Raw genomic sequence first — 144,179 nt, 5'->3', positions numbered from 1 at the left:
GACACGTTTCTAATCTTATCCTCGCATTTAAAATTATAAATTTTAATTTAAATACAAATGAAGATTTTAACAGCGTTTATTCAATAATATATTTAATACAACAACAATGACAAATTATTTATGAGAAAGCTTCGCTAGTCGGATGCTGTGTGTGGCTACTAATGTGCGAGGTTGAATCCAACTGGTAAAAGTGAGAATACTGTCCACAGCAACAAGATCTGATTTCCTTGAATGAGGTTGCATAACACAAATCTCATTCTTGGTCTTTCGGTCTATAATTAGAGAAGAAATCCCTTGTCCCTGAGGGTGGCCACCGTATCAGTCAAACAGTCCTTTATGGGCGTAAATGAGAGACCCAATTCCCTCAGCTTTTGATTGCTGAATTTGTATGCCACTTTCCTTGGATTTTCCTGGTCTGAACACCTGCAGAGAAGGGGAAGATTGTGAAAACATGTTCTAGAAATTCACAGTTAGTGGGCAAGTTAGTGGGCAATGGCAATGATAAGAATCCATACTTGGTAGGAAGTGGGTAATGTGGGAAGAGTTGTTTATATCAAATCATTTTAAATCTATATGACATATATCATTGATTCTAACTTTCATGTAACTATTAAACAAAAAGCATTCAATATATATTTCATATTAAACAAAATAAAATAGCATTCTTAGGCAGGGGTCTTATGGAGGGGGCTTAAGCTCTATTTTTAAGGAAGAGGAGGTCTCATGAAAAAAATATTTTTTGGCTACGAGATTAATTAGAATCTTTTCCCAAAAAATAGAGCCCCTACCTTTTAGGCTTAAAAATCTAAGCTGGTGAAAATGGGGTGAGGCTAGAAATTGCCCCACCAGCTTAGGAATGTATTGTGTCATTTGTCAATTACATAAATTTTAGAAAAATAAATAAATTTGTCTACTACCAATTTACTTAAATTTAGGAGTTTAAACTTAAGTTAATTTGCACTACAATGTTCATGACATCCTTAAATTAAGAAGTAGAAATTTTTAAGATGAAGTGCAAAAACAAAATTCATGAGACTGCTAGCTTTAAAATATTCCTAAAAAAGCTCGATAGTTCCAGCTCTATTTTTTAGGAAGCCCCCCCTCCATGGGACCCCACCCTTAACAACTCAACACACTTTTGATGTGATATAACAAACAGTTGTAAAATATTATATTAAGATTTGTACAATTTTACAAGACAAAGTGCCAAATCACTGATATAGGATTGCCCAAGTTGTGAGGCAGAATAGTCCCATCACTAATTCACAATTGTTCAACTTCCTATCCTCTAATAGAAAACTTCTGAATTTAAATATTTAGATTTTAGACTCCAACCACCAACATCAATTACCTACATAATAAATATAGTTGTTGTGAGGCTCTCCATTCCATTGAAAACATATAATTAATGCAACAAATTTCAAATTTACCTCCATGAATCTACCTCGTGTACTCTTAGCCAATAGAAATGTAGAAATCCGTACCCACGGATCAAGCAAGATCAAAAAAATGGCCATAGATCAAGCAAGATCAAAAAATAGCCACAGATCAAACAAGATTTAGAAAGACGAGGAAAAAATGTTCTATCAATGTAGCATACAATGAAGGAGAGTTTTTACAATTACATTCTCCTTGCACACAGTTGTAAAACCTTCACATTCTTGCTTTGTTGTGTAAAACATTCACATTTCTACTTTCATGATTCATAAATCACTTCTTGGTGGAGACTAACTCTATGCATATAATATCTGACTATATGTAAATTTGAGGTATTTTGTTTTCAATACTGTTTAGTTGATTGTGCTTTCATAAATTGCAGGTATTTTGCTTATATTTTTATATAATATCTGACTCTATGTTGTCATAAATTGTAGGTATTTTGTTTTCACTATTGTTTAGTTGACACTATGCTAGTAGAAATTCCAATTAATTTGTTTTCACTACTGTTTAGTTCACTTGTTTTTAGTATTGTTTAGTTGACATTGTGCTATCATTTAATCCAGGTATTTTGTTTTCACTACTATTTAATTGACTCGGTGCTTAAAATAGTTGGGTTAAATTATTCCAAAAAATTGTCCAATTCTTTGAAAGATTCCCAAGTTTATGTACTTTGTCAATATGCAGAGTGTTCCATCACAATGGATAAAGTTGAAACAGGAACCCTTTTTTTAAAAAAATCTTCTCCTTCCTTTTGTTAGATCCATTGCAATTAGGTTTGGATATTCATAGTGTGTCAAAGTATCTTTCAATCTCTTCACGTTGAAACCATAGTGTCTAAAAACTTTTGAACTAAAGATAACAATTTATAAGATGGTAGTTTTGACCAAACATATTTTTGTCATGTTTATTCAATGAAAATGTTTTTTTTTTTTAATAAAATGATTTATTTCTTTCAGAAGCAACTGCTCCACAATGGTATTTCATTCAATTATGACTATGAATTTAGCCTTTTTTATTAATGGTTATATTTTTATTTGTCATGGTTAAGATATTATAGTAATGGAAGCAAACAAAAAAATAAAATCAATACATCAATCACATCATTTTATTTTTCTTCTTAGTAAAATAGTGGTCATTTTATTTTTCTTCTTAGTAAAATAGTGGCAAAATGAAAAGTTAACAATTCTCCTAAATATTCACAATTAGATGTAACTTTTCAAAATATGTAAATTCTAATATAACAACTAAAAATGTTGGCCAGTTAAAATAAGAGTTGAGACATATTTCTTTAATTAGATTGACATGGTCATTTAGTTTTTGAATATTATTTGTTAAAAAAATTGCATATATACTTTTGTGAAAGACAACATTTGTTTTAAATTTACAATACTAAGATATAATTGGTTGAGAGATATAATTAGTAATAAATAGTGAAAAATACTAATTACAATAGCATACTTGTCAAAGAGAAATACTCACAAGTGGTACATAATGATTTGTATCTATTATTTATTTGGGTTTGTTTTTGTAGCCCAATAAAATTTATAGACATAAAAGCCGTAGTGAAGAATTAGAATATGTAAATATAGAAAGCACAATTATCAACCAAGAAGCTATGTGATTTTTTTACTTTTATTAAAGATAAGTGCTATCAGCTGTGGGGATAGCGCCCTATATTAATAAAAGAAAATAAATACATAGTTATGCTATTACATATCCAATACAAATATCTCTTCGACTAAGGAGAGAGCATAGCTACAATTAGAACCCGACTACAAAAAACCTTGGCAAATACACCCTAACCTGCCCGAACACCAATATCCTATTCCCTAATTCTATCTAATAAAGAGAATAATATCCACCACTGCATCCCCTATGCTGAGGAGATTGTCAGTTGACCCCTCCGAAAGCCACCAATCATCTAAATCCAGGAGCCTCCTAAAATTGTTGAGGTTTCCACTCAACACACCTGCCTTGAAAGTGCATCAAGCCTCTCTCGCGAACAGGGCCTTTCTTCTCTTCTCTGCTCTGCGAGCCGCCTCTCCATCAACCTCCTCTTCCACTCCATTGTCTGAGTTTGTCATGTCTTCCATGTCCTCTTCCAGCACCTCTCCCTCATATGATTCCTCCTCTTTCTCTCCTTCTGCATCCATTTCCTTGACATCATCACCATCGGACTCCTCCTGCCCATTTCCCGACGATTCCTCTGTATCAGATGCAGAATAAATGTTATTAGCAGGCTCAAAATACAACTTCAATATGCTCTCCTTGACCCCTTCTTGCAGTATAAAAATTGCATCCGCCACGGCATGAATGTTCATCGGGTTAACAAATCCTTGCATCAAACCGACACCTTCCACCCGTGACTCTAGGATATCCACTATGGGAGTGATTAATACCAATGACGGTCTAAGATCAAGGAACAATCCACCAGGGAGATAATTGCCCCATAGATTTCTTCCTCCAGCATGAACAGGTTGAGGCATTGTTGCTCCAGAGAGTTCTCACAGTTAACACAGCTCAGACCCACAAAATGTGGCATTTTGGCTATCCAATTGTAATACATTTGTCTCTATCTTGTTCCTCCTTAAATAGACTACAGACTACTGGAAACATCCAAACTCCCATTCCAAAGAAATCTTATGAGATTTGCGCATTGCTCTCTTACCTGCCATCACATACTTCGATCTGCCATAGGTATGACTAACTCGTACCTGTCACCGCCACTTTCTGTAGACTGGGAATCATGAGGAGCCGAAACACAGTTCGATTTTCCCTTTTGTCACTCAACTATGCCACCTATGGTCTGGTGTGTGAGAGGCATTAACATCAATCAATATCTAACCAACCCCCATACGATTCAAATCTGGGATCTCATTTAGAATGGCTTCCAAAACTATTGTGTCTGCATCCTCTTTGTCAAATATGATTGTACTAAGATCCTTAACAATCCCAACATTGGCTAAAAGATCTACCACCTTATTTCCTTCCCTAAAAGTATGTATCCCAGAAGCTTATTAATATAAGGTATCCACTTGCCTAGTTTCCAATTTTGAAAGCTAGATTTAGAGATACCGTTAATGATAATATGTGAGTCTCCTTCAATGATGACTTTGTCATACCCTTTCTAAACACATAAGTCCAATCCAGTCGCCAATGCTCTTATCTCTGCTTCATTATTTGTGGCAAAGCCCTTACTCCCAAACAAGGCTCCCAACAATTGTCCCGAGGAATCTCTAATGACCACACCAATACCTGAAATCCCAGGATTCCCTCTGCTCACTCCATCAAAATTCAGCTTCACCCAATCACATTGTGGAGGAATCCATCTAACTAGCTTCCTATTGGTTTTGGGAACTGGAGGGCACCCCAAACCCCAATCCTTGAGCGACCAATTGTGTTCCATATCCCTATCCCAACTGCAATACCTGAATGATTTAACTTTGGGGGGCTTGCCATTAATCACTTCTTCAATTGCCACCTTGATTTTGAAAATCACCTCCTCCATCGAAAGACAAGATTCTCTGAATATCCTCATGTTCCTCTCCTTCCAGATGTGCCAAACTAACAAAGAAGGGGTAATCAGCCACAATCCACTCCACTTCGAATGACCTGCTTTAGGCCATACAAGAAGGAAATCTTTAAGAAGCTAATTTTTAACCGAAAAAAAACTACAATTTATCCACAAGACAATCCTGGCATGCATCCGCGAAGAGACGATGAAAGAGTAAATGATTAGCTGTCTCTTCACTCCCTTTGCACACAACACACCAACTCGGTCCTGAAATCCCAATATGCTTCAATCTATCACCAATCAGAATTTTGCCATGTAGTGAAATCCACATAAAGGTTCCAACTTTAGGAAGACCAACATTGTTCCAACAAAGATAATAAGGCCACTTGCTTTCTCTCAATCTGTGACGTTGAATCTCATACTCCAATTTCACACTATACTTACCCGATTTGGATGCACACCAAAATATGGTGTCCTCCTACTCCGACTACAAGATGCATCTATTTTTCAAAAGATCTGCCAACTTCAAACACAACATTCTCTCTCCAATATCAATAATATTCCACCCCAACATCCCACCATTACTCAAAGTATCATCAACATAATCTTTAACAAAAAGGTCGACCTTGCTTTCGACCTCTTTGACCCATTTCTGTTCTGCAAATAAGTCACCAAGCACCTGCTCACCTTCCCATGAGTCACGCCAGAACATAGTCGTCTGGCCATTGCCAATGCACCAAGAAATATGATCGGTAATGATGTTCTTGCAGTCCCACAAGAAATTCCAAGTCAAAGAACCTCTAGCAGCATCGGCTATGGTAAGGATCATATTTGGATTCTCCAAATCCAAATATTTCCTCCTAAAGAGTCTACACCATAACTTGTTCAGATGTTCATACATTTTCCAACTCAATTTTGCCCCCAACGCAAGGTTTTGAAGATCCATCTTCCTCAGCCCTGCTCCACCTTCTTCCTTGAGAAGGCACATGGTATCCCAATTGATTAGGGGAATCTTCCTCTGATCTTTGGCACCTTCCCACACAAATTTCTTGAGCAAACCATCCAACTTCCTCCCAACCACATGCGGCATCTTTAAACAAGACATAGTGTAAATCGGAATAGCCGAGAGTACAGCTCTGATCATAGTCAAACATCCATCTTGCGAGAGCCATCTGTTCTTCCACTTATCAAACTTCGATTGGCACGAATGAATCACATCTTCCCAAATACGACTTTGCCTGCAACTAGAGCTGATCTGAACCCCTAAGTATTTGATGGGGAACACCCCAATTTTAAACTCCAAGAAGTTTGCAATTTTGGTTTGAAGAGGTTTGTTGGTGTTGCAGAAGAAGACCTGCGATTTGTCCTTGTTCATCGCCTGTCCCAAAGCTTGAGTGTAAATGTCCAAGACATTCTTGATTTCCTTCGCTTCTTTCATGGAAGCTTCACCAAACAAAATTGTGTCATTCGCGAATTGTGAATGCGTGATGGCCTCGAAATTTTCATGCATCCTGATGCCTTTCCAAAAAACTTCACTATTTCTCCTTTTGATGAAATTGCCCAACACCTCTGCCATTAGGACAAACAGAGAAGAGGAAAGAGGATCCCCTTGGCGCAGCCCATTTGTGGCCTCAAAGAACCCACAAACCGCTTTGTTTACAATCATAGAAAAACTCACCGAAGAAATACAAAATTTAATGCAATCAATCCAATCTTTAGGAAAGCCAAATTTATCAAGAACACAGACAAGAAAATCCCAAACTAGCCTGTCGTAAGCTTTTGCAACATCAAGTTTAATGGTCATACCTTTTTGTTTGCCTTTCTGCATGGAATGCAACACCTCTGCTACCAAAATGATGTTGTTCGCTAACTCTCTACGAGGTGTGAAGCCATTTTGGTTTTCATAAATTAAATTAGGCATGATTTTCTTGAGTCTATTGGCCATAGATTTGGAAATGATTTTGTATATCATGTTGCACAATGAGATAGGCCTAAAATCCGCCATGGTTACACAATATTCTTTATTGGGAATCAACACAATCATGGTGTGGTTCAACTCTCTAACAAATTTATGTTTTTTCCTAAAGTCTTCAGCAATCATCCAAATGTCTCTTCCCATGAACTCCCAGCAGTTTTGAAACATATCAGCAGTCATCCCATCCGGACCAGGGGCTTTGTTTGGGTGTAGTCCAAACATCACAACCTTAACTTCTTCCATGGTGTAGGGAGCTACCAGCAATTCTGTATCCAAACTGGAAATCAGATTATTATTAATATTCACGTTGACAAGGTGCTCAAAATCAATTCCTCCCAAGTCAGCATTCCCCAGAATTCTTTGAAAATGATTAAGGGCAGTATGTTGTATCTCCTCGTCTAACGTCTTCCAGTGACCATTCTCATCCTTGATGGCATTGATCTTATTATGGATTCTTCTGGATTTTGAGGATGCATGAAATAATTTGGTGTTACGATCGCCCTCTGAAATCCATAGCTCCCTAGACTTATCCCTCCAAAAATCTTCTTCACTTTTCAAAACTTCATTGTACTCCTCCTTCAAATTATTTTCAAGCAGAAATTCCTCCTTATTCATCCCGGCCAACATCACTTTTTGGTTTAACACTTCAAGTTCTTTCTCTATTCTCAATTTTTTTGAAAAAATGTTTTTGAAGCTCGGTTTATTCCAGGACTTAATCTTATGTTTTAAAGATTGAAGCCTTTTAATAAATCTGAAACTAGGGGTGCCCATGAAAGTGTCTCCTTCCAACCACCACACCTTGAGTTTTTCTTTAAAATCGGGTCACACCACCACATACTAAGGAATTTGAAGTAGCTCCTATGTTTGTGAGTCTCCTTCCCGATTGATAAAGAAATTGGTAAATGATCAAAGCCACACTGGGGAATAATGCAAGTTGCCAATAACAAATCCCCTAACAACCACCAATCTCCAGCAAAAAACCTATCCAATCTTTCTGATATTTTAGAGAAGTTCAACCTTCTGTTAGTCCAGGTAAATTTACCATTTTTTGGGATAATATCGATAAGGTTATTGTGTTATATGAATTCTCTAAATTCCTCCATCACTTTTGAGCATTTTCTGAGACCTCCTTCTTTCTCATCCACATCTAGTAGAGCATTGAAATCCCCTACTATGATAGCTTTATCCTTCTCAACTAGAGACGCTTGCATTGTAATTTCTCTCCAAACCTTCAATTTATCTTCGGTCTTCGTCGAGCCATATACATTAAAAATTGGAAAATGAAAATTTGCACCACTGCCTTTGATCTCACATGCCATCCAACTCTCATGGGAAGCAATGGGTGCCACCTCTACATTTGTCGGATTCCATACCACACCTAGGCCACCAGCAGTACCGATTGCATCTTGAAATAAACCATCCCATTTAGAACAAGAATTAATGAAGTGCCCAGTTTTATCTCCACCAAGCTTGGTCTTTTGTAAAAGTAACACATCAAGATTGTGAATACTCAAAAAATGCTTGACCAAGCATTTCTTGTCAGGGGTCAATAGACCCCTGACATTCCAGGATGTGATTTTCATCTCTTACCAAGGGAGAGCCCTTCTACCTTGGCTTTCTTCATAAAATCCAATACACTGATGATGCCTTTTTCCCTTGCTCTCTCCTCTCTTTTGCATCTTGATAGGAATACGGTTTATTCTTGTCACATTTATTCTCTCTTATGTTCTATTCATTTGGCCTCTAGATCTTGGGTTTCTATAGGCAAATTCCTATAGATCCCTCCCTAGTCATTTTTCCAAAACAATTAAAATATGTATTCAAAATGAGAAACAAACTATGTTATGCATTCTATATCGTTCAATAGAATCTACAAGTTTATAATTGCAAGCTACACCTTTACTAGAATAGGGAAATCTTATCCTTTTCCTATTAAAAAAAAATATCAAGCATTTTAAATAACAAGACTACAAAGCCATTACCACCCTTAAATTCAAGGATGATAATTTATTCAAGTAAATGTCTAGATGGTTATTTGATTATAATTATGAGGATTGAAATTGACAACCATCTAAGAAACCTTAAACTTAAAAATTAGAATTATTAAATTATTAGAAATTATCTCATGAAGTGAAATCAATATAGTTAGATTGCACGTGTATTCTAGTATGGAGTTGAAATCTAAGAAATGGTTTCAATTTTTAGATGTTGTCTCCCCCTAGTATGTTTTCTCCTAAAATATTTTAGCTCATCTAAATATCTTATTTTTAAGATGTGAAATCAATCTTAGGAGCTATGGAATATAGGCTCACAATGTAGCTTATCTCAAACAAATATAGATGTTGGTTTGGAATAAACATAACAAGCATAATAAAACCAATCAAAATGGACACTAAACCAATTGAAAAATAGTATGGATGTACAATTTTCACCCTGAAAAATACTAATACATTACCTTTTTTTTCCAAGGACACCTTCTATAAGAAGGTACTTCTCAAATAGAAATGTGAGCTTAATGAATCATTTAAATATATAGGTGGAATCATTTTTTAGGGTTCTCTTATACAAAATTAGGTTTGTATGAAACTAAAAATATATATATAATAAATGAGCTAGTAATGTAGATATTTTCAAAATAAGGATCATATATTTATTTATTTTGTAGCCAAACTACTAGATATGATGTTTTGATGGCTAGTGAAAAGCCCTATATATGGAACAAATATAAGAAATTATAAACCATTTTCTCTTGTTTGGTGAATCTCAACTAAAAAGAAAAAATTCCTTATCTATTGACTAATACAGTGACAATCCTAACCCAATGTGATGCCCAATTAAGGATTAAATTTTCTAGTTTATTTTTTAGGTTAAATTTAAGTGCAAATCTCATTCTCGTATGTAACTCTTCAAGTTGTTGAGAAATAATTTTTTTACTTGATTACTTCAATCTCTAAGAGAGAAAAACATACACCTCTATCACCCCTTCTTTTAGTCTTCTTATTAGCTCAATTTATTGAGATTTAGGTGACAAGTTAGAGGCGTATAAATTGCTATATTAAGATCTAAATTTTGAATAAGAATTTGTCTTTCATTAATATTTAAATGCATTTTGATCTTTAAGACTATCAATAATTTCAATTAATTTTTCAAATAAAGTTTTGAGCTAAGTGTGACTCTAACAAGGATTGTACTATAAATTTTTGTGTTGCTATCAACACTTAATATTCATAACATCTTTCAGCAAGAACCTATTGATTATGAGCCCTCAAAATTCTTAAAGGAGACATATATAGATATAGTACAATTATCTTCTCAAAATTAATTTAAAATGCTAGTTTTATATCAATTGATTATTGTTCTCAGTGTTTGTGTTTTTTATTACTAATATAGATTAACTATATCAAATTTTATAAAAGTCTCATTTTAATAAATTTTATATTTTTATATAAAAAAAATAACATGTCTTTATTTATATTTTTTAACAAAAACCTTTTACACTCAACCTAATTTTATTGACCCATTTGACTCTTTTATAGTCTTTACCTTTGAGTAGAATAAATAACTACCATCTTTCATTCATTTAATGAAACCTAATCTAGTTCTTTTTCTTGTAGAGAGCTCGTGAGAAAATAATGTAAAATCTAAATATACATTTAAATTTTCTTTTCCCAATATTTATAAGTCTCTTTCAAAGTCATTTTCTTAATTCTAGACCAAGGCCCTGATTAGGCTATAGAGTGTAGGATCAAATTCATCACTTTTTAGTTTGGAGTAGGATGGCCTACATTGCTTAGTAATTCAACTCATTTACAAATTCCTTTATATTCTCAAATTTACTAAGTTATTTTTTTGAATATTTCTTGCTAGATTTTATATTACTACTTATGACATTCTTATTTATTTTAATTATAGTTTGTATTTTTATAATTAAAATTGATCTATAAAACTTCAATTGCATGTTGCTTCTTCATTTAATTCGTTATCTTTATTGATAACTACCTTTTTTATATTAAGATCTTGTAATAACCTTTTTCTCCTGGGTCTGACATTTGTTGATATGGAAGGTGGTGAAACATTTGATTTTATCATTCCTTGGTTTTGTGGATGAGGTTATGGAAGAGCGCATTGTTGATGATGATGCCATTTTTATTAAAGGACCAAAGAATTCAAGGGAAGTTTTCAAAATTCTAAAAGGTGCTAATGATTATATGTTGGATGAAATGGAACAATCTATATATGAGGCATTGTCTATTGTGAAGAGAACTCTAGAGTCTAATAGTGTAGTTGTTGGTGGTGGTACTATTGAAGCAACTTTATCTCTATACTTAAAGAGAAAATTTGACAACTACTTTGGGTTTTCGAGAACAACTTACTATTGCAAAGTTTGTAGTATATCATGTACCCAAATAGATATTGACTCCCATTGACCTTTAGTGGGAACAAGTGGATGTTAATATTTTCTCTCTTTGAAGGTGCATTAATATAATTTAAGGTTTAGACTTCTTTGATCCTTCTATAGTTTGTCTCTCTAAAATGATGCATTTACTTCATAGGTCATATGTACGTAAGATTCGGTTTTGACGACTAAATTGTTTTTGCACATAAATATTTCTCAAGGTATTGAGGTCTCTTTTGGTTGATTTCTTTTGGGTTGGACATTATCTATATAAACTCTCTTCTATAATGTATCCTCAATGAAGTGGATTTGTACAATAAGCATACATAATTCTGGCTATTAAGAGTATCATTGGCTTTTACCATGTAAGGGTGTGCGCAAAGAGTATCGCATCCTAAAAATTTTGCTTCTACATTTGGAGGAAGTTTCATTAGATTCATTTTGTTTTGTTTTCATGGAACAGATAGTAGTTCTTTTAATTCACTTGCACTACATGTCCATTCAAATATTTGTAATTAGTGACGATGGTAAAGTAAGGAGTACTAGTATTAGAGGATATAATCAATTAGCTTCAATGTAGGAGTTGGTGGAACAAAACTAGCATGGTTTTTGAGATTGGATCACCATTTCTCTCATAACTAGTGTCCTTCTTAGAACTGCATGGAGAACCTAATGATGATTATTGTCTCCTTGTTGGAGCACAAGACACAAAATTACTTACTTCTTCATGAAGGGTTGATATTGATGCCTCCATTTCTGGTCTAGAATCTTTGAGTTGATCAATAATGTATTGTTTTGAATTTCAATCTCAAACCACTAATACAAGAATATACAAGGCTTAGAATTAGGAATAGGTATAAGGAAATTTGGATTGACAAATGCATGGAAATATGTACGAATGAAATTGGGATGAAATTGAATTTATAAATATGTGTGAACGTAGGAATGATTAGAAATGGACATAAATTAAGGCAAAATACAAATTTATCAGAAGAGTGCAATCTATAATTGTATTCAATCATTATGTTAACTAAATAGAAACTAACATGAGTTTCCAAATTCCACCACCAAACTTATATAAAAAATTGTTCAATCAAATCAAAAGGTAGGTTTAGATACTTAGACGAATCTTTGTTTGCAGGTATAAAGATCTACATGTGCTAAGTTCATTTTTACAAGCAAAGTCTATTTTTAAATGTTAGGAACTCAAATTAACATAATTCCCATTACAGTGACACATTATAGGTATGAAACACCTTACAATCATTCCATAAGGCATGGAGATATTATTTTGTATCAGTGGCATCGGTATTTGCCTGAGAAATGTGATTGTAGAAATCATATATTATTTTATTTGTGAAACTGCACATAAAGCTACCCACCTATGTGCAACATGAAAAAGGCCTCTAGCTCATAGAGTTGAGGTTATGACGAGATTTCCCACCACCTCCTCCATTCCTAACAAAAATGGAGAAGCTTGGTTTCAACATAATACATTTTACGACCTCACAAAATTAGGGTCACAAAGATAGGGTCATGTAGTTTGGAAATAGATTTTGCTATTGGGTTTGTTTTTATGGAATCAAAGATTTTCAAAGTTAATTTGAAAGTAGATGATCTTGACTTTACAAATTTTCTTCCTTTTATTTAGATAAGGAAATTCTAAGAAATAAAATATTTAACTTTATGTGATCCTTCTATTTGGATGATGGTAGAGAAAGTCAACACAATCTAGCACAAAAGATTGGAGTTACCTAGAAACTTGTAGAGTAACATAGAGTTAGTAAGTCATTGGAAGGTTTCTATAAGAGAGGAATATCAAGAAAATTATCTAAACTTAATCCTCAATGATTCTTAAGATCGTGAGCTTAAAATAGTGGATTTTTCTTCTGGTCACTTGACAGTTAGAGTCACCAAGTGCTTATATGATACATTCAACAACTACAACCATTAAGGCCACACCAAATTATTTGCAAGATGATATAAAATTCTTCACACGTGTCCCACTAGGTGTGCCAAAAACTATTGTCAATTAGAATCACACTTTGTTAAACCTAAATTGTCTAGTATTCTAATTGTAATATGTGGAAAATTAGGAATTAGGGTTTAAGATAATAAAACCACTAACTAACCAAATTAACCCAATAAATTGAAAGAGGAGTCAACCCAATAGATCTAGCCACAATCCAAATAAGGAAAGGGCTGAAATTTTGATTGGATTCACTGGTTGGGAATAGTTATCCTCTTTATTATTTGAATTTGGAATATAATTGTGAAACTAGGGTAAACCCATGAATAATTGAAGCAAATCGTTGAAAACAAACTGCTACAGATATCCCACAAAGCCACAAACTGAGATCTGGGCAAAAGAATATGTTTAAAACCTGGTCCTAAAAGTTCGGCCTGATTTTTCAAGACTAGATAGTAAAAATTTGCCTTGGTCTGATAAAGGTTTGCCTTAGGTCTTAGGAATTAACCTTGAAATTGAAATAAGAATTGAAATGGAAATTGTTGCAAAGTGTTTTCCTTTTGACAAAAAGGCTAGATCTAAAACAAAGGTGCTTATAATCAAAAATATGCATTGATGAAGCTATGTTTGATCCTCATGCAAGGATATTAGGATGTCTTGTAAAATGTCTTCAAAGAAGGTTGATCATGGATGCAATCTTGAATGCATAAACTGACTTCACTTCTACTCCAATGCTTGATAAATGACAAGTTGCTTGCTTAGTTGATTGTGCTAGAGTGTAATTGAGATCTTGATTTCAGTTTCAAATGAGAGGGGTAAACCTCATTTTATAGTTGACTGCCCAAAAATTAATTGAACTTTTAGATTAGGCCAACGTTGGGTCAATTTTTCCCACTCACATGATGTGACCATTGTGGGGACCCAAAATGGGTCCTAATTAGGAGGACTAGGGCACTATGTGACTTGGTCCTGAACTAGGACAAGGGCATCCAACACTTTGGTCTTGAGAATTAGGACTCTAGCATGAGGGGGAGATAGTGAAGGTAATTAAAATGTGAGATCGATAGGTGGTGTGAGTAGAATGATGGAATATGTAAGAGGAAGAATGATAATTGAGAACCAATAAGAGGTTTCAATGGTTTTGGGAACCTAATCAGAGGATAATAAGTATTCATCAACCAATAAAATCTCTAACTTCTTATAACATAGTCATTTTGGACCCAAATTTTATCAAATTGGAACTTGAGATACCCATTTGAGCACTTTATCAAATGGAAGACTTGAACTTGGATTTTGGGGGTCAAGGTTCAAGAATGTGAAGAGAGACGTGATGATAACGGATACATGGACAGATGATGCCAATGGTTTGATAGGTTTGGAACTTAGGTGTTTTAGGTCATGAACTTCATGGAGTGAGGATATTTAATGAAGTCGACCAAATGCATTATGGAGGGAAAGTGAAACCTAATGACTTGAAAGATTGATAAAATTACTCAATTGATTTTCCAAAGGAACAAGGTAGACCTCATAGTTGCTAATGATAGTGAAGGTAGGCAAGAATGAGGGTAAGAAAATGTTTGAAACCTTGAAATGAAGCACTTAGTCAAAACTTGGATTCTTGTAAATTGGGTTTTTGATTGAGGCATGGGAAAAAGGGGAAAAACAAGGGGCACTCATGTAAAAATGCCCAATTAATATCTCTTAGATTAATTATTACTAATTTGGGGTACAAGGGCCTTGGTCTATATATCAAGGGGTTCCCTTTGTATTCTCAATTATTTTGATTTTATTTGATCATCATTGTACATGTGCATCCTTTGATAGAATAAAATTATTCTCATATTTGATCTCACTTGTGCTTTCATTGAGTCTCTGGATCTTGGGTGCCTACATATTCAATTAAATCTTGCATGGTATAAAGCATTCTATACTAGACACTTACAAGGATTACATTGACTCTTGATATGTGAACATGTTCTCTTAGGTTGAACCCCTTAGCAGGTTAGATTAATAATAATGAGAAATATAAAAAACAACACAAGCAAACATGTATTTGAGCTACACACAGATGTAATTCCGACGTAACCATGACCAAGAGGATCCTCAAGGAGAACAATCTAGATCATCTAACAAGAGTAACACAACTAAAGTAAAAACAACACATAGAGAAAATGCAAAATCAGACATCCGCAATATCATAGACTCATCATAAACTAGTCGAAAAATTTGGTACACATACAGGCTTACAAGCTTAGAACAACAAACATTCTAGATTACAATCCCTCTAGACCTCCAAGAGGTATCTGAATCACAAATCATGGATTGAAAACATCATCTATCTTTTTTTTTACCTAAAGATCAAATAAAACAATAAATATAGCATCTGGAACACATTCGGGTTGGTCACAAAAGATTACATTCTCCAAGACAAGAAAATGAAATGTGTAAAATAGGTCGGACCCAAAACACAAAGATCTCCTCCGCCAAAGATAACAACGAAGTGCGGACCATCAAGGAAGATAGTCCAAGGGCCGAGGAACATCGTACGTGGTGCCAATTAGATCTGCAAGCCGTGAAATCGCTCCGCAAGAGAAGAAATCTCCAACTAGTCATTAAGCTCAAAACTGCTCCAGGAACCAAGTAATAGATAATCCGAAAGCAACAACTTGCTGGAAAAAAATCCAAATGAACTCAAAATATGGAATAGGGAACACAAAAAAGTCTAGAAGCCAAATATCTGATCCACAATGGAAAATAAACCACTACCAAAGAATGTCGAAAGAAACACATAAGCTGCAACACAAAACTGAATTGAATAAAACTAAAAATAAATAAAAATTGGTTGATGCAAGGTTGTTCATCTACTGCAGATGCTCCTACATCAGACACCACAGGTAGAAAAAGATGTTCCATGAGAGGCAGCTCATGAACACCAAAAAGAATTTAGAATATAGACCCCATGCTCATTTTTTATCCAAATAACTTCCTTGTTTGCAAAGTTCTTCCTCCTTACCCCTTCTTGTAACTCAATTGAATTTTCCAACTTCTTTTCCACTTCTCCTCTCTTTCCTTTCTTCATATCTACACACTATCTCTTATTACCACTTTCTTTCTTCTGGAAATTTGATCTATTCCTTCCACTGTGACTCTTCTGATATGCCATCACAACTCTAACCTTACTACAATCTGATACCACCTTGCTAATAGACTCATCCACCAGATCCTTCTTCAAATCCATACCATCATCTAGTATAGCCTCTGTATCCTACTTCTCAGCATTGCAAGTATTTACAAGACTTATATTCTTCACTTCCTTCTCTTTCTCCTTCAAAGAAGCCAAAGTAAAGTTCTGCCCATCCTTCTCAATAGTTATTAGGTTTCTTCTACAATCATAGATAGCTCTTCTATCATACTACCAAGGTCTACCTATAAAAACATGACAAGCACTCATAGGCAAAACACCACACAAGACTTCATCTTTGTATGGTCCAATGTTAAAATTCACTATGTACTGCCCTCTCACCTCTACCACATGATCATCTTGCAACCAACTCACCTTGATACCAGATTATTGGTACTTCCACTATCCACAATAAATTTACAACACTTACCACCCGATTTGCATACAGTTTGAAAAATGATTCTTCCTTTGAGTAGGTTCGGTTCCTTCTTTGCTCTGCTCCATCAAGACTCTTCTAAACATAAGGGATTCTCCCTACTCCAGTGCTATCATGCTCTCACCTACAACTCCAACATTCGGTTCCTCACGTACCATGAAATTCCTTTCGATTCCTTTGTTACTGGTTCCCTAAGAACGCTCATAAGATCTATGTCCAGTTCCTCCACACTAGAAACATTTAACCCAAAATTCCTTGTTGCTACTACTATTTTCTTTTCTTTGTGTCTTCTAGTCTGGTTATTTACTCCATTGAGATTTTGATTCTTTAGTAGTCTACTTCTCCATACTGCCACTCATATGCCCTTTATCCCCTGCATATCTCTCTCTTCCCTTAGGGTTATTCTATTATCTTCTTTTTACTTTATCTTCTGCCTTCAGAGCATATTAGTAAGCCTCCTCAACTATAGAAATATTCAACATACTCATCTCATCTTGAATGTTAAATCGAAGTCCATTTATGTATCTAGCCACCTTCTCCCTATCCATCTCTTGATGTCTGGATCTAATCATAACTTTGTAGAACTCTTCAGTATACTCTTTCACACTCATGTCCTTTTGCTTCAAGTTCTGCAACTTCTTGAACAGTTCCAACTCATAGTCTCCCGAAATGAATTTAGCCTTGAATCTTGCAACCATCTGTCTCCACCGGGTGATTTTTATCTCACCATTCTCCACTCTATCTTTCTGCAACTCTTTCCATCATAAAGAAGCATGCCCTTTCAACTTAGTTTGTACTAACTGAAACCTTTGTGGATCTTTAATATATTCAAACTCGAAGTAGTCCTCCAACTCTCTGATCCAGTCTATCAAGTCTTCCGGATTCAATGTACCTGAAAAGTTAGAAACCTCAACTTTATGAATTTTACTTACTTGTATCACTGCTCTAAGAAATATATCTTCTCTTTCATCTGCCAGTCCTTGAACCTCTTCGGCATCTAGCTCTTCCCTTGCATCTTCATACTCATTCTCTGATTCTGGATTCCTTCACAAACTAGCCAATGCATTTTGGATCTCATTCCTCATCTCATTTCTAAAATCCTCCATCATATGCTCTACCCTTATAGGGTTCATCCTTCTTAGTGGCATCTCCTCGTTTGATCTGGTGCAACTACCTCATCTCGACGATCTAAATACAAAGTTCCAATTGCCTCTTCACCAGTGATCTATTGAACACACTTGTAACCTACCTCAATCCAGTGTTTTGTTAATCCAAAGGAATGCCTCAAGGTTCACAACCAGCTCTGATACCATCTAACATAGCCATGACCCAGAGGATCCTCGAGGAGAACAATCCAAATCATGCAACAAGAGTAACACAACAGAAGAAACAACAACACGTAGAGAAAATGTGAAATTAGACATCTACAATATCATAGATTCATCATAAACTAGTCGACAACATCCGGTACACATACATGCTTACAGGCCTAGAACAACAAACATTCGAGATTATAGTCCCTTCAAAGATGTATTTGAATCAAATCAAAAGGTAGTTTTAGATACTTAAACGAATCTTTGTTTGCAGGTATAAAGATCTACACGTGATAAGTTCATTTTTACAAGCAAAGTCCATTTTTAAATGTTAGGAACTCAAATCAACATAATTCCCATTAGAGTGACACATTATTGGTATGAAACACCTTGCAATCATTCCATAAATCATGGAGATAATATTTTGTATCGGTGGCATTGGTATTTGCCTGAGAAATGTGATTGTAGAAATCATATATTATTTTATTTGTGAAACTGCACATAAAGCTACCCACCTATGTGTAACACTAAATGTATCGAATACAATTACAAATGCATTACCACATGAAAAAGGCCTCTAGCTCATAGAGTTGAGGTTATGACAAGATTTCCCACCACCTCCTCCATTCCTAACAAAAATGGAGAAGCTTGGTTTCAACATAATACATTTTACGACCTCACAAAATCAGTGTTGCAAAGATAGGGTGTAGTTTGGAAAAAGATTTTGCTATTGGGTTTTTTTTATGGAATCAAAGATTTTCAAAGTTCATTTTTGAAAGTAGATGATCTTAACTTTACAAATTTTCTTCCTTTTATTTAGATAAGGAAATTCTAAGAAATAAAATATTTAACTTTATGTGATCCTTCTATTTGGATGATGGTAGAGAAAGTCAACACAATCTAGCACAAAAGATTGGAGTTACTTAGAAGCTTGTAGAGTAACATAGAGTTAGTAAGTCATTGGAAGGTTTCTATAATAGAGGAATATCAAGAAAATTATCTAAACTTAATCCTTGATGATTTTTAAGATCTTGAGCTTAAAATAGTGGATTTTTCTTTTGGTCACTTGACAGTTAGAGTCACCAAGTGCTTGTATGATACATTCAACAACTACAACCATTAAGACCACACCAAATTCTTTGCAAGATGATATAAAATTCTTCACACTTGTCCCACGAGGTGTGCCAAAAAACTATTGTCAATTAGAATCACACTTTGTTAAACCTAAATTGTCTAGTATTCTAATTGTAATGGGTGGAAAATTAGGAATTAGGGTTTAAGATAATAAAACCACTAACTAACCAAATTAACCCAATAAATTGAAATAAGAGTGGACCCAATAGATCTAGCCACAATCCAAATAATGAAAGGGCTGAAATTTTGATTGGATTCACTAGTTGGGAATAGTTATCCTCTTTATTATTTGAATTTGGAATATAATTGTGAAACTAGGGTAAACCCATGAATAATTAAAGCAAATTGTTGAAAACAAACTGCTACAGATATCCCACAAAGCCACAAACTGAGATCTGAGCAAAATAATATGTTTAGAACCTGGTCCTAAACGTTTAGCCTGATTTTTCAAGACTAGGTAGTAAAAATTTGCCTTGGTCCTCCAAATTTTCCTCCATAAAAGGTTGAACATGTTTGTCATTATCAACTCTACCAAAATTTCCAAGTACAACTCCTGCACCCATTTCCTGCACACACAAAGAAAGGGAAAGACGTTGGGGATATAGGTTTGCCTTAGGTCAAACCCCGATTTAGGAATTAACCTTGAAATTGAAGTGGGAATTGTTGCAAAGTGTTTTCCTTTTGAGGAAAAGGATAGATCTAAAACAAAAGTGCTTATAATTGAAAATATGCCTTGATGAAGTTGTGTTTGATCCTCATGCAAGGATATTAGGATGTCTTGTAAAATGTCTTCAAAGAAGGTTGATCATGGATGCAATATTGAATGCATAAAATTGACTTCACTTCTTCTCCAAAGCTTGATGAATGACTGATTTCTTGCTCAATTGAATGTGCTAGAGTGTAATTGAGATCTTGATTTCGGTTTCAAATGAGAGGGGTAGACCTCATTTTATACTTGACTGTCCAAAAATTAATTGAACTTTCAGAGTAGGCCGACGTAGGGTCAATTTTCCCGGTCACATGAACTGACCATTATGGGAACCCAAAATGGGTCCTAATTAGGAGGACTAGGGTACTGCGTGCCTTGGTCCTGAACTAGGACAAGGGTGCCCAACACTTTGGTCTTGAGAATTAGGACTCTAACATGAGGGGGAGACAGTGAAGGTGATTAAAATGTGAGATTGATAAGTGGTGTGAGTAGAATTAGGATAGACATCAGACATCAGACATTGGACATTGAATCACCAAAGTGAGGTCCAGGTGAGGACAAAATTGCACGCGGATACAATTTACGATGTTGCACTAATGAAACATGAGAATGGTCTCAACATGTGGGTTCTACAGATGAGATCAAACCCCCAGAGAAGGTTGGATTCCTCTCTAACCTAGATTTAGGAGTATTGTTATAACCAAAAAATTGTTAAATCTTAAACCTAATCCTATTCTATTAATTACTAAGGAAAAAGGGAAGAAATAGTGCATAAAAGGGAAACAATGTTGATTCACCTAGATTAGATGTGATTCTTCCTATCCATTATAACACATAGAAAATGATGAAATATGAAATAGTGTACATAGCCCTCTATTATACTAACTCCTAGAGGTATATAGGAAGGCTAGGATTTGACAAGCATTATAAAGGAAAGACATAATCCATAGTTAGCACCTATAAATAAGGTTGACAAAGCATACATAACGTGAAAGAACAACAAAAGATTCATCCATCCACAAAGCTAAATAGCTTACAAGAGTGGAATAAATGACAAAAGGTCAAAATTATGAATTTATTGATTTAGAGGCATAGAGCCTATTGCAATAGCAGAGCTACAAAATTGCATGTCTCTATAGAGAATAAACAAAAGAACTATTACAAAGAGCAATAAGATATTTTTTTATTCTAAAAGAAGCATGAAAATTGGAGGAAGTGTGGAAAGCTAAAAGAAGGGTGTTAGAGACTATATGAGGCACACGTACCTCAACATAAATGAACCTGTAGATGCACCCTCAAAATTCACTAATAATTGTGATCTAGGGATGGGCTTTGACAAAAAGGGTCTGTAAGAAACTATTGAGCATGACACCTATTCTTTCCCCAAAATGACTAAAAAAAAGCATTAAAAATTGTCTTTTTAGCCTCCATGAATCAAATTTAGTTAGGCTATAAGAGTTGTTGGAAATTTATTAAGTTATAAAGGAGCTAGGCACTAGAAACAATGCATCAATGTTAAGCTTATTAGTCTTTCTTTATTTCTCGCCCTTCCTTTACTCTTTGGCAACCCTTTTAATTTTCCCTAATATTTTGAGATCTTATCTATTTCATTTTATCCTTTTCTACCTTGTCAAAACTTAAAGGGGAGTCAAGAACCTCATCACAGTTTCCTTAGGTTCCTAGAACCTAAGAAAGCTCCAATGACTTTTTTGGTTTCTTATAATTTAGCCATCCATTACCTATTCTTCCCTTTTGTTTCTTTATCAATGGTTGACAAATATTTGGGAACTTTTAGAGTTTTCATAGGTTCATGGAGCTTATGCGGCCTTTGACTCTTTCACTTGTTGTCTTTTCTTGTCAATGATTAAGCCTAAATCAAGAATTGAGAACTTTGTCAAAGGTTCTAATGTTTTGGGAACAATGAGAAGTTGTGACCTCTCTTTGCCTTAGAATTGATCTTACCTTGGTTAGAGGTAGAAGGAGGAATTGAAACCAATCAAGGGTTCCCATGGTTTCCAGAACCAACAAGAGCCCAAACAAACTCTTAGTTGCTTTCTATCTTTCACCTTCATGTTGTATAGCGCTTCCTAGCTGGGGTATAGTTGAAACCAATAATAATCAATTGTTCTTGTGGTTCTAGGAATTGATGAAAGCCTTGATTGATTCTACTTAGGCACTTGAAAAATTACTAAGACATGTGAGGGAAGATGTAAGAGGAAGAATTATAATCAAGAACTAATAAGAGGTTTCAATGGTTTTGGGAACCTAGTCAGAGGATAATAAGTATTCATGAACCAATAAAAGCTCTAACTTCTTATATCATAGGCATTTTGGACCTAAATTTCATCAAATTGGAACTTGAGATACCCATTTGAGCACTTTATCAAATGGAGAAGTTGAATTTGGATTTTGGGGGTCAAGGTTCAAGAATGTGAAGAGAGGCATGATGATAAGGGATGCAGGGACATAGGATGCCAATGGTTTGATAGGTTTGGAACTTAGGTGTTTTAGGTCATGAACTTCATGGAGTGAGGATATTTAGCGAAGTGAACCAAATGCATTATGGAGGAAAAGTGAAATTTAATGACTTGAAAGGTTGATAAAATTACTCAATTGATTTTCTAAAGGAACAAGGTAGACCTCAGGGATGCTAATGATAGTGAAGGTAGGCAAGCATGAGGGTAAGAAAATGTTTAAAACCTTGAAATGAAACACTTAGTCAAAACTTGGATTCTTGTAAATTGGGTTTTTGATTGAGGTATGGGAAAAAGGGGAAAAGCAAGGGGCACTCATGTAAAAAGGCCCAATTAAGATCTCTTAGATTAGTTATTACTAATTTAGGGTACAAGGGCCTTGGTCTATATCAAGGGGTTTCCTTTGCATTCTCAATTATTTTGATTTTATTTGATCATCATTGTACATGTGCATCCTTTGATAGAATAAAATTATTCTCATATTTGATCTCACTTGTGTTTTCATTGAGTCCCTGGATCTTGGGTGGCTACATCTTCAATCAAATCTTGCATGGTATAGAGCATTCTATACCAAACACTTACAAGGAGTTCACTGACTTGATATGCGAACATGTTCTCTTAGGTTGAACCCTTTAGAAGGTTAGATTAACAATAATGAGAAATATAAAAAACAACACATGCAAACATGTATTTGAGCTACATAGAGATGTAATTCTGATGCAACCATGACCCAAAGGATCCTCAAGGAGAATAATATGGATCATGCAACAAGAGTAACACAACTAAAGAAAAAACACACAGAGAAAATGCAAAATCAGACATCCGCAATATCATAGATTCATCATAAACTAGCTGACAACATTCGGTACACATACAGGCTTACGGGCTTAGAACAACAAACATTCCAGATTACAATCCCTCCAAACCTCCAAGAGGTATTCAAATCACAAATCGTGGGTTGAAATCATCATCTATCTTTTTTTTACCTAAAGATCAAATAAAATAATATATATAGCATCCAAAACACATTCGGGTCGACCACAAAAGATTACATTCTCCAAGACAAGAAAATGAAATGTGTAAAATAGGTTGAACCCAAAATGCAAAGTTCTCCTCCGCCAAAGACAACAACAAAGTGCGGACCACCAAGGAAGGTCGACCAAGGGCTGAGGAACATCATACATGGTGTCAATTAGATCCGCAAGCCTTGGAATTTCTCTGCAAGAGAAGCAATCTCCAACTAGCCATTAAGCTCAAAACTGCTCCGAGAACCAAGAAATAGATAACCTAGAAGCAACAACTTGCCGAAAAAAGAAACAAATGAACTGAAAATATGGAATAGGGAACAAGAAAAAGTCTAGAAGCCAAAGATCTGATCCGCAATGGAAAATAAACAACTACCAAAGAATGCCGAAAGAAACACATAAGCTGCAACATAGAACTGAACTGAACAAAACTAAAAAAACAAATATTTTGGTTGATGCAAGATTGCTCATCGACCGGGGATGCTCCTACATCAGACACCCCAGGTATAAAAATATGTTCCATGAGAGACAACTCATGAACAACGAAAAGAATTCAGAATATAGACCCCATGCTCATTTTTTATTTGGAAATATCTTCCTTGTTTGCAAAGTTCTTCCTCCTTACCCCTTCCGGTAACTCAGCTGAATTTTCCAACTTCTTTACCACTTCTCCTCTCTTTCCTTGCTTCCTATCTACACATTGTCTCTTATTACTACTTTCTTTCTTCTGCAAATTTGATCTATTCCTTCCACTAGGACTCTTCTTATATGCCATCACAACTCTAACCTTAATGCCATCCGATACCACCTTGCTAATAGACTCATCCACAAGATCCTTCTTCAAATCGATACCAACATCTCGTATAACCTCTACATCCTACTTATCAGCACTGCACGTCTTTACAAGACTTAAATTCTTCACTTCCTTCTCTTTCTCCTTCAAAGAAGCCAAAGTAAAGTTTTGCCCATCCTTCTAATAGTGATTAAGTTTCTTCTACAATCATAGATAACTCCTCTATCATACTGCCAAGGTCTACCCAACAAAACATGACAAGCACTCATAGGCAAAACACCACACAAGACTTCAACTTTGTAAGGTTCAATGTAAAATTCACTAAGCACTACTCTCTCACCTCTATCACATGATCATCTTGCAACCAACTCACCTCGATACCATATTATCAGTACTTCCATTATCCACAATAAATTTACAAAACTTACCACCTGATTTGCATACAATATGAAAAGATATTCTTCCTTTGAGTAGGTTCGGTTCCTTCTTTGCTCTACTCCATCAAGACTCTTCTAAACATAAGGGATTCTCCCTGCTCCAGTGCTATCATGCTCTCACCTGCAACTCCAGCATCTGGTTCCTCACGTGCCATGAAATTTCTTTCCATTCCTTTGTTACGGGTTCCCTGAGAACACTCATAAGATCTATGTCCAATTTCTCCACACTTGAAACATTTACCCCAAAATTCCCTGTTGCTACTCCTATTTTCTTTTCTTTGTGTCTTCTAGTCTAGTTCTTTACTCCATTGAGATTTTGATTCTTTAGTAGTCCACTTCTCCATACTGCCACTCATATGTCCTCTATCCCCTGCATATCTCTCTCTTCCCTTAGGGTTATTCTACTATCTTCTTTTTAATTTATCTTCTGCCTTCAGAGCATATTGGTAAACCTCCTCAACTATAGAAATCTTCAGCATACTCATCTCATCTTGAATGTTAAATCAAAGTCCATTTATGTATCTAGCCACGTTCTCCCTATCCATCTCTCGATGTCTGGATCTGATCATCACTTTGTAGAACTCTTCAATATACTCTCACACTCATGTCCTTTTGCTTCAAGTTATGCAACTTCTTGAACAGTTCCAACTCATAGTCTCCCATAATGAATTTAGCCTTCAATCTTGCAACCATCTGTCTCCACCAGGTGATTTTCATCTCACCATTCTCCACTCTATCTTTCTGCAACTCTTTCCACCATAAATCAACATATCCTTTCAGCTTAGTTTGTACTAACTTAACCCTTTGTGGATCTTTAATATATTCAAATTCGAAGTAGTCCTCCAACTCTCTGATCCAATCTATCAAGTATTCCGGATTCAATGTACCTGAAAAGTTGGAAACCTCAACTTTATGAATTTTACTTACTTGCACCACCGCTCTAAGAAATCTATCTTCTCTTTCATCTTCAGTCCTTAAACCTCTGAAGCCTCTAGCTCTTCCCCTGCCTCTTCATACTCATCCTCTGATTTTGGATTCCTCTACAAACCAGCCAATGCGTTTCGGATCTCATTCCTCATCTCATTTCTAAAATCCTCCATCATCTGCTCTACCCTTCTAGGGTTCATCCTTCTCAGTGGCATCTCCTCCTTTGATCCAGTGCAACTGCCTCAATTCGGCGATCTGACTACAAGGTTCCAATTGACTCTCCGTCAGTGATCTATTGAACAAACTTGTAGCCTACCTCAATTTAGTGATCTGTTCACCCAAAGGAATGCCTTAAGGTTCGCAACTAGCTCTGATACCATCTGACACAACCATGACCCAAAGGATCCTCAAGGAGAACAATCCAAATCATGCAACAAGAGTAACACAACAGAAGAAACAACAACACATAGATAAAATGCAAATTTAGACATCTTTAATATCATAGATTCATCATAAACTACCTGACAACATCCGATACACATACATGCTTACAAACCTAGAGCAACAAACATTCCAGATTACAGTCCCTTCAGACCTCCAAGAGGTATTTGAATCACATATCATGGATTGAAATCATCATCTATCTTTTTGCATACAATATGAAAAAGGATTCTTCCTTTGAGTAGGTTCGGTTCCTTCTTTGCTCTGCTCCATCAAGACTCTTCTAAACATAAGGGATTCTCCCTACTCCAGTGCTATTGAATGCTCTCACCTACAACTCCAACATCCAGTTCCTCACGTGCCATGAAATTCCTTTCCATTCCTTTGTTATTGGTTCCCTAAGAACACTCATAAGATCTATGTCTAGTTCCTCCACACTAGAAACATTTAACCCAAAATTCCTTGTTGCTACTGCTATTTTCTTTTCTTTGTGTCTTCTAGTCTGATTCTTTACTCCATTGAGATTTTGATTCTTTAGTAGTCTACTTCTCCATACTGCCACTCATATGCTCTCTATCCCCTCCATCTCTCTCTCTCTCTCTTCCCTCAGGGTTATTCTACTGTCTTCTTTTTACTTTATCTTTTGCCTTCATAACATATTGGTAAGCCTCCTCGACTATAGAAATATTCAACATACTCATCTCATCTTGAATGTTGAATCAAATTCCATTTATGTATCTAGCCACCTTCTCCCTATCCATCTCTCGATGTCTGGATCTAATCATAACTTTGTAGAACTCTTCAATAGACTCTTTCACACTCATGTCCTTTTGCTTCAAGTTTTGCAACTTCTTGAACAGTTCCAACTCATAGTCTCCCGGAATGAATTTAGCCTTGAATCTTGCAACCATCTGTCTCCATCGAGTGATTTTCATCTCACCATTCTCCACTCTATCTTTCTGCAACCCTTTCCACCATAAAGAAGCATGTCCTTTCAACTTAGTTTGTACTAACGGAAACCTTTGTGGATCTTTAATATATTCAAACTCGAAGTAGTCATCCAACTCTCTGATCCAATCTATCGAGTCTTCTGGATTCAATGTACCTATAAAGTTAGAAACCTCAACTTTATGAATTTTACTTACTTGCGTCAGTGCTCTAAGAAATCTATCTTCTCTTTCATCTGCCAGTTCTTGAACCTCTTCGGCCTCTAGCTCTTCCCCTGCCTCTTCATACTCATCCTCTGATTCTAGATTCCTTCGCAAACTAGCCAATGCATTTCGGATCTCATTCCTCGTCTCATTTCTAAAATCCTCCATCATATGCTCTACCATTCTAGAGTTCATCCTTCTCAGTGGCATCTCCTTGTTTGATCTGGTGCAATTGCCTCATCTCGACAATCTAACTAAAAAGTTGCAATTGTCTCTTCATCAGTGATCTATTGAACACACTTGTAGCCTACCTCAATTCAGTGATCTGTTCACCTAAAGGAATGCCTCAAGGTTCGCAACCAACTCTAATACCATCTGACACAACCATGACCCAGAGGATCCTCAAGGAGAACAATCCAAATCATGTAGCAAGAGTAACACAACAAAAGAAACAACAACACGTAGAGAAAATGCAAAATTAGACATCTACAATATAATAGATTCATCATAAACTAGCTGACAACATCTGATACACATACATGCTTACAGACCTAGAACAACAAACATTCTAGATTTCAGTCCTTTCAGACCTCCAAGAGGTATTTGAATCACATATAATGGATTGAAATCATCATCTATCTTTTTTTCTACCTAAAGATCAAATACAACAATATATATAGCATCTGGAACACATCTGGGTCGGCCACAAAAGATTACATTCTCCAAGACGTGAAAATGAAACGTGTAAAATAGGTCAGACCCAAAACACGAAGATCTCCTCCGCCAAAGACAACAACGGAGTGTAGACCACCAAGGAAGATCGACCAAGGGCCGCCTAGGAATATCGTACATGGTGCCAATTAGATCCGCAAGCCATGGAATTGCTCCGCAAGAGAGGAAATCTCCAACTAGCCGTTAAGCTCAAAACTGCTCCAAGAACCAAGAAATAGATAATCCGGAAGTGACAACTTGCCGGAAAAAGATCCAAATGAATTGAAAATCAAGAATAGGGAATGAGAACAAGTCTAGAAGCCAAAGATTTGATCCACAACAAAAAATAAACAACTACCGAAGAATGTCGAAAGAAACACAAAAGCTGCAACACATAACTGAACATAACAAAACAAAAAAAAAACAAATATTTTTGGTTGATGCAAGATTGCTCATCGACTAGGGATGCTCTTGCATCAAATTCTTTTGTCTTTTTAGAAATAAAAAATACTCTCAATATTTTTTGAATCTTTCTTGATGTCCTCTATTTTGTACATGTGAATTAATTACATGTTGATAACCTTTAAAGAACATAACATAATAGATTTCATCACATAAACGTGTGCTAATTTGACTCATACAAAGCTAGTGGAAAGGGATAGAAATGATATTTAAATTTGAGCATTTGAGTTTAGGGCCATTTTATGCTCATCAAATTTGAACAAGGTTGATCTCATGTTACTCAATTTGATAAACTAAAGGGATAAGATGATGATCTCAACGCAAGGAGTGAAGGTATTTAAATAAGTGTTAATATAAGAAAAATGAAAATGGATATGGAGTGGGACATGAGCTAAACCAAGTACTAGAGTGAGCCAATTGTCGATATGTTATTGCAGTAAATCATTCCACCAAGACGAGCACATAAACTAAATGGAAATTGTCATGGGTATGCTAATTTTACCATTACAATCCTAAATTAGAATTGCTTTTACATTTTAAATAAAAAATTCTAAAATGAAATATTTAGTATCTATAAAATGTTTATAAATAAAACCATCATACCTTAAATGAAATGATTACATCCATGAGACCACATGCTTTATGAGACTGTTGATTGCTTTGGTTGTATTAACTACTCAAATATTTGTAGGATATGTGACATCCTTTATAAGGTTTCTCCTTCTCTTGTTGATTTGAGTTATCAACTCTCACAATCTTTTTAATGATTTTTCTCAAATAAATCTACCATGGAATTGACTCTTATGTTTCTTCATATCTGACGCAAATGTTTGTGTATCTTAGACATACAAAAATGAAATGTTCCTCCATTTCTACCACCCTTATAGTGTAAAATACCTAAACCCCCTTTTCCAGCTCTTCTTTAAGTATCTTCAATTTACTTGTCTTGCATTTGAACCTATAAGAATTAATCCTTAGTTAAGCAATACATATATTTTTCTCCCATTTAATTTCAATCCATATTTATGATTTTTCTCAATGCTTATAAATTAAATTGAATTTTATAATTTAATGTTATTATCTATTTTTCTTTTTCCTTTCCTTCTCATCATTCTCTAAATTTTTCATTCACATAATTTTGACTGACTACACATCTAGTTATAATCTTATTCAAATTTTATCCCTTTTATACAACTCATCTCTTGCAACCCTGGTCACTTTATAAATTTTCATATTTTTCATTGTTTCAAATAACATAGTAATCTAATTTTAGTAGTTGCCTCTAAATCAAAAGTAGGATAGATAAAAAGCTACAGGAATGCCCATGGGCATTTGGTATGAAGATTACCACGAGGTTAGCTATTTGTCTTGGTGAAAATACCTCGTCCGGTTCACTTTTTGTCTTACCCATTTTTTAAAATACTGGTACAGGTTTCGAGTCACGGCTCAGCCAATGGTTTGCAATGGAGGAAACTGAAGATAACCAGGTGACCGTATTGCCGAGTAGCGCAAGGTACTACTCCATTTAGTTTGATCGCCTACACCTAATATTCACTCTCTGCACTGTTACTAGAACAATTCTAGCACATTGGTAATTAGTTATTTGATGGTTGCAGCTTTAGAAATGCTATTCAATTGGCGAATGCAGTACCCATTGATCGTCTTCCTCTCTTCCTCGACCGCATCCTTAACAAACTTGCAAAGGTAGGTTTAAGGACATCTGTGAACTTTGAGTTTTATTGAAAGTTTAAAACTACTAGAATTGAACAGTTGACGGTGCCCCAAAATGTGAAACTAAATTGTTGCATATTCTGGTAGAAGAGGTATATTCTTTTGTTTTCTTCGGTTATATATGCATTTACAAAAGAATTATAAGTGTAGCCCTGTATTCATATTATCATAAAATTCAATAAATGTGCCGTTTATAATTTTAGAGAGATATTCTTATAAGATAATTCGATGCAGATAGTCTGCTGCTCTGCTCCAAACCCAATACATTTTTTATAAAACCAACTTGCAGATCTGCTGCGTTATGTTTAAATACGTAATGACCAGAACAATTTTACACAATATATTAAAGAGATGACAATTAGAGATCAAATGAGTGTATATGGACAACTAGAAGCTTGCGTGGGGCGAAAACAACATATAAATTAAAGCTAAGCAACACCAGTCCCCTCTCTAATAATAGGAAAGATAGCTGCAAAGAAAAAAACGAGGTTAACTGTGTTGGGTTTTGGTGGCCTCCTTCCACGAACAACATAGTCAAAGTGAATTTCAATGGCGCCTTTATGGATAATCCTGGGCCTGCAGGAAGTAAATAACAAAAGAGGTTAACCATGCTGCAGTTAGGTGGTCCCCTGCCATGAAAAATACAGTCAAACTGAACTTCAATGGTGTCTCTAAGGTTCATCCTGGAGACTTAGTATGGGATTCAAATCGCAACTTCATCTATGCCGCCTTCTTAAATTTTGGGTTATATATCAGCAACAAAGAAGTTCATGCACTTGTGGAATTTTTTTTGCCACTTGGTCAGTCTTTGAGAATCAGAACCTCTTAATGGAAGGGGATTCACAAATTTTCGTCCTAGAACATTGTTAAAATTGGCTACTAAAATCCATCCTTGAAGAAGGCAGACCAACTATTCCATAGTTTGATTACTATCCTCTCTTGAACAAAATCTTCTCAAGTGCTGAGCTAGCTGATCAATTGGGATGACTCCAAGGTTCCCAATGTCAGGTCTTGATGTGTGGATATCTGATAGACTCAGTTGGATATGTATATGCCGGTAATCCAAGGGGACTTATGTATTTGTTCTAGGAGATGATCACTTCAAAGCAAGGAAAATGCCCAATGAATTCGATTTCAAGGATTATGCTTTCTGAATGATTTGCAATGAAGTTCTTTTATTACTACTACTAATGACTTATGGAAAAAATGTAAAAAAGGAATAGGGCTTGAGAGATCCTAATCTAATCCTAGAATGCAAGAGACAATGAATGACTTAGTGAAACTCAACCATGCTTTGTTTCGCCATGCAATGAACAACTGGGCAAAGATGGTGTGATCTTCTAAGGTAAGTAAAGGATGTTCAAATCACTACTAACAATCATCAACTCCATCAACGGTATGCATATCAATGAGTGAGCAGCAATTGGAGTTAAGCTTGTTTCAAGGGTTCAGGCTAACCATGCACTACAACTTATAATCAATAAACTGTAAATGGTATGAACATATGAGTTTCACAATGAATCATCCACAATAACTTCCATTCAACTAAAATAACTTAAACAAATCTGAATTCACTTGAGAAGATAGAAAACCATGCAAATACTCCAAGATAACGTATAAAATCACCGAACTACAATGACATATCAATTTAGGCAGTACCATAGCAACAATTCACCAAAGTCTCTTGCTATAAATGAAATGAGCAAGGCTTATACAGAGCTCCAAATACAAATGAAGGGTCTAGATTGATCTAAAATTGATGGCCGAGATTAAAACATCAAAACACTAATTAGGGTTGGCTACCTACTTGCCAACTTAATTAAATATTAGCCAGTGGGAAAAGGACAACCTCCATGGCACAAAATGCAAGGAATAAGAACAATTAAGAAAATTCTATGCCACCTAGGATTATAACAAACTATCTTCTAGAAGTTTGTTCCCTTTATCCTTTTCTCTAATAGCAAATTCAATGAATTTGGACACAATAATGCCTAGCTCTACACTTGGCATAATTTCCAATTTATTCTCCATGAATGCTAAGTTGGCCAAGGATGAAGCAAATACTTTCTCCCAATCAGGTCCTAAGTCTTGAATGTTGCTCTTAAGTGTCATGAGTGACTGAATGTCATCTAGATGCTCTTCCAAAATTGCTTTTGTAGACCTGAAGAAGACGCATCTCACCCTTTCCATCAGCTTATCAATAGTCACATCTTCCTCACTCTTTCATTTCTCCTCCAAGTATCACTTCAGCTGTGATAAGGATTCTATCATGTACACCTTTGATCATTTCCTCAACTCGTGCACAATCTCCATTGATTTCTTCAAACATATCCTTCCTCATCTTGAGTATGCAATACCATCTATAAAAATCGCATGCTTGGCCAATTTCTATCACTTCATCATCCACTAAGGTTTGTTTAGGGATGTCCATCAGTGCCTGTAGCCGTGGAATGGTTAGCTCTTTGACATTGCTGAATTGCTCATAGGAGGTAAGTAGAACTTGGATCCTGTCTTGAATAGATGTAACTCTTTCAAAAATGTGTACCGCTTTGCCAAGAAATTCATTTTCTTTAGCAAAGGCATTATCCATCCATCTCTTCACAACCTGAGATGTTGTCCTCATTCCTTCCAGATCTTGGACCGGTTTTGATGGAAGCACTGTTGGAGGAATGAATTAAGCATTGGCTTGTTGCAGTGGATTCATGAGTTGTTGAACATAGCTCCTTAGGACATTTAATTCCTTTTCTAACCGCCTCTTTTCTTCTTTTTCAACCTTTAGTCTATCTTGGACTGCCTTTACACAATCATTTAACTCTTCAATCTCTTGTCCGTCTGTAGTAGGTCCCAAATCAATAGTTTCTACATCATATTCATCGGGAGTGATCTCGTCTTCTGTTTCATCTACCTTTGGAGTAGCTATTTGTAATGTGTGAGTTCCTGTACCATCCCTTGTGATCTTAGAGAATTTAGTAGCTTTCTTTTTCTTAGTTATTTTGCCGATTCTCTCCAAGAAACTCTCTAAGTCATCTGCTGCTTCTTCTTCCCCTACTATTATTTCTTTATTCATTCTATCTCGCAGCCATGCAGGGATAGTTGATTGCTCCTCTCTCTCTTCTAATTGGACCCTTGATATTCTTGGTGAGGAGACCTCCTTCCTTCGTTTACATCTTCATCTATGATGTTAATGTCTTCATTCATTACAATTGTATCATTTACGATTGGCACTTGTACCACCGGATTATCCTTTGGTAACAATTTTTTTTATTGAGTTTCTCTTCCGCTTCTATTATCTTGTATAGTGAACTCCAAGAATTCATTCACACGCATAGTTCCAGGACTCGAGTCCTGGCGAGTCCCGAGCTGAGTGACCCTAGTTGAGTCTTAGGGTTTCGGGAATCTCCAGGGACTCGCTTTAGGTGAGACTCACTAGAAACTAGTTTTTTGCCTTCTCCTGCCGAGTCTTGCCAAGTCTCGCTGATTTTTTTGCCGAGTCCCCAATTGGGTCAGCCTTGCCGAGTCCGCGCCAAGTCCGAGTCTTGTTTCTATGTTCACACCTTGGCCTTCACTTCTTCTTAATGATTGACTTTTTGTGATAGATGCCCAGTTCATAGTACTCTCTTGAAGAGATGAAGTGCTAGTGAAAGGGTGATCTGCACTGGTCTTTTGTCTCTTTGTCTTGATCCTTCCTTATGACTTTCTTTCCTTTTAGATCCCTTAGGATGAGATGCTTGGGCTGCATGTTCCCCAATTCTCATACTCTCTGTCTCTTCATTGGATGATTAGGAATCCAAATTTCCCATCATATCATATGTCAATTGTACATTTTGTTCTTTCAGCTTCTTGACCTGTATATCAGCCCACCTTTGTGTGTATGTTAAGACAGGTTTCATCACTTCTTCCAATTCGGTGACTTCCATTTCGTTCCAGTTAACTTGTACATCTTTTCCCTTTTCTTGCTCAAAGACACATTGGAGGCACCTTCCATCATCTTGCACCTGATCTGGATGGGAAATAGCCTGCAAGTCCTTATGATATCAATGGGTAGCCGGGAAAACATCTTTCTCCTAACTTTAAAGTCATCCTTAGCATTCATCCAATAGTCCTCAAGATGTGGTTTATCATTTATGTTTGTGCCTGCTTCCATTGATCCTCCTTATGTTATCGTATGGATCAAAGTTTGTTCATGGTGGATAGATAACAAGAGAATAAAACTTCAGCTCTTCTTCTGATTTTTCAGCAGCTTGTATAGATGGGTACATCTCCACTGATTGTCCAATAGTGATTGGAAAAGATATTCCAGCCTATGTCTATTCTTTTGGATTTTGTCATACGTAACCAAATGCCTCAAGAGCTCTAATAACACCATCTTATCAGTCATGTACCTTGGAAGCTTGTATGGTGAAGGTGAACACCCTTGAACTCTTATGTATGTGAACTTGGGGTACTGGATGAACCAAGCTCCATACTTCTTCACTAGATCTTTCATTGGCTGTGACAACCTTTGATGAATACTGCCTTGGAAGGTCCTTAATATATGCATTGGAAAGGCGTCATTGACTCTCCTAAAGTGTGTCTTGTTGTGGAAGTGTAACTGTGGATAGCATTCACATACCCTTATTTCTCCTTCACTTTTTCTGACTGGACCTCAGTATGTCAATCCTTTGTATCTATAGGCCCTCGCTAATGAGTAGACACAACATACGAGCTCATGTAGAATTGCTTGGAATGCTCGAGTTTTTTCAATTGTTGATCAATATTGTTACTTATGATTCTTGCACAATTGACCATCTCATCATCACCTGTCACTACTTCCACGTAAGAGAACATCCAAGTCTCAAAGTATGATGCTTGAGGACTCCCATGATTCGATTTAGCAATGTGATCAAATCTCCATATTCTTCCTTAAAGTCTGATCGGTGGAGTCTCTTAGGCATCTTGGAGTGATGTGATCTAGGCTTGGATATCCAAAACTTGTTGATTATTTCCAAGCATTTCTCGGGGTCTTCATCATATATCATTTGTGCTCCTTTGTTTTTGTAGATCATAGTGTTGCGATCAGGTATATTGAATGCTTCACTAATGGCTGCCTCTGATAGGTATGCCAATATCTTTCCATCAGGAGCCACTATTTGCCTTGAGTCAGCATTGTAATGCTTTGCACACTCAACTATTAGCTCATTGCAATGAATAGCCTGAGTGAAGCCAGCTGCTTGCACTATGCCATTCTTGATCATTTTCCTTGACACACCAGAAGGATTACTCCTATAGAGTGGTCCTTAGAACTTATCCATATTAAACTTCCCAAGATTGGTATCTCCAACATTTGCTCATTGTGAGACTATCCTTCCGGTAGTCCTCCTTGATCTGTTTTTTTCTAGATATTCCTCCGGTCCTTGGGGCTGCCATCTATCTCCTGGAAGAGTTGCTTAAGTTACTACAATGAAAAGATGCTAAGGAGGCTAATGCAAGAGATTAAACATCATAATCAAAACATCTGCTTAAGGATTCACAGCCATTTCATGAGATTCCTTACTGAATTCAGACGAAATGATAAAGAGATTAAAGTGAAATTAGGCAACTTAGATTTTGAAAGATTTGATCCACCAAACCCTAACCTTCATACCCTGCTGGGACTAAAACTCAGATTTAAAATTGGAATAAGGGCATCAGGTCTGATTATGCTTGAATTAGGTCTGAAAATCACTTGCTTTTACTCTCCCTTATGCTGGAAACTGACCTCTATTCAGGTCTGATTGCTAATTTTGCAGTTTAAACAAAGGTTGAGATCACAAAATCAGACCTATGAGAATGCAATTTCTGAGATAAATTCTAAAAATCAGATGTTGTAATTGCACAGATTGCAAATGTTTAACCTGAATTAGGTCTGCAAATTTGTGCTGATTCAGGTTTGTAAATGTGCTGTTGGCCGAGTTCGCTCCTTAATGTTGATGTTAGATTGGTATTCCTTGGTGATGATGAAGGAATTCACACTTCCTTTGATTGATGATTGAATTAATTCTGCTCTTGATGGAATCGATTCAGATTGATGAGCAAATGAAATGCTCATCAATCTTATATAGATGTCTTATAGGTCGTGACCTTTGGTGATCCATTTTCCAGGAAGGCCGACCTTTCATTTGCACCTTTTCAAATTTGAAATTTGAAATAAAAAAAACGTTTTAATTTGCAAGAGGGCTGACATGTACGTTGAATTAAATTCAAATTTCACCAAGTGTTGAAAGCTTATGATGTCAATCCACAGTTGTGGATTTTGCTTCATCATGGATTTTGTGGAGGCATGGATTTCTACTAATCATGGATAACCTTTCCCTTCAAGATTGTGGATTGTGGCACTCCATGGATATCATTGTTCACTTCATTTTCAAGTTGTTGGTTCAGCAAAGACAAGGTTGATTTTCATTCCCAAAGTCATGGATTCAATAAGTTCGTGGATTTCTCCTCATTGTGGATCTTTGAATTCCATGGATTAATCATTGACTTCCACCCTTAATTCATGGATAAAATCATTCACCTTTCTTTGAGTCAAGTTTAAAATTGTTCACAACGGCTTAAAGATAGTGTAACTCTCCTTCAACATTACCTTCAAAGACCTCTAAGTCATGGATTCCTTGAGGTCGTGGAATCATCGATATGTGTTGATCATGCCTCTCCAATTTGCCAAGTGAAAGATGAACTTGTTACAAGGCTGACTTGATGTTTAACTCTCCTCGCCCTAGTTATTCTAAGCATTTAGTCACCAAATCATGCATTTCACCTATCTCTTGAAAAATTAGTCACCTCCACTTGAAGTCATGGAATCTCTGCTTGCACTTTAAGTTTATCCATCATGATGTTAATTCTGTCCTTGGTGAGGGTTTTACTCTTGAATTTTCTTTTGGAAATCCAAGGAAAACAACTAGTATTCCACTTGTATCCTTCTCATCTTTCATCCCCACTCATCATCCTCTTGACATCCCTTCATCGTTCACTGGCCTGATCGATCCTTGCATCCTCATCCTGTCCCTATGAAGCTCTACTTGCTTGATGACTTGTCTATCATGAAACTCCTGCGTTTGCTCAATGAACATCTTGACACTTGCCTAAAACTTGAACACTTAGAGCTGAGAAGACTTCGAATTAGTCTAAAGGGAGACTTGATTTCTGCTAGACTGCCTGAGGTGCCTAAGACTACTGGCAAAAGAGGGGCTCCCCATTTGCAATGGGATGATGTGTGAAAAGGTCACGACAAGGCCTTATGTCAGCTTTCCTTTCTCATAAGCAAAACTTCCTTTCTCATAAGTTGAAGTTTTGCTGGCTGCGAGTGACCTTTATTTTTTCTGAGACTAGATAGTGCACATGGGCAAGCAGAGGACTTATCACTCTCTTCACGAAACACTCAATCCTTGCTTTGCCCAAGGCTTAAGTGTTCAATTTTCGCAACTTTTGTTTCTTTTGGAATTTGCTTCTTTGCTCTCCCGATGTATGCATTGTTTTCAATGCATATAAATACAAATATATAAGAAGAGCTTCCATGGATCATCAATTTCTTGGCTGTGTTTTGATCAACTTTGTGAACAAAATTCTTACTTGATGGGGACGGGCTTGCATCAATTTGTTAAGGATTTAGAGGGTCTCTTCTGTCAAAATTTGAAAAGGTAATCAAGATTCTACTATTTTTCTGCTCTACCATTTTAAAATTCGGAAGTTGCTGCTTTTCTGCATGCAGCATGGGAGTTGATTACCCAACTATTCCTATGTTCCTTTAGAAGTTCTTTTACAAGAAAAGGTATCAGGTTTTACTAACATATCCTATGTAAACTTTTATAACATGTGTGATTAGGACCTAGGTGATGAACTAGCTAGGTAAAATACCCCGTTTGCCCCAACAAAAACAATGGGTTTCGATGTTTATATGTATACACATCCACGACATTAAAGGAGGTCAACCTATATAAAGCACTTAGCCTAAAATTCATTAGAAGGTCCTTAGACAAGTTTACAAATGTCAACATCCCACTATAAGCTCGACTAGAGATCTAGAACATTGTGACCATTATGGAATGTCCCCCTGAGAAGCACACAGGAAATACCAAGAGGGGGGGTGAATCAGTATTTAAGAACTTTAAAAAACAACTTGCAGAATGAAAACAAATGAAACATAAAGAGGACAACCAGTAATACATAACACATGTAATTCTTGTAGAAAATCCTTTTGGGTAAAAAACTATGGGATCAAACAACTTTTATTAACTTAAATGGGCACCAACCCAGATTACAGAGACAACCAGTTTACTGAGAGCATCAACTCTCTGAAGAACACACCCTGCAAGATGAAGCACCTACTCCACCTCAAATTCTTCTGCAAATAAAATTAACTCCTTCAAAACAAGTAAATTCCTGTATCAATCTAAACACTGAGATAATACAACAGCAGAAATATAGAACAAATTAAAATTATTGAGACTGCAAATTATCTAGAAGCCTTTCAAATATAAAAGCTCATCAATTTCAGAATGTTGTTTCAAAGCTTTGCCCCCATCATATCCAATATCCAGCTTTAATGTAAAAAACAAACTTTATCTCTTTGTCATGAACACACATGCAAAATCCGGCCACTTGATCTCACAAAATACTTCTAGATCAATTCTTCAAAAATTGTGTCTCACAGAAATATAATCTATTTGTCAAAGACTCTCCAATCATCCGAAGGAAAGGCCTTCAGAAACACCCGATACCTCATTCATTCGCTGAAGAAGACGTTTTTAGCTAAACATGTATTTACTCAACGTTTTTGCGTATTCATCCCCTAATTGGAAAAATGCAGCTCCAACCACCAAGTCGTAAAATCTCAGTGCCAATAAAGTCACCTTAGTTTGTTAAAAAAAAACAACACCAATCCCCAACATGCACTAACTGAAAATGAAGGTTGTGTAAATAATGCTGCTACAGAGAAAACGTAAAACATTTTTCAGAGTGATGAAGTTGTGCCTGAAACTTCTGACCAAGTCTATTAAAAGACGTTACAAGGAGCCACACGAAACAATTTCCTCCTTTCAAAAAAAATATCAATGGCACCCAGCAATAAAAACGCAGCCCACGTTTTTATAGAAAGCCGCCAACGGGGGACGTCGCCCTCAGCCATCAAACATAGATAGGAAAAATACTAAATATGATTCCCAAAGAAAAAAAAAACGCATAACTTTAATTTCTGATGCCGTCCAAAATAAATGGAATATATGCATCTTAATTTAGCCACCATGTACCAAGACTAACTGTAATGTCCCCTCTTTCTTAGTGCTCATTCAGGATGGGAGATTCACCCGTTATCCATCTCCACAGGTGAAATTCAGTGTTTGGAGATGATTGGCTAGCCAAGGATTGGTTTATACTTAGTCAATTTTGGCCTTGGTGAGCTTTTTTATAATAAAACTTACATTGTAAAGTTACTTTTTCTAAAAATAGAAAAGGTTCGTCTAAAAGATGTTTTAATAAGTAACTTTATTAAAAAGTTACCTTGTATGACTCCCTAAGGGAAAGTTGTTTTTTCTAAAATGTGGTCATTTCATCATGGTAAAACCCCCCCTCAATGCTAGACGCCACAATTGGAGAAGGTAGATTCCAAGAAATCTTAGAATCTTGGGGATTTGGGTTGGCTTGAGAATAAGAAGGTAAAAGCAATGCGTGAGAGAATGCGTGAGAGTTTATTCCCTCATTCTTTGATTTATAATTTTTGGAGATTAGCTCTCAGCTACAGGTCTGTGACAGCCACAACAGGGCATTGAGGAGACTATTGGAGACGAAAACCTCCAATTTGAGATAAAGGACGAAATCCCTTATCAAGTACACAACGGGTTTTGCATAGAAGCATACAATTGGCCATTAAAGGGCAGTTTACAGTGATTTACCAGCAATTATCAACAGCACCAGGTCTGTATGATAAATCTGGGCAGAATTTAGTGAATTTCCAGCCACGTGGTGCCTATAATTAGCTTCAATCTGTCTTCTTGAAGCTTGAAAACCTGACATTGGTGAAGTAGATGCCGATAACAGAGCTTAACAGTCAGATCTGAGCAAATTCCAGGTCATTATATGTAATGTCCCCACTTCTCTAGTTGCCATTCAGATGCATAGATTTGCCTGTCAACCATCTCCGTAGGCAAATTCACAGTGTAGAGGATAATTGGTTAGCCAAAGGGGACCAATACTTAGTCAAATTTTGCTTTGGTGAGCTATATATAATAAAACTTTATAATATTGTTTTATAATTTACTTTTTCTAAATTTAGAAAAAGTTAATAAAAAAGTAACTTATTATGTTGGAATAAGTAACTTTATATTAAAAGTTACCTTGCACACTTCCCTAGGAGGTTTTTAATAACTTAAAAGGTGGTTATTATTTCATGATGAGACCCCCCCCTCAAATTGGCACCACATTTAGGGAGAAAATGATTCCAAGGAATCTTTAAAAGATGCCAAAAGGAGTTCGATTTAGGGTCGAGGAGATAAAAGAGCCTTGTACGTATCGTTTGGCAGGATGGGAGATTGTTATTTTTTTAGAGTTATTTGCATTTGCTGGTCTGCAATGCTTCTTGCAGGGTCTGAATTGAGTTTGAAGACGAAAATCTTCAAATTTTGGGTGAGAGGACGAAATCCCCTCACCATTGTGCCATCAATTTTACCAGGAATGTTCATATTTTGCCAATAGGGGCCAAAAATCAAAGTTTGAGAGGAGCTACAGCAGGGTTATAGTCTGAATATCAGATCTGAGCAGGTTTTTGGGGAGCTATTTCAGAGTTTGTGGCAAATTGTGGACAACCATTCTCTCCCCAGCTAAATCGTACCACTTGGAGCATGCCTGGAACTTCAATAAAATAAATTAAGGGGTTTTGCATCAGTGTTTTTATACAAATTTCATTGTTAGCAGCAAATAAGAAGAAATCCATTGGTTATTTGGTGAAACTGGCTCATACTGGAGCTACAAGAGCAAATCAGTGGGTAGAAGAGACACCAAATTGAAGTTTCTCCTGGGGGAAATTCAGGAAGTGCATTGGAATAAGTATTTCTTCACTAAATTATTTTAGATAATTATCCAGTAGGTGAATAAAGCTCTCAGGAGTCATTGGTTGCAGCTGGAGGTGCTTCATTCAGTCATTTCACCTATTTAGGCCAATAAGTCACCCTCTATTCCCAGTGCGGGACTTCTGGTAGGCCATTGTTGGCTTGGATTGTTGAAGATAATCATTTACATCCATTTGTTTATTGCTGATAAATAAAAATCAGAAGTCTGAGATCCATTTTCAGTCAATTATTTTGTGTGTTGTCATTGTTATTCATTTTGCATTATCAATTCCCAAAGCTTAAATTTAAAAAAACTCAAAAAAAATGCATAAAACCTCAAAAAACACATTTAAAAACCAAAATTCAAACAGCTGGTCAAAGAAATCAGACTCAGAAAAATATATCAGATTGTTCCAATCAGCACTCGACATCTTTCATTATAAGCAAATTCAGCAGGGTTTGAGCAGGTCGTACCTGTACAAGCAGGGCCGTACCACCCATTCTTGCCTGGAGATCATAAAAGTTAATATAGCTACTAAAATAATTGTTGGGTGTTAGTTTGAATAAATACATGGTTCCTTCAGCAGTATTGGAGCAATTGTGGATTGCATGAACCATTTATTGGGGAAAGACTATCGATTTCAAGGAGGGATCTTACAAGTAAATTCCAGAAGTATGTTAGATTTGCATTTAAGTTTCAGATTTGCTTAGATAATTCATTACTAGTGTAATAAAGCCAATTGGAGTCATTATTGCTTTGAGGGGACTTCTACAACAACTATTCTTTCATTCTAGCTCAATAAGGAGGTTCAACCAGATAAGCTTGGACCCTTGGTAGGCCAGCCTTGGCTTCTATGTTAAAAGCATTCTTTCATTTGCAAATGCAATTAGTTGATGATTAATTCAGAGTTCTGAAACTCTGTTTCAGTTTGTCATTCTTTCTTGTATTGCAATTATTCCACATTCTTTATTGTCAAAAATTCAAGCAAAAACACCTTAAAAGCATAAAACCTCAAAAAACCACATAAAAATAAAAAATTTCAACCTCTGGCCAAAAAAATCAGATTCAGAAAAACATATCAGATTGTGCAAAATTTCCGTTGGGATATTTCACTAACGCACAAGAAGAATAATATGATTTCACTCTGATGAATTAAAACATGCTTTTGAAGTATTCAAATGGTGACATAACAAATGACATGGCAGAAAAACTGACTTGGCAAGAAGTCTGATGTAGCAGCTTACATGTTGACAAGTAGGCACACAACTAGCTGAAGCTGACACACGCGGCTCAAGCAAACAAGTAACCAGCTGAAGCAGGCAACCAAGTATCTGAAGCAACCAACCAAGCACCTCAAGTAGAAGACAAGGAGTTCAAGCAGCTCAAGCACATCAAGCAGCTCAACAAAAATCTGATGAATAATCAGTAGCTTAAATTTTTTTTTTCCTTCCAATTCTCTTTCCAGGACTCAACCTTTGACATCAATGAAAAATTCTGCAACACCCCTTGAAGGAGACTCATGAAGGCTGATCAAAGACTGAAGATGAAGAGATCATTGGATGTAGCAAAGGATATGCATGGCTGCTTGAAGATGACACAATTTATTAGATTCATTTAAAATTCTTTGCTGAAATACTTGCCTGCTTGATTCAAAAGGGGAGCTCTTATCCCTCAGTCATGTTGGTTCTCAACGCATGCGCTGAGTTCCTTAAACTCAAGGAAGGTGCTTGATGTAGAAGATTCAAGGACTGTAGAAGATTCAAGGAACTATGCAAATTGTCAATGAAAGTGTTGAATTATTTGGATCCACTTAAAGATAGCTTCTTCATAGGTGCACAAATGTCTAACAAATAAGCACCAAAGGCCATGAGTACACGATAAGCAGAGTTTTTAGAAACTCCTCTTGATGATGTTTACCAAGCATACAAGCTTCACATACTCCACTAGAAGGGCATATAAGATGACTTTCTATGCCATTCTTATATAATCCAATTAGTGATATTACAGAGTGTTAATATGCTTTACATTAGCAATTAAGCAGACAGAAGGATGAGAAGCACAAAGAGCAAGATGGAAAGAACCATAACCTTTGTGGGAAGAGAGGAACTAATTCTCCTTGTTTCTAAGTGTGTCCTTTGAGATTCCAAATGTGAGAATGACAATCTATGTGCTGATGTCCAAATCTCACACGATAATTACATTTTCCTTGAAAAATTGAGATGTACCTTATGGTTCTTTCTCGTTGAGAAGTACTTTGACCTTGATGTTTTTCCTCTTCCATTCCTATAGGTGATTCGGTCCTTGGATTTCAGATCTCCAATGAACTTATTCGTAATATTGGGTAGAATGCATGTGGGAGCATGTAGATAAGTTGCCTTCAACCAACTTTGACTAGAAAATTTTAAGAATGAGTTTGGTCTCAAATAAAAAAACTCAAATAGCATATCCCAAATAAATTTTCTTGAGCTTTCAAAAAATAAAAGAAAAAGATAAATTCCAAAAATTGTAGAGTGTAGAGAGAATTTATGAAAAACCCTGAAAGAGCAATAACTTGATTAAAAATAATCACAAAAAGCTGAAATTTGGATTGTATCTCCCTTATGCAGTCCCAACTTCCTTGAAAGATCACCAAAAAAGTCACACAACAGTTTTTGAGAATTGTACAATTCTTGAAAATTAAGGTTTCCCTGGAAAACCACATCCAATAGACATATCAAAGAAGACCAACCAAACACATTTAAATGAGGCTAAACTAAATAAGGTACTGTACTTAAATTCTCAGTTATCCAGTATGCTCTTAAGGCCTCCCACACCCGTACTGGGTATGGGTTCACCCGGGGGTATGCCCAGGGTATGTAAATGGGTGTACCCAGGCATATCTAAAGGTGCTGAGTGCCAAAAAGTAACAAAAAAAGATATATTTTTAACTTTTTTTTTGCATCCAAAACCTCTAAAAGGCCCAGCATCATTTCACCCAATACAAAGATTATTTTGCTCTCTTGACTCTCTCCTTTCTCATTTTGGCATTTTGATGGGCAGCTGATATATATTATATGACATGACATAATACTGAAATTCTGAACTATCAATTGGCATTTAATCAGAGTGGCCGGAAACTCCTTTGTCCCTCCTTGGGCATGCGTATCCCCGTATCCAAAATGGATATGTATTTGATACAGCCCAGATACACGTTGAATATTGTACCCACGCGTCCCCCAAAAACCTTGATTTCCAACTATGCTAGATACTGTGATTTGATTTTTTTAAAATTTGATGTAAATCTTCCTAAATTTAATTTTAAAAACTTCATTCATGCATTTTAAAAAAAAAAATTGGTATAAACAGAACCTCCACCAAATGAGAAAGACAAATGAAATGTTTTTCTATTTCAGTGACCCATTTTTTGGGTTATCTTCCAATGCAACTCTACTATTTTTGCATATTGTAATATGTTAAATCAACTTATCATTATTTATGTAGCAGTTATGTGTCTACATTGCTTTTGAAGTAATGAAAATCTCCTCGAATAACATAGAAAATTGTGTTAAATATATGTGTAAGTGTTTTTTCTGAATGACGTATCCAACTGTATCCATATTGGGGGTCTTAAAAAATGGCTGTATCCGTATCTGATACCATATCTGTATTTGTATCCGTATCCGTGTCCATGCAACTTTGCATTTAATATTTATCTTTATCACTACTTGACATTTGGCATTGATCATTGATGAATTATCATACTATCAAATGTATTTAGTTTTACATTTCTGTATATTTCTTTGAATTTTTGTTTTTGTGTGTGTATATATATATACCATACACAAACGTACTGTACCCAAAAGGGGAAAAATATTGCCGTGCTGGCATACCCATACCCGTTCCCATACTGGCAACTTAGCTTAAATTCCATCAGGAGGTTCTTTGGCAAGATTATAAACTTCAACAACACTAGAAATAATTTTGTTGGCTATGTTACATCACCATTGAATGTGATTGGCTACATTAAAGGTTGATTGTTATTGATTGGCTTGCACATCAACTTACCTTTCTCTGATTTCTTGGTTTTCCGAAATAAGAAAATATCTAATCTGTCTAATTTAGGATAACCTAAGTACCTTAGTAAGGTAGTAAGTACATTGTGGGTACATAATCATACCACCGAATGCTTTTTATGAGTGAGTCTAAACGAATTAGAGCAATATCACAAGTTTTTTGTCCCTACCCTCAAGACAGCTAGTTAGGGAGCCCTCAATGGATTTATAAACTAAAGAAACAATACAAATTATGAATCTTTTGAGATACCCAAGAATTTAAGTCATAGGTGTAATAACCTCCGTAGAGCATTAGCTTAAAATCATATAAAATTTTGCAATCACTCAAATTCTAACTCATTCTGAGCACCAAATTCCCGACGTGGGCAAGGCGAGGGCATGCGGAGATTAGAACAAGGACAATGGAATTACATGAAATATATTAGCTGCTAGTCATCCAATTTACAAGGAAAGCAAATCATATAATTGATCAAGCCAAACTGAATGATAGCGAATGTAATTCCAATCAAGCCAATTTGTCTGAATGTAAGTGGAATTACATCAATGCCTAAATGGCAGACTAATTCACTCTATTCTGATACACACCTTGCAAGGTGAAAAATGTATTGGAAGTAAAGAAAGGATCCATCAGAGTTACTGACTAAGATTTATTACAATGAAAGGTGGGATCTGATGGTAAGCCATTCAGAATCTTCAGTAAGAAAGAACAATTATTTATGGTAAATTACCCAGCATTACAATCTTGGAAGTGAAACTATTATTTAACTTCAGTTCCAATCACAAGTAATTTCCAAACAATTATTCAACTTTAAAAATAAAGGCGTTTTGTCAAACAGTAGGTATGAAGCTGAAAGCACATAAATTATTCGAATAAGAAGATTGCCTTTGAGTGATGTAATACGGTGATGAAGTCAACACCCCATTGCTTTTCTGCCTGATAACCACTGAAATCTGCCCAATATGCTGATGAAGACTGAGACTAATCTACTCTGAAATGCATCTTTGATAAATACCTATTAAATAATACTGAAAATTGCATTTAATTCCTGTGATATACAATTCCTTAAATATTAGATTTTTAAAACAACAGTCTGCCTGAATAACCAGCGGCCACTCTGGAACAGAATTAACAACTTATATAGGCAAAGCATTGGATCATATATGGCCACTAGATCATTATCCTCCTTTATGGCGTCCCTTCTTCAATGGAAATTAGCAACAAGGCTTTGTTTGAAGGCAGTGAATCAACAAAGGGTGCTGCAAATAAATAAATATCATTCTTAAAATGAGTCGCCTCGTATACCTTGTTATGGCCCACTTTAAGGAAAACAACATGTATCTGTAAATTTTATAACTCAGCACCAAATGATTAATTTATAGTTCTATGGGTTTTTTAATTCTTGTCGTTAACTGGTCATTAAAATAGACTACTGCAATCGTATTTCCAGAAACAGTTGGAAGTAAATTTAATTAAACTCCCAATAACTTTGTTATATCTTAAGCGCTAGAGAGGAAAGGCTCAGTTGGAAGTATAGCAGGACTTATGCTGAACAGACAAAGAGACCTGAACGTTGGAAAATGTTTCCCTTCATGCCTGTGAATTATCAATTAAAATGTATCATAACAAATAATGTTGCGATTAGGATATTGGATGTACCCACTATTATTATATGGGAATACCGGACATATGCATTATGGCAGCAAAAGTTCATCGCACTTGGTATTGCAAAGAGAAATATTAAATTTAAAATAAAGCCTTGGGCCGTAGCAAGCAGCCTCAACCAAAAAAAAATTTTTTTACCAGCATCAAATATGGAATTTTAGAATACTGTCTAGCACAAATTAATTGTAGTGGATGTGCAAACTGCAATACATTCAAACAAACAACAGAAAATGGAAACCTCAAACCAGCTGAATTCTGGAAACGAGAATAGCATACAAAAATATTTTGTATTTTCTGAAAATATTAATCACATCCCACAAACTGAAAACCACATGAAACCCCAAAATCTTCACACCCAAACTGAAGCACTGAAATTAAAACATCTGTTGAAGCATGTATGTTCATTCTTGTAAACTGTGCCAAAAAGTATGTAAAGGCTTTTCAGAAACATTTCTCATTTGTATGACTTATATTTGAATAATATGTTTTTGGCAAATATTTTAAAAGTTGTAAAAACATAATTAAGTGTTTTTTTAATCATTTTTATGTACCATGGGTCTAGCAACACTTTTAAATAATTAAATATAAATTATTTTTAAAAATTTTATCAGACAACTTAAATATTTAATTATTTATTTAATTTTCTCTTTTTAATCATATTTTATTATAAAGATTTTTTTGACAATTTAATTCTATTATTTAATAATTAATTAACTCCTTTGAAAAAGGAGACATCACAACAAGAGTTCACCAAATTTAATTCATGAAGTCTAAAATTTTATTAACTTTAAAAAACCCTTAAATTTTTTGTTTGAGTTCTCCTTCAAATTTGTACAAATAAGGGCAAAGGGTTTTTTGTTAAGCTTTTTTAGGATTTTTTCCAGGAAAACAAAACGCAGAACACATTTCCTTCATTGTTATTTTGAGGATCTTGAGTCCTTGCCACACAAGTCTTGTAGTGAAGGACGAGAATTGAAACTACTACTGTGGAACCTAGCTCGGGAGGTAGAAACCTTAAATCATGATTTTTTCGTTTTTCTTTTAGAAAGCGTTGTAGAAACCCTATTGCCGTAGGCTGGAAGAAGCACTTTGTGGGTTGAGGCAGTGATGGCATTTTATTTCACTTAGTAATTTTCCTGTATGGTATCCAACATTATGCTGAATTTGCCACTGTCCTACTGAGGAAGGTCTGCCTTGTGTAGTGTTGGGGGGATTTAGGATATTGGTAGGTTAGATAGTTCGGAAGTGACATTTTTTCTCTTTGTTAAGCCTTTGACTTGCCTTTTGTTTTTAATTTTAATTTTAGTTTTTATTTTGGATTTTGTTTTCTATAAAATTTAATATATAAAAAATGTATCTGCTGTTTTTACTTTTTTTTTTTTATATTAAAATTTTAATTTTTTAAAATATTTAATTTAGATTTTCAATTATTAATATATATAGATTATAAAATTTATGTATTTTAATATTTACAATATTTAAATTAAAAAAGTTATTTTTTTTTATATTGTAATATATTATATTGTCTTAGAATTTAATATAATACTGTTTTATTAGTCAAATTTAATAGCAATTTTATTGGCAAATTTTATCTTTGTTGAACTTATCCGAATTTTGCCTTCGCATAACACGAACAAGAAAGAAAATGAACGTTGTGACAGGAAAGAATTATTTTTTTCACTAGCAAAACAATAAACCATCCAATTAGCAATTTAGGCATGGTTTTTAAACCTTTCTTTGTGGTTACCACTGCAACGGTCCTTTAATTTGAAAGTTTCAACCTGTCGTATACGTGGATTGAGATCCTCTTGCTCATAATGCTTTAAGAAGAATAACTGAAGGAACTTTAGAGTAAAATACTAACTCGAGAATTGATATATAAAGTTATACTGAATGATAGTTTATATGAAATTGATATGCAAATGATATTCTTATATAAATCAAACCATGTGTTATCAAATTGTTTCCGATCCTATAACTTGTCTCTTAGAGTAGAACAATCACGTACGTGCCATTGCATCCAAAGCTGTCACGTTTATTATGTGTGAATAACTCAACTATAGTATGATGCTTGTCTGCTTTGAAGCCGGAAGATTAATGATACAGAAACATCATTGTGCCGGAACCTATTGCAGCTTATAATATTCTTTATGAACTTGGTGAAACCGAAATTTTTATTAGTTTTGTCTATGTTTATGAGATTTGTTCTATGAAAAATGGCTGTCTTAGTACTATGTTGATGTGGGGTTTCTGTATTTCAGGTAACGTGGTATACCATTCTTCAGTTGAAGCTTCCAGGCTAAACATTACAAAGCTTTGAGTTGTACAATGTAGGATGAAACCTATAAATTTGTGTTATAGCCTGTAGTCTGGTTCATATGCTAAGCATCGCTTTGGTGTGAAAATCTTGCATCGATACAATAAGTTACTTAGAAGACGCACAACTAAAATTTTTGAAGGGCATGTGATACAGGAAGAAAAACCATTTAATGAAGTTGAATCATCCAAATTACAAGAAGTATTGGGCCTTTCATCAGAGGAGTTGCAGTCCCTAATTGATGCTTGCACTTTTGCATTTGAGCAGGCAGCAATCAATTCTCTTTCTGTCACAAAACTTGTTGATAGTCTCAACCTTTCTGGGTTGTCATCTTCTTCGGTGATTGATGAATTTTCCATCTGTTTCTATTGAAGGATAATGTCCAAATCAATTTCTTTTCTCTCTTTTATTTATAATCATTATTCTAGAATAACAGAGTGTGAATACTAAGCTTTTTAAACTCCAGATTGCAGTCTTTCAAGATGTATGGATGAGAAGTGGACATGCATTAGTGATTGCATTCCATGAGAAACCATTTGGTGCCCCTGGCAACAGTCAGCTTGTTGATGTTCAGTGGCGGGTTCATATGCAGGTAGGGTTTATATGACACATCTTTCAGCTGCTAAATATCTTTATGGTTTTGGAAAATTTCAGGCCTATAACAGAGTTATGAAATGGGCCAATCTAATGCATAGATATTTTCTTTTTTGACAAGTTGAAAGGAGTAAACACAGAGAAATGGGGCGAGTGTTTTAGGATTTTACCTACAGGAGTAACATGCTGGGTGAAAGCTCAATAAAATGAGATTTTTGACTGAATGAAATTTGGATTTGTTTGTTGGGTTAGTCTTGCATGTTGAATGCTAATTCATCTTTGTTTACAGTCTGATGAATGCTACTGTTTTCTGCTGGAAATTTAGAGCATTAAGAAGGATATGATTCATTTTTGTTCAAGACTTCAAGTAGATCGCGATTCATGAGGGTTTCTTTATTTTGTTCTTCATATTCAGTCTCTGAGTCTTCCAAGGTATTTGTTTCTCGGTACTGATTCATTTTATGAAATTGCCTTTACCTCTAATTGTGTAAAGATTTAACTTTTTTCTGCATTGATCTTTTTTTTACATTTTTCTTCTTTAAGAGAAATTACCTCGACTCACTATGTTATTTGATTTTTTTTACTTGACCATTGGACAATTTGGAGTTGTATCCTGTATACATACACCACAACATATAAAGAATGTATGTATGTATGTATGTGCTGTGTGTGTCTCTATATATGTGTGTGTGCTATATGTGTATGTGTGTATATAGCACATATAATGCACACATTCACGCACACACATATATGTTAAATGTGTATGTGTATATAGTACATATAGTGCACACACTCGCTCACAGTATGTGTATGTTTATATATATGTACTATATGTTTATGTGTGTATATAGAACATATATTGCATGCACTCACGCACACCCACATTATGTTAAATGTGGAATTGGTCATCCACAAAACACACCAAAATATGGCTCTGCAAAAAAGAAACAATTGGTCAACAAACCCCTTCAATCTGATAAAAATTGCAAATTGAAAAACAAGGATGGGCAAGTGAGAAAAGAAAGTGCAACTAAAAGATGCATAAAATTGAAGTTGAAATCTCGCAAGTACTCATGGATAATTCGAGTCTTTGCTCTTTATGCTATGAAAATATTGAATGAAATGAAGGGTGAAGGGTTGATTTAGGATGTTAGAATAAAATCCCATGCAACCTTCACGGTAGATGACTACTTCATAAGAATTGATGAAAAAAGGTATATATATAAGTGGAGAGGGTTATCCTTATGTGTGCCATCAAAGATGAAAAACTCTTAATCAACAATAAATCTTTTGGCTCAAAATTTAAAAAAAACCGGGACTCGGCAAAAAATCGACAAATTTATTGAACATTTGAAAATATATAATTTGCTAAAATATTCTTAAAAACACACACATATACACTAAATTTATAGAACAAAATAACATATTACTGGTTTCCATCATATATAAATCATAGTTTGAGTCAAATACATACCATATGGCATATGCCAAAAAACAAGTTCAAGTTCTAAATAAGTTTGAGTCAAATGTTGCCGCTGAGTGGGTGCTGATGTAGATGGTGGTGGTGCTGCAATATCCTATCTTCAATGATTCATTAGGAAGGGTACCATTCAAGTTTATAAAATAAAATAAATTTAAATTATTTGATTTATTGAAAATTGAAAATTTAATTTAAAGAATAATTTCAATAATATAAAGATAATTATGTGATGATAATAAGATAACAAAAAATATATCGATAATATTTCTCTTAAATCAAATAAATCTAACCTATATAAACATCAATCATGATTATATAAAGATAGTTGAGGAACTTGGATAAGATAATCAAATTTGAGATTCCTATTAGGAATGAGTTGAAGCTCAGAAATCGCTTAGCAGATAAATTTGAACACATTTAAGTGGTCAAGGAATCTTTGGCTTGTTTAGACAATCGTATTTGAGTTTTGTAACGTGCTACATCACTGACAACACAGACTCTATTTTCCATGAGTAGATATCTTCATAAATAGATTTCTTTGTCGATCGAATACCAGAGTAAAACTAAAACATCAGACCATGGAGACATACGATCGCGTCGGCGTGACAGAAATTGCGGCGTATTTTTTTCTCCTTCGCGACTACACCTTCCGACATCAAAACAACATAAACTATTGTGAGACCTTTTTAGGGTTTTGTTGACGTGTATTTTGTACACAATCATACACAGAATAAAATACCCAAAGGTACCTTATCCTCTCTTGAATAAAGTCTCTGATTGCTGAAGATGTCGCAAAAAAGGATCAATCAGGGTGACTCCAATGTTCTTTTATGTAGGGTCTCTACGTGTGGATAAGCACCAGTGGTCGTTGTGATTGCTGTGTCATCAAGGGGACTTACGTATCCGAATTGTAGGACCAAGATTTTCTTAATACTAATGAATTCCCAAAAAAAAGATCAAAAGAGTAGGGTTTGCAAGAGGTAAATTCTAATCTAATCCTAAGAATGACTCAATGCGGGCAGGACTTAGTAAGATTCTACCAACTTCAGTATCGCCATGGAATTACAACTTTACTGAAACTGATGCGATCTTCTAAGGTGAATAATGATTTTTCAAATCATCAAGAATCATAAGTACTACCATGAAGGTACATATCAATGACTCAATAATGAATGAAGGTTTATGCAATCCAAATATTTCCAGTCGACCACACAAGGCGTCCTTACAATCAGTAAGAAGCTAGTGGTTTGGAGTACGAATCTCACCAAAGATCAAGCCCAACACTTAGTCCTTCAAACTTAAATACTACTTTGACTGAGAATGATTTAAGAAAGTAAACAACCATGAAGATAACCACAAGAATTGCAATAAAACACCATAACTTCAATATTTTATTGATCTCAAAGCCATCATGAACAACAATTGTTTGAAAATCCTTCTTCAAAGCTCAATCTTGCTACAAAATAACTTGCTTCTCAAAACTCTAACTATTTCTTATTGCCCTCTCTTAATTCTATATCTATCTATCTCTATCTATATATCTCTCTCTCTATATATCAAAATGAAAATGAATGAGGGTATAAATAGCATCCCCAATTACAATGAACGGTCCAGATCAGAAGAAGATCAATGGCCAAGATTATGACACCTAAACCCTAATTAGGGTTTATTACAAATAGCCCCCTTTTTATTGAACAATATTAAATGCATAGCCAAATATTAAATTTGGCACAAAAACCTAGGAGACATAGACCAATGAAAATTAAGGCGCCACATCATCTATAACAATCTTTCTTCTAGAATCTTATTCCCTTTCCAATGCTCTTTCTTAGCATATGCAATGAATCTAGACACGATTCCTTTGATCTCAGCAATTGGAATCTCGGGAAGATTCCTCATTCGTTCTTCCAAGTGGATGACCTGATCAAAAGCCTTGAGAAAAGCAGCGTCCCATCCAGGTTCAAGTTCCTTGATTTTCTCAATCAAGAGCATGGTAGCAAACATCTGATCTCGTTGCTCATTTGTGATAACATTCTCATCTTTGCAAAAGATGACCTTGACTCTATCTTCTAATTCTTGCAAATCCACATCTGTCTCAACTGCAATCCTCCTGCCAAGAATAGTACATAATACTTCAAACACTCTGTCCTGGATCGGATGGATAATCTCTTCAACTTGATTGCATTTGTTACTGATGTCCTCAAAAAGGACTTCCTTCATCTGGAGTAAAGTTGACCATTGAAGTAAACTATGAGGTCCTCCATCCATTATCTTTTCTTGAGCTAGGACTTTCCTTGATGTTTGTCTGATTACTTGCAGGACAGGAATGATAACATCCTTAGTATGAGCAAAAGCAGCTACAGTTACCACTAGGTTGTGGATGATCTCAAGAACCTGAATAGACTGATGAATAGTCTTCATCATTCTTGTTGCAAATTCAATAGCAACTGTATGGGATTTGTCAATCCAAGAACTCATAAGCTGGACCAAACTCTTGACTCTCTCTGCCTCACCAATTGATTCAAAGGGAAGTGTCTGCGCAGGAGATACTGCTGGATCCTGACGCCTCAAAGGCTGATTGAGATGGCTAAAGTAGCCTCTCCAAGCACTGACCTCTCGCTCAAGCTTTCTATTCTTCTCCATTTCTTCTCTAAGCTTGTCCTTAAGTGCCTCAAATGAATCAGTGGCATCATCCAATGTCTGCTCAGCTGTGAGTGGACCAAGCTCAAAGGTCTCTACATCATATTCTTCTGCAAGGATTTCACCTTCATACTTGTCCACTGCTGGTGTAGCTATCTGTAATTTCCTAGATCCTGTCTCATCTCTGATCATCTTGGACATCTTAGTAGCTTTCCTCTTTTCTGTCACTTCCTGAGAATTTCCAACAAGGCTCTCTAAATCAATCACATTATCTTCGTCCTCGATCACAATCACCCTTGTTAATCTCTCTTTTAACCAATCTGGAATGGCAGATCTTGTTTCTTTAACTTGTATCTCCTTAGGCAATGTTTCTTCTTCTCTGAGAGGAGATGTCGCTTCGTCATCATTCTTGTCTTCATGTAACTCATTGACTTGACTTGACGAACGTTGAGGTGCCTGTCCTTCTTCCTGTTTATCGTTCTGTACCATTGATTCCATAGATTCCTCCATTTCAAGTGTCCTCTTCTCTTGTCGAGAAGATGTGTCGGATGAACGATCTCGATTGGCCTCTTGCTTCTTCTTGGAGGATTCTCTTTTTTCAGGTCTCTCTTTCCTCTTCGATCCTCTAGGATGAGGATTGCCTTCACTTACGCTTCGAAGATTGCCTTCGCTTGTGTTTCTGGGATTAGGATTACCTTCACTCACACTTGCTCCTCCTTCGCCTGGCCTTTCCTCCAGAGTAAAAGTCATAGATATGCCCTGCTCTCTCAACTTTTGATGTTGCACATCAATCCATCTGCGAGTACAAGACAAAACTAGAGCCATCAAGGTATCTAGATCCAAGATTTCAGGTTCATTCCAATCTAGCCTCACTGCTTTGCTTTCTCGGTCATAAGATGATTGGAGATGTCTGCCACTGTCCTGAGCTTGGTCGGCCACTCTATAAATTTTGCATTTCCTGATGAAGTCTAAAGGCAATCTGGAATGCATCTTTCTTTTCACTTCAAGATCATCTGAGATATTCATCACAAAATCCTCTATCTGAGGTTCATGTCTGTATTTCCTTCCGACTGTCTCTTCTATATACCCATAAGGATCGAAACTCTCCCTCATGGCAAAAAATGAAAATGAATATAAAGCTAACTCCTTTTCTGCATCATCCATGGCTAGAGCATTAGGACATACCTCAACTGAATTTCCTAGTATGATAGGAACAGGAACTCCATTTCCATGTTTGTGTCTGAATGCCTTCGCATAAGCTGCCAACTGTCTAGTTACCTCAAGTAACACAATTCTGTCTGTCGGATATCTCGGCAACATATAGGGAGGTGAAGGACATCCATGAACTCTAATATATGTAAACTTCTGAAATTGGATGAACCAAGCACCGCTTTACAAGCTCTTGTGCATCTTGAGATAGCCGGTTGTGAATCCCGCCTTGCAATGTCCTAGTGATGTTCATTGTGAAGGTATCGTTGACTAACTTGTAGTCACTTCCTGGAGGATGATGCAAATGAACATAGGAATCACAAACTTTGACTTCCCCGGGCCCTCTTCCGATCACTCCTCTGTGAGGTAGTCCTGCATATTCAAAACTCCTGATCAAGGCGTATATGATGTATGAACTCATGTGGAAGGACTTGGTAGCCTTCAGTCTTCTTAACTGCACGTCCAAGCAATGGCTAATCATTCTAGCCCAATGAATTGTTCCTTTTCCTTGAACTATCACTTGGATGAAGTAGAACATCCACTTCTCAAAATAGAAGGCTTGAGGAGCTCCTGTGACTCGGTTGAGTAATGTTATCAAATCTCTGTACTCCTCCTGGAAGTCGATCCTATGTGGAGTGTTCGGAATCTTGCTCAGGCGAGGACGACTCTTGAGTAACCAATTCTTGTTGATGATGCTCAAGCAAGTGTCTGGATCATCTTCGTACATGGACCTGGCTCCTTCTAAGCTTTTATAGATCATATCTTTATGTTCAGGCAGGTGAAGAGCTTCACTGATAGCCTCCTCTGAAAGATAAGCCAAAGTGTTTCCTTCCTTGGACACGATCGATCTGGACTGTGGATCATAATGGCGAGCACACTCGATCATCAACTCATGGCACTGGATTGCTGGAGGGAAGCCGGCCGCCTTGATAATGCCACTTTCAATTATTCTTCTTGCGACAGGTGATGGCTTGCCAATGTAAGGGACCTCTCGAAACTTCTTCACACTGAAGTTTCCCAAGTTGGTATCTCCAATGTTGCTCCATTTAGACACGATCTTGGTCTCCAATTCTTCGTTCTTCTGATCTTCCTTCATGAGGGCTGGACGACTGGTAGATGCTCCTGCCTTTGGGGTCACCATCGTGACACCTACACAACATTTCATAATGAGTAATAGATTTTGCAATATAGAAATATAGACTAGATTAAAGATAGAATTTAGGAAACTTCATGATAAGTCTTTGAGTTATCATTTCCTAAATATAACGATGCAATTTTGGAATTCAAGATTCAAAATTCAAAATTGAGGCTAGGACGAATAAAATTCAAAATTTAAACAAAGGAACTTCGCCATACCTCACTTTTGAGAGCTAACTCTAACAAAAGGATGCAAAATTAGGAAATTCGCCTAGGCAAAATGAAGATTGAAGTCTTCAACGTGAGCTTCCTAAATGCGTCTCCTTTATTAACTTCACCACCTTGAGGGCAAATTCGCTCCACCATAAACAAAGTTCGCACTCCTCTTGATGAGATCTCGCACTTCCTTATTCGCCTCTCCAAATCGCATATGAACAATGATTGAATGATGGTTAAAACATGCTCACATACCTTCATTATATAGGCGCTCACCTCTTTGCAATCCCTATAGGCCGACTTGGAAATAAGGCAAATAATAACAAAATTTAAATAAAGAGAGGAGGCCGACTTTTGTAAAAACATTTAAAATAAAACCCAAGCGCTCTCTCTTTATTTAATTTAATAATTAATTAATTTTAACGCCTTTGTATTTAATAATTTCAATTTTTAAAAAAGGCTAAATTAATCATTAAATGCCTCATGCGCTATTTTTAAATGCTAAATCAATTAAATATTTCAAGTTTTATCGATTTTTAGCATTTAATGCATTTTGAAAATATTGGCGCCTAATCATGGGAGGATTTTGGAATATTAACAATATCGCTCTGGTCCCTGGGAGAGGGATAGGAGCGAACTTTGTGCTTGAGCTCAAAATTGTTGACTTTCGACGTTAACCCCTTGTTCATCATCTTCCTAAAGACATTTTCGATCTTGCATGTCCTTGCCTTGACGTGGTCTAGGAAGGAAATGATTGTTTCAATGAATATCCCCCTAGTCCTCCAGTGAAGGACAGGAGCGAACTTTTGTTCCTTGTGCTAATCCTTGATCATGTCAACTTTCAATTGCTTTCAAAATGTAAAATAGCGTCTCTTACTCCTTCTTGAACGTTTGAAATGGAAGTGACACCTCAAAATTGGACACACTTGCATATTTCGCTCTAGTCCCTTGGAGAGGGACAAGAGCGCCTTAGTCATTTCTCATCACTTTTCGTGGTCTTTGTAACCTTGCTTTCCTTCGAAGCACCTCCAACATCTTCGCCACCTTGTGCCTTGGCTTGGATCCGACCAAACTTGGAAGGGATGACTTGATAATCTATATTTCGCCTTGGTCCCTGGCAGAGGGACAGGAGCGATCTGGCAATTATAGGCTCAATCTTTCTTTGCCAACGTTTAAAACTATCTTCAATGGATTCATTATGCTCCCCTTCACTCATCTCCAACATGAAACTTGTTCAAACTTTGTGGGAAATTTGCTTCATGAGGAAATCGCTCTGGTCCCTTGGAGAGGGACAGGAGCGCCTAGGACAAAATAGGTTTCACTTGTGCTTTGCATTCTTCAAAATTATCTTCAATAGAGTGGTTACGCCCTCTTTCATTTGCCTCGAACTTAAAATTCACTTCACCTTCGCCAAAAACTTGTCTTTTAAGAAAATCGCTCTGGTCCCTGGGAGAGGGACAAGAGTGCTTTGGACAATTTCATCAAGTTTTTGGGCTATTTACCACTTCGTTCTTCTTTGAGGCATTCCAAACATCTTTACCATCATGCCCTTAGGCCTGGACTTAACCAAATTCGGAAGGAAATGCTAGATAAGGTATATTTCGCCCTGGTCCCTGACAGAGGGACAGGAGCGATTTTGCATTTATTAGCTCACTTGTGTTTCACCAACTTTCGAAATCATCTTTGACGGATTGGTTGGGTCGCCTTTCCTTCATCTCTGGCTTGAAATTCGCTTTCCCTTGGTCCAAAACTTGTCCTTTGAGAAAATCGCTCTGGTCCCTTGGAGAGGGACAGGAGCTATCTTTAAAATTCGCCTTGGTCCCTGACAGAGGGACAGGAGCGATTTGACCAATTTGGATAGATTTTCTCCATGGTGGCCCATTCAAGTTATATTCAATGGATAAAGCATACTTTCCTTGTTCTTCTCAAATCGCGAAATCGTTTAAATCTTGCAAGGATAAGGCGGTCTTGGATTTCAAGCTCTGGTCCTTCAGTGAGGGACAGGAGCGATTTTGTCATTTTGGCACATTCCTTGTTTGCAAATTACTTCAAATTATATTCAATGGACAAAAGATGCCCTCCTTGATCTCTTCCAATCCAAAAATCGTCTTGATCCTGCAAAGACAGTGCAATTCTGAGAAACAAGCTCCGGTCCTTCAGTGAGGGACAGGAGCGTTTTTTGTCCTTAAGGCCAAATGTTCAACTTTTCATTGCAAATGACTAAGTCTGGATGCACCATTAGGTTGATTTCATCTCTTATTGCGTCCTTGATGCCTTAATTTGATCAACTAAGACCAAAAATGATCTAAGTAAGCCATTTCGCCCTGGTCCCTGGGAGAGGGACAGGAGCGATTTGGCCTTATACCTTGAAAAACTGACCAATTTCGAGTCCCAAAATCTTCAAAACTTCCAATTTACGCTCGACTGCATCTCCTGGCGACCCTGCACAAGACAAATGAACCAAGTCAATAACCAAGATGCATAAAATACAAATTTCGCCCTAGTCCTTGACTGAAGGACAGGAGCGATTTTATCCCTATAGGCCAAAATATCAAGAATTTAGGCTTCCAGTTACTTCACAAGGCAAAATTAGGCTATCTCCAAGGCCAGGGGTCAATTATCAAACTTTCCAAAATTTGGTCAAAATTCACCCGGACAAAATTGCACAATTCCATCACTAACACTTAGGCAAAATTTGAACTTGCTTTCAAAATTCCGACTGGACCTAGACAGACACACCTGACATCCTGACAGACTCGTCTTATTTCAAAATTGCAATCCATGCGAGAATGCTCAATAAACTTTTCAAAATTGACTGGACTTCGGCTTGAAATATCAAAAAAGGAAACCCTAAGGCTTAGCCCTAATCCAGACGACTCACTCACTTATTCAAAACCCTAAAAGCAGAGAGAGAAACAGGCAAAACGAGCAAAAAAGAGGGGGTCCCCATTTAAATGGGGCGATGTGTGAAATGGTCACAACAGGTTTTTAAAATAACGAAATGACTTTTCGAAATGCAATTTTCTAGCATTTACTCGCGATTTTTCCGTAAAAATCTTTCCCGATTTTTTCAAAGATTAAATCGTTTTGGATTTTTAGCTCCCGATAAATCACGATTTATTGGTGATCTTTTCATCCTTGATTGTGCCATTGTAATCTCGTTCCACCAATGAATGTGCAATGTGACAGATTTCTAATAATAACAATTTGCTTTCAACAAGGTTTAGCATGCAATCCAATTTACGCAAGCATCTGAATTCATCAGTAAAATCTATTTCATCCTCATTAGTACAACATACAATTCATAATTGTATTTATGACACATCAAGATGGAGTTATATTTGAGAATGAATGAGCCAACTAGTCAAAGAAAGAAACCAATCAAGAAAGAGAAGATCGATTGATAAGGTTTTGAGTTTCTTTGGGACTTGTCTATTAAAGATCTTTTGACAAATTATCTGTCTCAAATATTGCGTTAGGCAATTTGGTTGTTAGCAAACAAATTGATTGATTTATGAGCAATTTTTTGAGTTTATTGGCTAAGCATTGTATTGTACCCAAATAGAACGAGAAGCTGAATCACAAGTTTACAATGGTATGAGGAATGAGAGAAGCATCATATCTAAACAATAATGGTTTTTTGGCTTATTTCAAAAGACAAATTAATACTATTGATCTCAAATATAGGAAAAATAAGATGTTTTTTGAATGTCAACTCTATTGGTTGAATAGAGTGAGGATAGACAACTAAAAAATTATCTTTAGAGAAAACATGAATGGCAAAAAGAAAATTAAAGCCATAACCAAAGAAGAGTACTATTGAGTTGGTAAATTCACCATTGCCTAATAATTGGTATGTCTTTTCTTGTCAATGGAGTTGTAGACTTTGTTGACCATGTTGGATTGGAAGGTGCTATGTAGTGTCCCCTATCAGTCTAGGTCGGGAAATAGGGACAATTACTTCAATTCTTCACACTTTTACTATCTAATCTTTGTAATTGAATTATGGACAAAATCACTTGCTATTTCTGTTAGGTACGTTAATCTATATGCTAAAAGTGAATTTGTATGATATGCAATAGTCCCTGCTAAGTTCGATATAGCAATATGGTTATGTGACTGAACTATATACAAATTGCTTTATCTGATTTGACAGTCTGAAATATGCAATGACCCGTAAAACAATAACTCCTATAGTGATCCAACTGCTTACAAACAGTGGTGTTGTATCTAATGTAGAATTATGTGCTTGCAATCAGTAAGAGACAGATATGCAGATGTTCAAATAGCAGATCCAAATATATGGATAAGCGTTAATAAGTTTCCAAATTCCCTGATTGTCTGCCCTTTATATTACAGAAAACTATAAACGTTGCATTCATATACTCATGTCGCATTTCCATCCATAACCTACTAAATTCAGACTGATAATATTAGATCAAGGTCTGCTCTTATTTGTCTACTTTCCTGATCAATTCCTTAATTCCCTTTTATATATATCTTCAATAAATGACTTCTATTTCTTATTTATATCTTTATCAGAAAAGGGGTCACAATCCTTCATCCAAACCGTTGCCCTTTAATACCTTGTAGTTTATTTTAATTTAATCCTTTTTATTTCCAATTGATAGTATGGAACTAGCGTCAACTTTCCTTAATTATTATCTCTATAGGATTATATGATACGATGCCGCTTTAAATGATTTCCTTATTAGTTAACTTGGGAGTATCATCATTGTCTAATGCTGGGGGAACAATCTCTGACGCAAGCAGTCTTTCTGACACCAGTAGTCTTTTTCTTCCCCACATGAATTGCGATTCCTATCTCCTTTACTATATTCTCATTATCTTAGGGATACCACTTTTCAAATAGGCACAACCGATAAAAAATATATCTCTCCCTTAATCGCAACCTTTAGAGAATAATTAATCACAAACGAATTGTAGCTATATTTAGAGGAGACACTAAATCGTGACTCTCTTAGTATTAATCGATTAGTTATCAATCATTGTTTGCCTCCTTGACCAAGTCAAATCTGACTGGTTTTGATTACATTGCTGACTTAATCTAAGGTGGCGATACTTGTATTTCATAAGTCTTTATCAATTTCTGATTTCATTTATATGATTTAAAGAATATTATTAAATATTAATTAAATAATAATATTTAATAAATAAACAAATATTTAATAATTTCAATTAATCTTTCGTTAATAATTATCATATTAATAAGTGTTTCATTATGCTATAATATATAATGATCAAGGAGGGGGCATGACATGCTACAAAGGAGTTGCCTTGTTTAGAGGAAATTCTTTATCTTGAGATAGAGCTTGACAACTTTCTCATAGCACCACTTTTGGAAATATAAGGTGTAATGAGGCACTACTTATTAGTAGTGTGAGGAGCCAAAAATTGTTGGGCAACAAGAATGCCAAAGCAGAATGGCTAAGTAGAGAGGTTCTAAATATGAGTAGAGTGTTGCACATATATTGCTCAAACCAAGGGAAGATCTAGAGGTGAAGGAATACCTGAAAGTGTTAGACAACATTAGGATATATGAGACAAACTTTTGAAAGGAAGGAGACCACATTGGGGCATTGCTTGGACTTTGGAGATGAACATAGGTGTGGCTAACTTGTTGGGATTTAATTTAAAGAGGCAAGAGTTTTCAATGTTTATTGCTGGTGGATTAGACAATTCTACCAGTCATTGTAGAACATGATTCATGATTTGGGCTGCTATTCCACATGTTGATGAACAATTTTGCTTGTAATCATTTTTAACCATGTTGGGAAGGGTGGCAATCGAGTAGCATACAAATGCATTGATTGAGCAGAGGAACACATGGGAAAGCTTCAAAGTGTTTAGGAAAGAATTTAAATTGGTTAGAAATGAAATGAAAAAGTCACTAAAAAATTCAACACCCAACAAGGTTTAGAATTAGTGAAGGGGGTGAAAAAATAATGTCTTGGTGAGTAATTGATAACCCTTTTACAAAGGAAGAAGAGATTTGTCTCACATTCATCTTGCCAGAATGAATAAATTTAGGCGATGAGCTATGAAAGTGAAAACAAAATGCCAATGTAGTTGTGGTGATAGAGTGAAAATTCCATTCTAAAGGGCAATAATGAACTTGCATCTATAGGGGGTATTGAAAAGGATATGCTAAAAATTATGAGAAGGTTGATGGAAGACATGAAGAATGACGAAGAATATAGGTGCACACATGGCTAAATTGAAGGCCACACAAGATCTACCTCCCCAAAGATGTTCTCCAAGATCTTTCAAGTAGGCAGTCTTTTTGTTAAAGATTGATTATACAACCTGAAGTATAAGAGTATTCAGGTCTTCTTTACATTAAGTGAAATGTCCATCCCACTTGCCAAAATGACCAATCCCAAAAATAGTTAGAACAATAGAGGGGCAATCATTGATATATACAAAAGCTAGAGAAATAATAATACCCAACATGACAAGTAGTTGTAGGTAGCCAAATCTAGAACAACATTGAAGGTTGAGTTATCATGTAGTGCAACAATTGCAACAAATAGCAATCAAATCGTAGTCCCACATGTAAAAAAAAAGGCATCACAAAGAAGTTTGTGATACCTTAGAATGCTGGCCATACATAATCAAATTTGATTACAAGTATGCAAACAAAAGTTGCAAGTGAAACATAGTAACTAGGTTCAAAGTCCCTATTGAGATATTATAGCCTACCATGGAGACATTAACTTGCAAGAAAAGCCTTATTAGACTTCCCTTCCCCCGATTTCCAACCCGCTTCACCATTTACACCATTGTAGTTGCATCACTTGATGCCCTAAAATGACTCAAGACACAATGTGGCTACGTAGTTGTCTCAATGACCAACCCTTATTACATCTTACAAACATGTATTTATAATATTTCTTTTAATAGCATTTTTTTTGCTGGGTGAGAAAGTAGGAGTGTGCAAGTCAAAGCATTATATGTGTCAAAGCGGCAATTTGCATGATGATATTTCTGAAATCAGCTATTTGATGACTTGTAGTAGTTAGAAGATTCATTTTGTACCCAAAGTAGTAGCCACAATATTGTTTGGTAGGCTTGCAAGTAGGATTTTTATTCATGGTGTTTGCCTACCCATACCTACTTTCATCATTACCACATGACTTTGCACTTGAATTTATCCTTTTGGAAAGTTTAAATTCATTTTGGAAAGATCTCAATGGGTGTATTGCTCCATCACATTCAATTCAAGCCTTTTGGTGATATTCTAGGTTGTGCAAGGGGGTAGTTGAAGCCCATTGTTTAAGTGGCTAGTGGAATTATCGGTTAGGAACTAACATGTTCATGAGGACAAAAAGTCTACAAGCACATAACTACAGGTAAATGGAGCTTGAGAAGCATGTTGCAAACTATAAGGAGTTGGATGTTCATGAGCAATTGCATGACGAAATTGCAGAGATCTTGGGAATTGTAGCTTGGAAGGAAGGAAAAGTCCCCAATAGAGGAAGTAGCATAATCACAAAGGTGTAGGGAACTCTCAAAAGTCCATAAGGAATGAGAGAATAGCAATGATGAACATTGGCAATGTGGGGAAGGGAAGTGTTGATGTGCTTTTTAGACATCTCTAACACAAAATAAAATACCAAAAGTATTCTATCCTCTCTTGATCAAAATCTCCTCAGATGCTAAATGACGTATGGATAGCCCAATGGTTTGATGTGTTGGCTGGTAATCCAAGGGGACTTACATTGAATACTTGAATGTTGAATGTTTGGATGTTGTTGGAACGTGAAAATTAACTTGATTATTAAAGGGCAAAAGGATAGGGTTCAAGAAGACTATGCTACTCCTAAGATCAAAGATAACAATGAATGTTAATCGGATAGACAGACTCCATATCAAGTCTTGCTTCGCCATGATAACAACAACTACACAAGATTGATGCGATCTTCTAAGGATGAGAAAGGTTTTCATATCATGAATACTCATGCAAATACCCATACATGACACAACTTGAATAAGCATCCATAATTGAACTAAACACAAGTGTAAGGTTCAGGCTAACTTTGCACTATAGCATACAATCAGCAAGCTACAAAAAGCATGAACCAAGGAGTTCATTAAAATATCTTCATAAGCAAACATTATAATCAATGAGCTTCAATTAAACTATGAGAAGTAGACAAGAAACCATGCCACAAGTGGAAATAACATTACATTCACCATAACTTCAATAAAATTAAGTATTACTCCAACAAGGCTTAGCAACAACTTCAAGTTTTCCTCCTCTACTCTAACTATCAGCTAATTGTTATCTAACTACTGCTCTCCTCCCACTATCTTCTTGTCTTATTCACCCTTTACAAATGAGAAAACTGAGCCTTATATAGATAGCTTTTTATAATGAATGGCTCAGATTGATTCACAATCAATGGCCAAGATTACAAGGTGGAAACCCTAATTAGGGTTTGTTACAACAACTCCCTTCGGCCAATGAGAAAATTACATTTAATTTGACACATCAAACATTGAATGTGAACCAATAGAAAATGAGGTTAGGTATCTCGAATTTTGTGCTTCCATGGGTGAGTCAAGTACATTGCATCTAGACATGTTGATGTGTGTTTACTCCCTTCGGTGAACTGTTCAAGTTTGCGGAATAAACAGGAAGCACACACAGAACATATAACCAGCAACTTCAATTATATTCAGAACATTAATTAACAGTCACAACAATATGGCAAAAAGATGTTTCCTTTATTGCATTCCAAAAACTAGTACATCAACAACATTGTCGTGGTTCCCTTACATTGCACTATATAAGACCCAATGGTTGGCAGAGATGCCAACTGTCACAACTGTTGACTAACCCCTATGGGAACCAACAATTGTCTTATTACACAACCACAGTATTACTAAAACATAACTAGCAAAAGTATAAGTTTTATCCTAATTGCCACCTAACATCAACCCCCCCAAAAAGTAGTCGTCTTCCAAACGACGAAGACAAAATGGGAGTTGGTCAAAACTGAAAACTAAGGCTGAGAGGGATGAGAAGACGTCCCTGAGGTGGTAGAAGCTGGACCCTGCTGCTGGGACTGCTGAAGTTGCTCCGTACGGAGCCGTAGGTTCCCCTCGACAACCAACTAGCGTTCACGAATTTTCTTTACCATGAGAGCTGTCTCCATCAGATCTTTATCCTTCTGCTTCACCTGACGGGTCAAGACCGATACCCTCTCCTCCAATGTCTTTATCTGAACACTCTGTTCGGCCAGACGACTCTTTTGGAGTGCAACTGCCTCCTCCATCTCAATTCTAACTTGCTTTTCCACAACAACAAGTTCTATACATTTATCCAACTCCTTCTGGAGTCCAGCAAACTCTTCCTTAGTAGCTGGATGCTCGGCCTGGGCCTCTTGCATATGGAAATATAGCTCATTGTAGGAGCTCTCCATACCCTGCGAAGAGGAGCCAAGTGCCCCCTGGTTGTGCATGATGTGTGCGTCCCTCCAGGTTGCCACCATTTCAGGAGTCTCGGCTGTTGTCCAGTCGTGTTTGACGAACTACTGTGTGAACTCTTGACATCCAGAGGTCATAAATGCCAGAAGCTTCTTTGCTTCTGGTAGGGCTCCTGCATCTACTTGTAAGGCCAGGTCCGCGATGCCTCGTGCTACCTCTATAAAGCCCTGCAACTCTGCCATGAACTGCCGAATGGACCCCACTTGGTCTTGTGAATCTGGTTGTGAAATGTAAAGATCCCTAGATGGATCCTTCCCTGGTGGCAACTCCGTGTCCATCATCCTGTTGTTCCCGGATTGGAAGCTCTCATCCTCCAAATTGGTGACACTCTGTGTATTCTCTTATTCGCTCTCTCCCTTCCTCGAGGTCTGCCCTACGTCTTCAATCCCTTCATCCTGGACCTGCTCTTGGCTAATTGCCATTGTGCGTGGTGAAGGGGGAGATGGTGCATGGGGTGCAAGGGCAAACTTCCCCAACCAATTGTCCAAGGATGCATCCATGTCTTTCGCTTGATCTATCTCCTTTGCCATGAGAGCATCCAGTATGGTCAGTTCTTCTTGTATTGGCCATTCTGTAGGAGTCAAATCGCTACAACACACCAACCTCGACAAAAAATCTTTTCTTTCTTTCGTCATTTTGGTGGTTGGTTTGGATGCGGACTCTCCTCTGTCTGGAATTCCAAATACTCTTTGGAAGTCATGCGGGTTGAAGGCAACCGTGATAGTGCAGCCCTTGTACTCTATAATGGATTTTTGTCTCCCGGGCTCGTAGCCAGCGACCATGGTTCAGAGAACTGGTTCAAACTCCTTTATGTTGAAGGTCGACATTTGAATGGCGTGGTCTACTTCGGCCTTCTTGAGGGACTTCTTCAATGCGTAGTCCGGAGGGGTTTCCTCCCTCCAGCTGCGACATTCACTTCCTGTGACACTTTCAAATGTGTATCCACTGTCACTTTCTCCTGCTGGTCACGTTGAATTTTTGGCCTTACTTTGGCCTTCTTACTGCTGCTATTGGGCTCTCCTGTACTTATCGCCATCCCTGTTGTCTGCTTGGGGTTCTGTTCTTTTCCCTTAACTTTTCCCTGTCCCTGATCGTTAGTATAACGGTTCGAGTTTTTCGTCGGGCTGGGGTCTCCCCAACTTGTTCTCACCATGGTGTCGTACAACATCTTCAATTCTTCACTGTACGGACTTCCTTAGGCTAGTTCTTTACGGACTTCCTGTAGTCTTGTACGGATATGGTAAAATCTTTTGCGCAAGCCTTCCCGTCTAGTATGGAGTCGTTGCACGTACGATGATGCAGCGCCTTGATTGTGTGGACTTTGGTTTTCACTGCTTCCAGCTGATTCGTATGGCGTAGGTGTATACCCTATTGACTTATGGTTCTGTACAAGGCCGTACGAAGATTCCTTCCGCTCTTCCCTTAGTACGGCATTCACCCTTTGAAGGCATACAAATTTTTTCTGTGTACGAACTCCACCAGTTCTTGCATTCATACAACTAACCCTTTGTACGACGTTCACCCTTTGAAGGCGTACAAATTTTTTCCTTGTATGGATTCCACCACTTCTTGTATTCGTACGGCTAACCTTGGTGCTCCACCATACGGGGATGTTCTGATAATGCCATCGTGGTATGACTTCGCACGGTGATGTTCCTTCCTCTTGCAAATTCCGTACTCAATCGTACGACCAAGTCCTTCCCTCCAGATTTTGTACAGGCCTGTACTGCTTTGGCCCCCCTTGCTGCACTGTTCGTACGATTTCGTACGAAAACAACTTCTCCTCTAGTTGTCATACGGTACCGTATGGTTGCTTCCTTCTTGGGATTCTGACTTTCTCTTCTTCGTGTTTCAACTGGCTGCTCAATTGGTTTGATCTCAGCAACAAAGATGATTTATACGCTTTTTTCTCTTCAGGGTTAGGGTTGCCAAGACATATTTTATTAATTTTTTATAAAATAATTTTTGTTTTGCCTTCGTCAATTTTTCTTCCTTCAACTTTAATATTTCTCCCCTTTCTTTTAATTTTTCCCTAATTTTAAACCCTTGCCTTTTAATTTTAATATTTGCCTTACTTTTTCTATTTCTAATATCTTTCTTTTCAAATATTCCTTCAATACTCTAACTTGGCAAGACTTTTTATATTTGAGTCCGCGTACCTTCAATTTACCATGGTACTTGCCAACTTGCTTCCTCCGAAGACTTTTTCTTTTGCTTCCTTGTGCCTGAATTTGTACCACCTCTCCTGTTGGAGCTCATACTGTCTTCTTCCGTTTAAGCAACTTGTCTTTTTGGACCCAACGTTTCACTCCTTTCCTCGGTCTTACCTTACTGCCAACGTCTTCTTCCTTCCGCTTTTTGCTTGGTCCCACTTGATTGTCCCCCTCCTCCAGATCCTCCATTTTCCTCTTTACCCCAGTGGGATCTTCCAGAGGCCTTACTTTGATCTTCGAATCATGCAACCATGCACATACGTGCGGTAGTCTCCTGTAATACTCCTTGGGGCAACACGTGCCCACATACTCCAGGTCGCATATTTTGTCCACCAATGGTGCCGGTCCTACTCCTTTATAGCTTCCATCTACGTACCAACCTCCATATCGTTGGTACCATGTCACTTTCTCGCCACCATACCAAAACCCTAGGACCTATCCACGCTAGGACCTATCCACCATACACTAGAGAAATGGATTGCAAATAGGAAGGATGACCAACCTTCCAGGTTCATGAGAGATGGACGACCAGCCTTAATGCTCTTATCCACGCTTTCAATGGAAACCTTGGCGACTAATAGAACTTGACCTCCTAATTTGCAAAGGCTAATGGCAAAGAGACGCCTAACTAAGACAACTAACCTAAAACCCTAAGCCAAAAGCGAAAAAGTGGGGTCCTGTTGGTGTCTGTTTTATCATCTACCAAACATTAGGATAGGATACCCGAAGGTATTCTATCCTCTCCTGAAAAATCACTACTGATTCCAAGGTCTATATGTGCGAACAAGTGACTTTAGTGGAATAGCTTCTTGGGTAGTGTATGCTGAAATTTAAAGGGGGACTTACGTTTGACAAGTATCTTGAATTGCTGGACTTAGATGGATTTAGCAATTTTAGGCTCTTCTTTTTTTTGGGGGGGGGAATTTTTTGGGATTTAGACTTTCAAAAGAAAGGGAAAAAGGGATAGGGTTTAGGAAGGCTAATCTAATCCTACGAACTCTAGAGACAGTATTGACTGGGTGCTCTCGAGAAACCAAACCTTGCTTCGCCACACTAAGGACAACTACACAAGGCCGGTGCAATCTTTGATGGGTTGTGCTTATGATCGAGATGTTGGGATGCACAGGGGATGGGCTCAGACTAACTTTGCTCGGTAGAATGGAAGTCATCCATTTACCAAAAGTATGAGCGGAGATACACTGTCAATTGATACTTATCAAATCCTTCATTCAAATTAACAACAATGAAAGCAAATCTAGATTAATATTAACTAAGTGTTGAGGCAATTGAAACCATGCAAATCATTCAAATAATAGAGATTACAAAGCAACGCACATGCAATATATTATCTGGAAATGACCTTAAGCAACAATACATCAAAAACCTCACCCTTTTCAAATGAGAGGAGGCAACCTTATATAGTTTCTCAAAAATAAATGAATGGCCGAGATCAAACAGTGATCAAGGGCCAAGATTGAAAGTCCTAAACCCTAATTAGGGTTTCCCGAAATACTACTAGTTCAAGCAAATGAAAGAGTGATAAGTGGCGCAACTGCTAATTTTACTGAGGTGAGTGGCCACTTTTCTCTTTCAGAGATTCAACGTATCTGGACACCACGAGCTTGACCTCCTCCATGGTGACAATCGGCAAACCGCCAATCTGGAAGTCGGTGAGATCCACATCGTCGACGCATGTGGCAAGGATGCCTTCCCACTCCACTGCTTGGGTGAGGAAGTTGTCATCGATGGAGAGGAAGTTTGCAATCTTCGAAAGATCGCCTTTGTTAATCATCCCTGAATCTCGGAAGAAGCTTGCTTGAATCCTGGCTCTCAGGTTCTTTGCTTGTAAATGCTTCTCCCTTAGGCTTTCCTTCTGCCAGATCTCTAACGCCACACGGAATACCTTGCCCAGGATCTCTCTAACCCTTGCCTCTGTCTCAAAACACTTGGTCTCGGATTTCTTCAGAACCTCAATCCGAGTGACCAGAGCATAGTACCATGTGCCGAAGTCGTACCTGTCTCCTGTCTGTATGATGCTTGCATCCACTAAGCTCTTCTTTGACATGCCTCGGATAACCTTCAGGTGAGGGAGTATTTCATTTTGAATTTCATCCTCTTCTTCCCAATTGGATGCTAGATCCTGGATACGATCAATCAACAAAGAAGTTGCCTCATGTGCTGATACTAAGTTTTCTACCAGGGAGTCAGCACATATCACAGCGTCTGAAATCCACTCCTTTTCTTGAGTGTATGATCCCTTCATATCATCATAGTCCTTCATTGATCCCTACTGAAGAGGCTGTGGTGGAGTAGCCAGGACTTCATGGTTGAGCGGGCTGGTAAGATGGAGAACATACTTCTTCCACTGCTGGTTCTCTTCTTCCACTTTCTTCCTCTTTTCTTTTTCATGAGCCAGCCTCGTCTTTAGAACGTTGCAGGAGTCATCAAAATATTGGATCTCCTGGTCCTAGGTAGGCTTACCCATCTCTATGGTGGTAATCTTGTAGTCATCTGCGATGACATCGTCCCTAGTCTTCCCTTCTTTGGGCACTGCTATCTGGACTGCCTGAATCTGGCACTGTCTCTCTGAATCAGGGAAAACTTCCTGGCTGGTTTGGGCGGTTTAGCTATAGTGGGTTCATTCACCTTCTCCAGGAATGCTGCGGTAACCTCCTCGGTTGAGTGGGCATCCTTGGGAACCTTGGCCTTTATCCTTGCTCTCAGCCAATCAGGAATGGTTGATTGTTCTATAGTGTTCCGATCAAACTCATCGTCTGCTTCTCCTGGGTTCGCTGATATGCCATCCAAGAAGATTGTAGGGGCTTCAATCTGCCCCCTATTTGGAGTTCGGAAGACCTTCTCCACCACTTCCTCAACTGGCTGGGAAAGCACTCTTCATCATCGATCACATAGATGTTCATCTCTTGCTCCCCAATTGTACTCTGATCAGGCGCAATGGAAGCAACACTTAGGATGGAGTGACTTTCGTTGGATTCTCTTCTCTCACCTACAACCCTTTTCCCTGTGCACTTTGTGGAGCTTCCACCCAACTCCTTTCTCTTTCGAGATCCAACACTTTCTGGATTCCGAGCATCACCGGCGGAGGTACAAGGATGGGCGGACAAAGTATCATCTACTCCCATTAATTCATAAGTTAGAACCACACCTTTGGCCTTCAACTGTTTTGTCTTTTCAGACGCCCACCACCTTGAGTACTCAACCACCGACCTCATGAGGTCTGCTAGATCTGATTTTTCTCCCTCTGTCCAATCTATCAAGACTAAAGGTTCATTCTTCATCTTCTCAAAATCCGGCTGCTGAAGTTCTAGGCTTTCTTCTACCTGATCGGCAACTTTGAATACTTCCGTTGCTCTCACCATACTTAAAGGAATTCTTGACCAGAACCTCTTCCGGATCTCGAAACTATCGGCTGCATTAGCCCATTAGTCTTCTAGATCTAGTCTGTGCTCAAACGTTGTCCCTTCGATCTTCTTTATCCGATGGAATGGATCAAAATCTTTTCTTGCCTTGTATTGGTAGAAGGGATACCAGGCCAGTTCTTTCTCAGCGGTAGCTACAGCCTGTGATGATGGACATGTTTCCAGCCCATTACCAATTGTAAGTGAGGATGTCCCTGCCTTCTTCTGCTTATCCCTTTGAATCACTATATACTCCTCCAATTGTCTCACAACCTCGAGCAACACCACTCGGCTGGTAGGGTAAGTTGGAAGCTTGTATGGGGGCCCAGAGAATCCCTGAATTGGGAGGTAAGTGAACTTCGGATATTGGATGTACCAACACCTGAACCGATCGATGAAGTCCATAGACTCTTGAGAGAGCCTTTGGTGCAGGCCACCTTGAAGGGTCCGGGTAATGTGCATTAGGAAGGTATCATTCACCCTTTTGAAATGGAACTTCTCCTCCATATGGAGCTGGGGATAGCAATCATATACCGGAAATTGGTTCTCCTTGTTCCCAACTTCTCCTCTACAAGTGAGACCTTTGTACCTGTAGGTCCTGGCCAAAGAATAGAACAAGTAAGAACTCATGAAGAAAGTCCTATTCGCCTCCAGATTCCTTAGCTGGCTGTCTAGGTTGTCGCTGATCATATGGGCCCAGTCTATCATTTTTACTCCTTTGATTATTTACATCCAGGGTTCGAATGGAGCTCCCTGAGGATTTCCTATTATTCTATTGAGCAAGACAATCATGTCCCCAATGTCCTCCTTGAAGTATGCTCGCACTAGGCTCTTTCTCTAGAGTTTGGAGGCGCCCTTCCTCGGCTTGTCTAGCCAGGAATGATTAACTATGGCATCATATTCTTCTAGGTGATCGTGGTACAGACTGTCAGCTTCATCCTTGGTCATATATACTGCGTTGTGGTACTCAGGGATCCTGAAGGCCTCTCTGATGGCCTCATCGCTGACATTCACCAACACTCTTCCATCAGGTGCAACAATATGCTTACTGATGGGGTTGTAGTGTTTGGCGCATTCAACTACTAGTTCATTGCACTGTATGGTGGGGAGGAAGCCGACAGCGTGCACGATACCACTCTTCATCATTTTTCGTGCAATGGTGGTAGGCACAAGGTTGTCCAGACCAAACATTCGCTTCTTAAACTCCCTCAGATTGATATGTCCGAGGTTGGTGTCGCTGATGTTCTTCCACTTGGAAGTCATCCTCGACTCTGGAGGAGCATCTTTGTCTACCTGGAATTTCATAATGTCTGGGCCCTGTAGGCAAACGATGGAAATTTTAAAGTTAGAAAATGATTTGCAAAGTTTTGAAAATAACGGGGCTGCGAAATGGCCGAGTGTTGGAAAATTTTCCATTTTTAAAATTTTTTATTCTCATATTTAGCCATAAAAATCGAATTTTTAACTTAAAACCCTCAGTCTTAAAGTTGGTTGTGGTTACCACCAAGTGTCAAAACTTCCAAAAAAATTTCATACTTAGCCAAAAAAAAATGATTTTCTTTCTCCAAAATTTAAAAAAAAAATCATTTATTAAATTCTGGAAAATATCCAGAAAATTCACAATTTTAATTTCACCTTTGACTCGGATAGGAGTAAGGCTAGACTTTTCTCCAAAATATTCAGAAAATTCAAAAAAGATGCCTTTCTCCAGAAATCTGTAAGCCTTCTGCCAAAAATATTATCCCACTTCCAACATATCTAGAATTTTCTCAAGATGATCTTCAAACTGACACACTTTACTAAGCTCTCCTTAGTAATTTTGAACTTCTTGGTGTAATAATGAAGTTGATAATGAAGTATTTGTAGACAAGGTTAAGCAAAACCCTTAAAATCATCCAACTCATACTTCTAATTCTAAAAAAAAAACTTTCCATTTTGATTTAAGTTTGAAGATCTTCATCAATCCTCCAATATTCCTTTTCAAAAAAAAACTTTCCATTTTGAATTAATATCTCAATAATTTTCCAATATTCCCTCAATATTCTCAAAAAAAACTTTCCATTTTGGATTTATTTTCAGGATTTTTTTATTTATTTAGATATTTCTTCATTTTGGATTTAATTTTGAAATCCCAATGGATTTAGTGACATCACTGGCATCTTTGTCTGACTTTTCAATGTGTAGGTGGATTTTTTTTTTTCGAATTTTGAATTTCCATTTTCAAGCTTTGGCGCACTTTGCCAATCTCTCCAAGGTATGGCGGACTTTGGCTAGAACTCCTTCATGGCCTCCATTAAAGTGAGAATTTGGCTAAGGCATTGGGGCGGACTTTGACCCTTGCTCCCACATGGCCTCCTTTACCTTGGCGGACTTTGGTGTTGACTCCTCCATGGCCTCTCTAGGTGGGGCAGACTTTGGAGTAGGCACCTTCAAGGTCTCCATCATCCTTGGTAGACTTTAGGCTAGGCACCTTCAAGGCCTCCTTTACCTTGGCGGACTTTGGCTATGACACCCATGGCCTCCAAACTCATGGCGGACTTTGGGCTTAGCACCTATGTGACCCCCCAAACTTTGGCGGACTTGGGAGAGTGCTCCTCCTTGGGCAAACTTTGGTGTTAGCTCTTTCATGGCCCCTCTAGCCTTGGCGGACTTTGAGGTGTGCTCCTCCATCACTTGGGCGGACTTTAGGCATCCCTCTTCTTGCTTGGGCGGACTTTGGAAGGCTCTCCACATAGGGCGGACTTTGGAAGGCTCCCCTCACTTGGGCGGACTTTGGTGGAGGCTCCTTCACCTTGACCCTCCTAACCTTGGCGGACTTGGCTCTACATGCTTGGGCGGACTTTGAAGGTGTCTCCCACATGACCTCCAAATGCATGGCGGACTTTTGGCTTGGCACCCATGTGACCTCTCAAAGGCATGGCGGACTTTAGACCGAGCACCCTCACAGCCTTCTAAGGCATGGCGAACTTCAGGCAGGGCTCCTTCATGGCCTCTCTTGCATTGTGGTGGGGTTTGAACCTGCAAAAATACTTCAAAAACCTTTGTTAGCCAGACTTCGCATAATTTTCAGAGAAATTTCAAAATTTCACAGTTTAATCTAATTTAACTGGATTAACTTGAAATTTGAAATCCATGCTTAGGTGGATCATCTGAAGCAGCAAAAAAGCCTAAAATCTAGGGATTTAGCTTTTTAGATCGAAACTTGGAATTTTCAAGTTCTGGTCGAAGCTGGTCAGTGGTACAAGTGTAAACCCTAGGTTTGCATCCCGAAAAAGCAAAAAGCCTAAAATCTAGGGATTCAGCTTTTTTAGGTCAAAACTTGGAATTTTCGAGTTCCGGTCGACGCTGGTCAGTGGTACAAGTGTAAACCCTAGGTTTGCATCCCGAAAAAGCAAAAAGCCTAAAATCTAGGGATTCAGTTTTTTTAGGTCAAAACTTGGAATTTTCGAGTTCCGGTCGAAGCTGGTCAGTGGTACAAGTGTAAACCCTAGGTTTGCATCCCGAAAAAGCAAAAAGCCTAAAATCTAGGGATTCAACTTTTTTAGGTCAAAACTTGGAATTTTCGAGTTCTGGTCGAAGCTGGTCAGTGGTACAAGTGTAAACCCTAGGTTTGCATCCCGAAAAAGCAAAAAGCGGACATCCCTAAAAATAGGAAAAACTTCCTAAAAATAGCCATATCGGGGATCGGGCTAAAAATGCCAAAAATGAAACTTTCTAAAAAATTGGAAAAAGCAAAAAAAGCAAACTTTCTAAAAATAGAAAGTTGTCCAAATTCATCCAAATCAATTGCGATCTTCGTCCTTTGGCCTCTCTAAGCACTCTGGTGGTGTTCACACTCCGGAATCACATAACTTGCAAAAACTAACTTTCAATCGTTAGGGCCTGAAATGCTCTGAACTGGACAAGGCTTGGTGAAACTGCAGCAAAAGGTCGTAGGACGCTAGCAAAACCCTAGAAAGCAGGAAAATCAGAGGGTCCCAATTTGCAATGGGGTGATGTGTGAAAAAGGTCACAACAGGTCCCCATTTGCAATGGGGCGATGTTTGAAAACATCACAACAATAAGCATGGGTAAAGATGCATGCGTGGTTAGATTATCTGTAAGAATGAAAGAAATAAGGAAAGAAACCGAGAAAATGTGGAGCTTCTTTTTTGCATAGTTTGAAGATTTGTAGGAAACAAAGGGCATGGGGAGTGAAGGTTGGGGCACCTTTGCACCAAATTGCAAGCATGCATGCAAGGTCTCACATAGATGTACAAATGCATCAGGAAACTTTAGAACTTAGCAAGATTATTGAACAAGAACTCTAAAAAGCAATGCACGATAGCCATAGTGGGGTCAATTGCACCTTAAATGCTCCTTTGCAAGGAAAATATTTGCATGTTTTATTTTTTTTGGATGCCTTGATCACTTTCCCCCTTACATCATACTTAGTCGCTTAAAACATCATGATGTTGCACTTACTTTTATTAGGTCGTGGATTTTGCCAACGCAAGGATGATCTCACTCACATCCACCTTCAATTCGTGGATTTTGGCAACTGAAGGATAGTTATCATGATTATTCATTTTCATGAACTCCAACACTTATTCTATCCATTCACCTTCAATATGATGTTGATCTTCATTCTCCAAGCAAGGATTGAGTTAGTTCATTGTGTCTTCTTCACTTCATAGATCAACCTTGCTATCTTCATGCTTGAGGTGTGGATTCTAGCAAGTCATGGATAAAAGTCATCACCACACCCTTAGGTCGTGGATTTGAGCAACCTGAGGATAAAAGTCACGTAGGTCGTAGATTTGAGCAACTCAAGGATAAAAATTTCCTCGGTCGTGGATTTGTGCAACTCAAGGATAAACTTCATGATTTACACTTCAAGTTGACCACTTCATTGCTTGTCTAAGTTGATCATTTCAATGCCTTTGCTTGCAAACTTGGAGGATTTGAGGGGTAAACTCACTTGTTGCCACTTCCATTTAACATCATCATCAAGACCTTCAAGGTCGTGGATTTTGGTGAGTCAAGGATAAACTTAATTTGACCTCATCACTTATTGATTTCACCAAGTGTAGAGTGACTTGTTCATAGGGTTGACTTGATTGATCTTCATTAAGCACTTCGTCTTAGTTGATTGATCGTCACTTCTTGATTGTTCCTCGCTTCTACATTCTAACCTAAAGACCTTCACTTGCTTGCTTGACTGCTCATCACACTTAAGAGTTAAGACTCACCTTGACCTGACTTGAAGGTCACACTGTGAAGCATCATTCAGTGATCATCTTCATCTCTATCTATCACCTAAGCACTTAGAGCTGCAAAGGCTCCAAATCAATCCAAAGGGAGACCCGACTGCTGCTAGACTGTCTGACTTGATCACATCTTGATGACAAAGACACTACATCCCCTCAGAAGCAAAACGTTAAAGAGTAAAGAAACTACTGCCAAGCAAAGAAAACTAAGAAAAAGAACTAAAATACAAGCAAAAAGTGGGGGCCTCCATTTGCAATGGGGTGATGTGTGAAAACATCACAACAAAACTGTGTATCAATAGGTTTGAAAAGTTCCAACTTGGATTTTTTTTGATAAATGGCTTGTGTATGGCGATGATTACATATGAATGCTTATATTTTTCTGCCCTTTTTAATGAGATCTAAAGTCCGTTGGAGCTTGCCAATAACTTTGATTGCATTATTAAACAAATGCGTACAACACGATGTGTAAAATACATGCCTATAATTTTCTTGCATTAACATGCTTGTTGCTTTACAAATAGGGGTAGTACTTGTAACAACTTGGACTACATGTGATGCCCTGTTGACGTGTATTTTGTACACAATCATACACAGAATAAAACACCCAAGGGTACCTTATCCTCTCTTGAATAAAGTCTCTGATTGCTGAAGACGTCGCAAAAAAGGATCAATCAGGGTGACTCCAATGTTCTTTTATGTAGGGTCTCTACGTGTGGATAAGCACCAGTGGTCGTTGTGAATGCTGTTTCATCAAGGGGCCTTACGTCCTCTGAGCTGTAGGAACAAGATTTCTCTAAACTAATAAGTTGTCAAAAAAGATCAAAGGGTAGAGTTTGCAAGGGATAAATTCTAATCTAATCCTATGAATGACCTAATGTAGGCTAGACTTGGCCAGATTCTACCAATTTCAATATTGCCATGAAATAACAACCTAACTGAAATTGATGCGATCTTCTAAGGTAACAAATGATTTTCAGTTCATCAAGGATCATAGACACTACCACAAAGGCACATATCCAAAGCTCAATGACGATTGAAGGTTTAAGCAATTCAAGTCTCTCCAGTTGACCACACAAGGCGTTCCTACAATCAGTAAGAAGCTAGTGGTTTGGAACGTGAATCTCACCAAAATCAAGCCCAACACTTAGTCCTTCAAACTTAAATACTACTTCGACTGAGAATGATTCAAGAAAGCAAACAACCATGAAGATAGCCGCAAGAATTGCAATAAAACACCATAACTTCAATATTTTATTGATCTCAAAGCCAAAATAGACAACAATTGCTTGAAATTCTTTCTTCAAAACTCAATCTTGCTACAAAATAACTTTCTTCTCTCCAAAAGCTCTAATCTTCTAACTATTTCTTATTGCTCTATTTCTAATAACAAAATGAAAATGAATGAGGGTATATATAGCATCCTCAATTACATTGAACGACCCAGATCAAAAGAAGATCAACGGCTGAGATTCTGACACCTAAACCCTAATTAGGGTTTTATTACAAAAGTTCCCTTTTTATTGCACAATATTAAATGCATAGCCAAATATTTAATTTGGCACAAAAATCTAAGAAACATAGACCAATGATAATTAAGGTGCCATGTCATCTATAACAACCTCTCTTCTAGAACCTTATTCCCTTTCCAATGCTCCTTTTTAGCATATGCAATGAATCTGGACACGATTCCCTCAATTTCAGCAATAGGAATCTCGGGAAGATTCCTCATTCGTTCTTCCAAGTGAATAATCTGATCAAAGGCCTTGAGAAGAGCTGCGTCCCATTCAGGTTCGAGTTCCTTGATTTTCTCAATCAGGAGCATAGTAGCAAACATTTGATCTCTTTGCTCATCTGAAATAACATTCTCATCTTTGCAAAAGATGACTTTGACCCTTTCTTCCAACTCTTGAAGATCCACATTTGTCTCAACTTCGATCCTTCTACCAAGAATAGTGCATAAAACCCCAAACACCTTGTCCTGGATTGGATGGATGACCTCCTCCACTTGATTGCATTTGGCGCTGGTGTCCTCAAAAAGAACTTCCTTCATCTGGAGTAAAGTAGACCACTGGAGTAAATTATGAGCTCCTCCATCCATTATCTTTTCTTGTGCTAAGGTCTTCCTTGGTGTTTGCCTGATTACTTGAAGAACAGGAATGATAACATCTTTAGTATGAGCAAAGGCGGCTACTGTTATCATTAGGTTGTGGATGATCTCAAGGACCTGGATAGCCCGATGGATGGTTTGCATCATTCTTGTTGCAAACTCAACGGCAACTGTATGGGATTTGTCAATCCAAGAGCTCATAAGCTGGACCAAGCTCTTAACTCTCTCTGCCTCACCAACTGATTCAAGGGGAAGTGCTTGCACAGGAGATACTGCTGGATCCTGCTGTCCCAAAGGCTGACTGAGGTGGCTAAAGTAGCCTCTCCAAGCACCTCTCTCTCTCTCAAGTTTTCTATTCTTTTCCTTTGATCTTCCTTCATAAGGGCTGGATGACTGGTGGATGCTCCCGCCTTTGGGGTCGCCATCTTGACACCTACACAACATTTCATAGTGAGCAATATACCTTGGAACGTAGAAATATAGATTAAGTTTAAGCTTTAAATTTAGGAAACTTCATGATAAATCTTTGAATTATCATTTCCTAAATACGATTATGCAATTGGAAATTCAAAATTTCAAAATTTAAACAAGGGAGATCTTGCCATACCTCTCTTTGAGAACTAGCTCTAAAAAGCGATGCAAAAATTAAGAAATTTGCTAGGCAAAATGAAGATCGAAGTCTTCTAGCAAAGGCGCCTCCTTCATCAACTTCACCACCCTTTGGGTCTTCAACGCCTTGAAGGAAACTCGCTCCACCTCTAACAAAGTTTGCACTCCTTCTTGGATTGAAATTCGCACCTCTCTTTGGATAAGATTTCGCTCCTCTCCTTGGATGAGATTTCGCTCCTTCTATTGCTTCTCCAAATCGCATGTAAATAATGATTGAATGATGGATTAAAATGCCTCAAAGTACCTCCCATATATAGGCGCTCATGCATTGCAATTCCCATAGGCCGACTTGGAAAAAAATAAATAAAAATTAAATAAAGAGGAGGCCGACCTTTATTAGAATATTTAAAATAAAACCCCAAGCGCTCTCCCTTTTATTTAATTTAATAATTAATTAATTTAAATGCCTTTTCAATTAAAATTTCGATCTTTTAAAAGGCTAAATTAATTATTAAATGCCTTATGCGAACTCATTAAATGCCCATTTTAATTAAAAATATTCCAAAGTTTTAGCGGACTTAGCATTTAATGCAATTCAAAAAATTTGGCATCTAAGCATGGGAGGAATAAGGGACATCTATCAACATCGCTCTGGTCCCTGGGAGAGGGACAGGAGCGCCCATGCATTTTGGTCCTCCATCTTTCATTTTTTTACGTTTGAAACTTCATCCTTGATGTTCGAAATAGCGTTTTCTCTTGGAATCTTGAGTTTGATTCATGTGATCTTTGGAAGGGGCGTACCTTGGAACATTTTCGCCCTGGTCCCTTGGAGAGGGACAGGAGCGATTTTCTACTTTTGCCCTTGATCTTTATCTTCTAAATCGCCAATTCAAGTTTGGGGGTAATCAATGATCTTCCTCGTTTGTTCTATGCATGCCAAACTCGTTTCTTCAATACCAAATGAGCTCTTCCAAGGATATTCGCCCTGGTCCTTCAGTGAAGGACAGGAGCGATTTTTTTCTTTTCAGCTTAAAATTGTCGATTTTGAGGTTAACTCCTTATTCATCATCTTCCTAAAGACATTTTTGACTTTGCATGACCTCGCCTTGACGTGGTTTTTGGAAAGGAATGATTGATTCTATAGAAATCGCCCTGGTCCTCCAGTGAAGGACAGGAGCGATTTTGCATTTATGGCACAAATCCTTAATCATATCAATATCTAATTATCTTCAAGGCGTGAAACGTTGTTCCTTAATCCATCTCGAGTCCTGCAAACGAAAGTAGCACTCCAAAATGTTAGGCAATCAAGCAAATTTGAAGATTTCGCTCTGGTCCCTTGGTGAGGGACAGGAGCGCTCTACCTTTTGTCTTTGGACTTCATTCTCCAAATCACCAATTCATGATGTGAGGTAGGCAATGATCCTCATCTCTCGTTGTATGCACGTTTTGCTTGTTTTCTCAAGGCAAAATTGACCTTCTTAGGATTTTCGCGATTTTCGCCCTGGTCCTCCAGTGAAGGACAGGAGCGATTTTGCATTTGTGCTTAAGTTAGTCAATTTTTTAAGGTTGGTTCCTTGTTCATCGCCCTTCGAAAGACATTTTTGACTTTGTACAACCTTGCTTTGGCATGGCTTTGGAAGGGAAATGATTGCTTTTATGAAAATCGCCTTGGTCCTTGAGTGAAGGACAAGAGCGCCATTTAGTTCTTGGTGCAAACCCTTGATCGTGTCAACTTCCAATTGCCTTCAAGGCGAAAAACGTCATTGCTTACTCCATCTTGAATGTTGGAAACGAAAGTGGCACTTAAAAATTAGGCATACTTGACTATTTCGCTCTAGTCCCTTGGTGAGGGACAGGAGCGCTTTGGCCATTATTCGTCCAATTTTGCGGTCTTCGCAACTTTGTTTTCCATTGAAGCTTTTCAAATATCATCTTCATATTGTGCCTTGGCCTGGATTCGACCAAATTTGGAAGGGAAGACTTGTAAATGCATTTTTCGCCCTGGTCCCTGGGTGAGGGACAGGAGCGCCTTGGCCAAAATAGGCTCCACTTGTGTTTTGCAATCTTTCAAAATTATCTTCAATAGAGCGATTACGCCTTCCTTTACTCATCCCAAACGTAAAACTTGCTTCACTTTTGCCAAAAACTTGTCTTGAGGGAAAATCGCTCTGGTCCCTGGGAGAGGGACAGGAGCTTCCTTTGAAATTCGCCTTGGTCCCTGAGAGAGGGACAGGAGCGCCTTTGCCAATTTGGATCGATTTTCTCCATTGTGGTCCATTCAAGTTATATTCAATGAGCAAAACGTACTTTCCTTGATCTCTTCCAAATCGTGAAATCATTTAAATCTTGCAAGGATAAGGCAAACTTGGAATTGAAGCTCCGGTCCTTCAGTGAGGGACAAGAGCGATTTTGTCATTTTAGCATATTTCCTTGTTTGCCAATTACTCAAATTATATTCAATGGACAAAACATGCCCTCCTTGATCTCTTCCAATCAAAAAATTGTCTTGGTCCTGCAAGGACAGTGCAACTTTGAAAAACAAGCTTCGGTCCTTCAGTGAGGGACAGGAGCGAATTGGTCTTAAACTTAAAAAAACTTGTCATTTTGAGTCTTCAAAATCTTCAAAATCTTCAATTCACGTTCGATTGTATATCCTGGCGACTCTGCACAAAACAATTAAAACAAGTCAATAACCAAGATGCATAAAATATCACTTTCGCCCTGGTGCCTGAGAGAGGGACAGGAGCGATTTTGCCCTTATAGGCCAAAATATCAAAATATTAGGTCTTCAAATCACTTCATCATGCAGGGTTAGGTTGTCCTCAAGTCCAGGAATCGGTTACCTTGCTTCCAAAATTTTGGCTAGAATTTGCCCAGACAAAATGAATAATTCCATCATTAAAATGCTAACCCCTAGACCTAACTGGAATTTGCCTTCAAAATCCTGACTGGACCCATCCTGAGACATACTCAACTTCCTGACAGACTCAAGCTATTTCAAAATTGCAATCTCAGTTAGGATGCTTAATTATCTTTCAAAATTAGACTGGACTTGGCTTGAAAATATCAAAAGGCAACTCCTAAAGCTTAACCCTAGTCCAGACGACTCACTCACTTACTCAAAATCCTAAAAGCAGAGAGAAGAACAAGCAAAACAAAAGCAAAAAAGAGGGGGTCCCCATTTTAATGGGGCGATGTGTGAAATGGTCACAACATGCCCCCATCTCAATGCCATCATATAGCTGGTTATGAAAGAACTCTACATTTTTTTTCTTGACTTGAGTAGTCAATGGACTTCAAAAATTAAGGCCCTTTGTTACATGTTACCATGATATTAAGTAGTGGATGATTTCTAGCAACTATTCACTCATCCATCATGATACTGCATCCTTCTGTAGACCACGTTCTTTTCATTGGTGCAATTTTTTGCTCTAATCAGATTTTTTCTTTATCACTTTGAGTAGTGTGAAGCTTTTCATATCTAGGTGGTTTATACCTAGTTGGGCCACTATTGATAGCTTGGACCATCTCTCCATAGAAAGGTGAGCAAGCAACATTAAATGGTATTCCATTTGCATAAAAGAATCATGCAATCACTGCATCAATTGCTTACAGATGAAATAATCTTCCAATATAGTTTGAGCTTCCAATGTACGGTCTCTTGCAAGAATATTCTACTGCTACATCTTTTGTTGTCACATGAACATGTCTAGAAGACACATCCACCTCAAACTCTATTTGATTTTGGGTTGCTATAGTTGCCCCTATTGTTGAAGTGCGGGAACTCAAATTAGACACTTTCCCTTCAACTCTTTCTTGATCCCTAACAATGCTATATTGTTCTACTCATTTAGACAAGGATGGACATCTTTTCCAAGTATGTGAAGGAAATGAGCCCTCACCCTATGTAAGTACCTTGCCATGACGTTTCACAAAGCTTGCATGTGATGGTGGCTGTTCCACTTGACCCCTTCAACCTTGGAACATGATCACAATACTTCTACGGTGAGTACAAGCCTTGTTTTCCCGTGACATTCTAAATGAAAAGATTTTTTTTTTATTAATATAAAAAAGAAACAAATTCATTGAAAATTAAAAAATTGAATTGGACTAGTAGTTTGATAGATTGATAGTAAATTTGAGTATTTTAAATTTTAATTGTTAAATGTAAATCAAACAATGACTCCATTTTTAGATCATTATTGAAGTTGAACTTTACAAACTATTTTAAATTTTAATTGTTAAATGTAAATCAAACAATGACTAATATTCATATTCTATAGTTGCATCATGCATCAATAATGCCTTGTAAACATACTTTCAAGTTGGACCTGAATTTAAATTAATAAATTCTTTAGCTTAATAATGATTTAAGATTTAGTAATCTATGGATTTACTGCAATTTAAATTTTCAAATGGAACATTGAGCAGTTAAAAATTTCAAACCTACCTAGGTGAATGTTCTAATTGCCTTGTTGCTAGTCGCGCACAAAAATTCTTGAAATTCGGACCCACTTCTACTTTTCATGGCATCCAAACGCTTCCAAACTCATCCAAACTCATCCGAAGTCTTGAAATCTTATCTTGCATGACATCGCGTCCGGTCAAAATACTGTAAAACAACCTTGAATGATGTGTTTTAGGGTTTTTGTTTTTCTTTCACTTATTATATTTCCTAGTGTATGAAAATAGGGTTTTAAGGTATTCTTTAACTTTTCTTTATGGAAGTGGAAGGAAATGTTGACGAGATGTTTCTTGTAAGCAAGGATGTCTTCACATGCATTTTTGATATGGGAAATACGTATTGCTCCTCGAGACTCATCCTAGGGGGTTGAAGACTTGTTTCCCCTTTACAATGGTAATACCCAATCAATTAAAGGTAGAGAGAAGCCACATGCCTTTTAAGACAACCTCTAAAAAGAACCAATCGACCATGTCATATGCCTTTGCTATTTCTAGCTTGATTATCATAGCTGCTATTTTGTTTTTGGATCTAAGAGGTAAATTTCACTTGTTAAAATAACACTATTGAAGATTTGGCTAAATATCACTATGCTCCCAAGAAATGAGAATTAGGAGCACCTTCAATCGATTTGCAATGGCTTTAGAGGTGCTTCTATGGAGAGCATTGGGGTAATAATCTGCAAAGGTTGGTAAGAGTTCTTTTGAATAAGGGCCAAGAAGGTGCAGCTGAAATCTTTAAGAATATTCCTAGATTTCCTAGATTTATTTACTACATCTATTAGTTCTTGGCACGATAGATCACAGCTAAAGTGAAAGACATCCGCTTGAAAACCATCTATTCTTGGGGCATTGTCCTATAGAAGTCCAAATTCTACATTTCTAATTTCGTGCAGGCTGAGGGAGCCATTAAAGATTTGTTATCTCCCTCAGAAATAAGAGATGTGATAGCAATTGCAAGTTGGTCATAATTGTTGGCATCCTCAAACAAATATTGAGACAACAAATTCTCAAAATACCTCACACCTCTTATGCTCATAGGTTCTGAGAGAATATCTCCGGAGGAATTCTAAATGTTGCCAATTCTATTAACCAATCTACAAGCAATCATTATTTGATGAAAGAAGCATGAATTTTTGTCAGTCCTTAACCCACTTTTTTCTAGCCTTTTGCTTACAAAAAATCTATTCTTCAACATTGCATTCTTCAAGATGCTAGGAAAGGACTGATTCATGAACAAGTGCATTAGTAAAACCCATATTTAGGCCTCTTATATTTTAGGAGAGCCCTTTCATTTCGTTGGTGGAGGGACCTTCGCCCTCTACTATGTATAGTAATCTTGAAGAGTTGATTGAGAAATCTCTTTACCTTGGCTTTAGAGAAAATATGTAGGATATCCTAATTTGTTTTTCAGTCCTTGTTTCTTCTTTGCTGTTTTGAGTTGCAACTCTTAGGTACTCACTAGTTAGAGAGGCCATTCAACCTCTTAAGAATCATCTCCATATCTGAAGGTTTGAGAAGCATACTATCTTCCATGGGGTTATCTATTGGAGTGTTGGTAATTAAGAGTGTATTAATTAGAGCTAGAGAAACAGGCTTAATCAGATGAATGGTTGGAGCTTTGATCTTTGAAATACCTTCCTTAGGGGGAAGGTCTAGAGTGAATTGTGGTATCCACATGTTAGAGCCAATAGACATCAAGGAGTAACTTGGACTAGGTTCCTCGAGAGGTGAACCTCCTACCACTATAAACTTTGCTTTCTTTATATAGAAAGTTTCGAAAGATGTCCATTGAGAGGGAATAACCTCACCTGTGAAAAACCACTGGTGGTTTTTAAGAAACATAAATTCTTTCTTGGTTTTTGAAGAGTTCTTGAGTTTGCAAATATGTTTTGTGGATGGTTTCAATTAATGGCGAAGTCTTGCACCTTCGTTCAATGCAAAATAGAATGCTGAGTGTATCCTATCCTCTCTTAAATAAGGAAATCCCTAATGCTGTCCGGGCTGATCATGAGGGATAACCTCAAGGTTCCAATTGTTAGGTCTTGACTTGCTCAGGATAACTCAGTGGTTGATGTGTTTTGCTGGTAAATACAAGGGGGACTTATGCATTTGACAAGATGGCTTGCGTTTGGTATAGCTATCTGGTGACGCTTGACTCCTCAAACTGGATGAAATAAAAGAAAAAGGATAGGGTTTAGAGATCCTAGGGACAAAGACAATAACGGTTGGCGCTATAGGTAGACAAATTTCGAATAAACTAGTTCTTGCTCAGCCAGAGATAAACTCACAACTCCACAGGAATAGTGCAAGCTCCAAGGGAATAAAAGGATTTTTAGACTATGGATATTCATTTATATACCCAATTTTGGTGCAATCTGAAACAAACATTCACAGTTGAACTAAGAGCTACAGTAAGCTCAGACTAACCATGCATAGAGACCCACAATTAGCATGCCTCCAATGGTATGAACCTGAAATCAAATCAAATACCCTCACACTCCACCATTAAGATCATTGAACTTTAATTAACTAGATGAAGAGAAACCATGCAAACAAGTTAGGGCAAATGGCAAAAACACCATTCTTCAATGCTTTATTCATTTGTTCTAACTGCTATTACAACACTTTCTATCCTACAATCCTACTCTATTCTGTTAATGCAGAATAGCTTCGGTAAGATAAATGATTGAATGAGAGATAAATGAAGTCTCTCATTCAATCATTTATCATATCGATAACTATGATAAAACCATCAAGCAATTAATTCATCCTTGATAGTCATTCTATATTTGCATATGGACAAACTATTGATTAATCATACTATGTATCTTCCTCATGTTCATCTATCTAATGAATCTTGTATTTAGATGAATATCGATTAAACATAATAATGATGACACCAATTAATATATTATCGGATTGCATATTATATTAGATCGGGTTGCATATTATATCGGGGTGCATGTAATATATATCGGAATGCATATCGGGTGGTATTATGTTAGTCACTGATAGTTATCGGTGTGTTAGTCTACACCGATAGTTATCGGTTGTCAAAGATAACACACCGATAACTATTGGCTGTTAGCATTGACAGTCATCGATATACTATCGAGTGTTAGTGCTTGGTAAACACCGATAATCTTCGGTCATACTCCACACCGATTGGCATTTACGTAACATGCTGTTTGTTAGTATAAACAAAAAGGCACGATCAAGTAATGTCTTGATCGGTCATGACCGATCAAGGCATTGCTTGACCGTGCCTCATTTGTCATATACTTATAGTAAGTGGCATTCTTGAGATAGGAAATAGAAAATATTAAATGCTCCTCTCACCTGCCACAAATAAGAAGATAGTCAGATATATACATTAAGGCAATCATAGAATTAGATAATAGAATATAACTTGCATATTGAATGTAAATTGAACATCTTTTACATGGTATCAGAGCTAAGTTAAATCGAACCTGAGGCTGTTCAATTTTGTGGAAAATTCAAACAAGCATATATTCAACATCAAAATTCTTCTAATGGGTAGCGCCATCAGATTTGTTGAAGCAATCAGACAACTCCTCGTCTAGGTCGGAACTTCTTTGAGCGTGGTGATTTGGATATCCCGATTGCCTATTTTAATGCAATTTGGATATTAAAGGAGATCGACTCTACTCTCAGGGAATCAACTGCAGTTTGCACATTAAGAGCCAAGTTCTTTGTGGGATCACGAGGGAGCGATTCTATGTGAATTAAACAAGGCAATAAGGAAGGTTGCAAGTCAAAGTTTGATGGCGGATATGTGTCTCTAAATGTCCATAAGATCACAGGAGTAACCAGTGCACTCTGGATGAACACATGTTCGCAGTGCCTTGTTATTATCAGACAACAACGACTGTATGATCAATTGTCGAGCATTTCTACCATGAGACAAGATTATCTTGTCAAGTGCCTTTCTGTACGAGGATGGGTTTGAACATGTCGCATGAAGAGGTCCATCACATTCATAGAGTAATGAAACATAAGTTGATGGATATTATCACAGGCTGTTTTTGCAGAGGCGATGACATAGTACACACACCCCATGAACACAGTTACGGATACAATTGTGCTACAAAGATGATAGAGTATGTAGCGTCAAAATGCGAGAGAGATGATCTTCCATGTTCCAAGCAGACACTGCAAAGCAATGCAATGTGGAAGAGCAACAACCAAATCGAAAATTATGATCTTCTAAACAAGCTTCTAATTGTTGTAGTCGGTAGCCATGCTCCTAGTCGGTTGGAAAAGAAGGCAGGACATGTTATATTGGCAGTAATGAGTTTATTAGATTGCGGAGCTCGGGTTGGACCAGTCTAATTTAAGAGATAATGCATTGACAACCCTAGATGTTGTAAGGTGTATTGAAGATGATGTTGTTATAAAAGTTGTAGGATTTTTTGCTGGAGGAATGCGATGGAGGAAAACAGTTGATAAAATACTCCAAACAAATATGAAGATGGAGAGACTCCTCTTCATCCTGTTTTCTTGGCAGGGTCACGCAAATATGTTTCATTTGCTTTTGAGAAGGGAGTTGAAGTAGATGTTCAAGATGACTGAAAATAGACACCTCTGCACGATGCAATTACATGTAGACAAGATGCAGTCACAAATGTCTTTAAGAAACTAGAGCAAATTGCCGAAGTAAAAAAAAAAAAAATTAAAAAAAAATAAATAAATTTTTTTTTTTGATCAACAACGAAAGTTCAAGGGAGGCGGCAAGATCTCAATCTGACATAAATCTGATGGATTAGAGCGACATAAGAAGCGACAGTCTTACTGTAGACAAAACCAATTCGATGCTCTCTTTCATAGCATGTACAAATTTGCAGAGAAGGGTCTTCATTTGAATGCATGGCTGGGAAGATTATTGAGGAAGATCGATGCCACATTGATACTGCCAAAGTTCCTGTTCGTGGCATATGGGCTCAACATCTCACAGATCCTGGTTATGTCAGATGAACACAACAACTAAAAGTATGTGTATCAAAGAGCAACCATCAAATGAGATCTAAATCTTCAAGTGCAAAGAATCAAGAATGAACAATTGCTAGATTGCGAGGAAGACTAATAAACAAAGAGATAAGTAATCCATGTTTGATTAATGATCATGAATTTCATATGTAGTATCTAATTCATGCAATTACATTATGCGTGTTATTTGTGAATCAACATTGTCAGTAGGTGTCCGCACAGGACAAGCTTCATTTGAATATCTTGTTTCAATTTCTTCAACATACTATGAGAAACTTGCCCCTTACATGCAGGACATCTTTAGAATCACAACAAAAGCAGTTAAAACTGATGAAGAGCTTGTTGCTTCTTAGGCTATAGAGTTTTGAAGTACTATTTGTGATGAAGAATTCAGGAAGAATATGGAGGGGACTTTAGTGAAGATTCTGAGATTTCGCATTCCCATCTATAAACAAGTATTTGCCTGCAGAAGTGCAACAGTCCATGAGGAAGCAATGTTGACCATAGGGGCTCTTGTTTATGCTACTAGTGGTGAATTTGCTAAGTACATGCCAGAGTTCTATAAGTCATGTTTTGCAGGTGATCTTTCAAGATAAAAAGAAAAGGACAGACCAAGAAGCATAAGAGATTTCATTCAAGGGAGAAAGAACTCAATGCTTGCAGTCATAGGACTGAGTTGATGGCGGTAAGTATTTATCGAAGAAGAAAGAACCCATACGGTTTGTCCTTGCGGTCTAATTCTTCGAAGAGGAGGTCAGATGGCTGATATCAGATTCAGACGGAGTCTAACATTTCATCAGAAGCAACCTTAGACAAGGAAATCAGATGGTTGATATCAGATTCAGACGGAGTCTAACATTTCATCAGAAGCAACCTTAGACAAGGAAATTAGATGGTTGATATCAGATTCAGACGGAGTCTAACATTTCATCAGAAGCAACCTTGGACAAGGAGGTCAGATGGTTGATATCAGATTCAGAGGGAGTCTAATATTTCATCAGAAGCAACCTTAGACAAGGAGGTCAGATGGTTGATATCAGATTCAGAGGGAGCCACACCATCATGAAAATATGCTTAATGCATTCTTCTCCGTGAGAGATAAGTTTGAGGAGCAAGCCCTTGTTAATACACTCTTCTCTGTGAGGGAGAAGTTTGAGGTGAAGGCCCTTGTTCCACCCTTTGGGAGTAGTCATGGTGAACGTCATGATGAGATGAACACATCACGTTGAGCAACTCCGTGATGGGCACTTGTGTTCATATGCATTCTCATACATGGGAGTAGCCATGATGGATGTCATCATGTTGAGTACCATGATGAATCGTGTTCCACCCTTTAGGAGCCATGGTGGATGTCATTTCATGACTATATTATTAACAAGGATTCCTCCCTAGCTAAGAGGGAGTGTTGATGTTGTAGTGGCCACCCTTGTGAAGAAACATATGGTGTCATTGAGGACCAACCCCTTGTGAAAGGGTGCCTCCCTCACATATATATAGAAGATGCAAACTCATTCTCTGATCTACTCAATTTATGTGAAGAGCAGTTTATATATTAGTTAGAGCAGATCGATCCTGTGAAGAAGGCCAATCAGATTTGTTATTGTGAAATTTGCTTGAAGGAGTGAAGCAACATATATTGGGCATGTATCGTGCATTATTGCTAGACATATTTGATATATAAAGAAGACACTTTATGCTGGGGTTTTCTCCCTCAAGTAGGAGGGTTTTCCCTTGGAGATCAAATTGCAGATTTTCTGACCAAACTCCTTTCCAGAGTAAAGGTTGATCACTTCAGAAAAAGGCTTAGGTATGATGGAAAGGTAATTTGCTTTGTAATCTATCTTTGCATACCTATAAGATGTTTAATGTGTAAACCTCTTTGTCATGTTAGGACAATTTTTGGATTCTATCCCTTGGGTTCACATCTAAGAGGTGACGATCTCTCAAGATAGTGAACGCTTGTATGGGGACATTATAAGGTGACGATCTTATAGTGTCCAAACCAGTTATCATGTTGGATCTCTGGTATATCATGGATGTGCCATGATTGTGTTGTGATAAAACATTTGTGTAAAAGTGTTAGTGCACTTATCACAACTAGGATAAGGTGAGAAATTAATCTTTCTCATATGATTATCCTTAAGTATTGCGTGTAGGCAATACTGATATCACATGCTTAGGTGATATCCTGTCAATTGCAAGATTGATATAATGAACTCCGGTATCACGTGTTTAGGTGATGCTTCATACCAAATGATTAGGTGGTATGATTCCCATGGATGACTAAAATGATCACTATCAATTAAATTATGATGCTTGAATATATTGTCTACATTCATCTTCCTAGCTAAGAGGGAGTGTAATGCATAATAGCTTCGGTAAGATAAATGATTGAATGAGAGATAAATGAAGTCTCTCACTCAATCATTTATCATATCGATAACTATGATAAAACCATCAAGCAATTAATTCATCCTTGATAGTCATTCTATATTTGCATATGGACAAACTATTGATTAATCATACTATGTATCTTCCTCATGTTCATCTATCTAATGGATCTTGTATTTAGATGAATATCGATTAAACATAAATAATGATGACACCGATTAATATATTATCGGATTGCATATTATATTAGATCGGGTTGCATATTATATCGGGGTGCATGTAATATATATCGGAATGCATATCGGGTGGTATTATGTTAGTCACCGATAGTTATCGGTGTGTTAGTCTACATCGATAGTTATCGGTTGTCAAGGCTAACACACCGATAACTATTGGCTGTTAGCATTGACAGTCACCGATATACTATCGGGTGTTAGCGCTTGGTAAACACCGATAATCTTCGGTCATACTCCACACTGATTGGCATTTACGTAACATGCTGTTTGTTAGTATAAACAAAAAGGCACGATCAAGTAATGTCTTGATCGGTCATGACCGATCAAGGCATTCCTTGACCGTGCCTCATTTGTCATATACTTATAGTAAGTGGCATTCTTGAGATAGGAAAGAGAAAATATTAAATTCTCCTCTCACATGCCACAAATAAGAAGATAGTCAGATATATACATTAAGGCAATCATAGAATTAGATAATAGAATATAACTTGCATATTGAATATAAATTGAACATCTTTTACATATTCTACTTCTATACCTAATTCTATTTCCAAAAATCTAATTGCCTAACTTTTTAACCCTCTACAATGAGAGAGGCACTGGCCTTTTATAGGTTTTACATTGTGAATCAATGGCTAAGATTCCATCTATCCAATGGCTTTGATTTACCTCCTAGAAATTTTGACAACTTTCTGGTTAATGATCTCAAAAACCATCAACCGCCTTTTCAGCTACCTTCAATTGTTTTCAGTTAATCCTACTAAAAGACAAAAATGCATGGGGCTAGAGGCACAAAAAGTTGAATTTGGCTGCTGGGAAATAACTAACTTGTGGCCCCCCTTTTGAATTGCATTAAACTGGGCCCACAAGTAGTCATCTTACAATAAAGCAATTGCTTTTACAATAAATTTATTTTCTGTTATCTCCAGTTGTTCTTTATCTATTTCTGCATGTCCTGTAGCATTTTGTGCATCTTGTCAATGTTTTCCAAAATTTTGGAAATGGCACCATTTGGCTTTGCAACACACCGCTCTGTGGTTCTTTCTCCAATCTTGTGCCCTAACTTTCAACTTGTCGCCATGCTGATGGTGGTAGGGGCCCTTGCTCATCCAACCTTCTTACTTTGTCCTTGGGTCCACTCGTTGACATCTTCAGGATGCTGGCATGGAATTCTTCTTCTGGCCTTATCTTGGGAATCCTCCGGAGGGTAGTGCCATCTCCACATGACCTCCTTTGAGTCCTCCACCCTACATGAACATATAGGTCAAAGATCAATCATCATTTCACTATTCACTCATTCCCCAAAGCATTTGAACATTATTGTGCCCGAGAGGGTTTTTGGGCTTTGAGGAAGTGATGAACTTCATAAGCTTGGGATGAATGAGAGAGGCACTTTGGGAATGAAGACTATTCCTAATTTTGAGCTTCAATCAATGCTGATTTTGGAATGCCTCTATGTTTGTCAAGGAAGGGTCCTTGATGCCTCCCAATCTCCCCTTTTTGTGACTGCAAAATCCAACTTTGAGGAGCCATCTTGGAAATGAAATCTCGACATTTGAAGGAGTACTAAGAACATCATCAAGTGTTGGCACAAACCAAGCAAGTTCGGCTTTTACCTCGGGCTTGGATGGATCACTGAAACAATGCTTTAATCCTACTGAAGTTTGGACAGTCAATGCACAAAACTCGGCCTAAACTTCGGCCTTTTCCTTGGGGCTTGCAAGACAAAACATCAGAATACTCCGAATTTTCTCGAGGAAAGGTCAACTTCGGTGTTAATTTTGGTGTTTGCAAGTATTTTGGAATGCCAACAGTCTAGAAAACTCCGAATTTGGCTCATGAAAGGGCATGAACTTTGGCAAGGCTTAGGGAATGAGGTTTTTCTCAAGCAAACACTGGGGTTTGGTCTGCAACTTTGCTTCATACCTTGTTCCAGCCTCCTAAACATATGGATTTGATGCTTCAATCCTTTGCTCATTCTCATGAGGGGTCTTTCATGTCTTTGTCTAAAACTTGGTGGCACAAAATAATTGAAACTCACCTCTTTGCACTACAAACTCATGAACTTCGGTGGGAACTATGACCTTTGGCCTAAACCTCGACCTAAAATTCACGCTTTTCGAGCCTAACATTTTGCAAATGAAAAAAGAACATAAGCTCGATGATGGAATAAAAAAATCTAGGATGTACAAAATAAGGACATAAGGAATTTAAATTATGCCCTTCATTTTAAATCTCTCTATAAAATAGTCGGCACTTTCCAAGGGATTTTCAAGCAAAAAGTTTTGAAAGTATTGAACTTTTCTCAAGCATAGGTCAATTTCGGTGTTCTTTTAGGGATTGGAAGAATCTTTTAAAAACATTCACTTTTCCCTTGCCAGAGCCGAACTTTATTCAAGTTTGGGGACAAATTTTGGTATTTGGTTGGGCATTTTCAAGAGTCCTTGAAACAACAATAAGTCTGATTTTGATACGCCAACTGAACTTTGCAAGATGAAGAATGAACTTCGGTGTATGCCTAGGCATCCTCAAGAGTCTTCTAGGGAGAAAACCTAAGACAAACCTCCGAGGAAGGAGGGTCAAAAGACTAAGGCCCATTCCCATCTTCTGATTGAAAACACCGAATTTAGGAGGTGTGAAACTAGGCATTTTGAAAGACACTAGGATATCAATCTTTCCTCTCCTCATTTAATTAGTCTCTCATATGCTCAGACCTCACCCTCATTGTACACACCAAGCTCCTTGTCTCCAGGATGCCATGCGGATTTGACTTCTTACTCCCCCAAGGCTCTCTCATGGCCAGTGGGACTGTAATGGTGGAAAAATGGTGAATGATAGATCAAGAGGAAAACTACCCTTTCCCTCAAAGAGATGAGAGTTTCACTAATGGTTACCCTTCAAACACTTTTCACCGTGTTACATTAGGAAGAGGAGAGGAAAATTCACTAGATTCAACCTTTAAAGATGAAGATTGAATTCTGAATGAAATGGGAATGAAAAGTTGATCCCCTCTTCCTTGTTTGAAATGGAAAGGAATTGATTGAATTATGTAGTGCAAAAGTGACAAAGGACTGATTATAACTTGAGATTAGAATATGGGATGAAGCTGTGCACCTGGATTTGGCAATAATATGTCGAGACGAAGTCGCCTTGCAAATTTGAGGAAAAGTTTCCCGAACCGTGGCGGGAATGTACATGGTCCTCCGAAAAATCCGTGAAACGAAAAGGGTTTTTCTGCCTCTGCAAATGGAGCCCGAATCTGAAAGTACAGCTGCACACCTGCAACCTACACACAGAAAAGAGAGGAAAATGGGTTGGGATTGGGGGTTTGCCTTTAGGTCAAACCCCAGTTTTGGAATTAACCAAGTAATGAAAGAAAGTACTTGCAAGTAGTTGTAAATGAAAGATTGAATTGTAAATCACCTCAAGGGAGGTTGTGATAGCAATGTTGATAGAAGTGCTTGTGTGGAATCAATCTCCTCTTCAATGGTTGAATCTTTGACTTGAATGCAACACCTAGCCTTGAAGGGAGACTTGAGAATGCTCAATGTTGGAAAATAATGCTTGAATGCTTGAATGCTTGATCGCTTGTGCAACTTGAATCTATCCAACTTCGACCTCTCCAACTTATGCAAATGAGAGGACGAATGCCCCTTAAATACATGTTAGTGGATTTGATTTTCGTCACGGGTTGACATCAGGGGAGTATTCCCGCCCAATGCACAACCAACAATGCAACCTTAGGAAGGGTCCTACCCCAAAATAGGGCAGGGACAGGGGCGCCACGCCCCTGTCCAAGGGGGGACAGTGGCGTCACGCCTCTGTCCTACCCCTTTCTTCAAGGCAGAGTGTAGACGGGGTGATGCAGAGGCCAAGGAAGAAGCTGTTTCCAAGGGTTGAACAATCTCTGGTCTCCAATCAGGCTAGAGGATTCGAACTCGCGTGCGTGAGGACCCTAATGCAGTCGAAAATTGTTAGGGTCACAATTTTATGACACTACATTTAGCCCCCACTTTAGTGGGAGTATAAGCGTATGCCAATACTGTCGGTAAAGTACAAGGAAACAAGATTGAAAGACTTTAAACATGTCAAGGAGGCAAGATGTGCCAAGCCCCTAGTGGACTTAGGATCTTACGACTTCGATTGACAAAGTAAAAGGGAAGATCGAGAAGGGGAGAACCATGACTGTAAGTAGCAAAGTTCCCTTCACTATGAGCCATGAAAGCAAGGATACAAAAGATTACAAAACAAAACAAAGTTCACTAAGTAATTCTAAGTAACACAAGAAGGAAAGTATGAGTGGAGTGTATGCCTCCACGTTAAAGTGATCGCACGTGCCTTATCGGGAGCGATTGCTTTAAGGTAGGATACACCCAAGAGAGAGAGAAGAGAGGGAGCACGTTATCGCAAGGATTTAGCTCCCAATCGAGGTATAAACCCAAGGATAATGAACACGAGACACGAGGTAGTGTCGCTTTCCTTGGGGTCAGTATGCTGTATGATAACTCATTTATATCATGTATGTATATGCATATAATAATCTTCATTCCCTAAAGGAGGACACTACCTTAGAAGAACATGAAGAGAGGATGTCTTTTAAGTCAACATGAAAGAGACCAAGAAAAGATCTCAATGCTTTGCATCATCCTCAAGTAGACATTAAGGGAACAATTGAAGAATAAGGATACATATGGAAGAATGGTCACAAAAGAGAAAGGAAGGAGAGAGAGGAAGATCTGCAGTGCTAATATTACTAATCTAGCACGACATCCGCCTCCCAATCCTGCTGATCACTATTTCAGTAAGGCGATCAACATGCCAGAGGAGCGGCATCGAGCACATCAGATGGAGCTATCACAAGATCCAAAAAAGGACTATGCTCATGTTGTAAGTCACTTTGTTTGATTCTAGGAGCTAGGATTAGGGTTTGTGAAAACTCATCTGATAAATGCTTGTCTATGTCAACATATTCATACTCACTATTAGAAGCATTAGGAGTTGTATTGCCATTATGAATAACATTTTCACCCATTTCTTCATCAAAGTTTAGAGAAAGAGGAGCAAGAACACGAATAGGAGTAAAACCATCACATGTTTTGTGCAACTTATGATCTGGAGATGTAGGTTGAACATCTTGCTTAGGAGAAAAGGGAATCATGTCAACTGTCGGAGTCTGAGGAGATTGAATATTTTGAGGGATAGCTTCACGAGCTCGAACATGGCGTCTTCGTTGGCGTTCTCTCGCACAACGATTCCGTCGAGTCTTAGTGGAAGGCTGAGAAGGAGGAGGAACACTTGAAAAAGTAGGAGTATTTCTCTCCTTGATAGTGGAAGGTTTAGGTTGAGGTCTTTTTGGTTGAACAATAGGAGAAGCAGGCCTCTTCTCTTGATAAGAGGAAGAAGGTGAAACTGCGCTATAGAAAGGAGGAATATTAGGTGTAGGAAGGAGACCAGGTCCATCATGAGGAGGTATAGGTCTAACCTTAGGAAGAATATTGGTGTTCTCCTTAAGAGAAGGTAAAGTCACATCCATAGGTATAGATGGATGATCTTCCTTAGGAGGGAGATTAGTTCTATCCGAGAGGGGAAGAACCTCGTCTTGAAGAATAATAGGAATGTCAAGTGTTGGAGATCTAGGTTGACTTAAGGATAATATCATATCGTTCTTCCTTTTTTGATAAGATTGAAAAAGAGCATCACTTCTTAATGGAAGAGTTTGAAATTGTTTAGGCCAAAAGAAATCAATAGGAACACCGGGGCTTCTTTCAGATGGATGAAATAAGCTATGGTTCATGGTTATGATTTCTCCATTGTGAGAAAATTTCAGACACTTGTGGATTGGAGAAGCAATAGCCTTCATGGAAGATAGCCAAGGATAGCCCAACTTCACACGGAATTGCTCAGAAGAAGGTATGATAACAAAGTCCACATCCATGGATTTAGTATGGACTTCAATAGGAAGGGTGATAGAACCAATGGCAGGACAAGAGAAGCCATCAAATAACTTCACAACCACATTAGAAGCATCATATATTGGTTTATGCAATCGTAAAGTGAAAAGATACTCTTCAGTTATGACATTAACCATGCAAGAGGGATCTATCAGGGCGCCACGGCAAGGGATATCCTTAACCTTTGCAACTATGTATAAAGGGCCATCGGGTGCTCTAATGGTCTTGCTAGGGTCAAATGTAATACAAGTATCCTTAGGCGTATCCTATGTTTCCACCATATTAACCAAGTTTGGAGCCATAGAGGTGAATTCTTCAGAAGATAGAGAATTATGCACAATCGCAATAACGTTAGAGGTATGAGATGGCAAGGGATCAGTGAAAATCTTAAGATTTTGATTAGGAGGAGCTACTGATTTATTCCCTTTATCATTCACACCTGCCACAGATGTATTATTATCAATCAAGTCTTGAATCTTATTCTTAAATGCAAAACATTTTTTAGTATCATGACCAGGTTGACGATGAAATTGACAAAAGGAATTGTTATCAAAATAAGGGGATGCAAGTTTAGAAGGATCAATTTTATAGGAGGAAGTTTGATAACATCTATGTGCAACAACTGAGACATAATACTATGTAAAGATTCATTCAAAGGAGCAAACTGTCTTTCTCTTTGGAAAAATTAAGAAATAGAAGTCACACTTCTTGTAGCATTCGCATGGTTGTTGTTGATTGGATCATTAAACTTGATGAAGCTTTTTGTTGGTTTGAACTTCGCAAACGATTGTTGAACACTCTCCCCCTTATCACTCGGAACCATAGGAGTGGATTGCTCCATTTGACTCACAACCAGTTGATAATTGTGGAGTGTTGCGCACAACTGTGGAAAGGAAGTAAACTTAGACATAAGAAGCTTTTCCCTGATATCTTTTTGTAAATTAGAAATGAAAATTCTTTGAATATCATTATCAGGTACATGAAAAGAACTTTGAGCACACAAATGCTTATATCTACCAATGAAATCAGTCACTTTTTCTTTAACACCTTGTTTACAATGCATTAAATCAGTCAAAGTGATTTTAGGATCAATGTTGTTTTGAAATTGTTGGATGAAAGCATTTGCCAGTTGTTGAAAGGAAGTGATAGAATAAGAAGGCAAAGAGCAATAACATTGTAAAGCCTTATCTCTTAGTGTTCTTGTAAACAGTTTTGCAAGCAATCGTTTATCATAAGCAAAATCAGTACACAAGGTTTGAAATGTTTTGACATGCGTAAGAGGATCACCTTTTCTATTATAGAGTTCCAATGAGGGATCTCAACATGTTTAGGTGGCACGACTTTAACAATATCAAGAGAAAGTGGGCTCGCAACATCAAATGTGGGCACACTAAACTTGGATTGACTCATAGAAGCAATTTGTTGTTGTAAGGAAGACACGGTTTGAGCAAGATTGTTAATTGTCATTTCGGTAGAAGGATTGATGTTAGACATAGGTGATCGAGAAGGTGGTGTGATGTTATTGAAAGAAGACATGGACTGAGAATAAGGTGGTGGGACATTATGATAAGTAGGCATGGGTGATGATTGGGTAGGAAAAGGGACACTTAAAGGATGAACAAAGTTGTTAAAGGAATTGCCCCCTTGTGTCACACTGATTGGTTGAGGAATAATAGGAATATTCATGGAAGACATAGGTAACGATGGAGGATTAAATGAAGAAGAGGGATTGCCCCCATGACCCATGGTTGTAGGAATGACATTTTGAGTTGAAGTAGCCATGATGTTGGATGTGAAAATAGGAATACTAGTTATAGGAGTAGTCAAAGGAATTGAAGGATTGACTTGTGCTGAAGGTTGTGAATAACCTAGGGCTTCAACACAACTCTTGATAGGCATGACATTAGAATCAACAATATGTGCAATGCCACGCAATATATCAATTCCATTCTTATCACTTTGAATCATGTGCTTAAGGCCTTCAATTAATGGAAGAGCTTCACTATTAGGGTATTCTTGGGACATCCATTGTTGAAAGCTATCAAATTGACTGTCCAATGTGTAAAGTTGATATAAAGAAACCCTAGTTAAAACTTCTTCTTCATCATGGGATCCATCAATGGGGTGAATAGGCACATGATTAGGATGGGAAGCATGATCCTCATTAAAGAAGTCACCCAAATTAGGCTCCATCTCCTAGGTAATTAAACCTTGGGAAGCTTTAATTCTAATGCTTCGTCTAATGGGGATAGGATAGGTAGGACTAATAGTGGTAAAACTAATGCACTAGAGGGAAAATTGAATTTTGAATTGTGGAACAAAGCTTACAAAATTGAGTAATGCAAAATTTAAGAAAATAATGATTACACAATGTGAACTTTGTTGGAGGAAGGGAATGACACAATTTCCAAAAATGAAAGGAAATTGAAATTTCAAAATAGGGCCAAGGGAAGACCACTTAATTTTAAAATCAGAATTTTTAAAATCAGGGCAGACTCTAATTAACCTCTTAATTTTAAAAAAATTCTTGAAAGTTGAAATGTTGAATTTTGAAGATATTTCCGATTCTAGAGGGATCAAAAATCGATAAAATCAGCCAATCTTCCGGGTTTAGGCTAGTAAATACAGCTATAACAATCTCTCGAAATTTCAGGAAAAAAGTCGAGGACTGTGGCGGGAATGCCCATGGTCCGACCAACTTTTTCTGAAATTTTCAGGGAAGGATATTACAATGATTTTAAAGCTAACCCCCCAAAATTGGCGAATTTTATGAACTCTAGATGGGTGAAATGAAGGCGCAAATGTGAAGATAGGACCTTATTAGGGTTTTGAAGAAAAAGAGGAATTGAATTGCAGTTTGAAAAAGGGTCAAATCTAATGGATAGAGGCACCTTGGAAAATGTTTAGAAATCTGAATGTAAATGAAATTGATTTGAAATTTGCACAAAATCCAATTAATTTTAAAAATTAGGGTTTGATGACCTAACCACTTAATTTAAAAATTTGAATTTTGGGAAGAAGGGGGGAAATTGAAAATTTGAATTGTAGGATTGAAGACAAATCTGATAACAATCAGAAATCTGAAAATTAAATTGAAATCCAATTTTTGCACAAGTTCAAAATGATTTTTGAAAATTAGGGATTTTAACAAGTAACCTCTTAATTTTGTAAATTTTAATTGCAAATTGAACAAGACAATGAGTAAATTGAATTTGACAATCAAAACAATTTTCAGATCTTAAGATAACCACAAGCAATTTTTAACAAATTACAAGTTCAATGTTAATTTTAAAAACTAGGGTTTTTAATGATTTAACCACTAAGTTTGCAGAAATTTGAAACTTGTAAATGAAAAATATGCAATGTTGTTCAAAGCAAAGCATGCAAGGCATTGGGTTCACCAAAATGTAAAAGTGGAAATATGGTGAATGATAGATCAAGAGGAAAACTACCCTTTCCCTCAAAGAGAGATGAGAGTTTCACTATTGATTACCCTTCAAACACTTTTCACCATGTTACATTAGGAAGAGGAGAGGAGAATTCACTAGATTCAACCTTCAAAGATGAAGATTGAATTCTGAATGAAATGGGAATGATAAGTTGATCCCCTCTTCCTTGTTTGAAATGGAAAGGAATTGATTGAATTATGTACTGCAAAAGTGACAAAGGATTGATTATAACTTGAGATCGGAATATGGGATGAAGCTATGCACCTGGATTTGACAATAATATGTCGAGACGAAGTCGCCCTGTGAATTTGAAGAAAAGTTGCCCGGGCCGTGGCAGGAATGTACACGGTCCTCCGGAAAATCCGTGAAACGAAAAAGGTTTTTCCGCCTCTGCAAATGGAGCCCGAATCTGAAAGTACATTTGTGCACCTGCAACTTACACACATAACAGAGAGGAAAATGGGTTGGGATTGAGGGTTTGCCTTTAGGTCAAACCCCAGTTTTGGAATTAACCAAGGAATGAAAGAAAGTACTTGCAAGTAGCTATAAATGAACGACTGAATTGTAAGTCACCTCAAGGGAGGTTGTGATAGCAATTTTGATAGAAGTGCTTGTGTGGAATTGAATGTTGGAATCAATCTCCTCTTCAATGGTTGAATCCTTGACTTGAATGCAACACCTAGCCTTGAAGGGAGACTTGAGAATGCTCAATGCTGAAAAAGAATGCTTGATCGCTTGTGCAACTTGGATCTATCCAACTTATGCAAATGAGAGGACGAATGCCCCTTAAATACATGTTAGTGGATTTGATTTTCGTCACGGGCTGACATCGGGGGATTTTTCCTGCCCAATGCACAACCAACAATGCAACCCTACGAAGGGTCCTGCCCCAAAATAGGGCAGGGACAGGGGCGCCATGCCCCTGTCTTGGCAGGACAAGGGCACCACGCCCCTGTCCAAGGGGGGATAGTGGCGCCATGTCCCTGTCCTACCCCTTTCTCCAGGGCAGAGTGCAGACGGGGTGATGCAGAGGCCAAGGAAGAAGCTATATCTAAGGGCTGAGCAATCTCCGGTCTCCGATCAGGCTAGAGGATTCGAACTCGCGTTTGTGAGGACCCTAATGCAGTCGAAAATTGCTAGGGTCACAATTTTATAACAGTACAAGGACAAAATGGAAGGGGGTCCCTATCGGAGATGGGGAGTGTGTGCACAGCACAACAATTTCCTTTTTGGGGCTAAGCCAAGAAGGATCCTCATGAGCAACATGACCAAGCTGATGATAGGCATAGCATCTACACAACCCTTTGTAATTGAGTTATTGCATGAAAGACCAAGAGGTTTTGGAAATGTGCAACATTTTAGAAGTAGAAGATCCAAGTCCATTTTAATTTTCAAACATGCAAAAACTTGATTGGCATTAATGGAAGTGGGATTGACCTTTGTAAACTTACCAGGACAGTTAACAATGCAGTTCACTTGCACATGATTATGTTGGCATATTCCACCATTGATTCTCATAGCATGTCTATTGTAGTTTGTTATACTCTATTAGTCTATTTAGGACTTCGTTATTTATTAGAGTTCTTATGAAACCCGTGAGTTCCAAATTTGTGACTATTTTATAGGTATAAATATTTGTTTATGTAATACAAATTTCAATGCTTGAAAGTTTGATACAGTATCAAAGCCAAGCTAGGAGCCCCATGCACTTGTAGTGTAGCTTAAGCGGGGGTTGACAATGGGCTAGCTAAAGAGAGGCTAGTAGTATAGTTGATAGAGCACTCAAGTAGCAATGGAAGATCCTAGGTGTATGTCCTAGTAGGTCTATATGAACTCTAGCTAAAATTGTGGTACCAAAGTGAGTAGGTAAAGACAAGGGATAAATCGAGTAGTGGAAGGGAGAGTTGGAAGGCAAGAGATGGAACAGGGGCATGTAAAGGCGATTATTGGGTTTCTTTCTATACCTCCTTTCTACTATGATTTTCTTGGTAGTAAGAAGGAATTAAGTCAAATTCTTTTCTCTTATAGAGGCGATAGTTTGCTAATTTGCCCCCGTTTACAATTTGTTGCTTTATAGGGCAGATTTTACCTCGCAACACTCCCTTGCCTCTCTCAAGATTTGCTTTGCAGTGATTTGGATTGACACATTGAATTTCCTATTCATAACTTGGGCATGAAGGAAGACAAATTGTAGATTGAATTTTTTTTCTGCTGATGTTCTTGGGATATCTTTGATGGCACAGGCGTGAGATATATAAATTTTGCACATTTCTTTGAAAAAATTGTGGTTTTTCATGGGTTTTGTGCGATTTTTTCCCAAAATCTGTGATTTTTTTTGTAAAAGGGTTTTGCTTGATTTTTCCCAAAAATTGTGGTCATGAGTTTTATAATTTTTTCAAAAAAAAAGAAAATTATTTTTGGGTTTTTATAATTTTTTCCTCATAAATTATATTTGGGTTCTGCCTGATTTTCTCCTAAAAATCATGGTTGTTTTTTCGTTTTTTGCACGATTTTTCACACAAAAATCGTGGGATCTTTCTCGGCAAGAGTGTTTTATGATATTTTCCACCAAAAAAACATGACCGATGTTTCAATGTTTGGGTTTTTTCGATTTTCTCCTCGAAAATGGCTTGTGACAATCAAAGTGTTCTTAAGTTTGTTTGTATTCCAATGTTTTAGGAACAAACCAAGTGTTGATGTGTTTTTTATGACACCTTTCAACATGAAATAAAATATTGAGTATCTTATCCTCTCTCGAACAAAATCTCCTCAAATGTTAAACTTCGTGATCAAACAAGGTGACTCCAAGGTTCCTATTGCGTACAAGCGACTTTATGCGGGATAGACTGTGTGTTGATGTGATTGGTGGTAATCCAAGAGGACTTATGTTTATGAACTACAACTGGAACATGAACATTGGATGTATCAATCATGTGATGCTTCTTCTCTTAAACTAAGTCCAACTCAAATGAAAAAGAAACAAAAGGGGAAAAGGTTTAGAGAATCTATGCTAACTCCTAATTCCTAAGGACAATGACAATAATGAATCATGCTTTGATAGACAAATCTTTCATGAAACTACTTTCTACTTAACTAGAGATAGCTCACAACACCATAGAAGAGTGCAATCTCCTAAGGTAGTGAAAGATATTCATATTGCAAACAATCCATTCAAAAACCCAATAATGGCACAATCGAAATGAAGTATTCACAGTTGAACTTAGGCACAATAATAATTAGGTTCAGGCTAACCACGCAAAACAACTTGCAATCAAAAAGGTTTAAATTGGTATGAATCGAAGGATTCATCAAATGTCAACTTGCTTCTCTATCATTGTCATTGAACTTTATCTAATTTGAGGATATAACAGGAAACCATGCAATATGTAGAAGAAACACCACTATTCACCATAAATTCAATGAAAGTATGTTTATTTACATGCCTTGGTAACAATTTCTACCTTCTCCTACTCTACTCTCTCTACTTGCTATCTTACTTCTATTTGCTTTTGCTACTAACTATTAACCTTTACAAATGAGGAGATTGAGACTTATGTAGAGAGCCCATTACATTTCAATGTCTCAGATTGATTCTCAAATCAATGGCCAAGATTTTACAATAGAACCCTAATTAGTGTTTGTTGCAACAAACTCCTCCTTGACCAATGAGATAATTACAATAAATAGGACACATGTCCTTTGCAAAGTTTGCAAACGTGGACTCTGCAGCCCAAAATAGGACTTAGACTTGGGACTCAACACAGATTCGGCAAAAGCCTCGGCTAGGACTCGAAAAAGAAGAAAACAGTAGTTTTACCATTTAAAAAAAAGAAATTAATTCATTCAGAGAACATGAAAGCCTAATTTGATTATCAATTTTTCATAATTCAAACATTACGCATCATATGATCTTCAAACACTCAATATTTGAAATTTCACAATTTATACTCATAGTTTCAAACTTTCAAATGTATAAAAACATCATAAATATATAAATTTTATAAATGTTCGCATATAATGATATGTCAAAATGAGAAAAACCACCAAATACAATCTACATCTTCCTCTTTCCCCTTCTAATGTAACTCAATTTGTCAGGCTTGAACTAAAAGGTGCTACAGTATAAAAAGATGATGAATCGTTTCTTCAACATTGTCTTTTTGGATCTCAAATGTTCTGTTACAAGTGTGGTTGTCGTTGCACCAAAAGATCGACCTCTTAATGCCTGATACAACCACAAGACTTATAGAATCCATAGGAAGCGGTTAAGCCATGTCACAAACCCGAGTGCTACGGTACACAACACAAGGAGACCAAGGGCGCACACCTTGCAACAATCCCCCCCCCAACGCAAGCGAGGGGTTTGAACATGTGACCAAGCTTTGATACCACTTGTTACAAGTGGTTGCCGTTGCACCAAAAGATTGACCTCTTAATGCCCGATACAACCACTAGACTTATAGAATCCACAGGAGGCGGTTAAGCCATGTCACAAACCCGAGCGCTGCATTGCACAACACAAGGAGACCAAGGGCGCACACCTTGCAACATGTTCCTCTTCTCTTCTCCTTTTCTATTTTGGTGTTCAGCCCTAATCTGGTCAAGATTGGACACAAAAAAAGTGAAGGAAAAGCCATTTTTTATGTTTTTTTCTTACCTCGCTAGCGGCACTCAAGTGGACCCAAGAGTCCATGCCCAAAACTTTGGAGTCCAAGTCTAAGACTCAGAGAGTCCTCGGGGGAGACTTGGACGAGTACTCCCTAGAACTCTTTCGGACTCACCTCGAGATAGGACTCGAGAGTTTGGAGAGGTCTGGAGAGTCCTCAAACTATGCTTCTTTGAATGCCGACCAATGTGTGACGAGTTTAGGTACATTGAACTTTGTGCCTACACATGTGGTAGTTATCCTCCTCGTTGGATGAGTTAAGTACATTGAATCTAGAGATTCTAGACGCTTTGACTTGGAGTGATGTGATTGGGTTGATGATGACTGGGCGCCACCTTAGCTTGCTCATCTTGTAGATCATCACTAGTGTTTGTGTTCGAGTAATATCACTTGATACTTAACATTTCAAATTGCTCAATGTGATGTATATTCCTGAATTGCATCATCTTTGTTAGGTTAACTTTGATTAATCCTTCTTGATCATTTCACTTTTCATCTTCTTGTTTGGGGATTCCACCTTTGTGTTACATTTGATGTAGACCTTTTGACATCTATGCTTGATGTATTTGGCCTTCTCCTCGCATTGGTGATTGATCTTCCTTGCCTTGCTGAAGTGTTCCTTTCTCTCATGTGATGAAGTCTTCCTTCATGATTTTGATATCAGCCCCTTACATCTTATCTCACTCGTCTTTGACTTGAACTCCTCCATGTTGTCCGTAGAGCTATCCCCATGTAGTGGTTGAATCCTTGAGGTGATGCCTTTTTAATACTTGCGAATCTATCCTTTACTTGAATGTGCTGATCTCCTTCCTACACGGTGAAGCTTTCAACCTTGATTTGTTGTAGAACCTTTCATGATTACTCAACTTAAATATCTCATCGCAATCAGACCTGCAAAAGAGACAAGTAATACATTCATGATGCTTGGAAATGGTTTGATTCTCCTTATTTATTTTCAATGACAGCTTTGAGACATAATTTTCTTTGAACTTGCAACCTTATCTCTGCTGTATTTTTCTTGAATATCACTGGAAATAACTTCCTTTTCTTTCTATTCTACATTCCACCTGCTACGAATTTGCTTGGGAATTAATTTGATTTGATTTGAAAAAAACCTTTTGATCATTCTTTTATATGCCCTCATACTACACTTCCTGTAGGGGTCAGCTAAGAAGGGTTTTATATTGACTTTCAAAATTTCATATTGCCTCAACACACTCAGGTCGGCCAGCTTTGAAACCCTTATTTTTGCCTCTTTGAAAGCTCAAGTCGGCTAGCACAGATTCATGTATTTCGCCTTCCTTGAAGAGGTATAAAGGTAAGTTGAACAATCAGCCTCAAAACTCATTTCATACTTGCATTCATCATTAATTCTAATATTTTCTCTGCTCTGAGTTTAGGTGTGATGCGAATTGATTCTGATTTTTTTTATAAGGATCTTCAGGTCTAATTTCTAGGGCTTAACTGCTGATTTAATTCGTTCTGCTCTGCCCTTTTATGATTTTGAATTTGTCCTTATATGCTTCTGATTTATAATGCTTCGAGGTCTGAGACACATGTTTGGAGATCCAATTGCTGTTGTTTCAAGGTTTGATCTTCATCCTTTGATCAATTCCTTCATCTCATTGAGGTCTCCACTCAAGCCCTCAATGTCGTGGATTCCTTGAGGTCATGGAATTTGAGCACTTGCTGGTCGTGGATTCCTTGGCGTCAAGGAATTTGAGCACTTGATTGTCTTGTATTCCTTGGGGTCAAGGAATCCCCACTTGCACCTTGACTTGTGGAATTTTCTTTTGTTTTCCTTGATTCGTCATGATTCTCGTGTTCTCTTCTTTCATCATTCAATCTTGTCTTCATTTCTTTCATTCTCACATCAATTCTTGTTCTTCGTTCTTGCTTCACTTGGGCATTCATTTGCTCAAACATGGGATATTTCACTCATCTCCACAAGGTCATGGATTTCTTGCACTCAAGGAAAGATTTTGGTCCTCCACCCTAAGGTTGTGGATTCCTTGACTTCAAGCAAAAATGTTGATCTTCCAGCCTAAGTTCGTGGATTCCTTGATTTCAAGGAATTTGAGCACTCACCCTCTTCAAGTAATGAAAAAAATTAATCACATCAGCTCTCACTTATTTTCATCATTAAAAGCACTTTGTTTGAAGTTTTTGAAGATACAAGGATGAATTCAGTCAAGATGATTCTCATCTCACATAGCCTTCAAGACCCCCATGTCATGGGTTCCTTGTGGTCAAGGAATTTGAGCATTTACCCTCTTCAAGACCTCCAAGTTGGGATTCCATGGTGTTAAGGAATTTGAGCACTTATAGATAAATCGTTCATCTTCCTCTCCAACTCTTTGATTTTGCTAATTGCTTTAACTCTTTTTGCTTTCCTCATTAAAAACACTTTGTTTGCAAATTTGGAAATCTTGATAGTGCAACTTTCACTTTACCTCACTCTTAAGTCCATCAATTCGTGGATTCCTTGGGGTCAAGGCATATGAGCACTTATAGATAAATCATCTGATTTTGTCCCCTTAATTCATGAAGTAAATTGATGACATCAGCTCTTTCCTATCCTCATCATCATAAGCACTAAAGCTGAGTGAGCTCCAAACTAACCCCAAGGAAGATTGGATTGATGCTCGACTGCCTGAGACTCCTAAGACTCGCTTCACCTTGGGCTAGCAAAACCAAACCCTTTCATAAGAAAAGGCTAAAGACTCAAACTATTGCCAAGCTAGACGACTAAGCTAAAACAACTAACCTAACAGCAAAAAAGTGGGGGTCCCTATTTGCAATGGGGCGGTGTGAAAATGTCACAACACCAAGCACATTGAAGTTGACTGCCACTTCACACAAGAACATGCTCAACAGGACAATATTCAGCTCCAATTCTACTCCACTCAAGAACAATGTTTTGACATCTTCAGCAAGCTGCTTGGATTTGTGAAGTTTGATACTTTTCAGGATTCTCTTATTGGTAGTTTAAAACAATCATGTAATAAGGGGGGGAGTGTTGGCATATTCCATCACTAATTGTGCAGTAGCATGTTTGCATTGTTTGTTGTACTTTGTTAGTCTATTTAGGACTCTGTTATTTTTTAAGAGTTCTTATGAACCAGTGATTTTTAAATTTGTGACTATTTTATAGGTATAAGTTCCCTTTTTATGTAATACAAATTTTGTTGCTTGAAAGTCAGATAGATTCTAATAGTCCATTGGAAATCCAAACAATGGAACCTATATTTCAGAAGAGGGAGGGGAAAGGGAACCATAAGACACATTGTAGGCTGGGTTGCAGAACCATCCTAAGACAATCAGACTCAAAAGAGGCTCTGCTTAGAGCTTTCTCACAAAGACACTGAGGAAAAAATGACTGCATAAAACCCTTCAGGGAGAAAGGTCAAAGTGAAATTGTCAGTCTATACATTCTTTGACCATGAATAGATTTAAGGTTCCAACAACCTCTTATTCTGGCAAAACCTAACCAAGGTACACTGGAATATTATTCTGAGTAGCAAGCACTGAAAGAACCTGCTGGACAGAATTGATGACACCAGAAGCTTGCAGTTGCTTGACATCAACATCAGTGAGCTGAGACTCATTCCATTGCTTGCCACTCCCCAATGAGACAATATTTGCCCATGTTGCAACACTCTTCTTGAACCAATGATCTGATGGGGCATACCCCTTGACATGCGTCGACTGGTTCTGCCTCCAGCCTGAACCATGCCAGGGGAAGCTTCCATGTTATCCAGCTCACACCATTTCAAAGATTCTTTGTCATACCCGTCAATGCATATTAAACAAAGGGAACCTTATTATTGTTCCAAGCTGATTTCAAAGTATCTTATGGAGTGAAATAATTTATCGGTAATAGAAGTATCATGTGAGGCCTTGATCGATTATTAAAGAAAGGGATTTGCATCTTCATTCTAAGAAGATTACCAAATATAGAATTATTGGAAATCATCTGTCAATAGAAGCTTTAAGGAAAATGAAAAATCAACTCCATTATCCTCCTCTTCCTTTGCTTTAGTGATAAATGGTCCTCAATAATGGAGGTTTTGTACAGATGTAAAACTGTTGTAGTGAATGATTACTTGACTTTGACTCCTTTTGTTAAGTATAAATGTTGGTCACTTCATGTGCACAAAACATAGGATGCAATGGAATATGAAATTTCATGCTCAAGTCTACACCATCATCCATTACATTCATGTTCACATGTTGTTTTTGAGAGAATTTTTCATCTCTGCTCTGTATCATTTGGATGATTGGATTTAATTTCACATATTCAATGCAATTTTAGCAAACTCAGACTAAATATCAATTTACTAGAAATTTGAACGAAAAAGAGTTATTCAGTTTAACAGTCTTACTGTTAACATCAAATTTCTGGATTTAACTGTGTAATTTTGTAACATAAGTTTGGGGTCAAACTTTATGATCCATCATCAGGATAAGTCTTATTGTTTTTGAAGTAAACTTACCTAACAAAGATGCAGTTCAAGTTCATTTCTCAATGTTGTGAGAGCTATTTTGTTCTCTACTGCCTGGAAGTTCAACCTTGCAGCTATATTTGCTTTAAAATAAATATGTATTAGTTTCATGATGACCATTGTAAGTAAAGGTATTCTAATTTCTAATTGATGTCATGCAAATATCTCCTCATTGCTCATGCCAAACATGTGATTAATTTCTCCTTTTACTTGTTTTTGAAAAATAGTGGTCAGTTATTGTTTCTTCAGGCTAGTATTTACATCATAGGTTTTGGATGAATTGTTTATACTATTGAATGACTTTCAGGTTGCTAGCAGCAATAAAAGACAACATGAACCAGTAGGAATCCTCCAAATGAATTTATCGACTCCGGAAAAGGTGAAAGCTTGATTATTGATGTCACTATCATCCACCTCTATTTCTGAAATTGTGTAGTGATTGTTGAATGCACTCATTCTTAATAATCTCGTATATCTTTGTAGCATGATTCTAGATGTAAAATCATGTATATATAATTTTTTTTTTTTGGACACATGCAAACTGTTGGAATCAAGAAACACTGAGAGGGGGGGGGTGGTGAATCAGTGTTCTGCAATCTTTAACTTTATTAAATTGAGCTTTCAACCATTTAATGCATATGAACAAAGAAAGATGCAAGAACATAAACCAAATAGCCACAACACCATAACACCAAGATTGTTATACGTGGAAACCCAGTTAAGGGAAAAGCCACGATGGGGATGAGACCCACAAGATGAGTATACTCAACTATGAAGTTTTACAATGGAATGCACATGCATTCAGGCACACTGCCTAGAGCTCACTGCTCAAAAACAAAGAGGGCTACAACCTTGGGAAGGCTCACTGCCTTACAAATGAGTTATAAATGATTACAAGATAATTTGAACTATTGAACAACATCTACAAATGCCTGGGTATAGTTCCGGCTAAGCACAATGTGCACTAATTTCACACACTGCCTTATACTGCTCTGTTCCACTGTTCTGCAATATTCTGGAGCACAAAACTCTGAGTTGCGCACGTGCAATTGCGCCCAATCGATCATGAACAACTCTCGCATAACCACAGATATCCAAAATGATCATATGAATCGCTCTTATATATCCGCAACAAGAAATTAGGTTAGTTACATGTCGGCTTCAAGAACACTTCAGAAATAATGAAACGTGTACACACTGTCGGCTGAATCTGATCTCCAATGCATATGCGGACCAAAAGGAATTGTCCACATGCTTCCCACAAGTCGGCTAACCATCCTCGAACACAAAAACAATCACCAAAATGGCTTCACCAATTCCGCACAACGATCAATCATACAAGTCGGCCATACTACACTGTTCAACCCAAAAACTGATAGACTGGATCTTCTAACTTGCACATGAATTATCAACGGAAGCTAAGATCATAGAATGAGGTAATATAGACATTTATCAAGTTTCCCCTAACTCCGCATTACAAAATATTCAACTGAAATGAAATACTGACCAAAATGCTAAACTCTGCGGGATGCTCTATTCTAACTTACCGGACTTAACCAAATAGTCAAAGTGACTTCTGGTATAGGAAAATTATGAACTGCAGATAGAATCTCTGACTGGAGTTGCCATCAATGACAGCATCTGACGCTTGTGCAGTGTTTCTTGCCAATAGCAGACTCAAAGTTAATATTGTATGAAAAGAATTTAGTTTGCATTTTGTCATAAAGTTGATTTTAAATGGAGTTTTCTTTTCACTAAGTAAGAATTACAAACAATCTACCTGCCCTGCATTATGTAAGGCCCTGTGTGTGTGTGTGTGTGGAGTTAGCTGTTTGTATATGCATTGAAATTATGCGTGTTGGAGGAGTTTAAAATGTATTTATGAAGTTGAATAAGAAAGGTCAGATAACATGAAGAATCCTATGTAGTAACAAGTATTGTGAACACGAAAGTCTTAAATCCATTTTCAAAGGCTATGGATGGTGGAATATGAAGCAGATCATATCAGAAATTGTCAGAAATTAATGATTAGCTCAATGGTGTGGTGAAATTTAATACTCGATTGAAATAGACAAACATTTCAGCAGAACAAAAAATCGTTAGAGATGTGCCAAGCTGTGTTTGCAAACATTTCCAAGACTTTCTTGTAATTACCTTTCTGTACTGGCCAAAAGAGTTTTATATTTCTCAGACCCTGTTGAGTTTTAAGAAGCATTTATCTTACTAGACACTGCTGAAAAACTTTCTGTGTTTGAACATATAGTTTATACTTTTGTTCTAAGTTGCAATTTTCATTATGCACCTCAATGTAAAGATGTTTCAAACTTAGGTTAACTGGAAAAGGTCACTTAGGGTAACTAATCATTCACTACCCAGATACTTCAAACTTCAAAGCACATGCTTGCTAGTTCCCCATCTTCAGAAATGTGCTAAGTCAACGCTAGTGACTTTGAATTATGAAATTTGGAATCCCTTTTATAAGATCTGTAAGTATGAGATATTGGATTAAAAGCCACTACTTGTAAGTATGTAATCCCTTTATTAACTGAAATTCAGAGTTCAGATTATCAAAATTTGAGGTAATTGCATTATTGTCACAGTATGTCAGATCTTTATTTTCTGGGCTTGTAATGTCCCCATTTTTGGTCATTCCAAAATGTTAAGAGCTCCAACTTTTTCGAAGAGTTCCAACCTTTTCAAAATGGAGTTAGATATTGGTGTTGTGTTTTGAAGATCAAGTTGAGTCCGTTGATTCTTCCCGAGAGCAGTTTCAACATTTTGAGTCCATTGCAAACTTCTTGGGAATATTTTATTTTTGGAAAGTGTCAAATTTTAATAAGATTGATCTCTAGTGAGCTTCAGAGTATGTTGGCATATTCAAAATTCATGTTTAGGCTATTTTGTATTTTTCGCAACTTTGGCTTGATGTACAAAAAATAAATTAATAACTAAAAAATTAAACATTAAGTTATCAAAAAAGGAAAATTAAAAGACAATTTATTTTGATTATTTAATAAGGTAAATTTCAAGTGATTAAACTGTTGGAAAAGTAAAAAAGTAAAATAAAGTCACTTTATGGAGCAAAACAGATTATTATTTAAAAAGTGATTTTAAACTATAATATCTGGAAAGTCCTACAGAGGATTATAAAAGAGGCTGATTTGATTTATTTTTGGTTGTTCATTTTAATGAAACCTTTTTTTGGAGTTTGAGTTTGTTAAATTATAGTCTTAGTCGTAACAGAAAACTAAATTTGTTTGTATCAGCGCACAGAATACTAATTCTTTTATTTACGATTTAATTAACATTGGAATTTAGTTAGTGTTAACTAACAAATTCGCTTTGCAAACGTTTAAGTTTGGTTAAAGTAATGAACGCCGGTGTAGAGGATCGTGGCTCCACACAGGGGTCACGACCCTATGTGGAACCACGTGGTTCCACATAGAATCGCGACCCCCTATGGGGGCACGATTCCATGAAGACAATAGCATATATATGCCATCCTCCCTATTGAACTGAGCGTTCGACGTGGATAACAAAACCAGAAAGATATCGGTGACATATATATACATTTGCCTTCGTACCTACAGAGGCAAATCGATAAGAGACATAATCAATTTTCATTTCTTTGATCTGACTCTAACATACCAGATATTGAAGCTACAGCAAATCTGATTGCACAGAAACAATAACAGTCTATTTTACATTTACATGGTATCAGAGCCTAACTACTTAAGATCCGAATAGACTAAAAGCGAAGTTTACATTGCAAATCGAAGATTTCTAAAATGGCGAACACAATCAGATTCGAGGACAGACTTGAAGGAGCAACAAATTTTGTGGCTTGGAGAGTCAGAATTATGATAGTATTAAAAGAGAACAAAGTAATCAAATTCATAAAAGAAGACAGGCCCGAACCTACAGACGAACCTGAGAAAACTGTGTGGAATGAAGGAAATGATAAAGCTATAAAAATCGTGATAGATGCAGTAAGGGATCACATAATACCACTTATATTAAAATATGACAATGCTTATGAAATGTTCAAAACCCTTGAAAGGACGTATGAGATAAACAATCCAAGCAAAACCCTAGCTCTAAAAAGACAGTTGAACCACATAAGTATAAATAAAGGTGAAACAATAAACTCATACATCATGAGGATAGGTTCACTCAGAGATCAACTGCAAAAACTTGATTATCATGTCGAGAAGCAAGAACTATCAATGATTACTCTAGATGGATTACCTGAATCTTGGGAATCATTCGTCAAGACATGTCACCGGATTCAGAGAATTACTAGACTCAATGGAAGAGGGATCAAATGAAGAGGTAACAATAGGGGATGACTCTGCACATCCTGTAAAAGGTGTCGGGACATGTACAATCAGAATGAAGTTTGGAATCTCAATCCAACTCACCGGGGTACTATTTGTACCAGGCATCAAAAGGAACTTAGTCTCTATCTCTGCACTTGAGGATGACGGATATAGAATCTCATTCATAGAAGGAAAGGTAATGGCATGGCCAAAAACATTCACCTTCAAAAGAGCACAAGTGATTGGTTACAGACAAGGACACCTATATGAATTGTGTAATGAGCCAAATCAAACCTTACTTCATGAAGTCATAGACCAAGCGGAAATTTGGCATAGAAGACTAGGGCATTTACATTTTCGTGCTCTACCCTCTATGAAGAAATTAGTCGTAGGACTACCTAAACTAAAGCCAATTCATTCAGATGTTTGTAAAGGATGTGCACTAGGGAGAAAACACTAAAAGCTCTTTTCCTTGTAGTTCTAGAAAAACTAAAGAAATACTAGAACTAGTTCACTCTGACTTATGTGGGCCTATGTCTGAACCATCACTAGGAAACACATTATACTATGTAATCTTTGTAGACGATTTTTCTAGGAAAACTTGGATTTATTTCCTTAAAAGTAAAGATTCTGAAGATATTCTTAGGAAATTTAAAGAGTTCAAATCTATTATAGAAAATCACTCTGGTAGGAAAATCAAAACTCTTAGGACTGACAATGGTAGGGAATACACATCAGAAGCATTTAAAGAGTTTTGCAAAGATGCTGGGATTAAGAGGGTGTTCACTGTACCCTACAATCCTCAACAAAACGGGGTTGCTGAAAGAAAAAATAGAACAATAGTAGAAGCGGCAAGGGCTATGTTGTTAGATCAAAACCTAGAAACTTCACTTTGGGGAGAAGCCACTAATACCGCTGTATACATTCAAAACAGATGTCCTCACTCTCATATTGGTGACAAAACTCCTGAAGAAGTCTTTACTGGAATTAAACCTGATATTAGCCATCTCAAAATATTTGGATTTCCTGTTTATATTCATGTACCTAAGGAGAAAAGAACTAAATTAGAACCTACTGGACATAAAGGGATTTTTGTAGGATATAGTGAAACATCTAAAGCCTACCGAATATTCATCCCTGGTCAAAGACAAGTAGAATTAAGCAGAGATGTCATATTTGAGGAAGATATAGCTATTAACAAAACAAGGAGTTCCATCACACCTAAAATCCCAACTAATTCCATTAACTTGGAAGAAAATTCTCTTTCTGAAACTCAGAGGGAGCATCCTGAGGATAACACCTTGGAACTTGAGAACACTACAATAGAGAATCCCAGGAAGAGACCACTATGGGCCACTAAAACAGTACAGGAAGCAGAATCCTTTGCAGCACCTAGAGGAACAATTAGAGAAAGCAAAAGACCTTCAAAGTTTTCTAGCTATGTTACTCTAATGACAGACCTCATAAATGCTGAACCTTCAAGTGTCGGAGAGGCTCTTAAACAGCAAGTATGGAAGGATGCCATGATAGAGGAATATCAATCTATCTTAAAGAATGATGTGTGGAAAATTGTGCCTAGACCTAAAGGAAAATCAGTTGTATCTTCTAAATGGCTCTTTAAAATTAAGCATGCCGCTGATGGTAGTATAGAAAAACATAAGGCAAGATTTGTTGCTCGAGGCTTCTCACAGAAGGAAGGAATTGACTATGAAGAAACATTTGCACCTATTGCACGATACACTTCTGTCAGAACAATCTTGGCTATTGCAGCATCTAAAGGATGGAAAGTTCATCAAATGGATGTAAAAACTGCATTTATAAATGGAACAATTGAGGAAGAAGTATATCTAGAGCAACTCGAGGGATTTGAGGTAAATAATGCTAAAACACATGTATGCAAGTTAGAGAAAGCACTATATGGATTAAAACAAGCTCCCAGAGCATGGTACGAAAGAATTGACAGTTACTTATTAGAGATAGGTTTCTCTAAGAACATTGCTGATCCAAATCTGTATTTCAAAATAATCAAAGGTGAAATGTTGATACTCATATTATATGTAGATGACTTATTAATTACAGGCGAAGATCATCTCATTGCAAAATGCAAACAGGAACTAGCTTTAGAGTTTGAGATGAAGGATTTAGGTCTACTCCATTATTTCCTTGGATTAGAAGTATGGCAAAAACCAGATGGTATTTATCTAAATCAAGGTAAATACACCATTGACATTCTGAAGAGATTTGGAATGATGAATTGTAAGACAATGTCATCTCCTATGGAAACAAACCTACATAAACTAAAAGAAGCTATAGCAGATTCCAAATTTGCAGATCCAACATTATATAGACAGATTATTGGATCATTAATGTACCTAGTCAATACCAGACCTGATATATGTTATGCAGTAAATGCACTCAGCCAACACATGGTTGAACCAAAAGAAATACATTTGGTTGCAGTAAAGCATATATTGAGATATCTACAAGGTACCTTGGACTATGGACTGCATTATGAACACACTGCATTGAACCTACATGGATACTCTGATTCAGACTGGGCTGGAAGCGTGATAGACAGGAAGAGCACTTCAGGTTGTTGTTTTAGCTTAGGATCAGCTGTGGTATCTTGGATCTGCAGAAAACAATCATCCGTAGCTCAAAGCTCCACAGAAGCTGAATATATAGTTGCATCCATGGCAACTAAGGAAGCCGTATGGTTGAGGAAATTGATAGTAGGACTATTTGGTGAAAGTCTGAAGCCTACTATCATTCATTGTGACAATCAGAGCTGCATTAAACTTTCAGTGAATCCAGTTTTCCATGATAGATCCAAGCACATTGAGATCCCATATCACTATGTAAGAGACATGACAGAGAGGAAGGTAATAAGACTGGAATATGTCAATACAGGAGATCAAACAACTGACATTCTCACCAAACCCCTAGCAAGAGTGAAAATTGATCACTTCAGGAGGTATCTTGGTATGGTTAAAATGTAATTGATGTCTAAAATTATGTAAACTTCTTGGTCATATATTTGAGTATATGAAGTATGTAACCTTTCCCCATGTTCATCCCTAAAGGATGACGATTCTTTAGTTAATGAACACTTGTATTTTAACATTGTAAGGTGACGATCTTATAAATGTTTGGAAGATCATATAAACTAAAAATCAGACAATTTGAATATTAGTAATATGATAAGTTATAGTAGACATTATGAACACTTGTATTTTAACATTGTAAGGTGATGATCTTATAAATGTTTGGAAGATCATATAAACTAAAAATCAGACAATTTGAATATCAGTAATATGATAAGTTATAGTAGACATTATGTAAGCAGATTAATGTCAGTGCACAATAACAGGGATATCAAAGTGAGTATATCCTTAGTATCACAGGCTGATACTTAAACTTTGATATCAAAGTGAGTATATCCTTAGTATCACACATTGATACTTCACACCTAGGTGATGTGATTCTCATGAGATTAGTGATGAGCTCAATTAAAATTTTAGGCCTATACTCCTAAGACTAAGAGGGAGTGTTAAATTATAGTCTTAGTCGTAACACAGAAAACTAAATCTGTTTGTATCAGCGCACAGAATACTAATTCTGTTATTTACGATTTAATTAACATTGGAATTTAGTTAGTGTTAACTAACAAATTCACTTTGCAAACGTTTAAGTTTGGTTAAAGTAATGAACGCCGGTGTAGAGGATCGTGGCTCCACATAGGGGTCACGACCCTATGTGGAACCACATGGTTCCACATAGGATCGCGACCCCTTGTGGGGGCACGATTCCATGAAGACAATAGCATATATACGCCATCCTCCCTATTGAACTGAGCGTTCGACGTGGATAACAAAACTAGAAAGATATCGGTGACATATATGTACATTTGCCTTCGTACCTACAGAGGCAAATCGATAAGAGACATAATCGATTTTCATTTCTTCGATCTGACTCTAACATACCAGATATTGAAGCTACAGCAAACTGATTGCACAGAAACAATAACAGTCTATTTTACATTTACAGAGTTGTTGTTCAGCTACAACCTAGAACGAAAACCCTAAGGTGAATACTGGTTCTGTGGACGAAAACTCACTCAGTTAATCCTTGGTGAATTCATCCAAAATTCACAAGTGTGCATTCAGCTTTTTGTAGGATTTGGAGCATAATTTATTTATCTATAAATATTTCAGAGTTTGTCAGGTTTACAAGTACCAATTAATTAAGACTTGCAAGCAAATAATTAGTTGAACGTTGTGGTGTGTGTAAAGGTGAAATACCAGAAATGATTATTGAGTGGGAATAACAAACCAATTTTATGTGTTGTGTGTGCAAAGGAGAGAGAACAAAAAATTTTGTGCAATGGGTGCTTTCGAAAAAAGTGACTTAAAATTAATATTTTTATTTTTGTTGAGCAAACACCCAACCATACCTTTTGAATCCACTTAGGAGGGCCATACCACAACCTTTTTCCTAGGTTACCATACTTTGTCTCAAGGAATTCATACCAATTTCTATGCAACAGCTTTGCATGAAGGGTGCTGTACTTCAAAGGTAATCAAAAGTAATTGTTGATTGTTATTTTGGATTGCAAGTTTCTCAAGCAGGTCAAGCAAGTTAAGGTGCTCAAGTGGGTCAAGCAAGTCAGCCATTTGGAATTTAATTTAATTTATTGTTGTAATTTTTGAGCATATTGTTTTGTATCAGCAACACATGGTGTAAAAATAAAACATCTATTAATTATATTATTGAATAATATTAATGTTTGGAAATTGGAATTCAATGCTATGGTGGTTATTTATGATGTTCAAAACAAATTGAAAAACAAACTCAGACCAGCTGAATGCTAACTGTTTGACAAAATGCTTGTGTATCAAAGCTGGTGAAAATTGCAATATATTGGTATAAAAAGATGGCCAAGTATAGTGTGGTTATTACAGGCCTGCAATAGGAAGAGGTGCAACAAATCATGAAGCTTGGGTTAAAAAAGGGTGAATGGAAATTTTTACTTTGTAGAATTTGGAAATAGTTGATTTGTTCTTGTTTTTTGTTTTGCCATCCTTTGATTTGTATATACCTATGTTCCACATTGTTTTGTGTCCTGAGGATGATAGGGGACACGTTTTGGGGATGGTGTGGGGACGATATATGAATTTTTCAAAATATATTATATAGAGAGAGAGATATGTTGATACCTAATAGAAACAATATCAATATTTAAAATAATCATGATAGTAGTAGTATAGCCAAAGTTCCCAGACTCGGACTCGGCTCGGACTCGACAAGGCTGACTCAACTCGTGACTCGGCTATGACTCGACAACTACTTGATAATGACTCAGCAAAATAAAAAAACCCTTGAAATTTAGAGATTTTTAACGATTTATAACTTGTTTCATGCACCCATTATTGAATAAAGCTTAAAGACACTATAACATCATCAAATAGAAGCTCTAGCTCATCCTCAGCCTCAGCCTCAGAGTAGTCTGTCTGCCTCCTACAAAGGCATCTATGGTAGGTCCTGGATGACTGAGTAGCCATAGTCCCTGCCTGTGACGTGCCACAATGATCAACATCAGTTGTGCCTGTGCCGGATCGTGCTCTATCCTCCTCCTCTGCCATAGCCACAACCTCAACCTCTCTGTCTACCATGTCTGACATGCCGCGGCACGAGTCTTGGAGCTCGGACTCGGCGAGTTTACCATAACTCGCCTGACTCGGGTGAGTCAAGCGAGTTATGAGCAAAACTCGTCGAGTCTGAGTCACGAGTTGTCAAGACTCGCCGAGCTTGGCTCGACTTGCCAACTCGGCAAACTCGCCTAACTTGCGGCGAGTTTGGGAACTCTAAATACAAGGTTTACCAGTCCAGCCGATACAACTCGGTCTTCGGTACTGCTATCTACTCTACATATCAAATGCTCAAAGAAGATAAGAGGTATGATCTGTGCATTGCACTTCTAAATGAATTATTGAGCAATTTGAAGGAAATTAAGCAGTATAAAAAACTTTTAAATATGGTACACTCCTTATTTGCTTGGCACTTTACTTCCTAAATGAGATACCCGGTATCAACGGTAAGGTCCAATGGGCCTATGATAGACCGGTGGCCATGCAGATCAAGGAAGGTCTATGGGGAATTGGTGATGCAACCATGAGGATATCTTCCCTCTGGGGATATTTTAAAACCTTCCATGCAGCAATGAAAAATAGGGAAAGGATTCCGAAGGAGGTAGTTGAGAAATATGAGCAAACAATTTGCTTCATGGTTGATAAAGATCAGTGTCTGTTGGAAGCAGTGGAGCCCTGGATAGTTTGGATCATGCCCATGGGGCATGAAGTTGACTTTGGTACACTTGAGGTATATGTACAACACCTTCTGAGTCAACCGGTGGATCCCAAGGAAGGGAGATTTGGCACATTCAAGGAAAAGGTTCTTAGTTTACCTATGCAATTCACTGCTCCTACCCGGAAGAGAAAAGTCACTAAGATGGCAGAAGTAGCTGCTCAAATGGGTTTCCCAAGGAGGAGGTGAAGAAAGCAAGAGAAAAATGTACTCAAAAGGAGACCCAAGAGGAAACCAAGAAACCCAAGGTTGATTTGGTTCCCTCCAAGGAAAAACCTAAGGCAACTAAGTCTGCTCTTGCTCTGGTGGCACAACCTGCAAAACCAAGCCCATCTGGAAAAGGTGTGTTGAAGTAGAAAGAAAAACCCAAAAGAACCTATGTTGCAGTATCTCCGGTGGCCTCAGAAACTAAGTCTGAGGAAGAGGCAGGAAGAGCTAAGAAAAAGGGAGAATTTGTCAGACTGGTGAGAAAGTCTCAATCCGGTGGAGCACAACAAAGCAAAAAGACCAAGTCAAATCCTGCTCCTACCGGAAGATCCTAAAGGGGTAAACAGGTCAAAAGGCAACTTGACAAAGACCTTGAATCTGGCAATATACAAGGTAAGTACACAATCATTCCTCCACTATCAGCAAATCAATTGATAGATGAAATATTAGTGGATGGAAATTTGAAGAATCTTGAAGCAAATTTTGAAAATTTTGATGATCGTGACCAAAGGAAAGTTGAGGAAGCAGTAGTATTATACCTACATAATTTTAGTAAGACATTAATTGAGTTACAAAAGTCTATTCCAAAGGACTTGTACATTTTAATAGATGCTAGAAGAATGAATGCAAGCAAACTTGACAGAGAAATGAAGGAGAGAGAGCTAGTAAATAGATTTACTTGTATTACTCAATAGATTAATTGAAGAAGCAAACAAAAAGAAATTCAGAAGTAAGAACAAAATCAATAGATTAATGATTGGGAACGTTGAGGAGGTAAGGAAAGAGACAGAGGAAATATGGAAAAAGATTATTCAGAATAACCCTCTGTACAAAGATGCATTTAGACCATCTCAACCGGAAGATAAGCAAGGTGATTCCGGAAGTCAGAAGGTTGAGACTCAGTCTGAAGATCAACTGGAAGACCAAGGAAATACCTCAATTGATGTTGAGACTAGTGACAATCCTCTGGTGACAAATAGCTCTGCAGCTCCTATGATTCAACAAACTGATATTGGGGACAAGGGAGAGAAGAAGGATGCTATGTCAGGAGAAGCTGAGGTAACTAAGGTGGACAAAGGTAAAGGCATAGCTGATCCAGCAATTGCCACTCCTCCGGTTACAAGGATCCCACCTCAGATTCCGATCAATGTTGATGGCTCAGTTGATGTTAGGAAAATGTCTCATTCAGAGAAGCTTATGCTTGTTGCTGCAGTGCAAGCTCAAGCCAATCAAGATCTGGTAAAATTAGAAAATGAAGACAAAAAGCTAATTTGATGTCCATAGATGTTTTGCAGAAGGTGGCTTCCAATGTACAGTTAGATTCAAATAACAGCCCCTCCGGTAAATTATTACAGTTGATTAACAATGTAAATAACAATTTTTATTCCTTGGAAAAGACGACTACTCAAAAAGTTCTGGATAGGTTTAAGGAAGTTCGAAAACAGACATTCCTGAAAATGATTGAAGATAACGCTGAATAAGAGATTGCAGACTATTTCTGACACATTGTCAGAAGCCGGTAAACTGTATAAATCTTGTCTAATTTTGCCCAAATTCACTATTGATATTGATAAACAAATAAGTGGCTGCCAGGGCAAGCTTGCTAGCATTTCTCAATCTTTTGACCCTAATGTAACATTAACCAGAAGTATTGAAGGACATATTATAGCCTTAAATTATCAGATCTCAAGCCTTCAAGCTGATAAGGAGAAAGTTTTGAGGAAAGTGGGTGAACTCCGGAACCTGATTATCGTCCGGTTAGATACCATGCTAAGTAATAAGGCAGATTGTATGAAGGAAATGACTTGGCCTTGTAGTGTCATAAAATTGCGACCCTAGCAATTTACGACTGCATTAGGATCCTCACGCATGCGAACTCGAATCCTATAGCTTGATCGGAGACCAGAGAGTGCTTAGCTTGCGAAAACAGCTTCTTCCTTGGCCTCCGCATCACTCTGTCCCCACTCTGCCCTGGAGAAAGGGGTAGGACAGGGGCGTGGCGCCCTTGTCCTTGCCCTATTTTGGGGTAGGACCTTTCTAGAGCATGCATTGTGGGTTGTGCAATGAGCGGGAAATCTCCCCGATGTCAGCCCATGACAAAATTCAAATCCACCAACATGTATTTAAGGGGCATTCGTCCTCTCATTTGCATAAGGTGGAAATTGCATGAGTTCAATAGGTGGAATTTCGATAAGGTCATAAGCGATCAAGAGCCTTCAAGCATTTAAGCATTCTTTTCCAGCATTGAGCATTCTCAAGTCTCCCTTCAAGGCTAGGTGTTGCATTCAGGTCAAGGATTCAACCATTGAAGAGGAGATTGATTTCAACATACAATTCCATACAAGCATTTCTATCAACATTGCTACTACAACCTCCCTTGAGGCGATTTACAATTCAGTCTTTCATTTACATCTACTTGCAAGTACTTTCTTTCATTACTTGGTTAATTCCAAAACTGGGGTTTGACCTAAAGGCAAACCCTCAATCCCAACACATTTCCCTCTCTTTTTTGTGTAGGTTGCAAGTGCACAACTGTACTTTCAGATTCGGGCTTTATTTGCAGAGGTGGAAAAACCCTTTTTCGTTTTGCGGATTTTTTGGAGGACCGTGTACATTCCCACCACGGTCCGGACAACTTTTCGTCAAATTTGTAGGGCGACTTCGTCTCGACATTTTACTGCCAAATCTAGGTGCACAGCTTCATCCCATATTTAGATCTCAAGTTATAATCGATTCTTTGCCACTTTTGTACTACGTAATCTAATCAATTCTTTTCCAAATCAAACAAAGGAAGAAGGGGTCATCCTAACATTCTTAATTCATTCAGAATTCAATCTATCATCTTTGTGTGGAGATTGAATCTAGTTAATTATCCCTTATCTTCCTAATGTAATGGTGAAAAGTGTTTGAAGGATAATCAATAAGTGAAACTCTCATCTCTCTTTGAGGGAAAGGGTTAGTTTTCCTCTTGATCTATCACTCATCATTTTCCCACCATTACAGGCCTGTACCATCAGATTTGAGAGAATTAGAAATTCATGCTACTGTATTTAATGCATTTATCACAATTTTGGATAACCTGAAGAGTGGGTGGGATACTCATCTGAGATTTTTTAAGACTACTTATGCTGACCTCTTCAAGTATTTGTAAAATATATGTCATCTGTATATCAATTTTGGGCAGCACCCTATCTTTGGCATTGTTGTCAAAGGGGGAGAGATGAGGTGAAAAATGTACAATCTAATTGTGTATAGAGTGTATAGTTTGGTGATGCAGATTCTTGATCTAAGGGGGAGCTTCAAAATTCTTTTATTCCTTATAATTCTTTTATTCTTTCATCCGGTGTACAGGTTTCACAGGTTTCAACACTTAGCCATTTTTCACAGGTGTTGCCATCAATGCCAAAGGGGGAGATTGTTGGCAATTGACACTCATTCGGCAATTTCAAATGATTTCCGGTACTTGCATATTTGTTTAGGGTTGTCATTGATGACAACTCTTCTTGATGATTTGATCTGGCAGTTGTGGTTCAGCTTATCCAGAAGTTGGAGTTAACCGGTAAAATAGGGTATTTCAGTAGTGTTTTGATCCGGAATGATTTCCGATAATTGCGGTGTTTTTGGTGATTGTTTTTGTGATCTCCGTGATTGGGAAGACCCTTAGAAAGTGTGTGATTATAACTTTTTGGTCCGGTGTTATGTTTTGTTCAAGATTGAAGTCGACATGGAGCTACATGTTACACTTCTTGAAGCCGACTTGAAGGAGATTGCTTTTGTGGTAAGACTGGATATATAAGATCGATTTGGCGATTGATTTTCGGTGTGTTAGAGTTATGGTGATCCGTTTTGGTGCGATTGAGCGCAATTTCACGTGCGCACTTTGCTTTTAGACCAACCGGTAGCTGATTGAGATAGAAACAAAGTATTCAGCAGAGCGAAGACAGTCAGAGATTCAGTGCTTAACCGAAACTCATTCTTGCATAGTTAGATGCTAATTGAGAGTTCATTTCATTGTATTTCCTCATTATAATCAAATTTTAAGTCAGTGAGACTTTCCTGAAGGTTGTAGCCTTTTGGGCAATTGTAATTGAGCAGTGAGCTCTAGGCAGTGAGCCTAGATGCAGTGCATTCCCCATCTATGTAATATTTATGTACTCTTGGCCACAGTATATGAATATTGTGGGTTCCAGCCCCATCGTGGTTTTTCCCTTTCCGGGTTTCCACGTAAAAATTCGGGTGTTGTGGATTTGTGTATTCTTTGTTGCATGTTTATGTTCTTTTCTGTTATGCATTGCTAACCAGTGGATAAAGAATAAGTTTGTGGATTTAACTTCTGGTAGATCACTGATTCCCTCCCTCTCAGTGATCCCTGATTCTAGCATGTTAGCATTTAACTAGTTTTTAATTTTAATTTTAACATTGAACATTGAATATGAATAGCGAAAAACAAAATATTGACATCGGAACAAGAGTTTTCAAAATTTCTTAATGATGATTTATAATTATAATTAGCAATGTTCAAAGTCAAACTTAAAAAACAAAATAGTTAATACTAAACAGTAATACTAATGACTCATGAGTCAATGGCTAATGGCCTGATGCCCCTAATCATCCCCAAGCTCCTCAGCGAACTCCTCATCACTAGAGTTGTTGGACTTCATATGCTCAAGCTTGTCTACACCAATACCAACCAGCCTTGTCTATGTAGCATCATCACCAACCTGTGTTGGCTCTTTTGACTCTACATTGCATGTGGCTCTTGGACTCTCCTTGTATGTGTGTGTGGGGTCAATGAGATGCAAGACACCATGTACAACCACAAGCTTCTATACCCTCCTAAAAGTAAGCCTTTTCCTTTTAATGGAGTGGATGAAGCTATAAGTAGACCAATTCCTCTTAGCAGAAAAAGAACTAGAAATCTAGGACCACAAACAAATGGCTAGAGTAGTAGTCAAAGGTTTAGTCCCATGCATAGTCCACCACAACTTGGGGTTCTCATGTGCCATAGTCTCTGGATCTATCTTGACCACCTTTGAATATCCTCAAAGAGTGGCAAATTTTGCCCACTTAGTATGAATCGTCTTGGCCTCTATAGAATCATACATTTTCTCAATAGACTTCATGAACTCTTCCTTCACCTCAACATCATGTCTAGGCGTGATTCTGTCAGGCCTTTGCATGTACCACTTTGGGTTCAATGCATAGGTAACCATGTGTGAGGGAGTGTTGAGCTTCTCCCATGTGTGATGAATAATCGGTTGAATATGCTAGCTGTAGAATTGCAATGTGGGGTCCTTCTCTTGTACAACAACCTTATTTAATCAAGCATAGAATCACTACACTTGTACACCTCTCAAAGGGAAGGTGCATTAGAATCCCCACATCTAATAAAGGATATATTGAAGGATTCATATATATGTGAAGTTTTCTTTTTGAAGATAGGAAGGGATTTAGTGTAAACTCAATGTGGATTGTTGCTTAGATAGTTCAGGTGTTTCTACATCTTGGGAATTACACCCTTGTGAAGGTCATGAAAGAATTGACGGAACACCGTGGATATAGCTCAACATAGATTGTCCAATAATTTGGGAGATCTGTGATTTGGGAGTTTAGGGAGTTGGTAATTCAAAAACTTGGTAATTCAGCTTGAGAGCTACACGCTTACAAGGGTATAGAAGGCAGTTTGATGGAGTCCTACCTAGTCCAAGAAGTCTATTTTGAAAGAAAAAGTTCTACAAAATTGCTTGTGTTTTTTTTTCAATGGGCATGTTTTGTTGTGTGTAATGTAAACCTTAAGAAGGATTGCGAAAATTAATGTTTATATTTTAATAAAGCCACTTTAGTGACCCAAGCTAGTACTAATTGAGAATTAATTTCGCATAAAGTAGTTGAGGAAATGCAATACTTTATAAGCAATTGCACAATATTTTGTAATCTCAAACTAATAATGATATTTAATATATTTTTACTATGTAATTCTAGTTCATTTTTCTAACACTATTTTTGCCCACCTACCAACAAATAGATCACATGGTGTCCTTTCTAAGAAATTGAACTATGAAGATTTGTGAGCTCATTTATCTCGCTAAAGAGGATGTCAACTAAATAGGAAACTTTTGAGAGGCTTGTGAGCAAATATTTTCCTTTGTATTCTATTTAATTGACGATCTGATGCTAACATGAACTTACTCATTATCTTGACTCCTCCATGGTGGGGTTGGATCTTGACATTTCTTGTGCACGGCAAAATTATAGTTAAAAAGCTTGCAGTAGCCAAATACTTTGGCAGCCCCAAAAATCTAAAAAGCTCAGCTAAAAAGAAACATAAATTCATAAAACAAATTAAAATATTGTACTGAACGCATATAAAATGAATTTAGAGAGCACATAACTCTTTTGATTATATTAGCATCATTTGAAATTGAGATTTATAGCAAATCAAAACTATAAGTGGAATTCAATTACTTGGGAAGCTTAGAATATAAGGAAAAAAATTCTAGTTTTATTATCAAGCCAAATAAATAGAAAAAAAAGGTGCAATACAAATTTTCTATTTTCTTTTTCTCTCACTTGACAAGCAATTCACAGCTGAGATTCTGATCACTGAGGATGTTAATGACAAAAAAATCAGGGTTTTTTTTAACAACGGTTTCCAAAAAAATTCTTAGATGGGTTTGTAGGAAAAACTCGCTGAGTCCAAGCGAGTTTAGGAAAAAAAACTCCCGAGTTACTCACCAGAAACTCGGGAGTTTTTCTGGCAATTGTCTCACAAGTCGCAGATGAGTTACTTATCAAATCCTTGAGTTTTTCCAGCAGATTTGTCTGACAAGTTGCAGTGAGTTACTTGTTTGTTAAAAAAATCCACGTGTCCTCACACATCTGCTGAGTACTCATCTGGCTTTAGAACTATGGGAAAAGCACATTGAGCTTTGACGGCCAACTTGTATGTTGGAGCAGTATGGTTTTTGAAATATTGTAGTGCTAATCCTGTTCTTCAAAAGAATAATTTGATTGTATGTTTAGCCAGTGTTCCACATTAGGGTCTTGAAAATGATTGTTCATAAGCGTAAAGCATCATCTTATTTTCTTTGACGTTGCCTTACAAATTACTTGTTTTGGTATTGCAGGGTCACCAATCCTCTGGGGAAAAGTCAATTGCTTTAGAGTTCTCATATACAGAATTATTTGAATTTTATGAGAAACTAGAGCAAATTCAAGAGCAATTGGATTCTTTATCATGACAAACATATGCATTCACAAAGCTGGGCAGATTAAGTAGTTGATACTTAATCATGACAAACATATGTATTCACAAAGGTCAGTAAGATTAAGTTGTTGGATTCTTAATTATAATAAACATATGCATTCACAGAGGTTGGAGATCTGACTTTTCCATTCATTTTAACAGTAAAATAAATTTTGTTTGCAGAAAATAAGATTGTACTGATGTAATATTTCTTTGTAGAGACCTTTAGTCTCGAGTCTCCTCAGTGCTCCTTATTTTTATGGGCTATTCAAAATCAAGTTATTGGATTCTTCATTGTGATAAATATATATTATATGCCTTAACAAAGGTTGGGAGGTTTGACTTATCCATTCCATGAGTATACTGGAGTTTCGAGAATAAAAATTGTTTGGTTTTCAGAACATAAGATTGTGCTGTTGTAATGTTTTTTGCCGATGCCTTTAGTCACCTGCATAAGGTCTCAAAGAGTCTCCTTAGTGCTCTGTATTTTTACGGGTTATTCAAATCAACAGTTTTATACGGTTTGAATATATCCTCCTAATGTGTATTTATGATGGGTTTAAATCACCATTTTTTTCATCTTACTCCATCTTAAATCACCATTCTTTTCATCTTACTACACTGCGGTTTGTTGAGCTTATTCATTATTTATGCACGTGACATACTTGCTCTACATCTTTTGTGAATTTCAATTTTTTTGGGCGTGGATGATGTTTTTCAATGCTATAAGCAATGATATATATTTTTTTTAATTCATCATAGTTAAGGAGAATTTCTCTAGAACATAGACAGTTTGTGCCTTAATTATGCCGATCACACAATCTGTTTAACGACTTTTTCAAAACATAGATACAACATTTCCTACCGTTATGGGCATATATATCAAGTTTAGCATCAAGCTTGCTTATGCAAAGTTGATGGTAGATGAAAAAGATTCATCTTTCGTCCCCTTTTAAAGATGATATTTTAGCAACTGCATCTGCCTTCTAGATATTTTTGGCATCTGTGGAATATATTGTTCAGAAGGGCATAGTTGGAATCATAGTTTGCAAGTCTGCAAGTACTCTCCAAGTTGCGGAGTACTCTCTATTTTTTTTTCCTCCGTGAATTTTTACAAGTTTAACTTGCGAGTTTTTATAAATGCAAGAAAAACATGGGTAAAAATATCTATAAGGGTAAAATGCTTGTTAAAACATGTTTTACACATTTTTTTGCTATAAAATTATGCATTTTCTCTTTTGAAATGTCAATTTTTAATTTAATACATTTTCTAATTAAATTTTGCAAAACAATATGGTTTTTTAAGAAATTTTAAGTTTTTGTACTTTCTAAGTTGATGTGATTCTTCTAATTTCTGGATTCAAAAACTTTTTACACAATTGAATCCAGAAATTAGAATCACATCAAATTATGGATTGTGGAAATCTGATATCATTAACTTTCTAAGTTGCCGAGTTTTTGCCTAATTCTTGTCAAGTAGTTGCCAAGTAGAAAATTTTGGGCTTGCTGAATGCTCTCCAAGCCCCAGTCTTCAAACTATGCTTGGAACATTATTGATTTTGGAAGTTAGGCTTAAAGGATTTTACTTTTTATTGCTTGAATAATAGGAAGATATATGTAATAATGACTGTCTTATCTTCCTACCATCAAGGGGCAGAAATATATAAAGTTTGGCATCCTCTTAAAAGTTCATCAAGCTTGCCTATGCAAATTTAAGGATAGATGAAGAGTGACTTTCTTTTGTTGCGCATCAGCAATTAGCAAGGGACAATTAAAGTTTTTATAACTACTTTTTGTTACAAAACCATATAAGTCAATTATTTTTTTCATTTCCACTAATTTCTGAAGGTACAATTGTACAATTTTAATAATTAAAGTACATTTATAATTACAAAATCATTGTCAACTAGTAGCTAAACATAGTTTTCATGGAAGTATTATGTCTTCTATTTCTTTGTTTAATCCTAGATGTGCCTATTTGCCAAGAGCAGGGGTACCAAAGTGATCCCAACCGTTGTCAAAATCCCAATCTACTCCATCAATCAACAATATCCATAATGATAGTGTAAATATCTTATAGTGTATATGGAATCCTTATTGATATGCATCAATCATATTAGCTCTACATCCATACCATGAGTTCTAAAATCTAGTTCCATTTTGGTTCATTTCAATATCATAATGTTACTTCTTTCCAAAAATGTTTCATTCGAAGTCAAATATATCATTATAATCTTGTAGCCAAGCTTCTCATAACCTAAGTTTCTAGTTTTTAGGTTTAAAAAGGATTCCCTTTTAGAAGTAGGAAGACTCGATTAGGTAAATGTTTGATTTCTCAATCATTAAGGTTATTGAGTCTCAAATAATAAATGCTTTATCTCAATGATCAAAGTATTAGTCGCTTAGCCCATTTGAATTTCCTAGCTAATACAATATGTTCTATCAATAATCTAAAAAATTAACTTGTCAAAATGTTGACACTACATCCCAATGATAATATGATATGGTTCCTTGTTGGAATGCTAGCATTGCACAATTATGCTTCACAAAATGCTAAATATTTAGATCCAAAATATTTTCTTGATCATAAGGCCCCTTGACATGTAACTTAGAATGTCTTAGCCTTTGTGAATGATAAAAAGATTGTTCATAATGTATTTTCGAATGTAGGTCACCAACCAATGGTAAATGAAAAGATCAAGATTGGATTATGAATGACAATGGCTGACACACATTTGAATTTGGGTCCCTTGAGAGGGACTAGGGAATTGGGCACCAAAAGTGGACTAGCAAAAGGGGTGGTAGAGCATCAGGATCCAGAACATAAGATCTAGTCGCAAAATTAGCATATGACAACAACTAAGTTGTGGGTTTAACAATTAAATTATAGAGTAGGATGGGCAAAATGGCTTAAAATGGTCTAATAGAAAGTACACTAAAGTAGGGGCCCAAATAGAGTGTAAAATTGTAGAGGGATGCAATTTACAACATTAGCATTTCTAACTTGCAATTTGAAAATCAACATAATAATTTTGAACCATTATGTAATCTTGAGAATTTTTTAGATTCAAAAGTGCATCTTTCATGTGACTCATTATGACATGACAAAATAGTAAGGGGACTTCCACTCATGTAACCAAGAAAACCCCTTTATTTTTTGTTTTCTCCATAGGTTTTGCAATCACAAAGCAAGAAAGCTCTCACCTCTAAGCTACCAAAACTCTAAAAAGTTCTTAGTGATTAACAAGAACTCAAGCTCAATCTCTATATACATTCACATTTGTAATAGCTTACATCTCCACTTGCAAATCCAATATCTATTTCAAAAGGGAGGGCCAAGACTGCTAGTAACACTCTATATTTAGTACTTTGCACAACAATATTTTCCTAATGTATTGTAAATTATTTCATTAATTAATATTTATTGTAAATTATTTCCTATTTGCTCACAAGCCTCTCAAAAGTTTCCTATTTAGTTGATTTTTTTTTCATTAACATCCTCAGTGATCAGAATCTCAGCTGTGAATTGCTTGTCAAGTGAGTGAAAAAGAAAATAGAAAATTTGTATTGCACCTTTTTTTTCTATTTATTTGGCTTGATAATAAAACTAGAATTTTTTTCCAAATATTCTAAGCTTCCCAAGTAATTGAATTCCACTTATCGTTTTGATTTGCTATAAGTCTCAATTTCAAATGATGCTAATATAATCAAAAGAGTTATGTGCTCTCTAAATTCATTATATATGCGTTCAGAACAATATTTTAATTTATTTTATGAATTTATGTTTCTTTTTAGCTGAGCTTTTTAGATTTTTGGGCTGCCAAAGTTTTTGGCTACTGCAAGCTTTTGAAATATAATTTTGCCGTGCACAAGAAATGTCAAGATCCAACCCCACCATGGAAAGATAATGAGTAAGTTGATGTTAGCATCAGATCGTCAATTAAATAGAATACAAAGGAAAATATTTGCTCACAAGCCTCTCATAAGTTTCCTATTTAAAAGATAATGAGTAAGTTGATGTTAGCATCAGATCGTCAATTAAATAGAATACAAAGGAAAATATTTGCTCACAAGCCTCTCAAAAGTTTCCTATTTAGTTGCTTGTTCAAAAGTTTCCTATTTATAGTTCCATGAATGAGAAATGGTGGCCAAGTTATTATTTCAAGCGAAATATCCTTTTATTACATAGATACAAATAAATACATCGCAACTATAATATACGATGAATGTAAATACTGACCAGGATTGCGGACTGTTCCTCTTACAGTATAACCTTTGCTCAAGAGCATCTTGACAAGCCAAGAGGCAATGAATCCTCCAGCTCCTGTTACACACACTTTCCATCTCTAACTTCTTCTGAATTCCAATTTCATACCGATACTCTTGTGTTGTGTTGTGCATAATTAATAGAGAGAATGGGACCATGTTTCCAGCTTTTCGCATAAACCGTGGCATATAATATACCGTTGTTTTTCACGGATTCAACAATGATAACGACAGTCCACAAATCACTTGACGAGTGATACCGTTGTTATAGCACTGCGAAAAGCTGGAAACATGGTCCCATTCTCTCTATTAATTATGCACAACACAACACAACACAAGAGTATCGGTATGAAATTGGAATTCAGAAGAAGTTAGAGATGGAAAGTGTGTGTAACAGGAGCTGGAGGATTCATTGCCTCTTGGCTTGTCAAGATGCTCTTGAGCAAAGGTTATACTGTAAGAGGAACAGTCCGCAATCCTGGTCAGTATTTACATTCATCGTATATTATAGTTGCGATGTATTTATTTGTATCTATGTAATAAAAGGATATTTCGCTTGAAATAATAACTTGGCCACCATTTCTCATTCATGGAACTATAAAATATTCAATAAACTACTTGATTGGACCCTATGAACTATGCACAATTTTATTAAAAACTATATTTATAGTAAGAAAGAAGAAGGGCCTTAAAGCTGATAATTTCATCAAATAATCAACTAATTTTATATTCATAAACTCGAGAAGTTCTTATTTAAATTTATTTGGAAACCTTGAAGCTATGCATTTTCTAGGGTTTATATATTACTCAAACAATCTATCAATAAGAGAATTTCTACTTTTACGTCCATAATCCTACAACCATCAATTCCTATTTAAATATCATCCCCTATATCAAAGGACACATAAAAGAGTAAATAATATAATGTTATTGGAAAATATATGCATAATATATTTAAGTATATGCTAGACAAAGGAGGTAATTAGAATTTCTAAGTGAGTATGGTTTTAAAATAGAGTATATCAAAGGAAAGGAAAATAGGGTAGTAGATGCATTAAGCAAACAAAGACACTTGATGAATATTGCAATCTTTAGAATTACTTTTAAAGATCAAGTGGTAAAGGAACAAAAATAGGATCCATACTATGAATAAGTCAAGCTAACCTTAGAACTTGATCCAAATGACCCAATGGTGGAAGGGAGATATATTGCTTCAATATAATAAAAGGATATGTTCCCAACTCAAATAAATTAAGGGAGTTGGTTTTGAGTGAAGCTCGCAATACAAACTTTATTTAGACCTCAAAAAGTTTTATTTTTGGCAAGGGATGAAGAATGACATAATACATTATGTGGCCAAATGTTTAGAATTTCAAAGGGTCAAAGTAGAACATAGGCATCCAGCAGGATTACTATTCTCCCATGAAATACCCCAATTTAAGTGGCAAATCATTGGCATGGACTTTGTGCAAGGGCTACCCATGGCACCTTATAGACATAATGCAATAATGGTGGAGATTGATAAGCTCACCAAGGTAGCTCATATCATACCTATAAATTTGATAGATGATGTTCCTACATTGGCTAAACATTTTGTAAAAGAAATTCTCAAATTACATGGTTTTCATAAAAAAGATCATATTAGATAGAGATGCTAGATTCACTTTAAGGTTTTGGCAACACTTAAATCAGCTTCGGGAACACAATTAAAATTTAGTGCATCTTACCATCCTCAAATAGGTGAACAAATAGAGAGAACAAATTAGATTTAGGAAGATCTCCTTCACACATGTATTGTATGGACCAACAAACAAAATAGGAAGAATATCTACCACTAGCAAAATTTTCTTATAGCAACTCTTTATAAACCTCCTTGGGAATGACCCCATTTGAAACACTATATGGTAGAATAGGTTGAACACCATTTTAGTTGGGTCAACCTTGAGGATAGAATCATAATTGGCCCCAATATGTTGAAGGAAATATAAAATTAGGTAAAATAAAGCATCAAATAGGAAAAAGAGCTATGAAGATAAGTCTCTCTTATTCAATCCATCTCTCCCTAAATTTGTCCTACTCTCTTTATTTCTTTCTATCCATATCTATCTCTACCTTCATCTCCATAACTCTACCTCTCTCCCTACCCATCTTTCTTTCCATATCTCCCTCTATCAACATCTCTTCTATATACATGATTAATCTCTCTCTCTCTCTCCATATTTCTCTCTCACCCTCTCCATGTATCTCTCCCCTTTTCTACCTCTATCTCTATTTACCCTTCCCTAGCTCTCTCCCTCCATCCTTCTCTATATACCCCTCTATATCTCTTTATCTTTATCTTTCTCTCTCCCTCTCTATGTATCTCTTTCTATCTTTATTTTGAGCTCTTTATCACTCTATCACACTATCTACATCACTCTATCTATCCATCTATCTATCTATCTTCATCTTCTTTTATATATCTATATCTCTTCCTCTTTGTATCTTCCTCTATGCACCTTTCTATATCCCTACCTCCCTATCTCTCTATATAATTATCTCTACCTTTACCTCTCTCTCTATCTCTATATCTATGAATCTTTGTCTCCCTTTATCTTCATTTATATCTCTATCTTCATCTATCTTTTTCTATATCTAGATATGTCTCCCTTTTTCTATCCATCCTTCTCTTTTCGTCTTTCTCCCTATCTCTTCCTAGACCTTAATATCTATATCTATATTTGTGTCTCAACCTCTTTTCTAGGTATGTCTATCTCACTATGTTTCTCCTTCTATCTCTCCTTCTCTCTATCTTTATCTCCTTATATCTCCATCTCTCTTTAACCTTATATCTCCATCTCTCTTTAACCTTATATCTCTCCTCGTCATTATCTTTATCTTTCTACATCTCTATCTCTCCCTCTCTATATATTTATCTCTTCTACCTATCTTTATCACTCTCCCCTATCATTATTATCTCCATCTCCCTCTCTATCTCTATTTTTATTTATATATCTATCTCTATTGGTATTGGAGCTTGAATAGGGGGAGAGAATGAGAGATAGGGTTATAAAGAGGGAAAAATATCTAGAGATAAATAAAGTGGAAAAGATAGAGAGGAGAGAAGGATAGATAGGGTTAGAAAGAGGGAGAGATATCTAGAGATAGATATGAAGTGGAAAAGATAGAGTGGAGTACAAAGGGAGAGGGATATGGAGAGGGAGAGTGGGAGGAAGAGGGATAAGGAGAGGGGGAGAGAGACAAAGAGATAAATATATAAAGAGGGACAGAAGGAGAGGGAGAGAGGAAGACTAAATAAAAAAGATGTGTGCTTTCATATTGAAAAAGTAGAAATATCAATTATGTACATCAAATGTTAAAATAACACAATTGTCAAGTATGGATAGCATAAGTATACTATATTTCACAATTAAGATAATAGAAAAAGTTGTAACAATATAAAATCAATAAAGAATTGGTCATGTAAAGAGTTTCAAATAGATAAAATGTATTTCACAATTAAGATATAGAAAAAGGTGTAACAATATAAAATCAATGAAGAATTGGTCATGTAAATAGTTTCAAATATAAAATTGTGATGCAAATATATAATGAATGTATAGATCTAAGAAACCCTAATGTGAATTTAATAAATCCTAGAAGAATACTAGGCTATATAAGATTTGTTTGGCTCACTAAATTACAAAGGTCTCAAAATATCCAAACAAATAGAGGGCTAAGGAGGGTCTGAGGTTGAGGTAGAGAGATTGTGTGTGTGTGTGTGTGTGTATGTGTGTGTGTGTGAGAGAGAGAGAGAGGGAAGAAGGAGATTTATAGAGAGACATATTGAGGAATTGGGGGGAGAGGGAGAGAGGTAAGATTAAGAATAGGGATGGAAGGAGGGAGGGAGGGAGAGAGAGTTAGTGGGAGAATTATAATTAAGGACAAGGATAAAGGGAAGGAGGGACTGAGAGGTAGAGAAATAAATCTATATCTTAGGGGAGAGAGTGAGATAGAGGAGTGAATGATGAAGAGGTAGAAATATAAGTGTAGATCTTGAGAGAGAGAGAGAGAGAGAGAGAGAGAGAGAGAGAGAGAGAGAGAGAGAGAGAGAGAGAGAGAGAGAGAGAGAGAGAGAGAGAGAGAGAGAGAGAGAGAGAGATGGGTCTAGAGAGCTATGCATAAAGAGGGAGAAAGGAGAGGGAGAGAGCAAGGGAGAGGTGGAGCGATAGGTTTAGATCTTAGGAGAGAGAGAGGTAGAGAAAGAAATAAAGAGAGATGTGATGGTTTATCAAAAATTATTACTCTCCTCAGTAAAATGTGTAGATTTTTTATTATTAATTACTCATTTAGTGTTTCAAGTATTTTGCAATGATTGTTATGAAAAAATCATGAAAAGGGACTTCATATGCAAAATTTGTGAGCATTTGATGTTTCAAAAATAAAGGATGAATTCAAATTAATTATAATGAATTTTTTTATACATAATATAGAAATATTACCTATTTGATAGTGTAGAGCTCCAAATCACCTTCGCAATGCCTATAAAAATAATTTTTTTTGATAATATATGTAAAAGTTATGCACATTTTACTAAAATGTGTTTTTAGGCTTTTCAAAATGGATTTCTATTTTAATAACATAATTTTATTTTTTTCAAAAAAACTTGAAAAAATGGATATTTGTTTCTAATAGATATTCTTTTTTTCTTACATAATTATTTTCCCTCCATTTTTCACATGGGATTGCTTTGGGATTTGGCTAGGGGGTGTCAAAACTAGAAAGTCAACATCAAAAGCATGTTTAGAAGTTTTCCTTGGTTTTCCAGACTTTGCCCATGTGGCTGATGACCTTTTTTTAATTTGAATTTGATGAAACAAAAAGGGTTTATTAGGAAAATTGTTAGCTTTCCACCAATATAAAATTTTCTTTATTTTGAATTTAATAGTTAAATTACTATTGATTTTCTACATGCATTATAATTAAAGTCCAAATTGATAGGTTGATTGAAAAACATCTATATAAATTTCAAATGGTTTCACATTTTTTTGAATCTGAAAGACGTGACACATTCTATGCTTCACATAATATAATTAAAAAAAATGAATTTCATAAAAAAATTACCAAATTATGGCAAGTGGACATACAAGTTTTTTTATATTTTTAAAAAGTTCTTGTAAATAAATTATAACTAATTATTTACTTGAAAAAAATTACTAAAAAATATGCAACAGATATGGGCATGTGTCCTCTACTTATATTTAAAGTTCCATAGAAAAATATTATGTTTTTCTTGTAATTAAGTTGGTCACACAAACACCTGCTTTTTATCATTTTCTTGAAATTTTAGTAAGTTATTGCATTGAAATTTCAAATTTTCACCAAACAGATTAACTTTTTTTTTGAAGAAAACAACTAGTAGCTTAGAAACTACATTTATTTTGCTACAAATTTTACATTCTTACATATTTTTAAAATTATGTTGATAACCTATTCAAATTTTTATGTCAAGTTTCCTAACTTTGTTTTTCTAAATTTTCATTGCCAGTTAAGGGCCTAGTTTGGTCCATAATGATTTTGTACACACCTACTTATGAAAATGAAATTGGAGGAATTAAATGATAGTGTCACTTTCATCAACGGTTTCATCAAATATATAAATATACTTCTAGCAAGGTTATAGATGCAAATACAAATAGTTTAATCCATTTAGAAGTTGAGGTTATAGACACAGTCCATAAAAGTAATGCAAAGCATTCTACCATAAGGATATTAGTGTAGATCCAAGTTACAACTAACACAATTATTAAAACAAAGGCATTTGAAAATAATGCATTCGGTACATAGAGGAGGCCCATTTGAAAGGAACACCACACCAAAGAATGTCAATGCCAAGTCTAGCAAAAAAATTGTAGCTCCAACTTATGTGTAGATATACAAAAGGAAAAAAATGGAATTATATAGTTTTACATAGATATAGAAAAATGAAATTATATAGTTTTACATAGATATAGAAAGGGATAAGGTGACTCCCAAAATAAAGTGAATGGTTCTAAGCATTGTATAAAATTTGAAGATAAAATATGATGCATGTAGACAAAAAAGTGGTAAAAACATACAAATATATGACATGAAAAAATCACACAACTATTGAAGTACATCCAACTATGAAGGAGTGCACAAGCTATAAGTCACAACTTCGATTCCAACAATGAAAATAGCATAAAACTTCAAGTTTTAGTGTATGCTTTTGCAATACAACCAATGTCATAAGTTTATTTGCAACGTTCAAGGAATCAAACTAGCCAAGTACAAATCCAACACACCTTTGAAAGAAATCAAAGACAACCCCCATAGAATAAAGATACATAAATTAGAGATGGAGTTATTTGTAGCATAATGGGCATCATTTGATCTAAAGTTGAATCAATAGTTTTCACATCAATTTTTCCTTCTTCCTTCTTCCAGATTACTCTTCTACTTCCTCTATATAAACAATTATGTGTTCATTTAAAGGGATGACTTTTTAATTAGCAAAAAACTTGGTAATTTGAAATCCCAGGCCTTCCTCTAGGAAACATTCTATAATCATTTGTCGATAGAAGAATAATGTTTTAGCTATGTTCATAGCTTTGTAAATTTATTTATTAATTTTTTTCATACATGAGTAATATTAAGCTTGAGTGTGCTCTCATAATCCATTGGTAGATTAATTTTTGTCATTTATTTTTTATAAGTAACCTCTACTTGCAAAATTGAAATTACCAAAATTCCTTTAAATTGATGACTATACCAATATCGCTTTTCATTGTTGCATCTTGTTCATATTATTTTGTGATTTCAAACCATCTATACAATAGGTCATATATGAATGAAAGGATCTTGTAGGTAGCGCATCACCCTTAAAGTTATAATTTCAATTTCCTTCTCTCTTTTCCTCAAAGGATGAAAAGAGAGAAGGTGGTCTCACAAATTGCATCCCACATTTGTGATATTTCCTATATTGTTATACGATTTAGATGCATAGTTGTGAATAATCAATCATCAAAACCATTCTTAATCCCATAAATATATGTTTTACAATTCTTTTTAAATAAGTAAAAAGTTAAACCATGTAGAAGTGAAAATATATGTTTGAGTTGTAACTTTAGCATTAGTCAAAATTAAAGTTAGAGGAAAGAAAAGAAAAAGAAACATAATATTATTATTTAACATTATTTATGTGAGTTAGTACAACACATCAATGAAGTTGCCAAAATGTAAAAACCAAGCTATGGGTTTGAATTTGACAAAATATTGGTTACATCAACTAGAACATAGAAACGCAAAAAGGTATGAATTATTTCTATATTTGTCTATGCAATTTATTGGATCTTGTTTCATTTCAAAGGCATATGATAGTTTTGTTTCGAGCTATCAAAAATAAGTTCCAAGCTATGGGTTTGAATTTGACAAAATATTGGTTACATCAACTAGAACATAGAAAAGCAAAAAGGTATGAATTATTTCTATATTTCTCTATGCAATTTATTGGATCTTGTTTCATTTCAAAGGCATATGATAGTTTTGTTTTGAGCTATCAAAAATAAGTTGCAGTGCAACATTACTCTCTATCTAAAATATTAATTTATTTTTCAAAAATGCACAAATATGGTATATTTAGACTGTTGATAAAATATTGTTCAAGGCAGTTTCAAATATGTAAAGTGTTAAAGAGGTTTTATTTTAATATTTTAGAGGTTATGTAATTTGGACTATTCAATGGTATAGTATTCAAGGTTCTTTGGTTGCCATGTATACATCTTCCTTGTAAAAATCTTGTTTGTTCAGCCCTTACTATGTTTTGCACAACAAGTTTGATTCTGATTGCTATAAAGCCTTAGCAATAATTTTATAGGAAGTGTTCAACAAAGTCAACAATTGTATCCTCATTCTTTCCCTTAGGAATAAGCTTGATTATGCCTTTATTGATGTTAGAACCTAAGGAACCACTTTGAAATGTTTCCAAATAGAGCATATAAAAGTTATCTTTAATATGATTCCACATAGTTTGATAGAATTTAGCTAGAATGCCATCAGAACTAGGACTTTTATAGGTTTTTGTAGAGAATAAAGCACATTGAAGTTCTTCCAAAGAGAGAGCATGATTTAAAAAATTGTTGTAACCTAAAACAATCATATTAGGTATGCATTGTTGAATACCTTCTTCCAAAAAAAAATGAATATTAGGCTAGTTACCTTCTTCTTTAGATAAATTTTCATAAAAACTATGAAACAAACTAATAATTTATGTAGGGTTTGTATAATATCCATTTTCATCTAGATTATAAAACTAATTCTCTCTTTTTTGTTTTTATAATTGAGATAATTAAAAAAAAACTTAGATCCTTTATCTCCTTCCTTAATCAAATGAAGTCTGGATCTAATCTAGCCCTTTGCTCTTTGTAGTAATCTAATTTCCGCAGCTGAGTAACAATGACAACAATAGAATTATTGAACCTTTTAATTGTCCTTGAATTGATTTTTCTTTTCATTTACATCTCCAAACCAATCTCTTACCAAATGATTTAAGAAATTCAACACATAGAGATAAGGTTGAACCCCACCATTCAATCCATGATTCGCCTTCCTTGGATTTAGGAATAGAATTCCAAATTCCCTTAAGAGCATAAACACATTCATTATTCTTAAGATGAGAAATATTTAGCTTGAAGAGAATTTGAGAAGAAGAAGGTGTCGTTTGAGACAAAGAGATAGAGCAAATAATAAGAAAGTGATCAAATAGAGTAGTAGAATAATCTAGTTGGACATAATAGTCAGAAGAAGAATTTTCCACCTGAATGTTATGATAAATATAAAATCGATCCAATCTACTCAATTTCTTATCATACCCTTCTCTGCAATTCGTCCATGTAAACCAATTATTGTTATGAGTAGAAAATTTGGTATGAATTGGATCAATAACTCCCATTAAATTCTGACAAAATTCTAGCTTTTAAATTTCTTATGGCTAAGTTTGAAGTAATTAAACCAGCTGCGGTATTCATGATGTTCAACCATATTAAAATCCCCTCCCAACACCCAATCAACATTAGGAGACTTCTCAGCATCCAATTCCAAAGAGACGACCTCTCTTTTGAATTGTTAGAAGCATATATAAAACAAAACCAAATAGGTTGTCCATTAATAAAAGAGAGGACCCTAACACAATTATGAGAAGGATTGTCTCCCCTTATCAATATCATGTTTGGATATCCAAGGGGGTAGAGAAAACACGGCTCCACTGCTTCTAGCATCATGTGATGTGTGTAAGAATAAATTATCTTTCCAAAGATTGAATAGAGTTACATCTAGATTGTAATAACCCAACAAAATTTGACCATTCTTTTTTTTGTTAAATTTAATCATTTGTGTTTGATTCAATCACATACTCTGAGCATCCATCCATTCGGATTAGGCATTCATCCATCCGGGATGAGCATCTAACCATATGGGTTAGGCACTTGTCCATACGGGACATAAGATTTCATCTATCCATTACGGGATAGGCATCTACCCATACAAGGTAGGCATCTACCCATACAGGGTAGGCATCTATCCAATCAGGATAGGAGGTGCTCTGACCAGAGACTTAGACTCGGGTCCTGAGCCATTCACTAAGTACTACACTCTTCTAACAAAAGTGCACTGAGGTCGCCGTACTTAGGAGTAATTAAATAACATAATACAAGCTTGAATTCCGCCTCAGAATTTGGCTTAAAGCATCAGGAAGTCAAGCGAATCCATACGGGATTCCTTCCGAGTATGAATTGAATTACTTTTTCCCATTTTAATATTCTTTCAAATTAAGATTCTATTCAATCCTTCCATACCAAGCCTAGACCCAACCCACGAACGCCTGAGTACGAGGGACAACTCCGTCCCAAGACTGCCTACATACCCGCTTCGGCACGGGATCAAGGCGTAAAGTATGTAGTTCTATTTTCTACTCTATGGTTTGATGTAAACTGATTAGTGGGTACGCAACTCTTTCTAGAGTCAATGTCCCAGACAATTTCTCTGTGGTTGCTACCCATGATGGTAGCGCTTAAGCAAAGGCTCAAGATGGCCTATTGCTTGTGGCCTAAAACAACTAGATCTTAATACCTATCATAAGCATCACCCTTGAGCAAATTGTCAATCACCAATATCTCTTCAAGATTAAATCAATTTCATAAAGCTTTTCATTCAATCAACCCTATCAGGGGTTTACTATGGTTTAACTCAGTGGGTGAAAGATCGTTTTAGAGTTATCTTATTAAATTATCGATCCAAGGGGGATTACCCGCCCCTTGGATTTTAACTTCCAAGTGTCCCTTATTACTCCTCGATGATTTATAGGGACGATGCCACAGATGTCGTTGATGTAGCTTTATTAGGCATTAAGTGCAGTAGTTCAACACGACAACATCACTTGTAAGCGTGACCCAGAGGCACTGTATATACCGAATGCTACTTGCTTTTGGTTTTCCAACTTCCTTTATTTAATTTCTTCTAACTAAGAAACTATGAAAACTTTTAACTAGCATCGTTCTTGAAACAATTTATGAAATGAATGCATAATTGGACATTGCAGAGTTTAATCAATTGAAATAACTACTTCTATGGGATCGTTAATTCACTTGGTAAAATGCCATCTTCCTTTTTCAACTAAATTATTAATAACTCGAAATATAACTTGTACAATACTGACAATTACGAAATTTACATACTAATGATAAATTTGTTTCTTATGCGATATCAATAAAATGTGTATTTTACATGGATATGAAGAAAGTGCAACTTGCTAATCAGCAAATACTAATAAGGTATAGAAATTTGCATGAAGCAAGTATAGTGAAATTTACATGCAAGATTGAGCAATATTTATTCCTATTGCGAGATTATTTAGAAAAGGAGTCTCTAGTTCAAAATAAGCAAAATGAGTTTAGAACTTAAACAAATTTTAGATCAAATCCTATAAATTAATTATTTTTAATGAATCTTAAGATGCCAACTAAGTGTCCCAATAAATCCCAAATGGATTGAAAAGATTCCAATTATTAATCTTAATTAAAATTACAAATATAATTTTTTTTTTACTAAGGATTTATTTGAATTTTACTTATAAGTTTATCCAAGTTTATCATTACTAAGCTAAAATTTAAGTTAACGATTTTCCATTTGCAATTTAAATAAAAAAGAAAATGAGTAAACTACCCATCGATTATATGATATTTACTAGATATTTAAGTCTTTTCCATTTCTTGGAAACTGGATGCATGAGGTGGCGAAGGTGGGGGTTAAACGAGGGAAGAGGGAATGGAAAGGTGGGCCCCCATCCACCCCATACACCCTGCGCTAGCAAAAGCCGCAGGGAGTGGGGTCAGTGGGGCCCCACGTGCCCGTCTCAC

At 36.8% G+C, this 144,179-nt stretch overlaps 1 protein-coding gene across 3 annotated transcripts; it reads left to right on the top strand.

The window, feature by feature from the left end:
* Positions 1-29,815: 29,815 nt before the first annotated feature.
* Positions 29,816-128,851, top strand: LOC131055811 (uncharacterized). Of its 3 annotated transcripts, XR_009108506.2 has the most exons (7): positions 29,829-30,001; positions 30,105-30,192; positions 49,466-49,648; positions 49,776-49,901; positions 110,675-110,746; positions 128,384-128,573; positions 128,686-128,851. XR_009108506.2 is itself a non-coding variant. In XM_057990155.2 (6 exons), exons 1-6 carry the CDS (start codon positions 29,952-29,954, stop codon positions 128,495-128,497), a joined length of 633 nt encoding a protein of 210 aa, XP_057846138.2. In that variant the 5' UTR covers positions 29,816-29,951; the 3' UTR covers positions 128,498-128,851. The 3 variants fall into 3 exon arrangements, 2 of the variants coding, with proteins under 2 accessions (XP_057846138.2, XP_057846139.2); XM_057990155.2 differs by having other exon boundaries at positions 29,816-30,001; positions 128,384-128,851; XM_057990156.2 differs by having other exon boundaries at positions 29,827-30,001; positions 49,577-49,648; positions 128,384-128,851.
* The last annotated feature ends 15,328 nt before the right edge of the window (positions 128,852-144,179 follow it).

The sequence above is a fragment of the Cryptomeria japonica genome, chromosome 3, assembly GCF_030272615.1.
Source record: "Cryptomeria japonica chromosome 3, Sugi_1.0, whole genome shotgun sequence".
NCBI classification, from domain to species: Eukaryota; Viridiplantae; Streptophyta; class Pinopsida; order Cupressales; family Cupressaceae; genus Cryptomeria; species Cryptomeria japonica.
This window is presented reverse-complemented; position numbering and strand designations above follow the sequence as displayed.

Bases quoted from the DNA above. Each gene is read 5' to 3' on its own strand.
- LOC131055811 (XM_057990155.2), top strand. From the start codon at position 29,952: ATGGAGGAAACTGAAGATAACCAGGTGACCGTATTGCCGAGTAGCGCA. The intron at 30,002-30,104 runs GTACTACTCCAT...TGATGGTTGCAG, and splicing joins GTATTGCCGAGTAGCGCAAG to CTTTAGAAATGCTATTCAAT. The intron at 30,193-49,465 runs GTAGGTTTAAGG...CATGTGATACAG, and splicing joins TCCTTAACAAACTTGCAAAG to GAAGAAAAACCATTTAATGA.